The sequence below is a fragment of the Rhipicephalus sanguineus genome, chromosome 6 (genome assembly GCF_013339695.2).
Source record: "Rhipicephalus sanguineus isolate Rsan-2018 chromosome 6, BIME_Rsan_1.4, whole genome shotgun sequence".
Taxonomy (NCBI): Eukaryota; Metazoa; Arthropoda; class Arachnida; order Ixodida; family Ixodidae; genus Rhipicephalus; species Rhipicephalus sanguineus.
This window is the reverse complement of record NC_051181.1, coordinates 61,529,832-61,673,766: the sequence shown is the minus strand read 5'-3', so window position 1 is coordinate 61,673,766 and position 143,935 is coordinate 61,529,832. Positions and strand designations below refer to the sequence as shown.

The window sequence follows — 143,935 nt, the reverse complement described above, 5'->3', positions numbered from 1 at the left end:
GGTTCAGAGTGATGCCCGCAGACCTCAGCCTTTCTAGAACGTCTCTTAAGTGGCGCAAGTGCTCATCGAACGTTTTCGAGTAAACCACTATGTCGTCTAGATATGCGAGGGCGTGCTGCCACTTTGCATCTCCCAGAACTTGGTCCATTAGCCTCTGATAAGTAGCGGGAGCCCCCACTAAGCCAAAAGACATTCTCCTAAATTGAAAAAGTCCCCTGTGGCATGTGAAAGCTGACTTCTCTCTGTCCCGCTCGTCCATTTCGACCTGAAAATATCCACGACTAGCATCGAGCGTCGTAAAGTACTTCGCCCCGCCTAGGTTGGATACTAACGATGAAATGGATGGAAGAGGGTATGCGTCCTTCTTCGTAACCTCATTCAGCCTGCGGTAGTCTACACAAAGGCGATATGTATCATCCTTCTTTGGAACTAGAACAACCGGGAAACCCCATGGGCTGTTTGACCTTTCGACCACGCCTGTGTCGATGAGTTCGTCCAAGGCGGCGTCAAGTGCTTTCCGCTTAGCCAAGCTAATCGGTCGGGGATTGCATTTCCAAGGTCGTGCGTCACCCGTGTCGATTGTGTGCTTGACCAGCGTAGTGCGGCCCGGGCGGTCAGTGAAAATCGCGTCGTACTCGTACAACAGCGACGACAGCTGCATCTTTTCCCTTTCTGGCATGCTGTGTGCATCTGCCAAAAGCGGGTGCACTGACCTTCCCTGTACCGCGGCACATTGTTCTGGCGGGGTTACTCGCTTACTCCGCGCGCTTTCCTGCTCTCTCACTCGCGCTGCTCCCTGCGATTGGCATGCCGTTGTCAATGCGGGTGCTTTCGAGAAAAGCTTTAGCGCGTCTCCGTCGCGCTCTCGGTAACCTCCTCTTGCAATGTCAATGACAATCCCTGACTTGGCGAGAAAGTCTCGACCCAGGATTAGAGGCATTGACAACCCGGGAAGATGGACAAAGCGTTGTCGCCTCACGCGTCTTTCCCAGCGGATCACAAGTCTAGCCGCACCGCTCGATTGCGCTGTGCCCGAAGCAAGGCGGAAGGTGGTGTTGCTTTGTCTCAAGCGGATATTGTTCTCGCAGAGATGGTGCAACACCTCGTCCCCAAATAAAGAAGCGCTTGCCCCAGTATCCAAAAGTGCTACAAACTTCTTTCGAGCTATTGTTAACTCGATTAACGGTGCGGGCGAGTCTACGGCATCACCTGCGCGACAGACTGTAGGTGCTAGTGATCCGAGCGCATCGGTAGGACTACTGATCGCCGCGCGGTGCCCGACGTGGTTCACCGGCGGCGTCGACCGTTTCCCGAACCGCGTGTTCGCTCCTGATCCGGCGTGCGGCCGCATTCGCGGGCGATGTGCCCCGGTGCGCCGCACCGGTAGCAAGGACCGCGGAAACCACGCCGGCCCGGGCGCTCGTCGCCACGATCCGGCGGGCCTCGCTCCGCGTTGCGCCGCTCGTCTGGGCTCGTCTCGACCACGTGCTCCTGCCGCGGAACGTCACGTGCAGGCGCAGCACGGGCCGTACGAAGCGCGTAAGCGTAGGGGTCCAAAGCGCGGTCTGACAGTTCCCAACCGCGCGGTACGTGCTCATCAGCGAACGAAGCTGACGCGTTACCCCTAAACGCCTCTGAACCGACCGCTCCACCGTTCCACGCGCAGCGAGGCTCGAGTGACTGCGCTGCGGGTGGAGGCGGGCGGTACGCTCGCGCCGCGAGGATGTCCCCTTGTATGCGCTTCGCTTCGGCGGCGAGCTCTTCTAGGTCTGCGAACTTGCATCCCCTAAAGTGCGCCGCAAAAGTCGGGTGCGCTTGCCGTGTAACGCGCTCGACTTTCTCCGCGTTGGTGGCGAGAGGGTTGGCGAGGCGATAAAGTTCGTCCATCGCCCGTACGTACTCCAGCAAGGATTCGTCCGGATGCTGGGTGCGTAGCTCCAACTCCCTCCTCAAACGCCACTCATAATTCGCTGGAAGGAATTCGTCGCGGAAGCTCTCGCGGAACTCTTCTATCGTGCGGGCGCGATGTCCGGTCAGTCGGAACCATCGGGCCGCTTGCTCTGTCAGCGACACCGGGACCACACGCGCGAGAAGTTCGGCGTCGGGAAGCCCCATTGCTTGCTGATAGTAGAGCAGTCGGTCGAGGTACTCATTCGCACTCCTGCAGTCGTGGTAGCCACTGTAGGTAGGCATGTCTACCTTGACACGTGGTCCCGCACTTTGCGAAGGAGGCTGCGCTGTGTTTTGCAACGCGCTGGCTAAGCTCTGCATAACTGACAGCGCATTCTGCAAGAGTACCTCGCTCGAGGGCACACTGTTGCCCGAAGACGCGACCACATCTGCAGCTTGTGCCGAAGCAACATGTGGTGGCATCTCGCTGTTCGCGTCGCGAGGTGACGGGGTGCCCGGCGTGGCGCTCTCCGTCGTAGGCCTAATCTCTCCTAACGCGGTCGCTGCAACACCTTGGTTGTCCCGCGTGAAACAACCAAAATTTACGCTGTCGGAAAGTCCAAACAATGCCCCCGCGTTAGCCATAGGATCGACATTCTGCGACGCGACATCAGACAACATGAACAAATCCTGGAATTCAGACATGCCCGTTGTCCTATGTTGACGGAGCGTCGGTAGTCGCTCGCGTCCACAAAACTAGCCGCGTTGCCAAATTCGTTAACGTTGGGCGCCAGATGCGGGGGTCCGCTCTACGTACGGCTGGTGCAGAAGCCTAGCTCCGGTCCCAGCCGCAAATAGTCGTACCGTGTCAACGTCCCCTTCCCGTAGCGCGCGTCATCGCAGCTACGACGGGTTCGGGCGAATAAAGCAACAGGCTAGCACAACAAACAACACTTTATTGCTACGTTAGCAATAACGCGTAAATGTCGCGTAGAGGGATAGTCCGCTCTCGTAGAAAAACAAAGGGTATGGCTTACACCTTCGGTCGATGATCGGCTGGCGGGTCTCGGGGCGGTGAGGTGTTACTTCTCAGGTCAGCAGGGCACGAGAGGCTGTCTCTCCGCCTGGTCGGCAGTTTTGTTCACCTCCCGTGTCCTTCCCCACCGCGAGGGTTGATTCCCTCGCAGGGCGAGTTCCCTTTCCCGCGAGCCGGGAAGCGAGGATTGGCGCGCGGAGTGGCGGGAAAGAAGGGGTTGTCCGGAAAGGGCGACGGTGCTCCTCTCCTAGTGGTTCCCCGGCTCCCGCCGTCAGTTCGCGATCGCGCCAGCCTTAAGGAAAGGAAATGGGCGCGCGTGCTCCCCCACAAGTATTGGTGGCAGAAGAGTAGAGATAAAGTACAAAAATAAATAATGGGGGGGGGGGGGGGAAATAAGGTCATTCTGCCTTAAGAGGCAGAGAGATAGACCGTGAATTTATAAATTTTCTGGTATAATAAGATAGATTTAATCAATGTAGACAAGGTATTAGGCCAGCATGAAACAAGGAAGTTTTTTTTTCTTTTTTTCTTCGAGCATGGTGGCAGACATGTCACCGCCCCGTTATAAAGGGGACGCTCATAGCATCCATTCATCCATTTGAAAGGAAAAGTATAGCTTTGACTTTCTCACTTCGTGTCTCCCCTTTAGAAGGGCTTCAGAATTCTACAGAGTATCCTATACTTAACCCTCAGGCAAATTGAATATGATGTTTGAAAGATAAATATCAAGGAAGGACACTTGCAAAGGGTGTCCCTGCCAGCCTGAACACAAGGGGGGTCAGGACCACCCCATGATTTACGCCTGTGTGGATCCCTAGGCTATTTCGAGGAAAATTCAGTTGCGGGAAATCGGAGGTAAACATTGAAAACATTTCATTGGGAAAGCTATCTGTAAATAGATAAACTTGGTACATAGCGTCGCATATGACAAACGCAGCAGTTTTAATATAGGAATCAAATTTCATCAAGAGGGTGACATAGAGAGAGGTAATGAAGGAAAGGCAGGAAGCTTCTTTACTAGACTTTGTCCAGCTTGCTAACCTGACCGTGGGGGAGAGGTGACAAAAGAGCGATATTAGTGCAAGTGCATCAGCGTGCATATGCGTTTAGATAGACTTCAAGGGGCACTAAAGAGAAAAAAACAAACATTTTTTTATCGTATTAGGAACTTACTCTTCATAATACCGAAATCAGGAGCTCTTGCCGCGAGGAGACGCCAACTTGAAGTTCCCGCATCAATCGCCGTGACGTCACAAAATTTTAACGCATGCGGTCCGACCTACGTATTTCCTAATCAGTAAAAAATGAAGTATTCATGCATTATACTCTAAGGGAACCCAGGGAATTAACCCACCACGTTTCAGGAAATTTCGTTGAGCCAATGTCGCCAAATTACGGAAAGAAACTTCGAAGTTCGCGACGCCACGTGCGGAGATCTCGGCGCGAAATTGAAGAACGAAACTTTGTCCTTGATGTCCTATTCTAACAATAAACCTATGTCCTATGATGAAGAAATTAACGACAGTAATGTTTTCAGGGTATTTATCAGTCAAGGCTGACTCATTGTTTCACTTGAGTGTCGCTTTAAAACGGTGTGAATCCTTGCTTGCTGCGCTCATATTTCCATTTATTTTACCCAGTGCGGGTAATTAGCCAAGGAGCCGACGTTTAAAGGTGGTGGGGAGAGCAAATTAATGGGAAAATATGGTTGGGTGAGGTATAATTTTTCAGCTAATTTCAAGACAGGCTAATTTCAGAAATGTTGGTTTCTAAATTATAATAATTATTTGTATAGAAATGTAAAATTGTCATCATTAGAGTAATTTGAAACACATTATCGCCAATGTAAGAATGGCAGACTTGGGTGTGTTGGTTGAGCATATTTGAGGTGTCAGGCGCGACCACGGTGTTAGAACTATTCGAAATGTTACTAATTGTTAGATATAACTATAGTTCTAGTGATAGAACTATTTACACCGTGGGCGCGACGATGATAACGGACAAAAGGGAGAGTACACACACACCTACTTCAAATACACATTATCATCAATTTGGTGTACGAATACTAATGAAGAATAACTACCATAATGTCCGCCTTGCGGCACACATAAATTCGAAAAGGGTCATGCAGACGCTCGTATGGCTGAAATCCAATTGCAGCAATGCCTAATTTTCGGAATAAAAATTCAAAATGCCTCTTTTTTATTAATCGACGTACGGAAGGTTAGCAGAGTAAGCGTCCAAGGTTTTCTGGTTCCTGACAGGAGGCGATATCAGGCGTGACCTGTACACATAAAAATTTGTCCTTGACATTTGATCCTGTATCCTAGACTGGAGCATCTGGTAATGTGCTTCAAACCACTACGGGTAAGAGGCCGTGAAGGGCGTGGAAGAACGGGAAAAAAGAATATCGCGCACCGTGGTGCTACCGCGCTAGAACGCAGCTAGTAGTCAAATCGATAAAGATGGAGCTATTTAATCGGCTAACCTGTGCCCAGCAAAAGGAGACACTCGCAGTACGAGCAGAAACGTCACGTTTATCACGTCATACCACCGTCAAAATTCGAATGAACGGGAAAGGTTGTGCCTGACTGTCGCGCGAGTCTGGCTATATTGCAGTGTCAGTGGTTGCTCCCTGTCGCCTACACACGACATGAAGTTTCGCGATTTTTACCTTTTTGCCGTCGTCACTTGCAATGACGAGACACATGTATCCACGTTCTTTTTCAGCTCATTGCTGCCGTACTTCAGCGCAGAGTGCCATAAGCAGGACAATGTCGATTAATTGCAGCATGCAGCGGCGAATGTAAGTGGGACGTCACCCGAAAGCTTCAATCAAAACGAAAGATACACGGCACACGAAATATTATCGCCGTTAAAAAGACTAAAAAAAAACTTCGGTTGCGCCTAGTTGGTACATAACTTCCAGTGCTTGTCTCATCTCTTCTTTGCCGTCCGTCCTGCTTTGCACTCGAAGTTTTCAGCTTGAAGGAAAAGAGGGCTGTCACATGAAGTCGAGTGGTACGTGGCAACAGAAAAAAACACACAACGGGACACTATGACAACTACGAGATGCACGAAGTAAACGAAGTTTCGGACGCGGAAATCGGCGCAATCGGCCGCAAGCGCACTCCAGAGCGTTGGTTGCGTTGGTGTTGATATGGTATAAAACTAGCCTGCAAACGCTCCTTTCCGCGCACAGTAAATTGCATAAATAGCCGTCGTATTTTTTCGTAAAAGTATTCAAAATAAACACAAAACAATATCCGCGCGTTTTTATTTGTGCAAGTGCTTCTTTAGGATTAATAAGTGATGGCAAGAATGACAACGTTCCAAGATGTCAGCGTTCTTGTGGTTAGCGGTCGCGCGGCCCGGGGGGGGGGGGGGGGGGGGGGGGGGGGGGGAGTGATTCTTGAAGTAATAAAAAAACAGGAAGTGAAGAAAATTGAGAGCCCCGCAATTGTCTATCTCAGGGGATGACACCTCAGCAGTAGCTCTCAGGGGGATGGGATAAGGAGGGATTAAAAGAGTGAAGGAAAGAGTAGGAGTGGGGGGATCCTGTCAGTGAAGTTCATGGACGGGGCACGATGAGCAGGAGCACGAGGACATCACGGAAAGGCGAGCCTTAATCGGTGAGAGGTGCTCGGCTTGGCTGACGTGGGAACCGTCACGGCACGACGATCGGCCAGAGGCACGGACATCACAGAGAGTCGAAACTCAATCCGAGAGAGGTGCTGGGCGTAGCGGACGACGCAACCGTTCGCAGCGGCACGACGATCGGCGAGAGGCCGAGAAAACTCGGCATCGCGGACGACGCGACCACCGCGCATGAAATCCACCAAGAGAATCCGGTCGCGCGGCCCAGCTTTTCCTCTATAGTCAGTACCGTAAAGTCCCTAGATTTTTCCCTGTTCTTTCTTAAGTACCGACAACCATTGAAGCACCGTCAACGAATCTCATTGGCTAACGCTCGTTTTCGGTAGCGATGTTCTTCCTAACGGTTTTCCAGCGCCCGGTGAAACGCGATACCCCATTCACTAATGACAGGGGGTTGACGGGAGGAGAAAGGCGCGTCGCGTTAGCATATTGCCGGCTGAAAGATGCATGGCTAATGTACTTAGACGCGCATGGTTTTGTAAATCTTCCAAATTACGAAGAAAATGGCATCGGACGCCAGCTCCGCGTGAGAGAGGGCCGGGAAAGGAGGCAGTGCAGTTGTCGGTACTTAAGTAAAAAGGAAAAATCTGGAAAGGAAAAATCTAGGGACTTTAGGTGACCGGAAGTACCATTACTGCGCTTTTTAAGGAACGGAAACGCGAGGCACCGTAAATTCGAGCGTTTATAACAAACGAGAGAGCTGAGCTAGTTAGTTGGTAGGTATTCATATTCATGTTATTCATGTCACTACAAATGCCGGCGTTTGTGGTGTTTTGACTTTCTCTTGCGTCCGTGCTTGCCCGCCCAGTCTTTCAACATGGATTAGAGCGTTATCGCATGGCGACAGGGTCACATAAGTTTCAGAATGAACTTAAAGGTGCAGGGGCGTAGCCAGAAATTTTTTTCGGGGGGGGGGGGGGGGGTTCAACCATACTTTATATATGTTCGTGCGTGCGTTTGTATGTGTGCGTGTATATATGAGCAAGCAAAATTGAAAAATTTCGGGGGGGAGGGGGGTTTGAACCCCACCTCTTGGCTACGCCCCTGTAAAGGTGTCCTGAACTACCCCTCGTCCTTGGCGAAAAAAACATATAGAGCAGAAAGCAGGGACGATCCCATGTAACACAAAACCTCTAAAAGACGTCTCGAAACGGCTACGGACGGCTATAAACGTCTTGGTTTACGAGAAGATCAAGAATAGACATTTTTGCAAAATAAAGCACTTGCCTCTCAAATATGCCTGCGTACTGTTTATTACCGTTTTCAACAGCTGCGACATAGCCAGAGAGTATTCTGCCAAAGAAGTCCACAACGTCTACTTTGAGACATTTTTAGACATTCTGCCCATGAAACACAAAACCTCTATAAAACGTCTTTAAAACGTTTAAAACCTATATAAACCTCTATAAAACGTTTTATAGAGATTTCGTGTTTCGTGGGTGGGGGAAGTGCGCGTGCAACGACTATCTAAATGATTCTTCAAATGTTTTGTCCACGAGCGCAAAGACGCCAAAACGCGCATGTCTAAAGAGCGGTGACTGTCGCTTTAGTGAAAGAAGAGACGCAGAAAACAAAGCCCTCAAAATAATTGGTTTCGCTCCTCAACGCGGGTTTCTATCAACAGTTTGGTAAGTATATTCTTTTCAACCCAAGGCGGCTAAGGCCGCGCAACGCTCGCGCAACAGCGAACGACAACAGAAGCAAACGCAGGCAAGCCAGGCAAGCATGCTACTGATGCTACGCAGTCGGAGGCTCGAAGCGGGTGTTGTTGAAGGGCGCATGTTTACCCCTGCATTCAAGAACATCTTTTCACTCGGCGCTCCACCTTGAATCAATGATGATGATGATGATAATGATGATTTGTGGCTTTGCCCTTTGTATCGGGTGGACACATATGGTGTGTTCTAGCCATGGCAGCTAGATACACCTATTGGCAGGAATGCTCACTAAATATTGAGCAATAAGCTGGATCATTTTGTGAGAACCGTTATGTCTCTTCTGTTGAATGGTGACGCTGTGCTCAGCTCGGTCAAGTGAATGGTGAGGCTTGTTTCAGAATACTTGTTCCTTCCTTCCCCTTTCCCCTCTTCCTCCACTAGTTCGCGCTAGAGGAAAGGTAGCATATACAGTAACTCTAGTTCGCGCCAGAGACGTATATGGGGAGAGTCTGGCGAATGGGTGGGGCAGTGACGTCACGGCGCGGCGATGACGCCGATCGCGTCACCGCCACGCCTCCGCTCCAGCTCCGTCCGCCATATATAGTCTTTCCGCGCGACGGGCGCACGGCTGAGGCTGTGTACGCGCTGTTCATTCGTGAAATTTAGCTCTGCTAAACAAATTGCGAAAGAGAAATTGTGCAAGCACATTGTTATACAAGTTTAATGAAGAATATGGAGAGAATTATAGGTGTCCAAATAATCTAGAAACTGACTTCTAAAGTTGTGTACGCTGATTCGAGTTCACGACGTTCTACGATGCGCGCTGTGCTTTGAGAGCGCAGCTCTTAGGCGCCCGTTCCTGCATGCGTTGTCCGGCATAGCCGTTGGCGTCATCGGCGTAACCGATAGAGCGAACGAGGACGAAAGACAGCGAACGCAGAGTCTGTCGATATCACGAGTCGCTGGGCTCAACATGGCTTTCTTCCTCCGTCACGCGCGCTCGCCCTTCGGTCGGAGCTCGTGAGCATCAAGGGCTGGCTGGTGCGCTGCGACTGTCTCGCTTGTCGTGACGGGGATGTCGATGTCAGCGTTTGCCTTGGTTCGCGACGCCTGCAATGCACAGAGTGGTGTGCGTAGCACTCGAGCACTGGCAGTTTCTGTGGCAATGAGTAACGAATGTTCCAATGCGGATAGCCAGAACTTCAAAGGCGTTGCCTGAACACAAAGCTGCGCTCAGAATTCGCATGAGGGAGTTATCATCGGTAAGTTTTCGTGCTATGAAGACCTGTGGGTTTGCGTCTATTTGGTTTGTTTTCTTGATTATTTTCTTTGAAGCTTAAGGCCCGAACACACGTACGCGTTGCAGCGCCTCAACGCGTGACTTTTTGACGCGGCGTCGCGCCCTCTCCATATGGGAAGAGAGGGCGCGCGGCTACGCGTAGCTGCGCGCCCTCCCTCTCCCTAGGTAGAGGGCGCGACGCCGCGTCAAAAAGTCACGCGTTGACGCGCTGCAACGCGTACGTGTGTTCGGGCCTTTAGGTTCACTAATAACGACGCTTGGCAATGTTTCTGACGCTGAAAATGCTTAGTACGGTTCGGCTGGCGCTTCTATGCACAGTGATCTTGTGAGAAGTTTTTCGACCCTGCGATGATGGTCGCTCCGAAGTTGGAGTTGAACCGTTGAGTGTACTACATATAACATTGATTTCTTTATTTGCTTCGGGAGCGGAGTACCGGCAAGTGCGCAAGATCACTACAGTCAGAAATCGGATCTCCCATACTCGCGCTTTCAACAGTATGGGGGTGTTCATGCAAGCAGACTTTGCACTGTTGAATGTCATGGTCATAAAAACATTGCTTTTAGGGCGAAAGCCTTAGATGCCTCACGAAACGCGCGAATTGACTGGAGTCCCGAGGCTTCAGCGCCAGCACGGGTGAGGCAAATATCATGTGATGACGTCACCAGGACGTCGTAGATGGCTCAAATTTGTGACGTGTCAACGACGTCATGCTGACGTCGGAATGCGTTACGTCATCTGATATTGTCATCATATGACATCGGCGCTTTGCACATTCTCCGTGATCTGTCCACAGACCGCGAAGGCAATATAAGACCAGGTAAGGTGCCGAAAGCTTGCAATGCCTCCGATCCTGGAGGCATTAAACATCATGTGGTGACGTCACCAGGACATCGCAGATAGCTAAAATTTGTGACGTGACAGTGACGTCATGTTGACATCAGATTGCGTTACATCATCTGATAACTTCATCACATGACATCGGCCCACCAATCACGGAGGCAATGCAAGACCCAGGTACGCGCAGAAAGCTTGCAACGCCTCCGATCTTGGAGGCGTTGCAATCGTGTGATGACGTCATCGCGTTAAGTCACGTTCTTTGACGTTAACATGACGTCACAAGCTTTGGTCGTATGGTGACAACGTGATTTTTCACATCCGTCGTATTGACGTCGCCGGCGCGGGACGCAGACGCCGCTGACACCGGCGGTCAATTTTCGCGTTTGCTGAGGCATCTAAGGTTTTCGCCAGAGCAGGTGCAGGGCGTCTGTGATAGCGGACATCCTGTTGATTTACTTTAGGAAATCATTTTTCTGCTCAACTTCTCCACGACCCATACTTCCTAATCACGAAATTTCTTCGAGCACATCCATGAGGGCCTTGCTATAGACCGTTTTCACGGAGAGGAGGAACGTAGCCTCGAACCGGTGTATTTTCACCGCTTTCTCTCTCTCCACCTCGGCCGACCGGTGCCGCTGGTGTGTGCGGATTTCCGAGTTTTGCACTGCGTGGTGCGTGAGAGGTCAGCGTTAAAGTGAGCTAAAATAGGGTAGTGGGCTCACTCGCCGGCCGGCGCTATGCATTGCGGTGACGCCGCCAATGTCACAAAAACTTGCTTCGGCGCGCCTCCGCGGCGCGGCGCCACCGTCGCACCAAATGTAGAGAGCGTTGGCGCTGGGGCAGTTGCTGGCTGTTTGGAGTGGCGGTCGGTGTGTGCGAGTTTTTTTTTTTTTTTTTGAGAACTCTTCGCGCTTTGCATCCTCAATCTGCTAGGTCCTTCTGCGAACAGCGATGTGGCCTGACAAGCAGTGACCGTCTCACGAGGTTAAAATGCTTCCGCGGCGGCAAAACCACTGTTTTGCGCCAGGCTGTCGGACAGGTTACGTCCACGTTAAGGGCAGCACGAAGCCGTCTTTTTTAGGCGAAGGATGCAGCCCTGAGGAAGCAATGAGGAAGCCCTGGGAAAGGAATTTGCATCGAGCGGACAAAGCACTGGACGACACATCTGCCGTGTGTCAACTTCATTTTGAGCCGAAGTATGTGCTACGGTACTACGTGCATATATAATTGAAGGGAACGAAGTACGCACACCGCGTGGAAAACCTTTCCTACGAGAGGACGCTGTGCCTACAGTCCTGCCTAACTTGGCGTCGTATTTGACAAAGAAGGCACCACGAGAAAGACCGACCCGAAAGAGAAAGCAATTGGGAAGCGTTCAAGGCGAGAAGAAGGTACGTTCTCGTGCCATTGGCGATACTGTTCAAGCAAGCAACTGTGCCCAATATATGATGAATAAATGTTCATGTACTTGTGCCCAGTACCTGAGGAGAGTGGCTTCCTGTTTTTCTTATCTGTGGATTTTTACAGTGTTTGCATAGGAATATTCAGTGCAGAAATGGCCAAATTACAGAGCCAAAGTACTGGAGATCTGCAGAAAGAATGAGCAGCTCCAAGTTTTTAAATGCTGTGAAATGCATAACATTAAGAGCTCGTGGAAAACTCCCGAGTGTGTGTCAAGGTCAGCATCGGCAGTAATTTCACACGCTCGTAAAAGGCGTGCGTGACGAAAGTAGTGCCCAAGAAATGCAAAGGATCCAGTTTACAATTGATAGCCGCAAAACGCGTAAGCTTTGAAAAGTTCGCCATCGCTGCTTATCACTCGTAAGAGCAATTTATTGCATCTCAAATTTGCGCAGCATCCCTTTCATGCAGTTTAATCGCGCGAGTTACGGCGACAGAGTTTCAGAGAAGAATGTTTTCTGCAGCTTTACTCGCACGAGTACTAACGGTCTTCCGTGTGTTTCATTTAACATCAGATAACTAGCTAACAGCAGAGCAGCATACACCATGCTACAGTGTTCTAGATGGTTACCATGCCTTACGCGCGCATGTAGGCCAACGCACCTAGCTCGCGCTAGTTTTTTTCTTTATTTTTTATTGTCTCAGCAATATCAGCATCACCGTTTATACTGCCGAAATTCGCGTACATTTCCGTCCAGTGCATATGATAACAGCGCACAAAAAAGCATGGCATCAGTTGCGCACAAACGCCTCCGTCAGGCAGTGCCCTACATTTAAGTCGCTGGTGGCGCCACCACACATGTGACATACCCGGCGTCAAGCAGGGGACCCCAGCAAGCCCACTACCCTCTTCTAGCTCACTTTATCAGCGTGTTTCCATTTTTCGACACGCTGAAGCAATTGTGCTGCCGCAAATCGAAATCTCGGACGAGAACAGGTCGACCAGCTACCACTGCGCTGTGTTTGGCTGCGGCGGAAAAAAAAACGTAAAAGTCTGGCAGCCGAGGCATGCGAAGTGCACAATGCTCTTATTAAATGACTTCGCTTCTCTTAGGTCGCACGCCTTCTTCTACCGCAAATCATATATTATATGTGGTGTCTCTTATAGCCACTTTTTCAAGTCGTGATTGTGCTTGGGTGCTGGTACACTTTATCATCTGCACCAAAGACAATCGATGTCAAGGCTGACGATTAATACACAACGTGTTTGGCCAACAGCTGTTCTCTCATAACATCAACCTCTTTAATTTCTATGCTAAGCACATGATTTACAATGTCTGCGGCTAGAAAATGTTCCATCTTAGTGCGTGCAATTTCGAGATTATCGAATTAGAACTTTCCAATTTACATGACAGAAAGGGGCGCATGACATGTGTGCTTTGGCGCAGGTACGCGTCTCTAACGTTTCATCGAGAGTACGCTCTTTCTCGACTTGTCAATATTCTGACGATAACTGGGCTAGCGTTATGACAACCGCACTTTTTTTTTTTTTCGCGCGGTAACCTGGGTGCCGTGAACAATCGGCCCAATTCGTTAAAGCCAGGTCGTTACCTGGACATGTGTGCTCGTCGTAATTCTTCTCAAATACTCGCCAGAAAACAAACTGACAATAATGTTACCAAAAATGGGCACCCTTTCGGCGTATCGCTATAGTGGCGGCGGCTCGCGCCGAAGCGAACTTACGCCATGCCATGCTTCCAGATGTGCAACAGGCTTATTTTCATTTTATCATCGTGTTGTTTCTACGCCGACTTTTGAGCTCACCCGTCCTACATCTGTTTCTTATCCTGTGCAACGGTCAGAGGCCACAAGCTCTTAACTAGGACGGCGACACGAATGAACACAGACATCGGTGTTTGTGCTCCTGTCGTTCCATGAACATTGTATTGCAACGTGCCAAGCGGAACCAAATGGTCTGTTAAACAGTAGAGTTACGTTTAACTTGAATAATCACGGCACGGAAACCCGGGAGTCATCTTGAACACTAATGCGCGCATCTAGCGCGCAGCCGGACAATGGCCTACGTGTTCGCTCGTCTCCATTTTCGTTTCTCCGATTACTTCGAGGGTTGTCCTAAATGTTAACGCTCTCTTATAGTGCATATTTCAAGTACCGCACAACACCAGATATAACGAAATATACAAAGCAATTACCAATTTACAGATGCTGATTACGAACTGCATTGGCATTCTACTCATCGTCGGCGCTGCTTCGGGAACGTCTCGTGGGCCGCCGCCGCTTGCTGTTTCAGCCATTTTGAAGCTGACAGCTTACAGATTACTCACTAGCGCCTTTACACTCGCGAAGCGTTGCTCTGTTTTGCCCGTGTGCCGCGAAGAACAGCGGAACCCCACACACCGGAAGGGCGGCGAAACATCGCACACGCTAGACGGCGCTGCGGCAGTGGAGAGCTTTAAAGATGGCAGCCTCCTTGTGAAATTGGTGTATAGTAGAAGAGCTTTCTGCACGAGCACAGACATCGTGCACTATATGTGCATGACTATGAAGCGCAAGGCACATTCGCTTAACACAGAGGCAGGGGCGTAGCCAGGGGGGGGGGTTCAACCCCCCCCCCCCGAAATTATTCAGTTTTGCTTGCGTGTCTATACACGCGCACATACAAACGCACGCACGAACATACATTAAGTATATGGTTGAACCCCCCCCCCCCCCGAAAAAAATTTCTGGCTACGCCCCTTCACAGAGGCACGCATTAATTTACATGCAGGAATAAAGCGTGAACCTGGTAGCATGTACAAAAGCGGCAACACAGCCTCCTTTACCGTCTGTTAGTTCTCATTAATATTGTGTATAACAAAGAAAACGAGCCCTTGAAATTAACACTGCTTTCCTCCATAGGCTGAGAGTCACAGAAACGCAGACCACATAACGTGCCGGAAACACATACCGATAACCGCCGCAGCTGACGCGCGACGGCACTAACCTGGGGTATCAAAATAAATCTTCGCCTCACAACATCACGGTAACATCCCAAGCTCGTGCTCTAAAACGCGATAAATTGAATAAACACAACCCATCACGCTTGACAATTATAGCGTGACCTCTGCAAAATTTCAGTGTGCCCAAGAGTTGGAAGCGCGAGCCATAAACTCCTTTTTTCAGCGAGACAAAACGATTTTTTGAAGTTTGTGCGCCTGAAAGGGCCCCATTGCACAACGAATAAAAAGTTTGTGTTATAATGGTACGCTGTTCACAATACCAGCAATATTCAAGCGAAATACTTAAGTACGTCACTCGCATAACACGGAGTAGTCGGCCGGGGTCCATTTGCTGCGTATCATGTTTCTAATCCAAAGGCGTCGTCGCTTCTTTTCCTTTCGAAGCCTAAAAAAGTGGAAAGCCTGCGCGCTGCTGTTTGAGTAGCCAACCCATCGCCAACAACAGCCCATCGCACACAACAAATTGACGCATGAATACGCGCGCGAGACCATACGCGGCTTCGCACAAAAACTTCGCACTCGCTTATAGCATAGCCAGGGCTGGGCAAAGATACTTTGAAATTGTATCGCGATACGATACAAGATACTCAGGCAAGAAGTATTTGAGATACAGATACAAGATACTGCCAGAAGAATTGTATCCGATACGATACTTGGCAATTGTATCTTAAGATACTTCGATACATTCGCAAATTTGTTTTTATAAGTCCATATAACGTAGCAGCAAATGCCTATGCACACAAATGTCTCCTTGAAAATTTCTTAACTGTGACCCATTTCGTTTCATTTATTTATTTACATCGTACTGTAGGCCATGTGGCCCAAGCAGGAGGGGCAAGGTACAACATAAGAAGCACACGTACAAGGCACAATTGAAAATCTCCAAACGAAAGAAGGCAAACAAACAAACGGCTCTAAAATTAAAATGTTGTTTACGAAATAGTGAGAATGTAATTATGAATTTATTCAAGTGAGTCCAGATGATGAAACGGTATCAGGTTCCGGTCCTCAGTAGTTTCAAAATAAATAAATAAAAATAAAATGAGTGAAATGTGTGTTAGTATCACAAAAATTTGCCCTTCTTCCACAAATTACATTAGTTTCCTTCCGAGATAAATTATTGGCGTTTGTTTTAGCTTCTTAACAGGACAGCTGTTTATACACTTCGCTGACAGTGCTTTTTGCTTGTAATTTTTGCAATTGATGGGAGTCGCTGCTTTGCTTGCCGACCAGCTAACGGGTTGCCATCTAATCACAAGAACTTCAATAAGAAGCCTTCGCACGATGGCGCAAATACCGGTGTGGACTTTTGCCTTGTCCGTAAAAGACCGTTGGCGCAATACCGGATCACTGGACAGGTGTAGAGCAGCAAGAACGCTGGTAGCGATTTTTTTTTCTTGACTCATTGTGTATATCACGGGTCTCAAGCACGTGGCCCGGCCCGCACATATGACCGTCTTCGTCCCATTTGTTTTTATTTTGTTAATAAGTATTTACATGAGCTACACTGACATGACTGGTCCCAATCATTCTTTTCGTGAGGACATGTGGTCACCATGTGTTGAAACATAACCGTGGAACAAAAACTCCGTTCGATCTCGGCCGCGGCGGTCGCATTTCGATGGAGGCGAAATGCTAGAGGCCTGTGTACTGTGCGATGTCAGTGCACGTTAAAGAACAGCAGACGGTCCAAATTTCCGGAGCACTCCACTATTACTTCCCTCGTAATCATATAGTGGTTCTGGGACGTTAAACCCCAGATATTATTATTATTAACAAAAACTATATTTCAGAATCCGCGTCCCGATTTCAATCATTCTGTAGAACGGTATCAATGTTTCTGGAATCCTGACTACAAAGTCCTTTCAGAAATGACCTCTATATGAGATATGGGAAAGGCTTCCTTTCAAATGGCAACGTTAGCTGTCATCTTGTTCAAGCCACTTCTCCCCCCCACCCCTTCAACCTTCACTTTACTGCCCTGGCTCTTGCGGGACTGCATTTAGTGACTGGGGCCCGCTGGCTATACGGCGAGTTTGAGACCCCTGGTATATACGTAGAAGATGTAAAACTGCAATGAATTTTCATATTGTACTTATCTGCTGGCGTAAAGTATTCCTTGTTGACATACTCACTAAAGTACAATCTTTTAACAATTTTTCTTCAACGAGAAAACATGTGCAATCCAAAAAAGTCTCAGACGTATTGTTTAGTTGCACAAAGCGTCGCGGGATACCGCCGCTCTTCGCGCTATTGCCACTTATAGTTTTGATTACGTGGCGATTAGCAATACTAAAAAATCCAGGAAAGCCTAAAACAGCAAAACAAGTATAGGTAAAATAGAGAGGCGGTTCCGTATCAAACATTCACACTGAATCAGTACAGAAAGACGATACACACGGTGCCCTTAATAGCTATGACAATTAAGCATGAAGTGTCGTCAACTCATCTGTTAAGGTGAGACAATAGAAAATTCAGTGCCTATGGAAAATTGCCTGAAACGGGTCGTAGGACGCTCATCAGAAAAACAGAGCATTCGGTATAACAGCGTTTCTTGAACCCCCTTCCTAACATCTTTAAGATGGCTCCTAATAATTTCCTCTTTTATAACGCAAACTCAATTTCGCTATTTTACTAAGTGGTAAGCAGAATGTTTTGTACTGTATACTCAAGGCGCGCCCACATGATTATATATGTTTTCAAAATCGCCTTGGCAACGTGTGAATGTGTAAGCAGTAGTAGAAATAATGCAGACAGTCAAAAGAATAAAGCAGAGATCTTATTTTGATAGGCCGTTACAAAAGATATACTGCAGTGACCAGACCGTAAAAAACATTACAGAGACCTAGCGAATGCATGGGATGTAAAAGGACAGCTAATAAAGCACTTCTGCTAACATTCAAATTACGATTTCATAAATCCTTTGAATAAAGACAGCAGGAAGAAAAAATACGGTAGGCCAAGATATTTTCTGTTAGGTAAACGCTCGCTCTATTATATTTAGCATCAGTATCAGTGGTGCTAAAGTTGTTAGAATCTTATTTGCATGTAAGTTAATTCATTGCATGTAAGTCAAACATACATCCCCGAGATCCTCCAAATCGCTGATATGTAAAAGCCACGAGACGCAAAGCAACCCCATCCTTGCAGGCGTCAGATTTCGTTACAAAGCAAGACGCAAGAGAATCTTCAATAAGGACACTATAGCAACACCAGAATTTGCGCGATAGACGCCGCACGCATTGGAGTAAGCGGCGTAGGACAGTGGTTAAGAGCAAGTGTCATGACATTGGCGCAACTAAAATGAAAAAAAAAAGATAAGGTACGTGAGATGGGCGTAGACGTCCGCGCGCTTGCTTCTGTCGAGACCGCGCGAGCGCTGCCACGTGACTCTGCACCACCAATAAGGGACACGCAGACCTCATATTCTGTCATCACTGGAGGGCACTGGCAGAAATAAAATTTCATCACTGCCTTTAGTTTTATTCAGATGGCATAGTGGCGCCAGTACCAGCTTGAGGAGCTGGGTTTGGCCAGCGATTATTGTTTCGCACAGTTGTGTTGCGATAGCAGTATCTTGTATATTAAGATACACGATACATTATCGAATGTGTCGGAAATACAGATACAGATACTTGTTTTGCGAGACGTATCGCGATACGGCTGCGACAAGACCCCGAAGCGATGGAAGCCCTTCTTGAACGACGACGTTCCCTTCGATCTATGGCAGGTGCGAACGCTACCCAAAGAGTATCTAAGATAGTATCTAAGATACATGTATCTTCGATACTGCCCAGCACTGAGCATAGCTTAGCAACCTATACGCGCGCTCCTCAGCAATCGTGCGAATGCGGCGCGCTGGCGCCTGGCCGTCGCGGGCGGCTCTGCCATACTCTTCTTCTTCTGTGATTATTGAGGAAAGGAAAAATGCACCTAATTTCTGTCTGCCTTCAGGCGACGCGGCGCAGTGCCTTGTAGGGGTGGGGGTAAGGAGGGAATGAAAGAATAGTAGGAAAAAATAGACAGAGAAGTGATAGAGCCATCCAACCAACGAAGAGAAAAGAGGACAGGAAAGATGTGGGAGACGATCACGGGAGTTCAGGGACGGGACCACGAAACACAGCCAGAGGCACGGTGCACAACATCGGCTAAGCGGGGAAGGCCCCGACAATGAGCGGCGCACGGCATAGCGGGCGAGGCGACCGTCACGGCCAGGACATCGCGTCCGGCACGTCCGTCTTGCTTGAAATCCAGCGAGCGACTCAACGAGTCTCCATACTCCGCGCCGCGCTGCCGCCCGCCGCCGCCGGCGAGGTGAGAGGATTTACGTCACGAGAAGAGGGCGGCGCTGGGGCGGGGCGCGGAGAGCGGCGAGATGAAAGCATCGCCAAACTCTCCCGAAGGGTATATATATGGCTCTGCGCCACCATACCAGCTCACGATGTCTATACTGTTAGAGACCTCTAATATAAAGTCTTTCTTCAGAAGAAGACCAAGTTCAGTCGATTATTGAGCTGGTCGTGTATAGTTATAAGATTTTTTGCCCTCCTACTTTTCCCAGCGCGGGTGGGGGGGGGGGGAAGGAAAAGCGGTGAAGTAGCCCTTTACTACTCCCCTCCGGTTCCTCCAATAGCCTACGTAAACTGTGTAAGCTCAAATCTTCCAGTTAAAAATTGTGGGCGATTATAACGTTAAACTACCCCGCATTGTTTCCTTCCGTATAGGTCGTTAGCTGTTAATGATTGGTAGAAATTTTCTGGGTTATGCTCACAGCACCTACTCGTAAAACGATGCAACAAATGACGCGTAAGTGATCCACCGCGCAATTACCACGTACGCATGACTATGTAAAAAATAATAATAATGAACTATTTTCAATACGGCGTATTGTTTCTCATTGGTTCTTCGCTATTCGTCAAAAATTTTCATTGTGCCATAAAATCGCTCCAATTGTTACACGACGTCACAAGTCTGCAAAAACTCGCGGCGTTAAAATGAAGTGTGCACAATAAGCAGCATATTACTTTGCTCAACAATAACTCTTTTTTTTTTTTTCGGAATAGCCAGGCACTGTCTCTCTCTGAACGTAATTTAAGAAGGCTGCCCGCCAATCACATTGGCAGCGGCTGCTTATACCAGCGGGCGAGATGGATTCATATGTGCATGATAGATACTTTCATTTTTAGTATAACGATGCTGAGCTCTTTTTGCACGTGTACAACTCTCTGTGAATTCATCGTTGCCGACAAAGAGGTAGAGAGAGAAATATTAGGAACAGACACAATCCCTTGCAGGTAGGCAGCCTTCCTAGTCCAGAAAACCGTGGACGCTGATCATCTCAATGGTGAGGTAGATCAAGTAACGGGGCAAACTAGAAAGCTGGGCTTCTCAATGTGCTCGAGTCCATTGCCTTGTTACAAGCCGCTACGATCGCTGCAGGCTACCATGCGATAAGCCAAGTGAAGCAGGCTAATCGGAGACTAAAGTGGAAATCTATTTTAGCTGTCGTGTCTAGGCACAACTAAAAATACTGGACACTTCTGCACACTCAACTCACAGCAGCTTGAATATGGAGCAGTGGCGATGCTATTCGTTTTCAAAGAACTGAATTTTCTGAAAAAGGAGACCCACGAAACACAAGAAAAGCTAGAAAACTTCTACTAAACATCTAGAAAGGAAACTCCAAAAGTATATTAGAAGTTTATTTGAGACGTTATTTAGACGTAAGCAGCTTGAAAACTTCCTGTAGCTGTGCTAACGCCACGTTATTAGAAGTCTAGAAAACTGCTTGCAAGAATTCTAAAAAACTTCTTGCTAGATCTTTTTAAGAGCTTTTTTAGACATTTATTTTTCATGCAAACCAGCTTGTTGAGGAGCTTGCCCTAGTCAATTCGTTGCATCATGCAGCCTTTTGCAATCACGTTTTAGCTGTTCACTGTCAAGCGTTATAGGTAAAGGGATGCCTGCGTAATATGGCGTCACATTAATTTCTGGAGCTACTCTAGCGAGCAGGATTGATAATTCAAAAAAAGCAGATGTTCAGGGGAAGATGGAAGCTTGACGAGATGACAAATTCTTGGACACGGGGTGTCGCTGGAGCGATTTCGACAAGCGGACTTGTCAATTCACAGCTTTGAAGAAGACAAGTTTGCTTGTCGAAGCGCTGACTCCAGCGACACCCCGTGTCCAAGAATTTCTCATCTCTTCAAGCTTCCATCTTCCCCTGAACTTCTGCCTCTTTTGACTTATCAATTTTGCTCGCTAGAGTAGCTCGAGAAATTAATGTGACGCCATATTACGCAGGCATCCCTTTACCTATTACGCTTGACAGTGAACAGCTAAAACGTGATAGCAAAACACTGGCATGATACAACGAATTGACTAGCGTGTTGCTGGAGCCAACATTTTGACAAACTAACTTGTCTTCAAGTTCCAGCCTTGAAGAAAAGTCCGCTTGTCGAAACGGCTCCGGCGACACCCTGTGTTCAAGAATTTTTTATCTCAGCAAAATACCGGTGTTCTTCTGGCCAAAGAATTAGTTAGCCCTATTTATTCAGACATGACATTGCCTTAATTCATTGTTCTCAACACATCTAAGCATTTTGATGTCGGGCCATTTTCACTACTTGTGTTTTATGGAATGCGTTATACCACGCTTCCAAAAGTAAATGCGAAATTCCAACAAATGTTGTTATCATGCATAACCTTTATTGTAGCAATTCCAAACAATATGTTGGCCACTTGACATAGGCTGGAGCAATGGAATTGATGACTTTGTTCAAGAACCTGCACGCAAAAGGCACAGTAAAGTACAACGTGTCTCAATCAATCAGGTATGTATCAGCACAACAAAAATTGGAAGGCTGTCTTGGCAAACACACGAGCACAGCAGCAATACTTTGCTAAATCATCGAACATTTGTAAACGTCAATAGGAGCAGTTCAATGGCTTATTTTGTCTTAATGAAGTAAATTTAGATATGTTAAAGAATCTTGGGTAGGCAAAATTTAGAGTTCCTCTACAATGGTGTGTGTCAATAATATCGTGGTTTTGGGAATACCTGGAATTCTAATTTCAGCCTGCACACAAAAGGCACGTTGAGCCAAGAAAATGTTTCAGTCAAGCATGCACCTACACCAGCATAACAAAGAAACAAATAAAACGAAACAAGAGGCTAGTTTGGTTAAACGACAACAAACACCGTAGCACAGGGCGACACTGGTTTAGGGAAAAATTCGCCCTAGTTGGTAGCACCCCCCCCCCCCAATGCAAAGAATTTTTTCGCGTAACCAACACAAGAACAAAAATGGAGACACAACAAGTGCACTAACTTTCAGTAGAATGGTTTATTGCACACGAGGCAAACAGTTGCACAATGCCGGTGCACTCACACTGCACCAAGAAGCAATGCACCGAGATTTGTCTTTTGCCATTTCATTTTTAGATATACATAACACTCATAAACTCACAGACTACTGCACATTCCAGAAAGTCTATTCTTTATCTGACAAGGACAGGGACAGAGTACTAAGACAAGTGGTACGGATATTTGCGATTTTGGCAGCTTGTAGTAATATCAATCTCGTTAGTTAAGCTCTTTTAGTTGATAAAACCTTTGAGTTCTGCTAGAAAGGTTCACACCCACACGTTCTACAGGACAATGCAAGCCACCCATCAATGGCTTTCTTTACAAGATTACAATGCTCTCTTAACCTATCATTCATGCAGCTGCTTGTTTACACGACATACTGCTTACTGCAAGAAAGAGGTATCTGATAAGCGACAGTTTCTCCACATTCCACAAACCGCATTCTATGTCGTTTCTGGCAAGCAGTTGTCTTCTTCGATGCTTGGCTCCTAATTCTGCAAATCGATTTCAGCTTTCATGGAGCGGAAAAACTATTTGTACATTAGCAAGTGACATCAACCTTATTATGTAGTGCAAAATTTCGTGCAAGTGTGGCACAACAGCTATTCCTTCTTGAGCAACATCACTGTTGGAATGGCAGATCAGAGCAATGGAGCGGTACTTCCTAATCGGGACCTCTTCGACTAACACCTTTGTTTGAGTGACGTGTTGTGTGTGAATCTTTCCAATGTGATATGTGTTCCGTTGAGTTGTTGCGCTATTCAAGTACAGAATAAAAAGGTTGGCATCACGTGCTAATGTGCAAGTAGTTTTTTTCAGCTCGGTGCAAGCTGAAATCGATTTGCAGAATCAGCACTCAAGCACCAAAGACGACGACTGCCTGCAAGAAACAACATAGAACACAGTTTCTGGAATGCAGAGAAGCTGTCATTTATCAGATACCTCTTTCATGCGGTAAGCAGTATGCCGGAAAATGGGCCACTGCAGGAATGATAGGTTAAGAGAGCATTTTTAAAAGAGGCGAGCGAATGTTGGGTGAGTTAGTGCCTCGACATAGTAAATACCATCGTAAGTAGCGCAACTAGACAGGACAACAGTGTTCGTCTGTTCCTTTCTGTTGTCCTGCCTAATTGCGGTACATACAATGGCATTTATAAGACAGCATTGTAATCTTGTAAACACGATGGATGTCTGGCGTTAGAGTGTAGAGCATGTGAGTGGGAACCTTTCTTTCAGAACACGAAGGTTTTATTAGCTAATAGAGTTGAACTAACGAAGTTGATAATAGAAGCTGCAAAAATTGCAATAGGGGGTATCAATTTTGTTAGCACTCCTCGACTGTCCTTCTCGAATGAAGCACTGACTTTCTTGAACATGGAGTAGTTCGCGAGGTGATCAGTATGCCGTATATTTTGCTAAAATAAAGAGGAAGAAGACACATCTCTCTCCATGGCACCTTGGTTAAGCTTGAGGGCACCACCCCATTGTCTACAAGTGCCTCGTGTGCAATAAACCATCTTTTTTAATGTTAGTGCACAGATTGTCCCTCTTTTTTCGGCTTTGTGTTGCTTATGTGCTAAAAATTTTTACCAAGTGTGTTGAGGTCACTTATGATTACAGAAAACAAGATATACTTTAGAAATTTCAACCACAAATACACACAAGCACAACAGCAAAACCTAGTTAACAGTAGAAAACTTGTAACAGCCAAAGGAAAGTGCAGCTGAACAGTTGATATTGCCCACACAATGCGCTTAAATTTAGGTATGTTTCAGAATCCCGGGTAAGCAAAATCAACGAGTTCCTCCACAACGGTGGCCATCACAATCGTGTCGTGGTTTCGGCAATACTCAGAACTTTATTTTCATCCTGCACGCAAATGGCACAATGAAGTCAGCCAAGCATGTGCGTGCAACAGCTTACCCTGTCTTTCAAAAATTATGACAAATCGGAACATTTTCGAAGCATATGTTTTGACGCCTTCTGCACATCCTTCTAAGGCCTCACAGCAAAGTTACTTGAACACGGGCATGAGCTGGCGCTCTCATGTATAATTCGTTCAAGTGACCTGTCGGCGGGTTCAGGTGACGCACTTTCACATTCATCACCCTCAACACAGATTGTAGCCAGGCAGGCATTGTCTACGCTTTCAGTAGTTGAGTTTTGTGCTGAAAGGTTACTTTCATTATTTTGCATCGAGGCGGTCTGGCGAAAAAGCGGCTCAACTGCAGCATGAAGTCGGCGATGTTTTTGCCGACGCGATAGGGAGCCGATAGCTTTCTTTTTTCTTTCCATGGCAGACCCTTTCGCGCGGAAAACTAAAAATAACACTTACGTCTGTTGGATGTCTGGAAGACAATGAGGTCCTGGAGTTTTGACACGAAAAAATAGCAGGACGAACAAGAAAGAAGCACATTCCGAAAAGACGGAGAAAGGATATTCAACTTGAAACGCTTGAAAATAACTGCGCAGTTATCGTCGGCGGCTTCGGTGAAGAGGGAGCGAGAGCGCCAGAGCGGCGTCACGGGCGGCCAATGAGAGCGCACGACACGATGACGTAGAATGACGAAGTGTGTGGCGACCAATGGCGACCATAGGAGCTGTCTAGGAGGTGTTGCCATAGGTGGCGACATGTCTCGACCATGGCCTCCGAGATGGCGGACGCGCCCGCCGTCTCGGAGGCCATGTCTTGCCTCCCGACGGCGGGAGGATGAGGCGAGGTTGTGGAGAGGAAAAGGCGCTTTTCTTCCGCCCTCGCTAGGAGCGCGTCTCAGCAAGCATGGTCTGCGCGCGAACGAACTAACTGGAGATGACGCTCGAAGGGTCCGGGGGCACTCTCGGTCCCCATACTGCCCATACATTGTATCACATTTTATTTCATCAATTAAGCGATGGTGATCGATGTTCGGCGAATGATTTTGTATCCTTCACGTGCATGGTGGGCTAAAAGATTGGAAAATTTGGTTTACCGATCTTCACATGTTAAAATGGGGAGAAATATAAACGCGCTACCCTTTCTTTTTATTGCGCATGCGGTTCAGGCCATAGGCGTGCGCAGGGGGGGGGGGCAAGGGGGCGAGAAGGGGGGGGCGCAAAGTCAGCCCTATACATTGTAGGGGGGGCGAGAAGAGGGGCGCAAAGGCAGCCGCATACATTGACATAATATGGGAGGGGGGGCGCTGCGACGAAACCTTCGCCCCCCCTGAAGGGGAACCCTGCGCACGCTTATGGTTCAGGCGACCAATATTTGCGATTACGAACGTATACAAGAGACCGAAGTTCATATGTGCGTATTTTAATGGCAAAAGCTCTAGAAAAAAAGGTTCGCTAAACGTTTTAAAAAGACTTCTTGTAAAAAACGTTTTTTCAACGTCTTCTAAAAAACTTCTTGTGAAAAACGTTTATTCAACGTTGCATAATATACTAGATGTCTGCATACCTTTTTAGTCGTTTCAAGAAGTTTTTTAGAGGTTTTGTGTTTCGTGGGGAGCGTTTGATCGGGCTATAAAACGTTTACTGATTTCCGATATTTGCGACGCGGATTACTTGAATTTCAGGCCAGGCAGGACAAAATAAAATCATGACAGATTGCTGTAATGTTATAGAGCTCTTGCTGAGCGATAGCCTCCTCTGCAATGCTCGAGCGCAAGACGCACAAGCGTGGAATATGCAGCCCGCACCGCAGGTAGCCTACAGTGCATGGTCATTACACACGGAGGACAGTCGTCACAGCAGAATCGTAGGACAAATTTCATTACAAAATTACGTTATTGCTGCGTTCAAGTAAAACTTTGCCTGACTTGTTAGTTTCCCAGTCTGCCGCCGACAATAACCACTGTCGAAAGTGGGGGGGCTCCGACCCCCTAACATTTCTCAGTGGGGGGGGGGGGTCTAGCGCCCCCCCCCCCCCCACGAAGGGCTTCGCGCTTTGTTACATTTTCAGGGACTATTTTCCATGGCTTTTCAGTCAAATCACTTTAAAGCGAGAGTGCAGTGTGATAGCACGAATCGATATGTAGATTCAAATTGAAACCCTTCTTTTGCTAATACTTGTTAAACATGGACAATTGTCCCAGACGATAGAACTGTGTTGTTGTACGGGAGCTGCAAGTTGGGGTTCAGCCAGCATAGAAATAAGGGGGGTACGTTGATTCGCACATTATAGTTTTCAGAATAATTTGGTTCAGAAAAAGTTTGCAGCGATTGTACATGTACCTGCAGATTTTTATTGCGAGAACAACAATTACAAATATATTGCCACACACGCTCCTTCTTTCTATGTTTTATGTTACCGGCCCATGGCAGCTGCTGCCTTGCGCAAACCGGCGCCAGAATGCCTGAGAACATTCGAGATTATATTTTAGGATCATCTGTTAGGCTTGAGCGTGCAAACGGGAACAGCTGAGTTCATTCTCGAACTAACGCGGCCACCAGCGATAAGGCTCGAACGTTCGACGCCGCATGTATAAATGACGACGCGCCTTGCCGCGGCTCAGTTTAAATGCGAAGCATTTCTTAGCGAACCTTTGACACTAAGCGTTTCTATCTACGTATCTATCTATCTAGCTGTCTAGGTCTATGTGCTCGCCTCCTTAACTTGGTGTAGACCAAAATTAGCACGGGAGGGTAAGAGGCAGGGGCGTAGCCAAGGGGGGGGGGGGGGGGGTTCAAACCGCTCCCTCCCAAAATTTTTCAATTTTGCTTGCGTATATATACGCGAACACATACAAACGCACGCACGAACATACATGAAGTATGGTTTAACCCCCCCCCCCCCCCGAAAAAAATTTTCTGGCTACGCCCCTCGTAAGAGGATTTCACGAATATGAGTCTCGGGTCATGACATGAATACTGTAGCGTACAGGGGCGTAGCCAGAAATTTTTTTCGGGGGGGGGGGGGGGGGTTCAACCATACTTTATGTATGTTCGTGCATGCGTTTGTATGTGTGCGTGTATATATACGCAAGCAAAACTGAAAACTTTCGGGGGGTGTTTGAACCCCCTCAACCCCCCCCCCCCCTGGCTACGCCCCTGGTAGCGTACGTCGTCGAACCCTTTCCTCCAGACACGTTGATACATGACTGTTACTACGCGGGCCGGGTGTGCGGGTCGCCACAGGTCAGGGGCGTAGCCAGAAGTTTTAAATGCGAAGCATTTCTTAGCGAACCTCTGGCACTTTGAGCGTTTCTATCTACGTATCTATCTATCTATCTATCTATCTATCTAGCCGCCTACGTCTGGGTGCTCTCATGATCGCCTCCTTAAGTTGGTGTAGGCCAAATTTGCATGAGAGCGTAAGAGGATTTGACGAATATGACTGCCGGGTCATGACATGAATAACTTTAAAATCCTGTCGCGTACGTCGTCAAACCCTTTCCACTAGACACGTGTGGCACATGCCCGATTACCACGGGCCGCGGTGTACGGGTATGCGCCACAGGTGATTGACAGTTTATATCTACCCAGGAACGGTGAGAACAGACGTTGGTAACTTAAATGCTAGAGCGTTAAGGAAAACCAACATCGCAGCGTTGACTCAGCGAATGGAAATATTAAAAAGTTTGGATCCCAGCAGGAATCGAACCCAGCATTCTGCGTGGCAATCAGGTATTCTACCACTGAGCCACGCCAGGTCTATAAACTGGCTTGGAAAAACAGCCTACGCAGGCGTACCAGCGGTGCAACGTCAATTGTGGTTGTGGTGCCGGCTATCTAATTTTACAAGACAGCAATAAACACATGATACTCCTACGATGTGTACTCCTACGATACAGGCGTCATATCAGATGAACGTCTGTAGTTCCGGTGTTGGCTCCTCTTTTATAGCAGTCTAATAAACATTACTTTGTATTCCTATGATTCAGGAAGCTATATTGGAGCATTGCTCGACCCCGGAGGAATACATTAACGAATGTTACATATGATATCCACATGACAGCACCGTAAAGTGCACTTCGTCCACCAGAACGACGCAGTGTCCTCTTCAATTTCTTACGAGGCTGGGCGATGGCCTCATGCTGACCGAGGATGATGCCAGATTAATTGACAGCCGCTTTGTAGACTAGACTACGTAGGCCGCATACGCCCAGGTAGTCTACGAATACGACAAACACCATCCACTGAAGTTGAAGTTGGTCTACGTAGCACTATCCAGGCCTACCAGCCTCGACGGCCTATACCTCACCAACACGAAGGGTGGCTTCAGGTTCGGACATGTCGCTGGCTCTGTCGACAGATAAATTGTCGACGAAATGACCGAGGCATCCACGAATTTCAACAGCTCTACTATACCACATACTTCATTACACATGGACCTCTCGTCACCACCATCACGACCGGATCATGACCAGCTGTTGGTGCTCACTGATCATGATGATGATGCCCTTGCTCAAGAACTGTCAAGAACTTCTTGCAACACATGCACACAGGTTTGTGAAACGTGCGTGCGTTTTCGGGACACGTATAAGCACTACCTATCAGCTTACCGCTTCTGGTTTTGGTAATACCCACGTTGCCATTGGCTGCGTTACCCAACCGTAAACAACTGGTTATAACACATATGCGGCTCTTCAACATATATATGTGTGCGTGTAAAATATAACAAATCTTTAGCGTCATTTTGTAAGGTGTCGCTCAGTAAAAAAAGTTACGCCACAGTCACCTACCCGCCACATGCTTCGCATAACATCGACTCCCACGGTACGTGGGATCTGCCGAATTTTTTTCGGAGGGGAGGTTCAACCATACTTTATGTGTGTTCGTGCGTGCGTTTGTATGCGTGCGTGTATGTACACACGGGCAAAATTGAAAAATTTCCGGAGGGTTTGAACCCCCCCCCCCTCTTGGTTACACCCCTGCCACAGGTGATTGACAGCTTATATCTACCCAGGAACGGCGAGAATTAAGAGACATTGGTAATTTAAATGCGAGAGCGTTAAGAAAAACCGACATCTGCAGCGTTGACCCGAAGAATGCAAAGAATAATAATTAGGATCCCAGCAGGATCGCACCCAAGCATTCTGCGTGGCAATCAGGTGTTCTACCACAGAGCCACGCGAGGTCTATAATCTGGATTGGAAAAACAGCCTATGCAGGCGCAATGTCGGTGGTGCTGGCTATCTAATTTTACAAGAAAGCAATAAACACTATATACGTATGTACTCCTACGATAGAGGCGTCATATCAGATTCACGTATGTGGTTCCAGTGTTGGCTTCGCTTTTATAGCAGTCTAGTATGTGCTCTAACATGATCGAGTCCTGACGTTACATCGGACAATAAATTACCCTTCAAACACCAGTGTTATCGACGTGCCTAGCTAGATGTTACTCACTTACAAAAATACGTCGATCGGTAGCGCTTGGCTCAAAGCCATAAAATACAGCCTATAGAAGTGCTTGCTGACTGCGTCGCATGAAACCGATTCCCACAACGCGTGGGATCTGCCGAATTTTTCGACGGCCGACGCTCTGTTCGCTGCTATCAGGGTACAGTGTGTATTGCTGTACTTTGACTTTACATTTCCCGGCCACAAGTACGGCCAAATAAAGAGTTTCATCATGGACACGCCGACTGCGTCGGCGTTATGTTCCGTGTCAAGTCATCGCTACGGGAGTCTATGCCGTACGAGCTACAGCAGACATTAAAAGAACCGGCCGTCTACGTCGCTTTGAAGGCGCATGGAGAAGATAAGGGCCGGAGAGGAAGTGGTGGGGAGTTGCGTGTGTCCTGCAGCAATTTCTGCAGTGTGTCACGTGTTCCGTCACGCCAGCAGGCAGAAAAGGAGTAATACCACACTCGCCGTCGCGGCTACTAGCGGCGCCGACTAGTACTCCTAGGCTTAAATGCACACATATATATGCCCCATAAAGTGGACGGGAGGATGACCACCGGCGTAGTTCAGTGGTAGAACATCGGACGCGTTATTCGAAGGTCGCAGATTAATCGGTCCCTGCCGGCGGCAAGTTGTATACTCAGGCGCGCCCACATGAATTATATATGTTTTCAAATCGCCTTGGCAACGTGTTGAAGTGTAAGCAGTAGTAGAAATAATGCAGACAGTCAAAAGAATAAAGCAGAGATCTTATTTTGATAGGCCGTTACAAAGATATACTGCAGTGACCAGACCGTAAAAACATTACAGAGACCTAGCGAATGCATGGGATGTAAAAGGACAGCTAATAAAGCACTTCTGCTAACATTCAAATTACGATTTCATAAATCCTTTGAATAAAGACAGCAGGAAGAAAAAATACGGTAGGCCAAGATATTTTCTGTTAGGTAAACGCTCGCTCTATTATATTTAGCATCAGTATCAGTGGTGCTAAAGTTGTTAGAATCTTTTTGCATGTAAGTTAATTCATTGCATGTAAGTCAAACATACATCCCCGAGATCCTCCAAATCGCTGATATGTAAAAGCCACGAGACGCAAAGCAACCCCATCCTTGCAGGCGTCGATTTCGTTACAAAGCAAGACGCAAGAGAATCTTCAATAAGGACACTATAGCAACACCAGAATTTGCGCGATAGACGCCGCACGCATTGGAGTAAGCGGCGTAGGACAGTGGTTAAGAGCAAGTGTCATGACATTGGCGCAACTAAAATGAAAAAAAAAATAAGGTACGTGAGATGGGCGTAGACGTCCGCGCGCTTGCTTCTGTCGAGACCGCGCGAGCGCTGCCACGTGACTCTGCACCACCAATAAGGGACACGCAGACCTCATTCTGTCATCACTGAGGGCACTGGCAGAAATAAAATTTCATCACTGCCTTTAGTTTTATTCAGATGGCATAGTGGCGCCAGTACCAGCTTGAGGAGCTGGGTTTGGCCAGCGATTATTGTTTCGCACAGTTGTGTTGCGATAGCAGTATCTTGTATATTAAGATACACGATACATTATCGAATGTGTCGGAAATACAGATACAGATACTTGTTTTGCGAGACGTATCGCGATACGGCTGCGACAAGACCCCGAAGCGATGGAAGCCCTTCTTGAACGACGACGTTCCCTTCGATCTATGGCAGGTGCGAACGCTACCCAAAGAGTATTAAGATAGTATCTAAGATACATGTATCTCGATACTGCCCAGCACTGAGCATAGCTAGCAACCTATACGCGCGCTCCTCAGCAATCGTGCGAATGCGGCGCGCTGGCGCCTGGCCGTCGCGGGCGGCTCTGCCATACTCTTCTTCTTCTGTGATTATTGAGGAAGGAAAAAAATGCACCTAATTTCTGTCTGCCTTCAGGCGACGCGGCGCAGACTGCCTTGTAGGGGTGGGGGTAAGGAGGGAATGAAAGAATAGTAGGAAAAAATAGACAGAGAAGTGATAGAGCCATCCAACCAACGAAGAGAAAAGAGGACAGGAAAGATGTGGGAGACGATCACGGGAGTTCAGGGACGGGACCACGAAACACAGCCAGAGGCACGGTGCACACAATCGGCTAAGCGGGGAAGGCCCCGACAATGAGCGGCGCACGGCATAGCGGGCGAGGCGACCGTCACGGCCAGGACATCGCGTCCGGCACGTCCGTCTGCTTGAAATCCAGCGAGCGACTCAACGAGTCTCCATACTCCGCGCCGCGCTGCCGCCCGCCGCCGCCGGCGAGGTGAGAGGATTTACGTCACGAGAAGAGGGCGGCGCTGGGGCGGGGCGCGGAGAGCGGCGAGATGAAAGCATCGCCAAACTCTCCCGAAGGGTATATATATGGCTCTGCGCCACCATACCAGCTCACGATGTCGCTATACTGTTAGAGACCTCTAATATAAAGTCTTTCTTCAGAAGAAGACCAAGTTCAGTCGATTATTGAGCTGGTCGTGTATAGTTATAAGATTTTTTGCCCTCCTACTTTTCCCAGCGCGGGTGGGGGGGGGGGGAAGGAAAAGCGGTGAAGTAGCCCTTTACTACTCCCCTCCGGTTCCTCCAATAGCCTACGTAAACTGTGTAAGCTCAAATCTTCCAGTTAAAAATTGTGGGCGATTATAACGTTAAACTACCCCGCATTGTTTCCTTCCGTATAGGTCGTTAGCTGTTAATGATTGGTAGAAATTTTCTGGGTTATGCTCACAGCACCTACTCGTAAAACGATGCAACAAATGACGCGTAAGTGATCCACCGCGCAATTACCACGTACGCATGACTATGTAAAAATAATAATAATGAACTATTTCAATACGGCGTATTGTTTCTCATTGGTTCTTCGCTATTCGTCAAAAATTTTCATTGTGCCATAAAATCGCTCCAATTGTTACACGACGTCACAAGTCTGCAAAAACTCGCGGCGTTTAAAATGAAGTGTGCACAATAAGCAGCATATTACTTTGCTCAACAATAACTCTTTTTTTTTTTTCGGAATAGCCAGGCACTGTCTCTCTCTGAACGTAATTTAAGAAGGCTGCCCGCCAATCACATTGGCAGCGGCTGCTTATACCAGCGGGCGAGATGGATTCATATGTGCATGATAGATACTTCATTTTTAGTATAACGATGCTGAGCTCTTTTTGCACGTGTACAACTCTCTGTGATTCATCGTTGCCGACAAAGAGGTAGAGAGAGAAATATTAGGAACAGACACAATCCCTTGCAGGTAGGCAGCCTTCCTAGTCCAGAAAACCGTGGACGCTGGATCATCTCAATGGTGAGGTAGATCAAGTAACGGGGCAAACTAGAAAGCTGGGCTTCTCAATGTGCTCGAGTCCATTGCCTTGTTACAAGCCGCTACGATCGCTGCAGGCTACCATGCGATAAGCCAAGTGAAGCAGGCTAATCGGAGACTAAAGTGGAAATCTATTTTAGCTGTCGTGTCTAGGCACAACTAAAAATACTGGACACTTCTGCACACTCAACTCACAGCAGCTTGAATATGGAGCAGTGGCGATGCTATTCGTTTTCAAAGAACTGAATTTTCTGAAAAAGGAGACCCACGAAACACAAGAAAAGCTAGAAAACTTCTACTAAACATCTAGAAAGGAAACTCCAAAAGTATATTAGAAGTTTATTTGAGACGTTATTTAGACGTAAGCAGCTTGAAAACTTCCTGTAGCTGTGCTAACGCCACGTTATTAGAAGTCTAGAAAACTGCTTGCAAGAATTCTAAAAAACTTCTTGCTAGATCTTTTTAAGAGCTTTTTTAGACATTTATTTTTCATGCAAACCAGCTTGTTGAGGAGCTTGCCCTAGTCAATTCGTTGCATCATGCAGCCTTTTGCAATCACGTTTTAGCTGTTCACTGTCAAGCGTTATAGGTAAAGGGATGCCTGCGTAATATGGCGTCACATTAATTTCTGGAGCTACTCTAGCGAGCAGGATTGATAATTCAAAAAAAGCAGATGTTCAGGGGAAGATGGAAGCTTGACGAGATGACAAATTCTTGGACACGGGGTGTCGCTGGAGCGATTTCGACAAGCGGACTTGTCAATTCACAGCTTTGAAGAAGACAAGTTTGCTTGTCGAAGCGCTGACTCCAGCGACACCCCGTGTCCAAGAATTTCTCATCTCTTCAAGCTTCCATCTTCCCCTGAACTTCTGCCTCTTTTGACTTATCAATTTTGCTCGCTAGAGTAGCTCGAGAAATTAATGTGACGCCATATTACGCAGGCATCCCTTTACCTATTACGCTTGACAGTGAACAGCTAAAACGTGATAGCAAAACACTGGCATGATACAACGAATTGACTAGCGTGTTGCTGGAGCCAACATTTTGACAAACTAACTTGTCTTCAAGTTCCAGCCTTGAAGAAAAGTCCGCTTGTCGAAACGGCTCCGGCGACACCCTGTGTTCAAGAATTTTTTATCTCAGCAAAATACCGGTGTTCTTCTGGCCAAAGAATTAGTTAGCCCTATTTATTCAGACATGACATTGCCTTAATTCATTGTTCTCAACACATCTAAGCATTTTGATGTCGGGCCATTTTCACTACTTGTGTTTTATGGAATGCGTTATACCACGCTTCCAAAGTAAATGCGAAATTCCAACAAATGTTGTTATCATGCATAACCTTTATTGTAGCAATTCCAAACAATATGTTGGCCACTTGACATAGGCTGGAGCAATGGAATTGATGACTTTGTTCAAGAACCTGCACGCAAAAGGCACAGTAAAGTACAACGTGTCTCAATCAATCAGGTATGTATCAGCACAACAAAATTGGAAGGCTGTCTTGGCAAACACACGAGCACAGCAGCAATACTTTGCTAAATCATCGAACATTTGTAAACGTCAATAGGAGCAGTTCAATGGCTTATTTTGTCTTAATGAAGTAAATTTAGATATGTTAAAGAATCTTGGGTAGGCAAAATTTAGAGTTCCTCTACAATGGTGTGTGTCAATAATATCGTGGTTTTGGGAATACCTGGAATTCTAATTTCAGCCTGCACACAAAAGGCACGTTGAGCCAAGAAAATGTTTCAGTCAAGCATGCACCTACACCAGCATAACAAAGAAACAAATAAAACGAAACAAGAGGCTAGTTTGGTTAAACGACAACAAACACCGTAGCACAGGGCGACACTGGTTTAGGGAAAAATTCGCCCTAGTTGGTAGCACCCCCCCCCCCAATGCAAAGAATTTTTTCGCGTAACCAACACAAGAACAAAAATGGAGACACAACAAGTGCACTAACTTTCAGTAGAATGGTTTATTGCACACGAGGCAAACAGTTGCACAATGCCGGTGCACTCACACTGCACCAAGAAGCAATGCACCGAGATTTGTCCTTTTGCCATTTCATTTTTAGATATACATAACACTCATAAACTCACAGACTACTGCACATTCCAGAAAGTCTATTCTTTATCTGACAAGGACAGGGACAGAGTACTAAGACAAGTGGTACGGATATTTGCGATTTTGGCAGCTTGTAGTAATATCAATCTCGTTAGTTAAGCTCTTTTAGTTGATAAAACCTTTGAGTTCTGCTAGAAAGGTTCACACCCACACGTTCTACAGGACAATGCAAGCCACCCATCAATGGCTTTCTTTACAAGATTACAATGCTCTCTTAACCTATCATTCATGCAGCTGCTTGTTTACACGACATACTGCTTACTGCAAGAAAGAGGTATCTGATAAGCGACAGTTTCTCCACATTCCACAAACCGCATTCTATGTCGTTTCTGGCAAGCAGTTGTCTTCTTCGATGCTTGGCTCCTAATTCTGCAAATCGATTTCAGCTTTCATGGAGCGGAAAAACTATTTGTACATTAGCAAGTGAATCAACCTTATTATGTAGTGCAAATTTCGTGCAAGTGTGGCACAACAGCTATTCCTTCTTGAGCAACATCACTGTTGGAATGGCAGATCAGAGCAATGGAGCGGTACTTCCTAATCGGGACCTCTTCGACTAACACCTTTGTTTGAGTGACGTGTTGTGTGTGAATCTTTCCAATGTGATATGTGTTCCGTTGAGTTGTTGCGCTATTCAAGTACAGAATAAAAAGGTTGGCATCACGTGCTAATGTGCAAGTAGTTTTTTTCAGCTCGGTGCAAGCTGAAATCGATTTGCAGAATCAGCACTCAAGCACCAAAGACGACGACTGCCTGCAAGAAACAACATAGAACACAGTTTCTGGAATGCAGAGAAGCTGTCATTTATCAGATACCTCTTTCATGCGGTAAGCAGTATGCCGGAAAATGGGCCACTGCAGGAATGATAGGTTAAGAGAGCATTTTTAAAAGAGGCGAGCGAATGTTGGGTGAGTTAGTGCCTCGACATAGTAAATACCATCGTAAGTAGCGCAACTAGACAGGACAACAGTGTTCGTCTGTTCCTTTCTGTTGTCCTGCCTAATTGCGGTACATACAATGGCATTTATAAGACAGCATTGTAATCTTGTAAACACGATGGATGTCTGGCGTTAGAGTGTAGAGCATGTGAGTGGGAACCTTTCTTTCAGAACACGAAGGTTTTATTAGCTAATAGAGTTGAACTAACGAAGTTGATAATAGAAGCTGCAAAAATTGCAATAGGGGGTATCAATTTTGTTAGCACTCCTCGACTGTCCTTCTCGAATGAAGCACTGACTTTCTTGAACATGGAGTAGTTCGCGAGGTGATCAGTATGCCGTATATTTTGCTAAAATAAAGAGGAAGAAGACACATCTCTCTCCATGGCACCTTGGTTAAGCTTGAGGGCACCACCCCATTGTCTACAAGTGCCTCGTGTGCAATAAACCATCTTTTTTAATGTTAGTGCACAGATTGTCCCTCTTTTTTCGGCTTTGTGTTGCTTATGTGCTAAAAATTTTTACCAAGTGTGTTGAGGTCACTTATGATTACAGAAACAAGATATACTTTAGAAATTTCAACCACAAATACACACAAGCACAACAGCAAAACCTAGTTAACAGTAGAAAAACTTGTAACAGCCAAAGGAAAGTGCAGCTGAACAGTTGATATTGCCCACACAATGCGCTTAAATTTAGGTATGTTTCAGAATCCCGGGTAAGCAAAATCAACGAGTTCCTCCACAACGGTGGCCATCACAATCGTGTCGTGGTTTCGGCAATACTCAGAACTTTATTTTCATCCTGCACGCAAATGGCACAATGAAGTCAGCCAAGCATGTGCGTGCAACAGCTTACCCTGTCTTTCAAAAATTATGACAAATCGGAACATTTTCGAAGCATATGTTTTGACGCCTTCTGCACATCCTTCTAAGGCCTCACAGCAAAGTTACTTGAACACGGGCATGAGCTGGCGCTCTCATGTATAATTCGTTCAAGTGACCTGTCGGCGGGTTCAGGTGACGCACTTTCACATTCATCACCCTCAACACAGATTGTAGCCAGGCAGGCATTGTCTACGCTTTCAGTAGTTGAGTTTTGTGCTGAAAGGTTACTTTCATTATTTTGCATCGAGGCGGTCTGGCGAAAAAAGCGGCTCAACTGCAGCATGAAGTCGGCGATGTTTTTGCCGACGCGATAGGGAGCCGATAGCTTTCTTTTTTCTTTCCATGGCAGACCCTTTCGCGCGGAAAACTAAAAATAACACTTACGTCTGTTGGATGTCTGGAAGACAATGAGGTCCTGGAGTTTTGACACGAAAAAATAGCAGGACGAACAAGAAAGAAGCACATCCGAAAGACGGAGAAAGGATATTCAACTTGAAACGCTTGAAAATAACTGCGCAGTTATCGTCGGCGGCTTCGGTGAAGAGGGAGCGAGAGCGCCAGAGCGGCGTCACGGGCGGCCAATGAGAGCGCACGACACGATGACGTAGAATGACGAAGTGTGTGGCGACCAATGGCGACCATAGGAGCTGTCTAGGAGGTGTTGCCATAGGTGGCGACATGTCTCGACCATGGCCTCCGAGATGGCGGACGCGCCCGCCGTCTCGGAGGCCATGTCTTGCCTCCCGACGGCGGGAGGATGAGGCGAGGTTGTGGAGGGAAAAGGCGCTTTTCTTCCGCCCTCGCTAGGAGCGCGTCTCAGCAAGCATGGTCTGCGCGCGAACGAACTAACTGGAGATGACGCTCGAAGGGTCCGGGGGCACTCTCGGTCCCCATACTGCCCATACATTGTATCACATTTTATTTCATCAATTAAGCGATGGTGATCGATGTTCGGCGAATGATTTTGTATCCTTCACGTGCATGGTGGGCTAAAGATTGGAAAATTTGGTTTACCGATCTTCACATGTTAAAATGGGAGAAATATAAACGCGCTACCCTTTCTTTTTATTGCGCATGCGGTTCAGGCCATAGGCGTGCGCAGGGGGGGGGGGCAAGGGGGCGAGAAGGGGGGGGCGCAAAGTCAGCCCTATACATTGTAGGGGGGGCGAGAAGAGGGCGCAAAGGCAGCCGCATACATTGACATAATATGGAGGGGGGGCGCTGCGACGAACCTTCGCCCCCCCTGAAGGGGAACCCTGCGCACGCTTATGGTTCAGGCGACCAATATTTGCGATTACGAACGTATACAAGAGACCGAAGTTCATATGTGCGTATTTTAATGGCAAAAGCTCTAGAAAAAAAGGTTCGCTAAACGTTTTAAAAAGACTTCTTGTAAAAAACGTTTTTTCAACGTCTTCTAAAAAACTTCTTGTGAAAAACGTTTATTCAACGTTGCATAATATACCTAGATGTCTGCATACCTTTTTAGTCGTTTCAAGAAGTTTTTTAGAGGTTTTGTGTTTCGTGGGGAGCGTTTGATCGGGCTATAAAACGTTTACTGATTTCCGATATTTGCGACGCGGATTACTTGAATTTCAGGCCAGGCAGGACAAAATAAAATCATGACAGATTGCTGTAATGTTATAGAGCTCTTGCTGAGCGATAGCCTCCTCTGCAATGCTCGAGCGCAAGACGCACAAGCGTGGAATATGCAGCCCGCACCGCAGGTAGCCTACAGTGCATGGTCATTACACACGGAGGACAGTCGTCACAGCAGAATCGTAGGACAAATTTCATTACAAAATTACGTTATTGCTGCGTTCAAGTTAAAACTTTGCCTGACTTGTTAGTTTCCCAGTCTGCCGCCGACATAACCACTGTCGAAAGTGGGGGGGCTCCGACCCCCTAACATTTCTCAGTGGGGGGGGGGGGGTCTAGCGCCCCCCCCCCCCCCACGAAGGGCTTCGCGCTTTGTTACATTTTCAGGGACTATTTTCCATGGCTTTTCAGTCAAATCACTTTAAAGCGAGAGTGCAGTGTGATAGCACGAATCGATATGTAGATTCAAATTGAAACCCTTCTTTTGCTAATACTTGTTAAACATGGACAATTGTCCCAGACGATAGAACTGTGTTGTTGTACGGGAGCTGCAAGTTGGGGTTCAGCCAGCATAGAAATAAGGGGGGTACGTTGATTCGCACATTATAGTTTTCAGAATAATTTGGTTCAGAAAAAGTTTGCAGCGATTGTACATGTACCTGCAGATTTTTATTGCGAGAACAACAATTACAAATATATTGCCACACACGCTCCTTTCTTTCTATGTTTTATGTTACCGGCCCATGGCAGCTGCTGCCTTGCGCAAACCGGCGCCAGAATGCCTGAGAACATTCGAGATTATATTTTAGGATCATCTGTTAGGCTTGAGCGTGCAAACGGGAACAGCTGAGTTCATTCTCGAACTAACGCGGCCACCAGCGATAAGGCTCGAACGTTCGACGCCGCATGTATAAATGACGACGCGCCTTGCCGCGGCTCAGTTTTAAATGCGAAGCATTTCTTAGCGAACCTTTGACACTAAGCGTTTCTATCTACGTATCTATCTATCTAGCTGTCTAGGTCTAGGTGCTCGCCTCCTTAACTTGGTGTAGACCAAAATTAGCACGGGAGGGTAAGAGGCAGGGGCGTAGCCAAGGGGGGGGGGGGGGGGTTCAAACCGCTCCCTCCCAAAATTTTTCAATTTTGCTTGCGTATATATACGCGAACACATACAAACGCACGCACGAACATACATGAAGTATGGTTTAACCCCCCCCCCCCCCGAAAAAAATTTCTGGCTACGCCCCTCGTAAGAGGATTTCACGAATATGAGTCTCGGGTCATGACATGAATACTGTAGCGTACAGGGGCGTAGCCAGAAATTTTTTCGGGGGGGGGGGGGGGTTCAACCATACTTTATGTATGTTCGTGCATGCGTTTGTATGTGTGCGTGTATATATACGCAAGCAAAACTGAAAACTTTCGGGGGGTGTTTGAACCCCCTCAACCCCCCCCCCCCCCTGGCTACGCCCCTGGTAGCGTACGTCGTCGAACCCTTTCCTCCAGACACGTTGATACATGACTGTTACTACGCGGGCCGGGTGTGCGGGTCGCCACAGGTCAGGGGCGTAGCCAGAAGTTTTAAATGCGAAGCATTTCTTAGCGAACCTCTGGCACTTTGAGCGTTTCTATCTACGTATCTATCTATCTATCTATCTATCTATCTAGCCGCCTACGTCTGGGTGCTCTCATGATCGCCTCCTTAAGTTGGTGTAGGCCAAAATTTGCATGAGAGCGTAAGAGGATTTGACGAATATGACTGCCGGGTCATGACATGAATAACTTTAAAATCCTGTCGCGTACGTCGTCAAACCCTTTCCACTAGACACGTGTGGCACATGCCCGATTACCACGGGCCGCGGTGTACGGGTATGCGCCACAGGTGATTGACAGTTTATATCTACCCAGGAACGGTGAGAACAGACGTTGGTAACTTAAATGCTAGAGCGTTAAGGAAAACCAACATCGGCAGCGTTGACTCAGCGAATGGAAATATTAAAAGTTTGGATCCCAGCAGGAATCGAACCCAAGCATTCTGCGTGGCAATCAGGTATTCTACCACTGAGCCACGCCAGGTCTATAAACTGGCTTGGAAAAACAGCCTACGCAGGCGTACCAGCGGTGCAACGTCAATTGTGGTTGTGGTGCCGGCTATCTAATTTTACAAGACAGCAATAAACACATGATACTCCTACGATGTGTACTCCTACGATACAGGCGTCATATCAGATGAACGTCTGTAGTTCCGGTGTTGGCTCCTCTTTTATAGCAGTCTAATAAACATTACATTTGTATTCCTATGATTCAGGAAGCTATATTGGAGCATTGCTCGACCCCGGAGGAATACATTAACGAATGTTACATATGATATCCACATGACAGCACCGTAAAGTGCACTTCGTCCACCAGAACGACGCAGTGTCCTCTTCATTTCTTACGAGGCTGGGCGATGGCCTCATGCTGACCGAGGATGATGCCAGATTAATTGACAGCCGCTTTGTAGACTAGACTACGTAGGCCGCATACGCCCAGGTAGTCTACGAATACGACAAACACCATCCACTGAAGTTGAAGTTGGTCTACGTAGCACTATCCAGGCCTACCAGCCTCGACGGCCTATACCTCACCAACACGAAGGGTGGCTTCAGGTTCGGACATGTCGCTGGCTCTGTCGACAGATAAATTGTCGACGAAATGACCGAGGCATCCACGAATTTCAACAGCTCTACTATACCACATACTTCATTACACATGGACCTCTCGTCACCACCATCACGACCGGATCATGACCAGCTGTTGGTGCTCACTGATCATGATGATGATGCCCTTGCTCAAGAACTGTCAAGAACTTCTTGCACACATGCACACAGGTTTGTGAAACGTGCGTGCGTTTTCGGGACACGTATAAGCACTACCTATCAGCTTACCGCTTCTGGTTTTGGTAATACCCACGTTGCCATTGGCTGCGTTACCCAACCGTAAACAACTGGTTATATAACACATATGCGGCTCTTCAACATATATATGTGTGCGTGTAAAATATATACAAATCTTTAGCGTCATTTTGTAAGGTGTCGCTCAGTAAAAAAAGTTACGCCACAGTCACCTACCCGCCACATGCTTCGCATAACATCGACTCCCACGGTACGTGGGATCTGCCGAATTTTTTTTCGGAGGGGAGGTTCAACCATACTTTATGTGTGTTCGTGCGTGCGTTTGTATGCGTGCGTGTATGTACACACGGGCAAAATTGAAAAATTTCCGGAGGGTTTGAACCCCCCCCCCCTCTTGGTTACACCCCTGCCACAGGTGATTGACAGCTTATATCTACCCAGGAACGGCGAGAATTAAGAGACATTGGTAATTTAAATGCGAGAGCGTTAAGAAAAACCGACATCTGCAGCGTTGACCCGAAGAATGCAAAGAATAATAATTAGGATCCCAGCAGGAATCGCACCCAAGCATTCTGCGTGGCAATCAGGTGTTCTACCACAGAGCCACGCGAGGTCTATAATCTGGATTGGAAAAACAGCCTATGCAGGCGCAATGTCGGTGGTGCTGGCTATCTAATTTTACAAGAAAGCAATAAACACTATATACGTATGTACTCCTACGATAGAGGCGTCATATCAGATTCACGTATGTGGTTCCAGTGTTGGCTTCGCTTTTATAGCAGTCTAGTATGTGCTCTAACATGATCGAGTCCTGACGTTACATCGGACAATAAATTACCCTTCAAACACCAGTGTTATCGACGTGCCTAGCTAGATGTTACTCACTTACAAAAATACGTCGATCGGTAGCGCTTGGCTCAAAGCCATAAAATACAGCCTATAGAAGTGCTTGCTGACTGCGTCGCATGAAACCGATTCCCACAACGCGTGGGATCTGCCGAATTTTTCGACGGCCGACGCTCTGTTCGCTGCTATCAGGGTACAGTGTGTATTGCTGTACTTTGACTTTACATTTCCCGGCCACAAGTACGGCCAAATAAAGAGTTTCATCATGGACACGCCGACTGCGTCGGCGTTATGTTCCGTGTCAAGTCATCGCTACGGGAGTCTATGCCGTACGAGCTACAGCAGACATTAAAAGAACCGGCCGTCTACGTCGCTTTGAAGGCGCATGGAGAAAGATAAGGGCCGGAGAGGAAGTGGTGGGGAGTTGCGTGTGTCCTGCAGCAATTTCTGCAGTGTGTCACGTGTTCCGTCACGCCAGCAGGCAGAAAAGGAGTAATACCACACTCGCCGTCGCGGCTACTAGCGGCGCCGACTAGTACTCCTAGGCTTAAATGCACACATATATATGCCCCATAAAGTGGACGGGAGGATGACCACCGGCGTAGTTCAGTGGTAGAACATCGGACGCGTTATTCGAAGGTCGCAGATTAATTCGGTCCCTGCCGGCGGCAAGTTCCCAGGTGAAAATAGCCCAAGTGGTCCCAGTTGGTTCCAATTGGTCCCCGTTGAACTGGTTTATGGTGAAATTCCCAGTTGGTCCCAGTTGGGACTGGGACCAACTGGGACCAGTTGGCACCAGTCCCTGCTGGGACCAGTTGGCACCAGTCCCAACTGGGACCAGTTGGCACCAGTCCCAACTGGGACCAGTTGGTACCAGCTGCAGCTTTAACTAGTAGAAATGCTGGCACCAGTGCCATATACAAGGTGCCCACGAGCAACCATGCATGCACGCTGATGCTAAACAAGGACAATTCAGCTGGTTAAGAAGTTTATTCATTTATCTTGCTCATTGCAGCAAGCCGCTTCGTCGACTTGCGCGCATCTTGGATTTTCTCGGAGAGGACTTTTGTGATGTTCGCAACTGTTGCAGAGACATCTTCCCCCTTGATGATCCCCCAGTGGCGGACTGTGGCTGTAAAATACAAGTGATGAACATGGTCAATTCCGCGGGTAAAGAAAGCCAGAATTAGGCACATTATATGTAATTTTAGACACATCTTCTCAACTACCTGCGACAACGTCCACCTTTGTTGGTGTGAGGGGCTGCTTCGGCAACTGCCCAGTGGCTCTTGCCTTTGGTGCAGCAACCCCACACACGCTTCGTTCTGAAAGGAGCTCTGTGCCCCAGATGGCCTGGGCTGTGTCCTTGCAGACTAATGTAGCCTTCTTGTTATTGAGTACCTTTGCCGCCTGGCTTGCAGTAATAATGACACCTTTTGCCAGGTGAAACTGAAAAAAGAACCACAGAAAAGAACATCCACACTCACAAAAATAAATAATGCCAAGCATAAAAGGTGCCTATTCAGAAAATGCAGCTCGATACAGTGGTTTTATTGCCTGAATATACAGCAAGACTTTAAAAAAAAGCACTTGAATAAATGTATAAAGCATGCATAAGGACATTCTAATTGAGTTACAGGAGAATCAGTGTAATCATAACTAAAATGAAAACTACTGACATACAACTCCTGCACTCTCATGCTTATGTGCTGTTTTATCAGGATGTATGTTTGCATTTGCTTCAGTATCACAGTTAACCATAAATTTATGGGCTGTTTAAGAGACTAGCATGCTAATATTTCTTCAACAACCCTACACCAATAGTGGTGTGGACATAGTGTGTATGGTACTCACCGATCCATCAGGGAGGTGAACAAAGTCTCTCTCAGGCACTAGATAACAATAAAAGCACATTTAATCATTGTGACAATAGTGCCTCTAAATCTGTACAAAGGTAATGTAAGACAGGCTTGGCATCAAGAGTATTTCAGTGTAAACATGACATAAATTGATAGTTAAAAAAAAAGCAGGGAGAAACATACCTGTTATGCAGGGAGGTTTGTCCACCTCCAAGCCATTGTCCATCAGTGGATCGTCTGTAATATCAAAGGGCATGCTAATTGAATAAAAGTAGCAACTCTGTCTGAGTTGATAAGGTTGAACCTGAAAGAAGGTTGAACTGCCTGAAACTTCAGTGAGTCAAGCAGGGGGACACCATAGTACATGGTTCCTCTTTCATTGATTACAATTACCCGGGGAAGCCTTGAAAAACCAACCACCCTGAATGTATCATGAGATGTTGGCACAAATTAAAATGAATAAGTTATTTTGATAGTCATCATGCTGTTTGCAACTTCAAAAATTATAATTTGATATTGGCACAGAATGAGGCAAGAAATGGTAATTCTGCACTCACTTGTGGAAAGCATTGGTACTTTGTGATGGAGGCATTAACAATGGTATTGTAGTCTGCTGCTCATTACTGCTTCAGTATCACCACGTTTCATTCTTAAAATTAGTCTTTACTGTCTCTACAGCAACAAGTGGAAAGGCAGACTCTTGACAAGCCGTGGCAGGGCGCTTTAAGGCATTTTTGTACATATGCCAGTTTTCAAGTAAGCATGCAGATTTCTGCAGTCTCCCTACGACATTCAAAAGGCCAGTAAATAAATGGACGATGGCACTGCATAAACATTAAGTGTATGCCACTTGCTGCAAATAAAAAGATATTCAAATAGTTTTGCCAAGTGGCGAAATTACAGCTCCTATGAGGTTATAAGGTGCGAAACTTTCTAATGTTATGAACCCAACTGCAATTCAAGGTGCCCCTTGTGACAGACACAGATTGCTACAAATAGCTAGCTGAAAACTACTTTGCCGTGTTTTTAGCTTCACATGAAAGAGGCTGAGAGCACTCACCTTCTGTGCCAGTTTTCACTGCAGTGCGTGCCACTGATGAGACAGGTGCGGCTACTGGTGAGACGGCTGCTGCAGTAAAGTGGTTTCATATTACTAGTTAAACTTTACCGAATATTGTCAAAATCATTCTGTCCCACAAAGAAAAGAAAGTAACTTTCTGCTAAATCCCAGTTTTCTATGTACATACCTTTCCTGGCAAAAGTGGACTTTTCTGCAATGAAGTAGTTTTCAATTATTAAAGAGTAGTCCCGCATCTGCTTTGAAACCAAAAAACTTAAGAGCACTTGAAACAACTCACCTATCCTGCCATGGTTTTCTTCTTGGACATCTGCTGCCCATGTTCCTTCCACTATAGAATGCAAGTTTAGAAGTATTATAAAAGCTATTGATGCACAACTCATCATAAAAACAAGTCATTTGTATGGCATATATTTGATAATTAAGAAATGGTGGTTTTAGCCTTTGAACTTGAGAAGGGGAAAGCTTACCTTCCATGCTATGGCCACGACTCTGAATGGCTTCTGCTGCAAGAATATATGTCAATTATATTGCTATAGTTAAGGCACAGCCAATAATTACCGCACTATAAATATGTTATTGACAAAGCATACATTACAATTTCTTGTAGCATGTCTTTTACACACTCTTGGCAGGATTATACATAATGTTAAAGCTGAGATGATTTTCCTTACCTTGAAATATTTTGCTTTCCAGGCAGCGCTGCAACGACTGCACCTGTTCGAGCAAAGTGTCATTTTGTGCTTCCAGCTTCTCGGCTCTCCTTCGCCACATTTTTTTATCAGCTATTTCTCTCCGAAGCTCGGATCGGGCGACTAAAGATTCATCATCGTCTGATGACGATGATTCATCCTTATTCCAGCGTTGTTTTTTTGGGCTCTGAAAAATTTGAATAATTCAAACATTATCAAGAGGAAATTATTACAATGTACAGCTGACACACTTACAGGGCTTCGGCGGCTTGGCTGGTTATGAGAATCAACCTTCGCTTTCTTCTGTGTGTCTGCTATGTGCTTGGCGAGCATTTTCGAATATGCATCAGATTTCGCACGGGCTTGCGCATTTTTGCGCTTTTGTGATGCCTGGTAAAAAGCAGGAAAAGTGTGTTGGTAAAACCAGTTCACAAGGCAATGCCTATAAACCTACATGTCAAGTTCATGTTAGGGTGGTTGCATACCTCCTTATGGTCTTGCTTTTTGCTGGGAGGCTTATCATCGTCAGAGTTCGTGTCCATTTGGATTTTTGGTATGGGCACTCTTTTGCTGGTCTTCTTCTTTTCTAACTCCTCCCGCGATTCTGCAGAGCATGGTACACAAAGGGGATGGCATAAATTACAGTAAAATTAAAACAGTGTGCACAATTTATACAGAGCTAATCTGACAACTGATTCTCGAGCTCCATAGTTTAGCTAAAAAAATGACGCCGAGCTGGCAAGTGCGATCGAACGTATGCAGCCCTGTAGCATCCAAACACGTATCAGGACGACTGAGGCGGCGTTTACATGTTTGTGCAACACTTCGCAAACACGTCAGTTTTCTCAAACGTGCTTTGGCCACAACCAAGGAAAAAAAAAGTACAGGCGCTTAACTAAATTTACCCTTTTCTCAGTCTTAACCTGTCAGCTGCTTCGCGAACCCACCTTGACATTTCGTCAAGATATCTTGAAAATAAGGGCACTTGTAGGGCAGCGTTACGCGAAGCTATCCGCACAAAACTTGGATTACAGTCAATCCCGTACTTCACTGGGCACGATAAAAACAAACAAAACAAAAAAACCCGCATAAATATGAGCAAAAGGCGAGCACTAGTGCACCCCCGGGAAAGCTGCACTACGCGAACACGCGCTCACCCCTTCTTCAAATTACGCGATTTTTTTTATCATACATCATCGAAGTAACGAAACATAATTCTGTTTTTGGTAGTTTATACGTGCAATATAAGGAAACTCACCAGCCAGCAGCAGTACTTGGGCCTCGTACGCCCGCGTGTTCTCGCTGTTCTCCTCGTCAACCCAGAATACTGAATATACCCTGCGGTTGTCGAAGTCTTCTGTGCTTCGTGGATGCAAGTCCAGAATCGAGTCCGAATCGACAACGTAAAGGCGATTACTGTCGAACTCTTTTAAAAACTTTACGAGCGCAAACATATCAAAACAACTCGAACAGCAACGAACACAAACTCACAATGAGCTAGGCACATGGAGGCACATTCGTACTGGATCGGATCGGATCGGATTCTAGGAGACCACAATACTTTTTTTGTGATATGCCGTCTTTTTTCATGGACATTAAACAGTTGTAATGCGTTATTTTAGACGTAATTGTTTTTAAGCATGCGTAAGTAAGGTTTATTTTGATGGTATGGCTATTAAAAAGCGCCAAAGCTCATGCCGTCTTGACGCATGTGTCAAGATCAATTACGTCATGGCCACCATGTTTTTGCGTGTACCAGCCAAGTCGAATCGCAGCCTGGCGTGTTGTGTGTGGTGTGCATGGTGTGTGTGTGTGTGTTCAGCGAAGCGACGTTGCGTGTATGATCATCTATACGATATGAAGCCGCGCAAACGTTACCTAGATCCCGGAGGCGATGTTACTGAGCTTCCGTACACCACCAAACAAAGGCTTGCCGAAAATCGGGCTGTGCTGCAGCAGGCAGCCGTTCAAGATTCTCCATGTGCCGTCGTCTCGTCGGCGACTTCTAGTCCTCGGAGCGCGTATTCGGGCAATTCGGGGTCCGACGAAGACGCTGTGCCTTCACCATCGCCTCAACAAGAGTGTGATGCCGGTGATGCTACGCTGCAGTCAGAGCCAGCGCAGGGGGAAGAACCGCAGCTCAGTCCTGACGACCTGTTAGCGCTGGCTGTGAACTTTGCCATCGAATACGCGCTTCCGTGGAAGGGGGTAGAGGCACTGCAGAGGCTTCTCGCATATGTTTTGCGAAGGAACGATCTACCAGTTACAAAATTTCTATTCAGAAAAAATGCTGGTATCAGCATTGATACTGCGAAGTTTCATTTTTATTGCATTAATTGCAAGGCCCTCGTCTCTGAGACGTCGGGCCTCCTGGCCGAAAGGAACAATACTCGGGGCAACTGCAGTGTGTGCAGTAAACTTTACAGTGGGAGGGATATGCTGCGCGATGGACACTTTTATGTGAGCCTCCCGCTGCGCCAACAGTTGGCGTCGATACTGTGCACGCAAGAAGTTGCGGTTGCGCTCCGAGAACGGCTGAATGAGATCGACGACGGCTGCAGACAGAGCGAAGGAGATGAAATGGGGGACATCACGGACGGAAAGGACTACCGGGTTATGCGCCAAAAATTAAAGAAACATGATCTGAGCCTGACCTTCAACTCAGATGGAAGTCCTCTCTTCAAGTCATCCAAGTATGCCATCTGGCCAGTGCAAGTGATAATCAATGAGCTGGCACCACATCACCGCAACAAACGTGTGGTTACAACCACACTATGGTACGGACAATCCCATCCGCAAATGGAGTTACTGATGGCAAGTTTTGTCCAAGAATTGGAGCACCTCGCGCAAGATGGCATCACCTGGACGGACGGAACAAGCTCTTTCACTTCGCAGGTATGTAGAGGCTCATTCAAAGCAAATGTAATGGTTATTTAATTATGCTGATCTAACATAATCTCAAGTGATACATTTAAAACCTATTTCGTACGTACAAGTTGAACTTTCGTTAACGGAACCGAAGGAATGCATGAATAACAGAACCGAAGGGAAAGTTAATGTGTCCTCTTGTAAAGTTTGACACAATGTTATTGATTTGTTGCTCACGTCTGAATGCAAGCAAATAATTACAAATGCACTAGTGCATCCCAATGCATGCACTGTCCCTCACTGTTTCTTACTGTCAATTCAAATCAGCAGTGCATGACAACTTGATTCTGTTTTATTCTAGGTGTGTGTATTATGCAATGTCACTTTGTTATATTTAATAATGTAACATTGTCTGGCCTGCAATTTGAAGTGACTTGTAACAAGCGATCACATTTTGGTCATGTTTGCAAAAAGGGATACAATTCTGCTGCTTTAATACAGTCGAACAAAAAAGGGGCACAATTCTACTGCTTAAATTCTGTCAAAGCCAGGTTTGTCGAATCTAAAGGGCATTACAAAAGAGTTCCACATATAGGTAATTCGGTGTATAGAATATTTTACATATCGAGCATATACTCAAGGGGATTTTAGAACTGCTTGATATGCACATTAATTTGTTGTGTGGGGAATGAAATCCAACAAAAAGACAGCATGTCACAATAGCTAATTAAGTGTACCTTAAGCTTTTACAAGCGCATTTTTTATTTAACCTGGGAGGCAGTGCCATTTCGTGTTCAATGTGCATCGAACAACATTCAGAATACACATGGCATATTCTTGTTATTGCACTTAGTCAAACCATTCCTTCATGTCTTTTGCAGGTCTACCTCTTCAGCTGTTGTGCTGATGCCCCAGCAAGGGCAATAATGCAAAACATGCGCCAATTCAATGGGTATTTTGGCTGTGGCTGGTGCTTGCATCCTGGGACCATTGTAGATGGTAAGCAATTTTCTAAACGTGCACACCATGCACTCTTGTATGGTATTTATGTAGCTGCAAGGTAATTAGAGTATAGTGCGTGCGTACTTCTCAGGCACGACATAGTCCTATTGACAAACAAGTTTTTAAGATCGGTGCCTATTTTCAGCTAGTATGCAATGATCCTGAAAAAAAAAGTACTTGCTTCATAAGATTTTTTCAGGCATATAAGTGACCTGCTCATTATCTGTTATTTTCCTTTGGAACAGGAACCATAAAATACACAATGGATGAGCCAGTGCCAGATAGAACAGCAGAAGAAACCCTTGATGGCATGAAGACAGCAGCAAGCACAGGGACAGTTGTTCAAGGCATAAAAGGTCCCACTCCATTAATTAGCATGCCACATTTTGATATAATCTGGGGATTCACCCCAGATTATATGCACTGTGTATTGCTGGGTGTTATGCGCCAGTTGACAGAACTCTGGCTGTCCAGTGTGGGCAAGCCTTACTACATAGGTAGGCCAGCTCAGTTCACTGTTATAGACACACGGCTGTGCAGTATAAAGCCACCTTTGTGCTTCAGATTGCAGCGCTCACTTTCCTTGCGGAAGTATTGGAAGGCTGTTGAGTGGCAGCAGTGGCTGTTGTGGTTTTCGATGCCTTGTTTAAATGGCATTTTACCTACCGACTACTTCAAGCATTTCACCTTGCTTGTTAAGGGAGTGTCGCTACTGCTGATGGACAGTGTCAGCAGCAATGATGTCAGAGAGAGTGCCAGCCTACTAGCTAAGTTTGTAGTTGGTGTGCAGTTTCTTTATGGAGAGAAAGAGATGACATTTAATGTACATCAGCTTCTACACTTGCCCAAGAGTGCGACATTGCAGGGACCACTTTGGTCTCATTCGTGCTTTGCATTCGAATCAAACATTGGGCATGTGAAGGATCTAGTTACTTCTGCAAAAGGAGTGCCCATGCAAATTGTGGAGCGGCTCTTGATGGCTAGTGCTTTCGCTAGTCTAAAAGCGTCGACTTGCCCTCAGACAAAAGAATTCTTATCCAAAGGCAATGAGGCAAGGTGCCAGGCAGTTGTTTTTATGATTGGCAAGCCACAAAAAGTGATGCAGCCACTTTTGAACTTGCTTCAGAACCATATTGGCAACATAATAATGAGCCCTATTGTGGAACATAACAAAGTTTCAGTGTCACGATATGTGTTCCACAGTAAATGCTACAAAAGAGCAAACAAAACAGACTGCACCACTGCTATCCTTCCTTCTGGGGCATGTGTAATCATTGCTCACATTGTAGGGTTTAAGGACATCTTTGGCAGAGACAGAGCTTTTGCAGTCGGCGAAAAATTTGAGAAACGTGACACTCAAGTTCCTCATATTTACAAAGCCCGAAGTGTTCAGTCCAGCTATGTTTTTGAGATAGAGGCTGGCATCGTACCGTGTGTGTACATGGTGTTTGAACACGATGTTTTCTTCGCACCTCTTGCTTTTAAAGCCTTATTTAAAAATCGGTGATTTATATAGGGTTTAAAATACAAATAACGCGATGTTTTCTTAAAGCACTGTGTTGCTTCCAAACATACACATAGGCCAAATGGCACCCTCATTTTCTGCTATTTCATTTTAGAATTCTTTGTTATGAAATAATGAAGCAACACTACAGAGAAAAATGATTTTCCTCTTATGTGTATGTTACTTTTTTATTTGTATGTTACTTTGTCTCGTGAGAAGTCGCTTGGTAAACAAAAAACACAAAAAAAGAAAAGCAGATGGCGTCAGTCTGAAGTCCCTGCAAGAACTTGCCATGTTGACGGATTTTGATAGCTTATTCATGGGTCTACACAATTATTTATCGGTAAAAATTAAATACAATATGGGCTCCAGAGAAGCCAGAGACACTACGCAACATGGTTTGTGAAATTTTATAAATCAGCCTGGCAAAAATACGAAAAGAGAGTTTGAAAATTGTGATGTCCAGCTGCCATACAGGTGCAGATGTTCCAGCGCAAGTTTTAACAGTGATACTTTGACCTTTCTTACTTTTTGTTACTGAAACCATGACGGTGAAATTAGTAATAGCGCTTTGAAGTCTTCTTGTTTCACTTTAATGTCACTTTAAATCATGCCCTAAGGCTAGAACTCTCGCTGGCACTTTTCAAGTGGCTGCCTGAACAGGCCTTACGAAGAATATGAATTACCTGATATATACATTGTGTGTGTGTGTGTGTGTGTGTGTATGTGAACACACTACTACAGTGGCCATGTTTTTCTTGGTTTATGTTCCTGTAATATTGCTCATCTATAAATTCATTTGGTTGCTATATTGAATAGACCTCTCCCTGTTTGCAAACAGTGTGACGTCACTGGCAGTGTCCCGCCCCCAAGTCCCGCCTTCGGAGCAGGTGCTGGTTGGCAAGAAAGTTCCGCCGGCGGGATCTCTCTGCATAGCAGCGCTGCGTGTGTCTGCTTTACTTCGATAGAAGTTTCTGCAAATTGCTGTTTTCTGAACTCACAGCTGTTAGAAGGAAGAGTTACTGCCTGTAATGAACGATTCTGTTAGTTCAACATATGATTTGCTCGTCGGGGATGACAGCCATAAAAAATCTTATGCTCCTCGGAAGCGAACGTTGTACATTTTCACGGCGACTGGTGTTTGGAGAAATATTAGCATGGCATGGATTAGCATGGCATGAATTTCCGTCGCGAAATCTGCACTGCAATTTTAAACGATGTACAGCATTGGCGGCTACTGTGCGCGAGGTCACGGATTCGATTCTCACTCACGGCGCAAAGTTCTGATCAGAGATGAATCAAAGAAAAAAAAAAACGAAGGAAACACGCATTAGCCTGCGTTCGGTTAACAAATCCCCGTGAAAATTAAAGCGAAGTTATCCCCTACCGCGTTCCTCATAATCCACTGAGCAGTTTAGAGATGTTGAACACCAATAATTTAATTATAATATTCTCTTGCGCGGTTACGTCGCTGTATCTGATGCCTACAACGTGTTTCCATACTTGCTCCTCTCCTTTAGACTTGGTACACAAACTCGGAATGTCACTTCATAAATATCGAGCCGTAAAGATAAGCTAACTAGAATATGACAAACAAGAATCTCCACTGCTTCCATTATGACGTATATCTTCAATAAAAGGCGATACGCGTATGGTTCTGGATATTCGCCGTGGTAAACCATACGTGCATGTTCCGCAATGCTAAAACACGCTGGTAGCTCATGCGTAGTCTCACCTTTAAGCACGGACACCATGCCCTTTCTTTTTTTCTTTTTTGTGCACGCAGCACAAACACTGAGATGTACGCACTCGCAGATCATCGCGTCAAATAAAAATGTCCAATCCTGATGTTCCGTCGACAACCGGTCACTGCAAATTGCCCTGTTAGAAACAACGCGTGCCGATGTTTTCGCAAACAAGATGCATCGTTATTCACACAACACACACCACACAATATTGTCAGTTTCAACGTCCGCAAATGTGAACCGATATCGTCGCTGCCTTTCAACGCACGCTACACGCCACAGTAAACGCGGCACATTTTCGAAGACGATGCTGCTGTTCCTTGCACAAACCACCACGTGGGTTCACTTCTCCAAGTTAAACAGCCAGCAGCGTGGCAAATTTTTCGTCACACAGTCCACGACACATTTATATGTTCTTTGACACATACCACAAATAATCTTGGAACCGAAAGATTCAGAAAAAGGTTCCAAAGAAAAAAAAAAACGTGCGCCCAACACCGTGCGACTGTACCACGCTGAGCCGGCAGCGGGAATGTTTTGCCAACCACCCGCGGTTGCACGTGCGCCGAGAGGTCACGTGACCTGACGCACGGGGAGTGAGTGACGTAGGCTGGTAGAGGTCTATTGCACACAGTTGTCTAATAACTAAATTCCTGTTTGATTTGTTATGTTTGTATTTACATTTGAATTTAAAATAGACCTCTTGTTCAGTTTTATGTGATGTTCGACTATCAAATGTTTGCTGAATTACTTGTCATATATGAATTTGTATTCTGTTGTTTTTGCCTTAGTTTCTTACCTTAGTTTCTGCTGTAATGTAGGCTGTCTTTTTATGTACGCGCAACTGCCATTTTACAGCAATTATTTTTACCACACTGTGCACCAGCCAATTTCATACAATGCCGTTTGTGGCAGTTCATTGTGCACAATTTTACAATTAATAAGTGTTGCCCCGAACGTATTTTATTTGATGTGATGTAAGTGAGCCTGATGTAATGCAGAATCACCGTGTGTATTATGTAAAGATAAGTGTGCATGTCTCATTCATAAAGAATCTGTTCTCGTAGCTGGGTTTGAACTTTTTCCGTAATAGATTACTGCATTGCCGGGTTTTTTTTTCATTTTTTAGTTTATTTCATTGCACTTTTTCTACTAATTACTTCACTATGCCCCGTTTAATAGTACAGTGTGACACGTGAAGTATCGCTCAGTGGCGTTTGTAACCTATAGTTCCTCAAGGTATGGCAGTGAAATCTCAGTTCTTTTTGTGTTTAACCTTATTGCTGTAGCTTTAAAGTATGCGATATTAATATTTGTCTTTGTTTAATAAAATTTGTTGTAAAAAATCTGTGTACCCAGTGTGTGTTGTATGTATCTTTATGGCCATTATATCCATCACTTATTAATGATACATTATTTGTCCTGTGTTATACCACCAGAGTTTAAAAACATCAGTATTGGCTGTAGTGCTGAGCAGTTTAAGCCAACAAACTTGCCATGGTGGCTCATCAGCTATGATATTCTGTGGTTGGATGCGGATGGTCCTGCAAGAAAATCCTGCAAGAATATATTGGTGAGCAAATTGGCTCATGTTCATGGAACCAGCACTAGAGGGAATGACAAGAAGCACTCGAGAGCTTCGCTGTGTGCCTATTTACCAGCCCCGTTTCTTGCTGCTGGTTTCTGTGTTCTATTCTTGCATGGAACTTTATCTGCACGTACATGTTTACATGTGCATGAAATTCCATAGATTACCCTTTCAGTCTGCCTCTGCAAAAAATTATTTTAACATAGGGGTGCGTACATGTAGCACTGCATCAGTATGAATTCATTCAATTTTATCTGTATATACAGTAATGCTGTTGGCTGCACAAAGCCTAATATAGTTTCAGTCACACCATAAATTTATCACCATAAATTACCATAAATTTATTTTCCCTATTCTTACCATAATGCTTTTAGCTAGCTCTGTAAAGCCTTCTGTAGTTTTCATTTTAGTATTGCGAAATGTTAATTGAAACACATTATATGCAGGCGCCTGTTTATACGTTTCAATTATACGTGCTAGAAGAAGCATGCAAGAAGATTTTGGTAGACCTAATTGACCCTGATTGCTCCCATTAGATTTCCATAAAGTGACACCCCATTTGGCTGCCAGCTGATACATGCACAGTTCCTATACACTCCCACTAAGATCACATATGTGGTCTCAGCCTCCAGCTTGGGGGCCAATCGGCACCCAACTGGGACCAGGTGCGAGGCTTCTGGTCCCAGTTGGGGCCCAACTGGGACCAGTTGGTTCCAGGCTGGGACCAATTGGGACCAGTTGATCCCAGTTCATTACCAGTTACACATTTTCACCTGGGTTATCTTTTCGTCCACTTTACTTTCTTCACATTTATATCATAATTACTACAAATAACATCCCCTATACTTTCCTTGGCTATCTCGTGCCGTTTCAGTGGCTGTCAACACGCCGATAATGCCGCTCAGGCAGCTCTTGAAAGCACGCAGGTTTGGTGCTGCCAGCAGTCTTCGAGGGCTTGTACAGTAGTTCACGCTCGCTCTGTGGTCCCCACCAAGCAGCCAAACTAACCGGACCAATCGTCAACGCCACAATTGTCCTCTTTGATGCATCTCTGTATGCCAACTGGACTCCGCCGAAGAGAAGCCGCAATGCTTTATCGCTTATGGCTAGGGGTAGGCAACGCTCTTTGCGATGCCTATCGTTGCGAGGAGACGATAACCACATCCTGTGTGACTGTCCGGTATATAATGTTCAGAGACAGTCACTGGCGTACATGGCTTGCACGTGACGTCACAGACAGTTTCTCTGCGATTGTTCACCAACATGGCGGCCACCATGACTTTTTTTATCTTATTAGAGTGTCATTTCAGAGGAGGACACCCAGTCGTTCCCTCCCCGCGCGTTCTTTTGTGCTCTCCCGGCTTTCTTCTGTTCGCCAGCTGCGCCAAGGGGGAACACAAAGGATTGGAGGGGGCACCGGAACTAACCTGATGTCACCGTTTCTTGCTTCGCGCGTTCGAGCAAGAGTTCACCCTGCATCTCAACCAGTTTGTTCACCAAGATGGCGGCCACGGTGACGTCAGTGCAAATGTCTATTGAAACTATTCTTGCATGCCGTCGACAGAATACACTCAAAGCTTGAGACAATCACACTCATAAATGCTGAAAGAAACGTCAGTTTTGCCGCAAGGGCGAAACAATGAAGGCGATAGCAGCAAATTGGAATATCGCACGACGTAAGGGTAGCAGCTCACACCTCTAGCATGAGTACTGGCGTAAACAAAACAAAAAGATGGCTTAAGGATACGCTGCCGAAACGAAGCAACCTTTGCGTTCTATGGCTCCACAGAAAACTGCGGTGAGAACACAAAACCTACAATGGTATGAGCCGTCTGCTAGTCCGCTCTAAAGATAAGGCGCGCGCGACCACGGTCAAAGCACGCAGTTGCTGCAGAATGAACGAAAGGGGAATTTTAAGGGCTCATTTTCCTTTGCTAGAAGCAACATTAATTAGAACTAACGGACAAGAAGAGAGAGAAGAAATAGTAGAGAAGGCAGGGAGGTTAACTATAATTTAGGAAAACCCATTAGGAAATGGGAACACGGTGGGGGAGATTTAAAGATGGAGATGAAAGAGAGAGCGAAAGACAGTACATGACACAGCACACACATAGTCAGTCACAGTCCAGGCGCTGCGCTGTGCTCCCGACCGGGCTGCAGAAATTAGGCGCCTTTTCCTCTTCAAACCACTACCATTACCAGTCACAGTCCATCCGTCTTGCGTGGTACGCATTACGGTCCCATGCTGCAGACGCCGCGGAACCAGGCGCGCCCCTCCGTTCATGCCACTATAGCGACACTAAACGATGTTTGGGGAGCCTATAGATGGTTCTTCGCTTAGCAAGTCGTACATCGAACAACTGTCGCGAGTTGACGCTTTTTCGCTACTACCACTATCGTCACACAAACCACAGGCTTGGAGCGATCACAGTCGCGAAACAGTCCTTGCTCGCGCTCTCTTGCTTGACAGAACTATAACTTGATTCAGCATTTCGTTTCTTCGCGATTGATCCTTCTTAAAAAAAAAATTAAGCATCTCGAAGTGTGGTATCCTCTTTGCCGTGTGTGAATCTACAAACTCGCTTGTGAAAGAAAAAATAGGACGCAGGAAACAAGACGCACTAAACTGCTACCATCATGTGTTTAGTCATGTGAATGAACTGCGTGTGTGACCCTCTTCACTATGAAACAAAACATATATATCTGTTGCATTCGAATTTACCGGACTCACGTGGCTTCTGGAAGCGGAGCAGTTTTCTGAAGCAGTTTCGGTTTCGATTTCAACCTCGAATACTGAAAAAAAAAAAATTATGTAAATGCGCATTGTTGGCGCTGCTGTGCCGCTCGCTGTTTCTGGGTGAGTGTGTGACGGCGGTCGACTGCTGTGGTACCTGCGCGACTGCGATTTCGGCGAATTTTGGGCCCCGAAAAACTCTAGGTGAATAGTATTTTTCTTCTCTCTTCACTGCATTCTCGTTGTATTAATGACGATCCTTGAGCCGCATTTGACAGCTAGCCGTCCGAGCGACGCGTACTTTATCGGACGCTTCTCTTTTTTTTTATCGCCGATCGCAGCATCGTCAGCTGCTACTTCGTTCCTCGTTCTTCCTCGTTCCAATGTTCCGTATTCAGCGGCCGAGTGCGGAGGCATTTGAAAGTTGAAAAATCGGCGTTATGTCTTTGCCTTTTTCTTCGCAGGCTTGAGTCGATCGCTTTAAAACCGTAGGTTGTGATCGGCATTTTGAGGATGATTATTTCCAAGTCGAGCGTGATCGATGAACTTGAACTTTTTTGTTTGTTCGTTCGTTTTTCTCCAACATCTTTTCTCGTCAGGCGCACATCGTCGTCACGTTCCCGTAATTGCGAATTTCTCTCGCGTGAAGGACGAAAGGTAGGATGAAACGCGCACCGTTGATCGAATGATGGAGTAACGGCCACGGACTGATATGTAGTGCTGATGTGCTTCGCGTGTGATGTGCCGTGCGTTCGCATGATCGCGATTACGCATTCTCCGTTCGGGTTCCCGTCCAGCTGCTTCATGACGCATTTGTCGCGTCGGCGGAGTGTGTCGAAGTGTTACTATTTAGCGTGCTTAAATTTGTGCGCTCACAGTACAGCTCGCATAATCGCGTTGCACGCAGTAGTCTAACAAATCGGTGATTTTTTTCTCTTTTTTTCGCGGTGTCGCACAGTATTCTGAGAACGTTCTATCAACGAGAATGGGTTGTGATCGTCGCATTTCTTCAGCCAGACTATAATTCACTTGTCTTTACGATTTCTTTTTTATTTATTTTGATAGAATGTGCGTCATTCAGACGCGTTTCGTTGTTTTCGTTGCTACTCGCTAGCACTCTTTATCGGTCAGTACTGCGAAAGCAAAACTCAGTAATGCCAGCTGCTTTCTTTTTTTCTTGCGACATTGTTTTAACACGGACTGCGCGGAATCGAATACTGAATAGCGTGCCGCGTCATACGCACGTGATTACGATATCATTCCAGGAAAAAAAAAAGAAAAAAAAAAGGTGACAACGCCTTTTAGATCAGCTAATTGCGTATAACTGTGCAATTCCTCTAGTGTGTGTTATCGTGCTTCAGTTTCGGCAAAATGCCACCGCGGTCGTAATTAAGTGATCTCTTCAAATTTCTAGCTAAAATGTTGGCCTGTTTCAGCCATGACGTTGCTGTGCTCGCTTTAATAATTTAAAAATTGGACATTAATTGCATATTTGTCAAAACATGTTAAATTGGGATTTACTCAAGTTGCATGATGTGGTACAGTGTAAGACAAGTATGAACATTGTCATGAAATGTTTAGAAGACCTGTGTGTTCATTTGGAACTTCTCAGCATGAATGGATAGAATGTCAGGGATGTTCGATCAACTCAACATCAAGTGATGTTGAAGAAGTGACACTAAACTGTATAGAACACAGGCCATGTTCGACAATGAATGGTGATAAGTGTATCAACTGATTAAATTAACTTTTCCAGAGGTACCGGTATATTTAACTCTAATATGTCCTTCTCTACTGGAAGCAAGTCAAAGCAACTTTCATCAGTGGTATCCCATATTTCTGCCTTTGAGGTGATTGGTACAATCAAATAGGTTATGGCTAGAACCTGTTGATCTATGTGCAAAATTTATCAGCGAGGTGTAATAGCGGTGCCACACGGTGTGCTTTTGATTGCGATCAATTGCAATCAAAAGGGTGGGGTTTCTTGACCTTGACTGGCTTATTTGCGCGAGATGCAGAAAGGAAGGAAAGGAAGTTTGATCCTGATTGGGGCACAGTTGCAATTGAAAGTGATCGTGTGACACCCATATGTCAGTATTTAAGATGTGCAGTTAGATGTATATTAATGGCTCTTACATGGTCAATTACCTTAAAATAACACATCTGAGTCCTTAGCAAAGAGTTCTGGTCGCTGCAAATATTGGAACACTTGGAGCAGATGTGTATCTAGGGTTTTGCGCTGAATTCCTGACAGCAGTAGCTGCATTTTGATGGAGGTGGAATGCAAAAGAAAGAAAATAAAGTGCTATTGTTGTCGTGCCTGATTAATTTTTTTGGGACCTGCAGCACAGCTAAACCTCGAGACCAGCAGTTGCTTTCAAGTAAAAAATGCTGAGCAGCATGTATTACCAGTCTTTCACGTGGGGTTCTTTACGGAAAATATTTTAAATAGTGGGAAGAACTCTCAAGAGCAAATTGGGTGCATAGATAATAATTTGGAAGATAAACTACAGGGACTAACTTCTGTGCTTACGCCAATGCTGATAAGAGCCCAACTACATTTCATTCACAGAGTCTTATCTTTGTCACGTTTGTGGCACGTAGTTCCTGATGTAATGGCATTGCAGCAAATAAAGAAGTGAGGGGAGAATCAGAAAGAGGAGTGAGCAGCATACGCACTGACCCCCGTATTCTCAAACAAGCCTCGACTCAAAGTTCGTCCTTCACTTGACTGAGTTGAGCATAGGGTGCGGGATCGAATCCTGGCCGTTGCGGCTGCATTTTTGATTGGGGCGAAAGTGCTTGAGGCCTGTGTACTTAGATTTAGGTGCACGTTAAAGAACCCCATGTGGTCAAAATTTCCGGAGCCCCCACACTACGGCGTCCCTCATAATCATATCATTGTTATGGGGTGACATAGACAAAACCTGGTAGTGGACTATGAAAAAAAAAAAAAATAAGGTAAAAAAAATTATTAAACAAATCTGCATCATGTAAACGCAAGTAGATTGAAAACTGGTATCAAGCTTGAGGCTGCACAAGAAGACTGAAATTTGCGACGTCGCAGTGACATTCACGTGCTTAAGATTCGGTGCACAATTCAAAATTGGGAAACTTTGACCTTCACTTCTTCTTCTCATAATGAGCCTAGGACGACCAAATTAATGACACTGGAGTTCTGGAGGACTAACTTAGCTGTCTAGACTTAGTTAATGCGTCACATCGCTATCCCTTTAGCATTTCAAATGAGCATTCACAGATTCTGTCCCACCTTCCCTGGCTTCCCTAGAACTTTGCCATTGTGAAATAAGCCTTGCCAACTCAGCTCAAAGAATATTTTTCTAGTGCTCTGTGATGATGCACTAAGGAACGTTTATTTGCCCATTATTTTTACTCCCCGGTGAGAAATAACAAGCGCTAACAAATCGTTAAAACAAAAATGACGTTTCAACCCCGCTACAGGGGCCTTGTTCACAAAGTTTCTTTGTGAACAAGGCCCCTGTAGCAGGGCCGAAGCGTTGTTTTTGTTCTAATGATTCGTCGGTGCTTGTTATTTCCCGCCCTGAATTTCCCCGACCAGATGGGTTTCTGTTGAACCCTGAATTTCACTTTTACTCCCCGCGTAACACACAGCGTGTTTTCTTGCCACCTGCAGGAGGAGAGGCAGCGCCAGCGGCCATGAGCGGCAAGGTGCCGGTTTCGCCCAAGAAGGAGGGCAGTCCCCACAAGAGGCAGAGCCTCACGGGGACCACCGGTGAGAACCTCTTCTCACTTTCCCTGTTCCTGACTTGCTCACTCATTGGTTCATGATAGTACAGAGCTGTTCACTACAGCAGCTAATATTATACCGAAATCACACGGGTAGATTTGGAATGTCTTCCGGTGGACAACCTTTGAAATGCCATAACTCTGTTACATGGTAGACTTGAAAGGCCATTGATTGGTTCAGGCGTTTCTCGCAAAACTTGTATGGTGCTGCGGATCTTTATTTCCATTTTCATGTCACTGAAAGTTTAATAATCTTGAATCCATTTAAAAGAACAACAATTTTTTATTTCTGTTTACGTATCCTAATGAACAGTCTATATGTCGAGCTTTTAAATTGTTGAGCAGTGAAACTGTGCCACTCGATGTGGCTGCCAAGTACTCTCAGTAACACAGGCACGCGCGCTGCTGTTGTCGAGAGCACGTGCGATTGACAGATTTCAAGTGGCAAAAATACTTCATTAAATTGTTATTAACACAAATATACTATTTTTAGAGCATCTTGGTTGCATTTTTTTTCTTTCTAACCATTAATACAAGCACACTGTGAAAAAGGGGGCATGTTTGCGCTGTTTCCATTTCTGTTGCTCAGTGGCCATCGGGTTTCGATAAGAGTTGTAGGGTGCGCTGTTGAAATGATAGACTATTGACTCGGCGGCCTTTGAAATGGCCCGTATAGCAGCACGAACTTGACTTTGAGTCAATGGACTATCGGCTGGAAGGCCTTCCAAACGCGAGTAGAAATGGAGCAAAAGATTGTACGCGCAATGTTTGGAGACAAGAAGAGGCCAGTGTGGATTGTCAGGGTTGATGGGTGTAGTAGATGGGATTCTATTTGACATTAAGAAGAGGAACAAAGGGCAAAGCAATGGTATAAAGAACATAAATAAACCGGTGACGTGAGTTCCTTCCTAGGTCCGCATTACTAGTAGTACATACCTGTGCCATTTTGATACTGCAGGTCAAGTTCTCTATCAAACATGCAAGTTGTTTGTAATCCTTGCAAAAAGTGTCAACAAAACACTGGGCACTTGTACATGTGGTAGATGATGCAAGCATAATTGTTGCAGTTTACATCAGAAAAGAACGTTTTCTTCAATCATGCCCTTGGTCATATGGAACTGCATAGCATCTGTCATTCAGAACTATAGCCGGATACAACTTTAGAAGGCAGCAGCATTTCCTTCTCAAAGGCGGATGAACAGAAGCCTGCACCAATGGGCGCGCACTCGGGACTGACGTCATGAGCGGGACGGCCGGTGGCTCCGCCTTCAGAGAACATCGGCGCGTGCACGAGCGGGACTATTTCTTTAGTCACGGAGGCGATCAGCTGCTGCGCTTTGGTCTGGGCGGGGCCTCTCCTGCCTTCTTAAGTTGTATCCGACTATATATAGCTATGATGTGAATGGAACCATTGACATTTGAGACGTTCTTTTGGCACAGCAGGAAGGTGGCATTTCATTTTTTTTTTCTGGCTCACCAACTAAAGGGACTATAGTGGTGAGCTTTTTTATCTTGAACGAATACCAGCACGACAAAAAGGAGGACGAGAATAGAAAAGACAGACAACAGCACTACTCGCAACTCAGTTGCGAGTCAGCGCTGTAGTCTGTCTTTTCTATTCTCGTCCTCGTTTTTGTCGCGCTAGTATTTTTTCAAGATGGAAGTACACCAACTCTCCCAATTGACAGTTCTTATGAGCTTTTTTTAGCCTCTCCCGTGTGTGTTGTCAACTGTTGATGAGCGTAGCAACAGGTCGTAGCTACGCGGTGTAACGACCGAACTCCTTCAGTTGTTCATGCTTGGGTGCTGCCCATTGATGTGCAGAGGACGACGGAGAGGCAGAGTTCCACTGGGATGACTACTTGGAGAGCACACAGAGTGAGCCCGTACCGGCCACAGCCTTTGCCCATGTGAGTACACCTGCTGCATTATTTGCTGCTCTGAATGCTTGATTCCAATCATTGGAGCACTGTGGCGATGAGTTTGGGCACAGTGTAAGCGTACTAAGGATGCAAGGAAATGTGCAGTGATTGCTTGTTCAGATGGCAGGTTACAGTAATGAAGCCTGGAATCTTGAATAAACGTGCGGTAAGGTCTGTAGTACCATGTTTTCTCTTGTGTAGTCCACCGCTGCATCTAACCTGCACACTTAACTGCACAACCCGTGGGCAAAATGTAAAAAGATCCCTGCTTATTACCTGCACATTTCACCCGTGCAAATTAATTTGGCACCTTGAAGTAAATGACCATGCTAATTATGCTCGAAGATTGCAAACACTTAAAACACTTCATTTTCACTCGGTTTTATTTATCCACGTCACTCCCCTGTTCTCTCGGGCTGTCGGTTTTGGCTGTTGCTGTTGCTGCCACCTTCCTTGGATTGCCATAAAGCATCGCTGTGGAGCCACCTTGCGCACAGAAGCTGACGTGTTGCCTGCACCTTGACTTTAGCTACAAGCTTTTTTTATTTTTTGACAGGGCTATATACAGGAAGACATGGCACTCTTCACTGGCAATGCAAAGTGACCTTTTGCATGGCACAAAACGTCAATTGAACGGTTTAGTAGTTGTTGCTCTTCTTGAAACAGTTGCAGCATATTTTTATGTTGAGGTGCTCTTCTGTTATCCATCGTTTTGTCTCAACAGTCATCCACCAACTTGTTGCTTGGCTTATTATCAATGTTTAGTCTTTTTCTTTGACATCTTCGCTAGCTAACCAAATTTTCTGTTGTTATCAGTGTCAGCATTTCTTTATAATCTCTAACAGCTGTACGTCTAGTTCATTCTCATTACATTACCTGAACTGCATCAATCTCCCTTTTAAATTTTAACCTTTGCTACGATGTGTGACTGTGCTTGTACCTCAGATGTACTCGTTGACAATTGTCCTCCCCACTCCTCTCATCTGTTCGCTGTATGGGACAGTGGTTATGGTGCTCATCTGCTGACCCGAAGGTCACGGGTTTGATCCTGGATGCGGAGACCGCATTTCGGTGGAGGCGACAGTGTTAGAGGCCCGTGTGCTTAGATTTAAGCGCACATTAAAGAACCCCAGGTGGTTGAAATTTTCAGAGCCTTCCATTACAGTGTGCCTTATACGGGTGTGGTGGCTTTGGCATGTACAACACACACAAAAAAATCTTTACTCCGCACATCCATCTCTTGCACACGGTTTGAAAGGCAAGCTTATGAAAGGGAGTTAGACAAAAAGGGAACCTTAAATGCTATCAGCCTGTTTGCTTGTCTCACGAGTCCTTTTAAAGCACAAATGCTTACCCAGTCGTTCATCTGTGTACCTGTGCTCCGCATTTGCACACTACAGCTATTTCGATTGCCTCGATGTTGAAGCCTTGGCATGTGGCATTACATTCTCGCCGTGTGCCCTGGTGTCAGGTGGAGCACAGTCTGGAGAGTGGGCTGCGGCCAGGCATGAAGCTGGAAGTGCCGCTGAGTACCGCCGATGGTGGCAATGGCAATGGTGGTAATGGTGGCGGTGTCTACTGGCTGGCCTCGGTGGTGACCACGTGTGGCCCGCTGCTGTCCCTGCGCTACTTGGGCTATGGGGCAGACCGGTCGGCCGACTTCTGGTGCGACGTGGGCACCAACGAGGTGCATCCGCTCGGCTGGTGTGCCCGAAACCACAAGCCACTCAAGCCACCTCCTGGTAAGGAATGCTTTTTTTTTGGTTTTTTTTTTTAAGGTGAAAGCCTTAGACGCCTCATAAAACACGAATATTGACCGGCGTTCCATGTCAATGTCCCTTGTCGGCGGCGTCAACATGAGTGAGGCAAAAAAGTCATCATCACGTGATGTCGTCACCATACGACGTCGTCACGATGTCACATGGTGACGTCGTCACATGACATTATTTCCTTGGTCATAGATGGACCAATCTCGGAGGCAATGCAAAACAAGACAAGGTGCAGAAAGCTTACAATGCCTCCGATCCTGGAGGCATTGCAAAACCTCATTAGTTGCAGAAAGATTTCGGAGGGGGGCGTGGGAGGTTCAATACATCGACTTAGAAAGAAAAAGTAGATGGCTTTCGCCTTCAAGTGGACTGAGGCAGATGCATAAGGAATAGAGTTTCCTAAAATTAACTAGAGGGGACTCTGGCGCTGTGATCGTTTAGCTACCATGGGAATGGTGGGTAGTACACAAATTTGCCTAGTCTTCGTGCTTGCGGCTTCAAACGTGGCTTTGTTTATTGCTGTGTTTTGGCGTTCGTTTCGGATAAAAGAATCGACCGTTGTGAACTTCGTGACCAGGTTTGATTTCGTGAGCCTAAAAAAGGTAAAGTTGTGAAGTGGAACTGCTTACTTTTGCTGAACTTTGTTTTGCGACAAAGCAAATGCAGGTGACGCGGAGCCAAACGGAGCCGAAAGAACGAAGTTTTAGACAAATTCGTGTACTACCCATCATTCCCATGGTGGCTGAAGCGCCATGCGTTGCAGCTCCCATAGACACTAGCGCCAGAGTTCCCTCTAGTAAGTATTGTAGGAAACTCTATGGCATAAGGGACCCTGTCAGTTTTTCTTTTTCAGCCGATAGGTAACCCCTCCTACTGGAATTCTTTAGACTTGGAAAGTCGCACTATACAGATGCATCATGAAAATCATCTTGCAAACACACTGAACAAAAAAAGTGATCACAACACGCAACTCAGGATTTGTGGGTACAGCAAAGTGTCATCTGCTTCCTTTCTGTGTGCTGTGTGTCAGTGCTCTGGTTTTTACAGTGTAGTCATACCACCTCGACTGCCTAAATTTGCTCTTGCACAACACACGGGGCCCTAGGCAGGATAGGGCACGACTTGCAAATGCTTCTCTCACCAAGAAAAAAGAATCTTGGCTGTGTCACTGGCGACAGATTACCTAGGGCAGTAAAGAAAAACATCTGCTGGCTTAACTTCTGATGATGTGTTCAAAGTGAACTTGCATTACAATCCTCTCCTAAAGGGAACATCTAACGTGTGTTCATAGTAGCGTAACTTTGACTTATCAACTTCATAAGGCAAGCTTGCTAGATGCGGCTTGTCCGATCGACCTATATTGGTAAAGATAAGAAAGGGAAATTGACAACCACCCGTTTGTAGCATGGGTGGTTGTCAATTTTCCTTTCTTATTCCTTCCGCCACCTTGTGGGATTCTGCAGAGCTGAATTGCAATTAGTAAATATGTATTGCGAAGGCTTTTGTCTCATAGTAGGGCCCCAGTATGTCCCGAAGTAGTGTTGTGTTCCTTTTAACGATGAATTGTGCTGCACCTTATTTATTTTGTTGTCTGTAGTGCTCGTTTCCTAGTAGGAACAAGGTCCAGCTCTCTCCCTCGTTGCAAGAAATTATGTATTCATTTATGATACAGTGCTTGTGGAGCTATGCTTTGATATGTGGTCATGCTTCGTGACCAAGTTTTGGGAGCCAACGGACACAATCATTTGATACGACGATAAATGTAAACAAATTTCTGTTTTTTGGTCTCACCGCTTGACTGCATTTCTAGTTCACCTTTTAACCACAAGCAATGCTGTTCAGGCTTCTTCACCTTGAATAAACCAGCATTTTAGTTTTTGGACAAAAGAATCCTTGTGGTGGATGTTCAACAAAGCACACAGGTGAAGGACATGTAAATATACTGTGCAACGCAATCTTCATAAGGTGCAGAAAAAATAAGGACTTGACAATACTTTTCTGCACCTTGTGGTGATTGAGTCGCACAGCACATTTGCAATTTCAGAAAGAGCCAACCATTAAAAAAACTAAAGTGCTTGTTGAGGCGAAGGAAAAAATGGGAAAATAAGGCAAACGAGTGCTATCCTTCAATTCCAGTAGACTCTTGTTGAATGGAACCTGAAGGGAACAGAAACATGTGTTTTGTTTAACAGGAGTTCCGTTTACCAAGAGAGGAACAGGGGTGCAGAATTTAAGTATCAAACCAATCTTTTGAGAGGCATTTGTTCCACTTAAACAGCAATTCCGTTTAAGAGATGTCTGTCTACCGAGAATCTACCGTAGTTTAATTTTGTAAGTGTGTGAAATGTATGCCATAGATGGGGCTTCTCCTATTCTTTCCCTGGATTCATTGCCCATTGTATTACGAGATTGTGACCAATAAAAATCAAATTCCTTGGTTCCCTCTTGCTCGGACATAAATCATATCTAAGAAAATGAGAAATAAATATAATACAATAATCACACACCCGAGGCATTTTCTTGACATGATAACTTTTTTTTGTCAGCGCTGAGATTGTCATGCGCATGCACACGTCAATTCCATTTTCATGATTAAGCTACCTCAACAATAACAGTCAAGCCCTGATGTAACGAATGTGGATATAGCAATTTATTGCATGTAACAATGTAAACATGAATATAACTTTTTTGGATTGAAGTGAAGTCAAAGGAAATGGTAATTAGTGTAGAATAATTTTGAAATGAATTCAAGTAGTAGTAGAATTGGAATAGTGGTAGGATGTGTGTCATAAGCGGTAATGGGCCATATGTCGTCCATATAAGACTATATAACCTAGTTTTAAAACTTGAAACGAAATTATTAAATGGAGCACAGGTAATATGCTCACTTAACCATGAAGAGCGAGTAGCTTTGCAGCTCTGCGTAATTTCTCTGAATACCGTATTTACCCGCATAATTTGCGCCCTCGCATAATTTGCGCACCCCTAATATTTAGCCAGCTTTGCTAAAAAAAATATTTACTCGCGTATTTTGCGCTCCCCGCCCCGCTCGAGCCAGCTCGCCGGCCCGCGCGCACGGGGAAACTTTGAACGGCCGCGCCTACTGGTTCTAGTTCACTATAGCCGCGCCCCGCGGCCCTCACCGAGCAGGCGAGCGCAGTCATACACAAGACAGGCTGCGAGTGCGAAGTTCCTTCTTCCGATTACTTCGTTCTATTCTCCGGAAACCGCCGAGACCGTACCAACCATACCCGAACACCCAAACCTGTTCACGGGTTGTTGGAACTGTTCGAGCGTTCTCCCGCCGTGAGAATGCATGCACGTGACACGGCATGGAGTACTTTCTACATTGGAGGCGTGCGAGGGCCAGTCGCGCCAACATTTCTCCTCGTTGACCCTCCTCCTCTGCGTCCCCGCTGCGACGCAGCCTTCGTTGATTTCGGAAGTTTAGGTTTCGCGATCAGCCACTTGCGTTTTCACTGTTCTCTTGCGCTGGGCTACAATAACTATTCGGCAAAATTCAAGCTCACTGTTATAGAATTTGCCTAAGGAAACGGGAACCGTGCCGCAGAAGAGTTCACTTTTTAATACAAGACCGGGAAGGAGACCGTTCCGAGGACCGAAGCATGGAAGGTTTCCTGCCGTTGAAGAATCCCTTTTCAAATATGTGCGAGAGCTTAGGCCCACCGGTATCGCCGTGCCGTGGCACCTCGTTACTGCCAGCATTGTCGCGAAGAACTTCAAGAGGACGCCTCAATGCACTCGACGGAACCAAGGACGACGCGCTTTGGGAGGGCGGTGACAGTGGCCGCGGCGATGATTCTCAGTCGGACTTCTCAACCAGTGATTCTGACTAGACCGTGCATGACCGAATCTGGCTGGTTAAAGTACGTGCTAATTCTGTTAAAAACCCTTCGTTTGCACTATAATTTATTTTCTTCTTTAATGTATTATATCGCGCGTGTTAGGACTATATATTGTGCGTTATTTCAGATGTGCTCGCGAAATCTCTGCGTAATTTTCGCACCCCCTTTTTGGAGCTCCAAATTCGCGAGAAAAAGTGCGCAAATTATGCGAGTAAATACGGTAAGTGATTTCACGGCATCACAACCCCACGCTGCAGTGAAACCACACTCCTCATACATGTAATAAAATACATCTTGAAGGGGGAACTTGCCAGCGAGTTGATTGAAGATATTGTAGGGGAAGAAACGAGGACAGAGGAGGCACACAAACAACCAAATATAGCGCTACGTAGAACTACCATACCGTAACAAACATACGTAGAACTGCATGTGGTTGTTCATGCACCTTTTCTGTGCTTTTAATGTGAGAGCGTTAAAGAGCTTGTTTCGCAGAAATACCAGTGTCGGCATCGGTGTTGGTGTCAGCATCGGTGTCGGCATCGTTGGTTGTGAGCGAAAAATCATCTTGTCTGTGACCGAAAAATCGAGAAAGATGCAAATAAAATAAATAATAAAAACATTTGCGTTCGAGTGAGAATCGAACCCAGATCGTCTGCGTCGCAAGCAGGTGTTTTACTACAGAGCCACGCTCTTTCTTGAATCTGCTTCGGAAAAAAACACCATATGAATGTCATGTAGTGGAAGGAGTCTCCATAACGCGTGTATTGCGTGGCAGAAGCGTAGAATCGCGCCAGGCGTCAAAATATGTGAATTGTGCAATGAATGGGCGTTTTAAAGGCCCGCCCATTATGAAGTGCTCAGATGTAGTTAATCATCATCAGCAGCAAAAGCATCAATCAAGTGAACAGCTGCGTAGGATCACGTGTTGGCTTACGGACGTGTAGTGCGCCCCTCGCTGATTTGCAAGAGGAAGAATTATGGCGCACTTAACAACTTTACTTGCAGTAGGCATTATAGGATATTTTGAAACGGCCAATGTTACGTGCATAGTCGTTCGTTTCCTTACGGCACGGTTGAGGCACGCACCGAGAACCGAAACCAGACTAGGAATTCAGAAGGCGATGCGCACGCGGCCTGATTAAGCTTTCGCGTTTTACTCTTGAAGGTGAAGCTCAAGTGTCCTCGATTTTTTTTGTGCTGTTCCCCCACAAAATACGTCTGTTATATTCGAACACTTCGAAATTTCAGAAATATTCTTGTCAGGCACAATTGAAATACTGTTATATTCTCTTGAATATTCAAAGCGACTGAATGTTTGCACAGGCGCAGTTTCTTGCTACAGTCAAACATGGATATATCGAACTCGAAGGGGATCGCAAATTAGTTCAATATATGAAAAATTCGATATAAAAAAATACAGGCCCCGAGACCTTACTGGTTGCGGACGATCACCTACAATCAGCGCATTCAAGAATGACAACTAATTCTGCACACACTATGTAACAGAATGTTTTATTTGCATGAAAAAAAATTGCTTATCTTGGCCTGCTTCTTCGTCTTCGAAATGAAGTTGAAGACACTGGGCTCGATCTTATTGAGGCTGTCCAGATGCGGCAGCCCGGTTCCCTCCATGTCGCCGCAACAACGGCAAATCAAACCGAACGCTGCCGCCATTTCAGCGGCGAAGTACGCGCGTGTAGCTGCTGTGTCGTCCGGACAATCTTCATCGCCACTTGAGCTGTTGGCCTGGGCATTCGGGGTCCCTGCGACCGCAACTACAATGTCCTCGTCAGCGAGGCTTGCAACAGCCATTGCAGTCCGCTTCCACGAAATCGTCCGCAGATACTTCGGGTGGAACGGCAGCCGGGAAGAAGGATGACAACTTGTGAAATGCCTATGCGCTCTTCGTCGCCGTCTTCACCTGTTTCCACAAGTTTCGCCGTCACGATGCCTGCCTTCCGGAAGTAGTTGGCCACTGTGTTCTTGCGGTTCTTGACGCTGGCCATTGCTACACGAGAAGTCGAAAATTCAAGCAGTCCGCAGCGCCTTTGCACAGCACGCTCGCAAAAGAGGAATGCGGTGGTATGTGACAGCTCACGGAAGTGAACTCCGCCAACAAAGCGCGCACGATCAGTTGCGATGGCTACCCGGGCTACCTGCGAGGGCAGCAGCAATGAACGAAAGGCGCGAGCTGTGGTTGGCTGAGCAAATACGAAAGGCGTGGGCTGTGGTTGGCTGATCAAAACTCAAACATAACAGCAAAAAAAAAAAAGCCGAAAAGAGGAGGCCACTGGGTCCTTCGTTCCTGCCCTAAAAAAAGAAAAGGCGAAAGGAGGAGGCCGCCGGCTCCGTTCCTGCTCTCCGAGCCGACGGTAACGTGGAGAAAGCATGAAAGAGAGAGAGAGAGAGAAAAAGAAAAAAAGCTGCTCCGCAAGTTGGAGAACGCGCCCAACAGGAGTACAGTCCAAGCCCTCTCGACCTCACGTTTTTCGAGCGTTTCGGGTGTCGGTGGAGGCGTGGTGCTGCGGAGGTGGCGAAGGTCGCGGTGCGCAGCGAGTGCCGAAGCGCACCTTCCAGCTCGTGCGGCGTTCGATATATATCCGATGGCGGGTAAAAATACCGTTCGATATAAACGTGCGAATTTCTATACTTTTACAAAGGATTTTCAAGGGGATAATTTGCGAGTTCGATACAGCCGAAAATTCGATATATGTGGGTTCGATATATCCGTGTTCGACTGTATTAACAATACTTACTATGCCAGATGTGCACATTGAACCACTTTATTAGTTTGAAGGATCTGATAAGTTATCTAGCGTACCACGGTTTGTTTGGACTAACTCTTTCTGCGATTGTGTGTTTCTTTTTTGCAGCCATAGTGGAGAAGCATTTGGACTGGGAGAAGCTGCTGGCTGATGAACTGAAGAGTGCTGTCACTGTGCCATCCTACGTCCTTGAGATGGTAAGTCATCTTGGACTTAACGGCGTCATGTGATTGAACATTTGGTTGTACAGTCGGGTACTGCTGTAGAAGGCAGCGTTTTCTCCTCAAAGGGTGATGAATATGAGCCTGCCCACTACAGACTGACATCATGAGCCGTCGAAGGACGACGTGTAAAACATGAGCAGGACTACTTCTGTAGTCGTGGAAGCAGTCAGCTCCCGTGCTTCAGTCTTCTGGGTGGGGCTTCTACTGCCTTCTCAAGTTGCATTCGACATTAGGCACTAGCATGTGAAAGCATAAAAATATGTGTCTAGGTTGAGCTGTTGGAAAGGGAAAAAAAATGAGATGTTTGACTGAAAATGCATTTGACAGTAAAATAATGCAGGGCTTTTAGACTGACACCTGATTTGCCATGTTTTATATTGCATCACACACTGTGCGAAGTGGTCGATTTCAGCAGTAATCACAATGCAGCCGCATTCAGCCTATAACACTCATTGAAAAAAAATGCTGTAGTGAAGAGCTTGCATTGAGTATGGCTACATTGGATACTTTAATCTGTCTCCTGATGCTTCATTATGCTCCCTTTAGTTGAGAATGAAAGGTAAGCGAACAGGTTAGAATTACTCTAGTCTTTTTCGTTGTAAATGAAAAACAAAAAAAAAAAAGAACAAAACAGCATGGATTGTTTGAGACATTATTGCTTTGTTGCCAATACTGTAAAAAGAACACGAGTGTTAACTGTGTTCTAACCTCATTAGGCTATAGCTGTCGGGGTCAAGAAACAAACATGGGACCCATTGATCAGCATCGGCATGACAGAGGCAGTGAGTTGATAATGGTAGCCAAAACCACTCAGAATGATGGGCCTTTGATTCGATGTCATCTCGGGCGGGGACAGCCTAACGATTAGACCTTTTGTTCTGTTATCAGCAATCTGGGGTGCTGTCACGGAGTGCGGCCTTTTTTTGATGCTGATGCCTTTGATGCTTCTTGCGCATGCTCACTGGCCGGTCTGATGGACAGGCTGTCAGTCTGACCAATGAGCAATCGGGAAAAGCATCTCCCCGTTATACGCTTGTGAATGAGCAAGCACAAAAAGTGTGACATCGGAAAAGGCATCGTTCCGTGATAGCATTCCTGCGTTATCACCACGATTAACCAATTGCAAGTGGTGAACGATTGAGAAGGCATAAAATTTACACAACTACCTGATTGTTGATAAATGTTTTCCTTTGTATTTGTCACTATTATTGCTTTTCACATGGCACATGATTTCTTTCAATGCGGCGACTTCATAACCACCGAAGGGAGACTGGGCCTTTGTCAGCTGTACTAAAACACCGTTAGCCCAATCTTCCTCGGTTTGCAGTGTTCCTTGTGAACTGAAACATAGCTCTTTTTGTAATTTTTTCTGCGCATTGCACTTGCAGAAAGGCTCGGCACCCATTGACCAGATCCAACCAAACATGAAACTGCTTGTGCTTGAGGAGGAGAACCCGATGAATGGCTGGGCCGCCTCCGTGAGTGTTTGACATTCTGTCGGCTGTAGGAAGCCTTTACGTCTTCACACTGCTGTATAAGGGGGAGGTCGGGAGTAGTTTCAACTGCTTTGTTATCGGCACTTTGGATGCTGTGTTTTTTTCTCTCCCAGGCATGGAACTTTTTTTTTACTAAGATTACCCGAAGAAGCTGCAGCGCTGAAATTGTTCAGATCACTGGTGCAGCCAGAGGCTGGTTTGGGGGGGGAATCAACACCCCCCTCCCCTGAAAATTTTACATTTGAACACGGACCAAAATTAAAAAAGGAAAACATGCTCTCTAGGAAAGTTTTACCTGTGGTATATTAGTGGTAATTGTGCGTACAAACCTGTATTTTTTCATTACTAAGCACTAGTGAATTAAATTACATTAATGAGCCATCATTTTATTCTTGCTCAAATTGGTAAAATATAGAGCTGTGCAAATACCAAAATTTTCAGTGCAAAGTGAATACAAATATTAAAATGTGAGTGCGAATCGAATAGAATGTTTCTCGAATAGTTTTCGAATATTTTGTTATTACTTCGAAGCGAAATTACAGAAAGTCACAGAGGATCCCTAAGCATACTCTTATGAGACAGCAACATGAAAGCGTTTCTTTTGGCTAGGTTGATGAAGTGCTGCAGGGGTAATGTTCCCTAGTTGTCTTATCAGGAATGAGGCAATGCAGAGGCCGAATTGTATTTATATACGTGATTTGGTGCCACCAATGTGGTGTCGACAACACTTTACATGCGAAAGGAAAAGACGCTATATCCTCAACCTCTCCTCCTCCTTCGACTTCCGTGGAAGCCCAACTGATGTGGCGGACAAGGTTGCGCCTCCTTCGAGCCTGGAGTCTCCTTATCTGCTCCATAGATGTCAATGTATAAGAACATCTGAAATTTCAGATGCTGAAACTCTTCGGTGGTCGATTTTTTGGACTTTCTGCCCGAATTTCAGGTCGGAAACAGCATTAATCAAAGCCCCCACCTCTGCTGCATCTGTCACCTCGTAGGTGATAGATGCAGCTTGTATCACCTTGTAGTCAATCTGTTTGCAGCCGTAGCAGAGTCCGAAAGGCAGCTTTGCCACAATGCCATAGCGTGACGGGGTGAAGCATATCGAAAATCTGAAGGGACCACTCTCATGGCGCAGTGTGGCGATGTCTTATGGATAAGCACCGGAAATGCACGGAGGCGTGATAGCGGCAGGCGACAAATGCACCCAACACTTCTGATAAGCATTTCAGCTAACTGCTCAGTAGTGCATGTGGCCTAGTGCAGTGGTATGCGTATAACCCAAACATGCCGCACCGCCATTCATGCTGCCTCTTTGTGCTCTGAGACCGCTAAGTGCTCCGCACAGACGTGTTGCCTTGACGAACATAAGCAGCTCGCCATCGCGGTGCCCGTGTGCGGTCAGGAATGGAGTGGTCATCTTGAGAACTTTCCATGACCGAGGCGTGCGTACGGTACAGCAAGCATCCCGGCAGTGACAGCGTCAGCTTAGTTGGCGATATGCTGCACACAACTAGGAACGATCGGCTTCATGCAGCAGCAAATGTTGTATATCAGCGGAGATTCGGCGATGCGTGTGCGCATCGTTTATGTGCGCGCACACACCGGGGAAAGCCGGACGAGTCGTCCGCTTTTCCGCCACAGTCCTTGTGTTCCGTGTAATCGTTTCCAAGCGCTCCACGCGAGAGAGCCGTAATTTATTCCGCGCTTTGCTGTTATCTGCGGCACTCATCACGAGATGCATATTTTCAATTGGCGGTTGGCACGTAGTTAAGTGGGGTTCGCAGCAGGTACTGAATGTATTCATGAGAGCCTGGGCGTGCACCAAAATGCCTGTACTGGGAGGCATTAAAACTATTTCGGATGTGGTTGTGGCGATTTGACCGCTTAAGCATAATAAAATAGCATGAATTTGTTTTTTCGGACTGCCCGATTTTTCAGACAATTTCGTGGTCCCTAGGGAGTCGAAAAAATCGGACGTTGACTGTATTTATCTTCCGGACGTTTGAATACTTCGAATAGTCAAATTCCGGTGCGAATCGAATCGGATAGCAAACGCTATTAAAAAAATATTCGAAAGTTCGAACATTCACTCACCCTTAGTAAAATATCAACTTTTAAGTTGTAGGTCACTTCAAATAACCCCAGAATAAAGCATTTATTTTGTGGTGATGTTATGCCTGGTTGTTTTTTCAGAGAAAAAACGAAAGCGCGTGAAACTCGCGAAACATAAAATAGACATGCGCTTGCGCCCTGCTACTCCAGCGCTTTCAAGCATTGTTTGATTGATACACGGCTGCGTTCGTTCATCACGGCATTGTACAGGGCTTCAGACTCTGTGATGGATGTGTCAGCAGCGTGTTTTGATGCGCGTCCATCAAATAGCTTGAAGCCCTGTACAATGAACAAACGTAGCCGTCTACAGGGTTGCCAATGGTGGCTACTTTTCGCCAAATTGGCGAATTTGAGAGGCCCGTGGCGACCTAAAATTATGAATGGCGACATGGCGAATTTTTGGCGATTTTCGGTTTAGGTCTCCACCAGGGGCGTAGCCACGTTAGGGCACACCCGGGCCCGTGCCCCCCCCCCCCCCCGAAATTTTTTTTTGCCATAGCATACAGAGCAGAAAATGACACTCGACCACATCTGCCTGCTCGTCCCCACTACAGATCAAGGAGGTGCCCCCCCCCCCCCGAAAAAAATTTCTGCCTACGCCCCTGGTCTCCACTGAATTATGCATCCTAAGCTCAGTGTCTTCCTAACGAATGAGCGGCAACATTCTCTGTATTTTTCTTGGTATTAGACCCACGAGTAGAATGTGCTCATTATAATAATTAATAATAATATCTGGGGTTTAACGTCCCAACTTCTGCTCATTACGCGTCGTTCGGTATGTCCGTCCTGTAACTGGTGTGTATCTCCTCAATTCATCTAGATGCAGGAGGCTGGCACGTACCCCAGCGACATTCTAGCAAAATGTAAGCCAGCGGACTGCCTTGCAAACCGCGAAGGGGCAGTGTTTGACTATACGTTTGTGACTTTAGGTGATTTAAGCTTCTCTAAAGTTTCGCTTCTGAAGGGGCTAGACGCCGGGTTGGCCGCGTGTTCCGACCATTTGTTCCGCCAAAGCTCCAACTGTTCTGAATAGCTTGGCGACTTATTCACTGTTGCAGTACCCCCAATTCAGCTTGTAAAGACTGTTTTGGAATAGCGAAGAGAGGCGGATACGCGGGTATTTGTGCTCAAATGGAGTGTCCCGTGTCCACTGCCTTCATTACAGTGCAATAAAAAAGGTTTATTGAGGCATTTTCCACTGTTCTCCGCGAGCGTGTGCAATGGAAACAATTGCTATATAACATTTTACGTTGTCTACCTGTTCATTAATAACGCATCGGATTGACGCGTGTAGATATAAGTTACTATAAGAAAAGGTCGGTGGCGTCCGGTATCATATTAGTTCACACTGAAAAGGTCTAAGACTCACTAATGATCGGTTCCTGTAAGAATTCTGTCGTGTTACCTTGAGTAAACCTTTTAATCCTTTTAATTGATATAAGGGTACGTAAAGCTGTCTACAAACAACCTTTGCACGGTGTTCGCCAAAGGTTTACCACACTTTTACCTTTGAAACGAGCGGAGAGGGATGGAAGGATATCATGAGCGTTTCATTCATTCACTCTTGCGCCACCACGCACATCTTGCGGCTAGTCGGAGAAGCAGCACCATGCACTCCCATGGTGAAGCGGGCGATACGACTGGCATTGAGAAACGTCAATATAACTTAAGGGTCTTGGATGCTACTGTATTCTACGGGGCTATACGTGACGAAATATTTATTACTAGGTATGCCGCACATATCTAGAACGGCGACTTATTTGGCGAAATTTGTAAAAAAATGGCGACTTTTGGCGACTTTTTGCTCGTCGTTTGGCGACATTTACTCGAAAGTCAGTGGCAACCCTGGCCGTCTATCAATGAAAGAACGCTTGAAAGCGCTTGAGCAGCGACACACAAGCACGCGTCTATTTCATATTTGGCATGTTTTACGTGCTTTTTTTTTTTTTTCAAAAAGAAATGACCAGGCAGATTTCAGCACAAAAATAAATGCTTGATTCTGGGGTTATTTGAGGCGGCCTACAACTTGAAGTTTATATTTTACCAATTTAGGCAAGAATAAAAAAGTTGACAAATTAAAGTTGAATAATTAATTAGTGCTTATTTGTGAAAAAAATACAGGTTGTATGTACACACAATTACCACTAATATACAGCAGATAGAACTTTCCTAGAGCGCATATAAAAAAAATCTTGGCTCGAGTTAGCTGGAACATCCAGTATATATGCATGCGCACAAACACATGAATACACATAAAGTGGGGAGGGGTGGTCTGTTCTCCACCCCCCAAAACACTTTATGGCTGCACTCCTGGTTCATATAGCACAGGTATGATGGGTAGTTCATGAATAGTTCTCATCTTTGTGTACCACAATATATTTGTCTTTGTTTTGCTCAAACTTTAAAGCAGTAGTGCTTTTCTGAATGCAGAAAAAGAAAAGGAATCCATGAATGTGCATAAACACTGCGAATTTTTGCAATTGTAGTGCAATGTTTTGTTGACACCAATAAGTGGACCAAGCCACAAAGCCGATAGAAGCCATAAGAACCAAGTTTAAACAAACATGTCTTACTGATACAGTAGAACCCCGCTGATACGTTTTTGAAGGGACCGTAGGAAATAAACGTAAGAGACGGGAAACGTAAGAGCCGAAAAACAGGAAAAACGGCAGAATATTCAGTGGTACAGAATTTTATTTCAATTCTTACGAGCAGCACAAAAATTGGCGCGCTCAGCCGCGATCTAGCTCGATGGATAGAAACGCGGAGCTTAGGACGGCCTCATCCACAGAAATGTAATCAACGTATGTGATTTTTTTAACACCAACAGCTGTAGGCATGAAAGAACTAAGCACACGCAATCACGACCGGCGCGGCGAGTCCGACCGCGAACCGCACGCACGACCATGCGAGCTCCAACCAGCTCGAACTCCTCCCGTTCTCCGACAAATAACGATGATGATGAGTCTATGCCAACGCGATGGCAGAAGTGAATGCCAATCTCGAAGGCCTTGCTTTCGCAAGCAATTACGTCATAGACGCCATGTTTGTGCAATACAAATCTCAGAGGCTATGCTTTTGTTAATAGTAAATGCCAATCTCGAAGGCCTTGCTTTCGCGAGCAGTTACGTCATAGACGCCATCTTTGCAATTTGAATCTCGAAGGCCATGCTTTTGTTTGCATCCACTGAAAGATTCTGTTGCTTGCGCCTCTCATGCGGCTAATATTACGGTCAAACGAGGCCAAGCTGCGTGAAAAAGCACCATGGCCGCTCTCTTTGGTAGTCACTCGGTCGGCTCCGAGCGCACTTCGCGACGTATCATACGGGAACGGTCCGACAGTTACGACGTAACAGCGGGGTTCCCAATACATTGTATCCTATGGGAGCTATGCCGGGACCGACGGAAAACGACGTAACAGCCGGGAAAATGCAGCAGTGAGGAATGTAACAGCGGGGTTCTACTGTACTAGGTTAACTGCTATGCTGGCTTGACTTGTGGGCCATATTGCCCGAGTCATTACGGTATGGCCTCGGCTCTAACTTCCGGTTTCCACTTCCAGTTTTAAGCAGATCTTGTTGGAAAGCTCCTGTTAAAGTGTACTCGCTTTCCGGTCTGTACATAACCTATCTCCAGTCTGCTTTTCACTTTCGGTTAGAAGCTTGTTGAGAAAGGCGTCTGCTTTAGAGTCAAAAGTTGAATCCAATTGGAAGTTATCATCGACATTATCGTCAACATCACCGTACCAAGCTACAAAAAAGTAGGTAAGGAAGGCCCAGGAATTAAATTTCATTCGAAACTCTGAGGATTGCTTTGGGTTTCCAAACGATTATTGTGTTGCTGTAGGGCCTAACAGAACTTTTGATGGTGGTGGTGGTAACGATCCACTTTTTATTTTTGTCTTGTCTGGCCGTGGCGCAACAGGTCCTGAAAAACGTGGGTGGTCGCCTGCTTCTGCGCTACGACGGGTGCAACGACCCTCACTGGGACCTGTGGCTCTTTTACCTCTCGCACCGGGTCAAGGCACTCGACACGCCCTCGCACGGTGACCAGAATTATCGACCACCACAGTGTGAGTATGCTGCAGTTATTATGGTATGGGAAGTTTATTTCATGAGTAATACAGGTTGTGAGGAGTGAGAGAAAAAAAGCTGCTTTTCGACCGGCATCTTGGAACTGTGTCAGCATTTGGCCGCAAACCTGCTATCAGTATAGTACATCAATGCAGTAGATACAAATCATATATACAAAATGATAGATATAACAAAGGTACACACTATGATCATCCCAAAAAGTAGTACAAGAAATAAAAGGAAAATATAAAAAAGAATGTACAGTAAACATATGGTACACAATCTTGCATGAATCCTGTCATGGTAAACAAATGATGAAACTTCAGTTTGTTCAGAGTAAAAAATAAAAGGTTACAGAAAGGGGATGAAAAAATAGCATACAATATTGAATTCACATTACCATATTTACTTGCGTAATGAGCGCATTCGCATAATAAACGCACCCCCAACTTTAGTCATCAAAATTTGGATATTTTTTTGTCTCCTGCATAATAAACGCACGCCCTACTTTCGTCCGCTGCAGTCCCGCGAACCGATGCACGGCACCTTCTCGCCCGTTGATCTTATCTTTCTTTGTTTTTATTATGCCGACTCCCCTCGGGTTGCTCCCCCCCCTCCCCTCCGCCCGCTGCCGCGCACCGTTCTTTGTTCTTTTTTTCTTTCTATCTGTGCGCGACACTTCCCTCTCTTTTTGTACTTGTTTTTGAAGTATCCGTGTGCCGAAGCAGGATTCATGAACGGTGCGAGTGTAGAGACATTGCGGCTCACAAGCACACAGTGAGCGAAGGTCACGAAACTGCCCACGCCAGCCAACGGTTGCTTTCTGCAAATACGAAACTTTAAGGAGCCGGTGGCAACCGGTGGCAGGAGAGCGCGGAGACAGCTTGCAGAAGATAGCGGCATCTACCACCGAAGTGGCGGAGTTTCCGAGGCTGGGTGGGACAGCCAATCAAAACAACGCTAGACAGTGACACGTGTTCCAGCGTTCTAGCCATTCTAGCCCTACTTTTTTTTTTGCTCCCGCCAGCCATTCCCACTCCGTTGTGAGGCCTTGAAACCATATATTGGAATACCAGTCGAGAAATGTTAACTCTAAGGTCAAAATAAGAAATGCCTACCTTTCGCCTTTTCTTTTTTTGATAGAGCGGTGACACACCCTGAGAATTCTGAACGTGAAGTGATCTGCCAATAACAGAAATTCTAGAATTTGAGTATCTTGTTTTATTTTTCCTGTACGCAGGCATTGAGAACCTGCACTCTCTGGATCAGTGGAAGCGCATACTGCGTGATTCCATGGAGGAGGCCCAGAAGTACAACGGAAAGATCCTGGCCAACATACTACAGGTGAGGATGCAGACACCAATTCGCAGGATGCAGGGTACCATGCAAGTATTTTTCATGGTACCCGAGTTGATGTGAGTTGATGCGAGTTGATGCGAGTTCAGGACTGTTCAGGACTGTTGGGACGTGGATACATGAAAGAGAGAGAGAGACAACTTGTCGGCGCGGATGCCTGCTACACAAACTGGTGTTATTTTCTTTCTTTTTTCCTTTGAGGGCCCTTAACTAATCTTCCTCACTCTCATTGGAGAGGGCAGGGAGAAACAGGTTATGCAGTATGCTTTGCCGTTTCACTGTCGCCCAAACAGTGTGACCCGATGTTGGTTAGTACGGATGCTTCCTCTGTTTGGGTTTCGTGCATTGCATTCGTGACTAGGGAGTGCCCGTGTCCAAATCCTTCATTTTTTCTGTGTTCTTTTCCTTTCTTTATTTTTTAATAATGCTACGTTATTGAAATCTTGCCTCTGTTTGCACCTTTTTTGCCTTAGCCTTAACTCCTGTCAGTTTCCTGTCAGTTGTGTCACAGTTGTGTGTTTCATGACAGAGTTTTCCCCACAGATAAACTTCGAAGCCTTTACTTTGTTTCTCCTCTTCATTTGTGGTTACAGCCACCGGTGCCACTGTCCGAGCACAGCTTTGAAGTCGGCCACAAGGTGGAGCTGCTGAACCCCATGAGCCGTACGGAGGCCTGCCCTGCCACGGTCATGGCCACCTTGGGTTCAGGCCAGTGGTTCCTCGTTCAGGTCAGTTGGGTCGAGCTGCACGCCGTTCCAGTGGGAATGTGGCCATTGCTTTGTTATGTCTTGTTCTTGCAGGAGTGGTCAGGGTGGTGCTGGCAAGCACAGGAGAGCCCTCCCGTAGTGTGCTCCTAAAGAGTGTTGTTCGAATGTGTGGCGTCACAGAAATACATTTTGGTTAGAAAAATTTTCACTATGGCAGAAAATTTCTTGCATATCTGAAGTGTATCGGACATGCAGGTAATCTAACTTGCGCCTTTCACGAAAAACAAAAAAAGAACACTCAGATGGGGTTGTGTGGCACAGCACTGAAGTGCCACATACCATTGGCACTTTGGTACTGCAGTATATAAAATCATTGCCCGTTTTCACTGTAGCGCCAACCTGTGCTCAAAGCTTGACAGTTATTGAACGCGTAGAACGGAGTTTTAATGGTATATTGAGGGATCCTGTTGACATGAACTTCGATGGAGCAAATATCCAAAGCCATACTTGCACTTGTGCCTGTGGTCATGCTTCTCATGTATGCTCTTGTAATCCTTCTAGAGGCACACCCGCTTGCTGTGTGAAGTGCCCATAATTTGAAGGAAAGAAGTGTTAATTTCAAGGGCTCGTTTTCTTTGTTATACACAATATTAATGAGAACTAACAGACAATTGTAATACAAGTTGTGGTGTCGTGCCAAGCACCACCGCGGGTTCGAGCACTGGGAGCTTCATGCAGGCTGCCGCGTCCTCGTTCGTCCCGCGCCCGTGTACCGTTCGAACTGCTGCGCGCGAGAACTCAGCCCGTCACCGCGAAGGGACGGCGAGCCGTCACGCGCAGCGAGGGAGACCCTAGGCGACACTCTCCAAATTAGTGGTTTATTACTGGGATTACAAAGAGATCAATAATTCGACACAGCCAATCGTACGTAACATAATTACACAGTACACCAATTAGCTAATACAAGTTATCAAATGTGGCCGTGAATGGCACACCCATAAAACGAACAAAGAAAGAAAGAACCAGGTTTGGAGAGCCGACCTACCCTTCGGCCAGTGCTCCCGAGATCTCGCACCCCAGAGCAGAAGAAACAGAACAGACAAAGCAACACTTGAAAGAAACTTATACAGTGCTCGATCGCGAGGCGCTGCCTCGGGACTTCGAGACCGCGGAGGGTAGCGCGCGCCCGCTGAGGCCGGAGCCCCGACAAAACGACGTAACCGCCGGCCGGCGGCGAAGAACAAAGAACAAAGGATCGACGCCGGCCGGAGCAGCCAAAACGCGTACGCACCCTTCGAGGTCCCCAAGTGGTCTCTCCCGAACCTGGTCGCGCGCGCGCCCGCCGCTTCTAGGCGAGCGCGAGCAAAGTCCAAATCCTGCCAAAATTGGGCCAACGGGACACCGTGTTTAACCTTCGAGGGCGGGGTGGCAGCAAAGTGACGGCGATTTATGACTAGCTGCCACCCGTCCGGTCGAGAGGAGAGGGACACGAGAATTCTCCAAGGGAAGATGACGTCGAGCCACTGGCGCGGACGCCTGAATTCCCACATCGTGAAACGCTACTATGACAAGTATGGTCAACGAAGCAGAGCCACCGGCCATATTCTCAAACAGTAGATACATCAGTTGCGGAGGAAACAACCAAGTATTTGATTGTGGCAGGTCTACTGGATAGCAGATGAGACAGATCAGGACATGAAACCGACTTGTTTGTAACGCAGAAACAGGTGCATTATTGGTACCTCTTTTTCTTCTTTCTTTGAGGAGGCTTCATTTATAATGACTTGCAAATCTGTGCAGTAAGTCGTCACACTAATGTTTTTTAAAAATCAATTCCCTTATGTAGCTAACACTTCAAACAAACTAAACCAAGGAGTTTTTGCTCGTACTGCATGTCTGAGCTGTAGTTTAGAAGTTTCTCGGTGACATGCTTATAATATTGAGATGTGTTTGTAGCCCCGCCACAGTGGTCTAGTGGTTATAGCGCTTGACTACTGACCCGAAGGTTGCGGCATCGAATCCCGGTCGCGGCAGCTGTATTTTCGATGGAGGTGAAAGTGCTTGAGGTCCGTGTGCTTAGATTTAGGTGCACGTTAAAGAACCTCAGGTGGTCGAAATTTCCAGAGCCCTCCACTACGGCGTCTCTAATAATCATATTGTGGTTTTGGGACGTTAAACCCCAGATATTATTATGATATGTGTTTGTTCTCTTTAAATCCTAAACCATTTCTTTTGTTCCAGTAATTTTGTATGGTTTCTGCTGTAATAGCCGGTTAATGTCAGTGTAGGTACCACAAATAAAGAAGTAATTTTTTGGTAACCTTGCGAAAGAATTTAAATTATACTTGCAGTTTTCACGTTTCCAGCTTCTTGAAGTAGCATACATATTTTAAAATAAGAGTACAGTGGACTTTCAGTAAACGGAAATCGCTTAAATGGAATTGCTGCTTAAATGGAAGAACCGCCTTTAGTATGATTGTTTTCGTACCTGAATGTTTCAAGCCAGCTCATCTCTCAGTAAATGAAACTCCTGTTAAATGGAACATTTTTCCTGGCCCCTTCAGGTCCCGTTTAATGAAAGTCTACTGTAACTGAATCTTTTATTGCGATCGCAATTATATGGACGCTCTCGGCTGGTTTTGGCCGTCGCCGTCATGTCCCGTATATGTATATGTATGCATGTATATATATATATAAAAGGCACAAAGAAAAATAATTCAGAAATACTTTCCGACGCGCGGAATCGAACGGGCGACCTCTTGCTCCGCAGCGCGCGGCGTTAGATGGCTAGGCCACGATGAGTACAGTCTTTCAGCGTGCTAACGGTGAGCTATTTATATACACCATTTACTTCAGCTTGCTTTCTTGTTCACCAGCGAGATGGTGCGAAGTGCGCAAGGGGCGCGCTTTGTTAGGTCATCGCCCTGCTCATAGCGTTGTGCGCGCGCCGCCGTGCACTTCGCCCTTCAGGGCGTGGTTGCCTGCATGCGCGCTTATCTCGTGGAGGGAGGAGGGAGGGGTGTATGTCTTGTGCTTTCACCGCGATGTCCGCGCTGAAGTTACAGAGTGTACGAAGGTCACTTCGCTCGCTGCAGTGGCCGCGTTTGCGAAACGAGCATGCTCTTTAAATAAGTAACAACTGTGACACTTGATAGTTCACGCTCGTCCTATGTGTGTTCTTTTCGTGCATCCTTTGCGCTTGAGCGACGCGCTGGAAATTTCAAGCGAGCTGCTTTCCGTTCTTTGCATTACATTCCAATTTGTTGCTATCGCATTCATTGCTTCACTGTTGTGGCGAAACTTTGACTTTTTTTTTTTAGGTGGACGACCTGCGGCATCCCACAGAAGCACCTCCTCTGGTTCGGTGCTGCCACGCACGATCGCAGACTCTGCTGCCGGTCGGCTGGGCCCAGGAGAATGGGTTGACCCTCCTGGCACCCCCAGGTGAGTGGTGAAGCAAAACTAATCATCTTTTGCTCTTTAGTCTTCTAAGTACCACCAGCGGACAGAAAAGGTATCTTATAAAGGGGATTCATTACAAGTAGGCCTGTTCAAAAGTTAGACTGCTTTGAATATTTATTTATTTATTTATTTATTTATTTATTTATTTATTTATTTATTTATTTAATTTCAATACTGCTGCTCTCAGCTGAGAGCGTAGCAGGAGGGCAATACAGATAGTCAGTACAATATACGAAATGTTTACAGGATAATAAACTATGCAAACGAACGTAGAAAAAAAAAAGGTTACAATAATATATCATAACAACAAACAGTGGTTACATAAATACATATGATCAACTTGCATACATTTATCAAATCAATCAAGTGACACTGTGTTAAGGTTGAACACCATTTGTACAATGAAGCAGTAGTATCACATCCCATGAAAAGTATTTTCAGACAAAGAGAAGAGGGAATTAGCCTGTATGTTTTCCTAGCTGCGCCAAGGGGAGGCAACCGACAAGTACTAATGCGGAATAGGAGTAGGCAGTATGACATCTGATTGGGACAATACTAGTTGTGTGTACCTTCAATTTTATTGGCGAATTCCGAGAACGACTTGGTGTTTGTGATAGATGGGTGTAGTTGATTCCATTCCCTAATGGCAAGTGGAAAAAATGAATGTTTAAAACTTTCATTACTATATGAATATTCTGTTAGTTCATTTGCATGCCTTTGACGCGTAAGTCGAGATTCGGAAAACGAAATGTATTTGGACGCGCTTATCCTGAAGTTGTTGTTGAGAATCTGAAACAAAAACTTTAGCCGGGCTTCTTTCGCTCTCTCTGACAGCGTTTTTAGACTGGATGCGTTTAGAAGGTTAGTTGGCGAGTCTGTGCGCCTGTATTTGTTGTGGATAAATCTTATGGCTTTTCTTTGCACTGCTCCCAGTTTTCTTAAGTTAGTCTTCGTATGCGGGAACCAAACCACATTGGCGTACTCTAAAATCGGTCTTATAAATGTCTTATAGGCGAGAAGCTTAATCGGGGTAGGAGCTAGTTTTAGGCATCTTTTAAGAAAAAATAACTTGCGTAGTGCTGCTGCGGTAATGTTATCGACGTGCTGGGTCCAATTAAGGTCTGCAGTAAGCGTCACACCTAAGTATTTATGGTCGTATACTCTAGTCAGTACGGTGCCGTCGACTGCATAAGCGAAGTGGGAAGGATCTTTTCTTTTAGTTGTCGTAATCACGGCGGATTTTTTTACGTTAATTGACATCTGCCATAGCTTACACCACTCGGATATTGTGTTAAGGGAAGCACTCAGAGTAAGGTGGTCTGTATAACTATTAATTTCCTGGTATATAACACAGTTGTCGGCAAAAAGTTTAATGTTAGAATTGATGTTCATTGCAATGTCGTTAATATAGATTAAAAATAGCAACGGTCCAAGAACTGGCCCTTGTGGTACGCCTGATGACACAGAAACAGTTTTTGATGTAGCGTGTTCAAAGAATACAAACTGTTTTCGATTAAGCAAGAAGTCCTTAATCCAACAGGTAAATGGACTGTTACCCAAGACGGCTTCTAATTTTGCGATTAATTTGTTATGACATACACTGTCAAACGCTTTTGAAAAATCTAACAGGACCATATCTGTTTGACTGCGGTTGTTGAGGCTATATGCAAGGTCATGTACAACTTCGGTCAATTGTGTAATAGTTGATAAACCGTTTCGAAATCCATGCTGGTTGGGAGAAAGAAAGTGTACTCCTTCAAGGAAAAGTGTGATGTGTTTAAAAATAATGTGTTCTAGCAGTTTACACGATGTACTTGTGAGCGATATAGGCCTATAATTGGATACCATACCTTTATCTCCTGATTTATGTATTGGTATGATTTTAGCTAATAGCAATTTTTGCAATTAAATACTGTAGTATTCGTACGAATACTACAGTATTTTAATTGCAAAAGGATCGACGGGTGGGCTAGTTGGTAATTCATATTCGTTCAGCGAACTGGCAATGCGGGAACGGACAATGGATGTGGAAGAGCGCTTGTGTTGTGTGGTTCTTCATCATCCGTTGTCCGTTCCCGCACTCCCAGTTCGCTGAAAAAATATTTTAATTCCCTTCAACGCAAATTTAAGTTTCTGAAATTTCGAAGTATTCAAAACGAATGGACATACTTTACAGCCTGTAACCTGCCTGCAAAGGTGGTTTCACTGCAGCTTGACGCTGCTGTGCCGTGAAACCGCATAATGAGGGGATATCCACACTGCCTCAAAGCCACATATCGAGGTTAAAGGGGTGGTGCCATCAAATTTCGAGGCTATAACAAGCCTGTTGTGGGTTTCCTTTGTATGCAAGGACATTCCACACGAAGGGTCGGACACAGCAAACGTTTAGAATATATTTTAATTCACTTCCAAAGTGTACCTAAATGCTCATTCTCCCGATCGAAACCCATCGCTAGCGCGCCAACACTGACGTAGATCTGTAGGATGGGCAACGAAAGTTGTAGTGACGTCACACCAAATCTGCTGTAGTAACGTGAGTGACCTCCGGACCTCCGCCACTTCCGCAACGTACGTACCGGCTGTAGTGAACTAGAATACATTCTAGTTCACTATATATACCGGCAAAGCATCGGTTGCTACATCACTCGCCGAGTTTCGATCGCTTCCTGGTCATGTGCGTCACAGCCTTGTGTGGTCATGTGACCACGCCTCCTACACTTCTACGTCACTGCCGAACCTCGGCGCCCAGAAACGGAAACCGAAAGTTGTCCAAATAAAAAGGCGATATTATATTATTTAGCGAGAATACATGAATTTTGGTGCGTGCATCATGCTTCCTGGAGCTATAGGAAACGCTTACAGCAAAGAACGCGCAAGCCACAAATTTGGTGGCACCACCCCTTTAAGCGCACGTATTAGGTGCACCCCAATTGATATCTTTTTCAAGCTTAAAAAGCGTGTCATATAGGCTTATATGGGCTAAGTATGGGAAATTTTAAAACTTTGCGTGTTTAACCATTTATAACTTGCAGTTTACTACAATTAAAATTCTGCTACTGTTTGAATTTGTTTTGAAATTATTTGTTACCAATTACCATTCGCTTCAACATCGCTTCCAATCAAGAAGTGGTATTCACACAAGGTTACCAAGTTCACATAGTGGCCAAATTAGCTAAAATCTGCGTGTGATATGCAAGTTGCAGCGCATGCATTATTTCTAGGATGTAAAGGAGGGGAATCAATTGACAGGTGCACTTTTGTTGGACACAGCCATACGAAGCAAACAGATGAAGTCAAGGAAAGCTTATGGGAAGTTCCATTTGGGATTCTATAATTTAAAAATGTAATTACGAGAAAAGGGAAACGAAACTGGACGAAAGAACAACTTGCTTCTAGTGGGATGTAATACTGGCAGACAAGAATACTCGTATCATCCAATGGCTGTGCCCTCACCATGAGGGGGTTAGGCTCCTTCATGACGTACTTTGCCGAAAGAACAAGCGATATGCTGTTTGAAATGTAATTGTAAGCTGCTTGCCACGTGCAGTGCTATAATATATATGGATCGGCAGTGTTTTCTGACCATGTTCCAGAAGCTTTGCAGGACCCCTTTAAATATTGGAACAAATGCCTTGTTCAACGCATGAACTGACATGCACTCAGTGGTGGGAGAGGGCTGCCCACAACTGCGGTAGAAGTTCAGTAAATAAATATTACTTAAACGCAATTGCTGCTTGAATGGAGCTGCCTTTAATGTGGTTGGTTTTTCTAGTATTTGGATGCAGACTGTGCAGGCTTCTAAATGAATGAAACTCCTACTAAATGGAACATATTTTCTTGGTCCTCTAACGTTCTGTGTAACGAAACTCTTTTGTAATGCCTGTGCTGCTTTCTCACATTCTGCATTTTTAAAAAGTCTCGCACACTTTCTTTTTTCTGCTCTTCGTCACAGGCTACCCGTCCGAGACATTCAGCTGGGACGAGTACCTCAAGTCTTTCGGTGCTAAAGCGGCGCCGAGGTCGTGTTTCCATCTCGTGAGTGTCTTTTTCTTTTTTTTGGAATGCACATTTTCTCTTTCTGCACGTGTAGTCTTCCGGGCATTTGGAAAATGCAGTGACAGCCCACGTGGCTGCCCAGGTCTGAGTTGTCGCTCGACGTCGCACAACTCTGAGTTGTCGATTACCCCATCTTCAGTCATCGTGCGACCGCTGTTTGTAGCACAATATCAATCTTGGAGTGACTCACCTCAAATAAACGTGCAGGTGGCAAATTTGTTTCTTAGCGAAATGGAATTCCCTGTGGCATGTAGTGAGCGTACGCTATTGTAAAATCTTGAGCAGGTGCAACTGCCTCCCTGCACATTTTCAGCTGTTTAAAATTAATGCCAACTACCTAGCAGGTGTACCCTCCCTCCCTTTTGCCCAAATCTTCACTCGACCACCTAAAGACAGTCAAATCACTGCTCATCTTTGACAACTTTTGCCATCTTTGTTTGTGTGACATTTCACGTTGCAGTGGGTCAAAGCAAAACCACTACTTTCAATAAATGTGATAGATGAAACAGTGGCTGGTATTGAAGCAGTCGTGGAAGGCAACTGCACATTTGTTTAGGTACGTAATCAATGTTGTCATACACCACGATAAGCACGAACCATATAGGCCAATAAATCCTATCTACGATGACTGCTTAATCCTTATGACAGTGGTGAGCAACAGCTCAGGATATCAGTATTGCATGCCAGCAGTTAGGTACGCGCAGCCAAGCAGTAGGCAAATTTCTTTATTGGATCCTGCGATCAGTGGTGCATACACTTTGAGTTGCACATTCACTGTCATGGGTGAGTGTCAGTAGACGAAAGGTACTAGATGCGAGTGCACAGAGCATGTGTACATGAATGCACATTTTATTAGTGGCACAAGCACTGAGTAACACTGATCGCTAGCTTCCAGACCACCCTGTCAAGCACCAGTGTGAGTTGCCCAAAAACCCTGATAAAATTTTTTTTAAATAAGAAAGGGATAGAATGGGTTCAGCTAAGGATTGTATATGATATAGTGGATGTCTAGGTATGTCCTAAATTAAAATTGGAGCTATGTAATTAGTAGAGTTTAGTATAATCAGCAATTACGTCTGAGAAACTCATCGGATAGGGCTCGTTGCGGCACCTGACACATCAGATTTAACATTAAATAGGATGGAATACTGGGCGAGTTGGTATCGTCTTGGCTAACAGCTTGACTACCGTGGACGAAGAAGGGGTCATCGCTCTGTGAGCCATGATGGATCAGCCTCACCCTTTCCCCTCCCCGATATAAGAATGCGTGCCTGCTTACGTCACCAGCTGCTCTTCTGTGTGTGCCATGGTACAGTGAACTAGAAGAGGGGCTTAGAATAACAGAGAGCTGAGCTAGTTGGCAAGTATTCATTCTAAAAAGATAGGGCGTGCAAACACGGACACACGAAAGAAGTCAGGACACCACAAACGCCGACTAACAACTGAAGAGACGCACAACAGCGGAAAAGAAAGAAGGCACGAAAACTTATCTGTGCATGCCCATGCAACAGGCGAACCTATCAATCTGGCACGCGTGGGGGTCTACGTGGAAGATAACTGTTAAGGCATTTGATTTCATCTTTATGCAAGTTATGAGATTACCGTATTTACTCGAATCTAACGCGCACCTTTTTTCCGGAAAAACGAGTCCAAAAATCGCATGCGCGTTAGAATCGAGTACTGAAAAAAAAAAAGAAACTCGGTTATCGTATTGCCATCGACATTTCAAAATGGCCGCCTCCTATGCGCCTTGGCCATTTCTGCCATTTTCTTCAGTTCGTACGTGTGCTGAGGAGATTGTCATCCCATTCTGCGTTCGCATCGACGGCATGGAAGTGCCGACTCCAAATACTCGACGAGTGTACCATGATGCCGCATTTAAAAGAATAGTTATTACACGTGCAGAGAGACGGACGGAAATCGGGCCACATCGCGGTCGTTCGGATATAGTTCGGAGTTCCCGAAACGTGCGTGCGAGACTGGCGCAAACAGAAGCAGAAGATTTTTTACAGCAGAGCTTCACGAAAAGGTTTCAGTGGACCAAAGCAGGGCCGGTTTCCCGAAATCGAAGAGTGTTGACAGCGACAAGGAGTTGTCCGACAGCGACGAGGACTGATCCATTACGCGACTCGTATCGCCGCTGTAGTGGTGACTTTTAGCGGCAAGGCCCGCTTTTTGACTTTGTGTTTTACTTTTTTGAAACTTCAGTTCTTTAAAACCCAAATACTTGTTCTTCTGAATGTGCGAAGTTTGAATCCTGTGGACTTTTTTTGTTCTTTTCTCTCACGAAAAGTGGGTGCGCGTTACAATTGATGTATTACTTTTTTTCTTTTTTTTTTGGTCGCGGAAAACGGGTGCGCGTTACAGTCGAGGGCGCGGTAGAATTGAGTAAATACGGTGTGTTAGAAAAACTGGCCACCCTGTATACGAGGTGTCTCTCGACGGGGAGGATACCAGAATCTTGGAAGAATGCCGACATCATCTTGATCCATAAGAAAGGGGACGTCAAGGACCTGAAAAATTACAGTCCCATAACCTTACTGTCCGTTGTCTACAAGCTATTTACAAAAGTAATTGCTAACAGTTAATACGACATTAGAGTTCAATCAACCAAAGGACCAGGCAGGATTTCGTACAGGATTCTCAACAATAGACCATATTCATACTATCAATCAGGTGATAAAGAAATGCGCGGAATACAACCAACCCCTATGCATAGCCTTCATAGATAACGAGAAGGCATTTGATTCGGTGGAGACATCAGCAGTCATGCAGGCACTGCGGAATCAGGGCATCGACGAAGCCTATATAAACGTAATGGAAGAAATCTACAGCGGATCCACAGCCACTATAGTCCTCCATAAAGAAAGCGACAGAATCCCAATAAAGAAGGGCGTACGGCAGGGAGACACGATCTCTCCAATGTTATTCACCGCGTGTTTACAGGAGGTTTTCAGGGCCCTAGATTGGGAAGAGCTAGGAATAAGAGTTAATGGAGAGTATCTCAGTAACCTACGATTCGCTGATGACATTGCATTGATGAGTAACGCGGGAGACGAATTGCAGCACATGATTACTGAACTGGATACGGAAAGTAGAAGAGTAGGTCTGAAAATTAATATGCATAAAACTAAAGTAATGTGGAACAATCTTGGCAGAGAACAGCGCTTTGCGATAGGTGGCGAGACACTGGAAGCTGTAAAGGAGTATGTCTACTTAGGACAGGTAGTAACCGCGGAGCAGAACCATGAGAGTGAAATAACTAGAAGAATAAGGATGGGTTGGGGCTCATTCGGCAAGCATTATCAAATCATGAATGGTAATCTACCACTATCCCTCAAGAGGAAGGCATATAACAGCTGTATATTACCGGTACTTACCTACGGAGCAGAAACCTGGAGACTTACAAAGAGGGTTCAACTTAAATTGAGGACGACGCAGCGAGCGATGGAAAGGAAAATGATAGGTGTAACCTTAAGAGACAGGAAGAGAGCAGAGTGGGTCAGGGAACAAACGGGGGTTAAGGACATCATAGTTGAAATCAAGAAGAAGAAATGGATATGGGCCGGGCACGTAGCACGTCTGCAGGATAACCGGTGGTCATTAGGGGTAACTGACTGGATTCCAAGAGATGGCAAATGCGTGAGGGGGCGACAGAAAATTAGGTGGGTAGATGAGATTAAGTAGTTTGTAGGTATAACGTGGCAGCAGAAAGCACAGGACCGGGTTGATTGGCGGAACATAGGAGAGGCCTTTGCCCTGCAGTGGGCGTAGACAGGCTGATGATGATGACGATGACGATGCAAGTTAATCGACGGTTGGCTCACGCATGCGCTACCACTATTCTCGATATGCCATGCTTCAATCGTCAGGCGTGTTTCATCATTTCTATGCCTGTACAACACTGCGCATTCGTTGAATTTTGGCGTGCACTTACAATCTCGGCAATGTAAAGATAGATTAGAAGGTGAGCCTCTGGTTAGCGATCTCTTATGTTCCAATAATCTCTGGTTAATGCAGTGGCCCGTCTGTCCTACATAGAAGCGGCCGCAGCTGAAAGGGACCTTATACACCACACTCGTACGGCAATCAGTGAATTTGTTGGTGTGTTTACGAAACAAATATCGGTCCGCTTCTTGTCTTTTACTCGCTTGTGGCGACCACTGCGCACAGACCTACGCAGCCTCCGTCTTGTCACTGATTAGCCCGGCGTGACACAGCTACTTGCTGCAACACGCTTCCGATAACAGACAGCGCCACGCAGTTTCGTCGGAGGCTTACGTCACCACTGCTGGCTATATAACCCAAGCTACCAAGCTTGATTTCATGTTTGTTTCTCTAACCTTCCGAAGCGCAGCATCGGCATGCTTGCCCTGCTGCTGCTACTACGTTAATAAACATCGTTTCGTTATATGTTGGGATCCGTCCTTCACCGACTCTGCATCCCACATCTGGTGACCCGGAAAACGAACAAAGCGCACCGCCATGACCCGGACCTTGGAATGACCTTCCAGAAGATTCCACGGGACCTTCACGCCGATTCAACCGACCTCTGACACGCCTATCACGATGGCGCTGCGACCGGATGAAACCACGGCTCACTGCATCTTGCTGCCGCCGGAGTTTCCCGAATTCTGGCCGCAATGTCCAGCCATCTGGCTCATCAAGATGGAGGCTGGTTTCTCCCTGCGTAACATCGTCTCGCAGCAGGACAAGTACGCCATCACGGTAGCTATGCTTCTTCCTGCTCTGCGACGCGTTGTGCCTCCTCTTGGGCCGCAGGCATACGACCAACTTCGAGGGTTCGTGCTAGCCCCACCGCAACCGGCAGCAACCGTGCCCGCACCCGCCGCAGCAGCCGTGCCCTCGGCACCCGCTCCGGCAGACGAGCCCTCGGCACCCGCTCCGGCAGACGAGCCCTCTGCACCCGCTTCGGCAGACGAGCCCTCGGCACCCGCTTCGGCGGACGAGCCCCCGGCAGCGCCCGCTTCGGCGGACGAGCCCCCGGCACCGCCCGCTTCGGCGGACGAGCCCCCGGCACCGCCCGCTTCGGCGAACGAGCCCCCGGCAGCGCCCGCTTCGGCGGACGAGCCCCCGGCACCGCCCGCTTCGGCGGACGAGCCCCCGGCACCGCCCGCTTCGGCGGACGAGCCCCCGGCACCGCCCGCGACGGCAGACGAGCCCCCGGCACCGCCCGCGACGGCAGGCGAACCCGCAGCAGCAGACGAACCCGCACCATGGCCAGTCGGAACTGTTCCCCAGCCGATAACAACCGGCTACGCATGTGGCGGGGACCACCCTCCCGCGCCCGTCAGCTGTGATGCGTCGACCACTGCATTTCGACCACCCTCACCACCGGCAACACCAACGCGTCCCTCTGCTTGGCTCGCTGCCGCGAGCCACGCGCAATCATCGTGGTCCTCGCCCGCTGCATGGTTCGCAGTGCCGTCCACCGGAACTGGTGGAACTCCTTACGCCTCCCGGACTTCTACAAGCCCTGAGGGCTCTCCACTCCGCGGGGGGGTGATGTGGCGACCACTGCGCACAGACCTACGCAGCCTCCGTCTCGTCACTGATTAGCCCGGCGTGACACAGCTACTTGCTGCAACACGCTTCCGATAACAGACAGCGCCACGCAGTTTCGTCGGAGGCTTACGTCACCACTGCTGGCTATATAACCCAAGCTACCAAGCTTGATTTCATGTTTGTTTCTCTAACCTTCCGAAGCGCAGCATCGGCATGCTTGCCCTGCTGCTGCTACTACGTTAATAAACATCGTTTCGTTTTATGTTGGGATCCGTCCTTCATTGACACGGCATCCCACACGCTCATTCTTCCTCTGCACAGCGGCACAAATCTTACCTAGCTTATTGGCAGCCGTGAAAACAACATTAAAGCAGTATCTACTTCCTATTTCCTTTAGCCTGTGAGATACGCAATGAATGTATGGTATACCTACGACACGTTTCTTCCTGTTGCTTTCTGCGACCATGCTCGGACTTAACGTAATGGATTTCTTTAAACGTTCAGCGACAGTGGCCACTGCGTAATGAGGATACCCTACATCTAAAAGACGTGTAACCTGTGCGTTAAAGCTATCACTCATTTTGTGCTCACACGACTTGGTGAGGGCTGACTTAAGGCAAGACATGGTGATGCCGTTTTTTACAACCTTCGAGTCCTTCGACGAAAAATTTAACAGCGGTTTCGAAGATCTGTCCGTGTCCGTGTTTGCACGCCCTGTCTTTTTAGAAAGAAGCAGGGCGGTGGGCTGAATGGCTTCGAATGCATGACGCCGCCGATGTCTCACTGGGCTTTAGCAATGCACCAGGGCACACAAACGCCGAGGGGCGTGCGACACTACGAGACACCCAAGTCAAGGTTTAGGGTTGCCTCCGTATTTATTTTTTTCGTTGCTGCACAGGATTTTCTTGCTCACACAGTGTACTGTACAAGCAATAAACTCAGCTTCGGTTGACTTCTGGCACCAGAATGTTGTAAAATGCAGTTCAAAATGCAGCAAAAAAAAAATTGCGCATAAACGTAATGAATATATGCCTAAACGAGAGTCTCAACGGCAGTTGATCAATGTAGGCCTCGTGCTGGAGCCAAAATGTTGTCTAGGGGACTTGCCTTTGTAATGGTGCTAATTGATTTAAAAAGGATATGCAACCTGGTCGTGGGCTTCAAGTTTGCTTCTGGAACCACTGGTTTCAATGTCAGCAAATCTTCTCCACGTTTACGCCGGTTACTGCACCAAACACCTGTCTCTAACGTGTATTGTGATGCATTTCCGGGGGCTTCTGGAGTTGTGCTCTAAAAACATGGGAGCTGAAGTATTATGCCTTACTAAGTAGCAATTCTCCTCAACACCAGCATTGTTAGGTGATGGCAGGTTGTTATGCAGAAGAAAGTTTCTTTGTTGGATCCTCTTAGGCTTGTATTGGTTCTACATATTGCTTGGCCTGAGTCCCCTGTCATTTGCCCCGTCTACTGTGCAGGAAGAAGACAGCCTAGGCTTCGAGCCAAACCAGAAGCTAGAGGTGGTGAACGGCAAGAATCCCAATGAGGTATGCAAACGCTTGCATTTTTTTATTAATGTAATCGTTGACAAGCTAAGAATCTAATGATGACTACTTCAGTGTAAAGAAACAACCACGTAAGAGATACCGCAAACACAAGTGCTGAATAGCAACTGGGTTTAATGAAGAAAAGACATCCCTTATAAATGCCGAAGTGAAGCATGGCAAAGGCAGGACAATGACGTGATTAAAAAAAGGGGTTGATACCAAGCGAACAACGCAAAACGCAATAACAGCCATCCAAAGGTGTAGCACGAACAAATCTTACTCTTTAGTCTATCTTTGCGTTCGGAAACCCGATAGCCGCATCCAGAAGATAACTCTCTGCATCAAACAAAGAAAGAAGTGGTGCTGAAGCACTTGCTGCCAAATTTCTTAATATGGTAGGCTTTTATGCTAATACGTGTGGTCTTGTCCTTGCTTTTGCCAAGAATCGTTGTCCCTTCAAACGGGGACATACAAACTGTGCATTTACTGACGTGCGCAACTAAATGTTTGTACTGTGCTTTGTTGGCTTGGTATCAGCCCTTTTTTTTATGTCATTGTCTCTTTTTTTACATCATTTTTATGTCATCTACATCAGTAAGAGGTGTCTTCTTGGCATTAAACCTAGTTGTTATTCAGTGCTTGTGTGTGTGGTATCTCTTCCATGGTTGTTTGTTTGCACTGTTCCTGTACTTTTAATCAGTTCTGTATATTTTTAGTTTGGTCAGGGCTGTGTTTTAAATGCGAAGCATTTCTTAGCGAACTTCTGCGACTTTGAGCGCATCTATCTATTTATCTATCTATCTATCTATCTATCTATCTATCTATCTATCTATCTATCTATCTATCTATCTATCTATCTATCTATCTATCTATCTATCTAGCCGCCTACGACTTTGTGCTCTCCTGGTCGCTTGGTTCATCGAATGTGCACCAAAATTGGTATGGTGTAACATGACTGTATGACGAACATAAATGACAAGTCATAACATGAAAATCATGACACCATGTCATGTACAGCATGACTTACGTGCCACGCTCATGGTGCGCTGGCGGCCATTTCGCTAGCTTTATATACACCAAAATTGGTATCTTGCGACGTGACCGTGTAACGAACATAAATAACACGAGATAACATGAAAATCATGACACGCATGTCATGTACAGCTTGACTTACGTGCCACGCTCATGGAGCGCTGGCGGCAGTTTCGCTAGCTTGATATACACCAAAATTGGTATTGCGCGACGTGACTGTATGACGAACATATAAAAACTCGAGTTAACATGAAAATCATGACACGCATGTCACGTACAGTATGACTTACGTGGCACGCTCATGGGGCGCTGGCGGCAGTTTCGCTAGCTTGATCTACCCCGAAATTGGTATTGCGCGACGTGACTGTGTGGCGAACATTAAAACACGAGTTAACATGAAAATCATGACACGCATGTCACGTACAGCATGACTTACGTGCCACGCTCATGGGGCGCTGGCGGCCGTTTCGCTAGCTTGATCTACCCCGAAATTGGTATTGCGCGACGTGACTGTGTGGCGAACATAAAAACACGAGTTAACATGAAAATCATGACACGCATGTCACGTACAGTATGACTTACGTGGCGCGCTCATGGAGCGCTGGCGGCAGTTTCGCTAGCTTGATCTACCCCGAAATTGGTATTGCGCGACGTGACTGTGTGGCGAACATAAAAACACGAGTTAACATGAAAATCATGACACGCATGTCACGTACAGCATGACTTACGTGCCACGCTCGTGGGGCGCTGGTGGCCGTTTCGCTAGCTTGATCTACCCCGAAATTGGTATTGCGCGACGTGACTATGTGACGAACATAATAACACGAGGTAACATGAAAATGATAACACGCATGTCACGTACAGCATGACTTATGTGCCACGCTAATGGGGCGCTGGCGGCCGTTTCGCTAGCTTGATATACACCAAAATTGGTATCTTGCGACATGACCGTGTGAGGAACATAAATAACACGAGGTAACATGAAAATGATAACACGCATGTCACGTACAGCATGACTTATGTGCCACGCTCATGGGGCGCTGGCGGCCGTTTCGCTAGCTTGATATACACCAAAATTGGTATCTTGCGACATGACCGTGTGAGGAACATAAATAACACGAGTCAACATGAAAGTCATGACACGTATGTCATGTACAGCATGACTTGCGTTTCATGCTCATGGGGCGCTGGCGGCCGTTTCTCTAGCTTGATCGACCTTGAAGTGGGTATTGCGCGACGTTACTGTGTGACGAACATAAATAATAGGAGTTAACATGAAAACCATGATACGCATTTTCCTCAATGACATACAAGACGATGTATGCAGCTCTTTGCTGGCTGCTTCGCATTACATCGATTCCCACAATGCGTGGGATCTGCCGGCTTTTTTATTTGTCAATGTTATTCCCCAACCAAATGGGATTCGGTCCAACTCTTGATTTCACTTGGAAATCGACAATCTAACACTGACAAAATGGCACAAAGTTCAAGAAAAGAAAATTTGGCCAACTTTTTCATCTTTGTCACTGCGTAAAGAGAAATGCTTGAAATTAAAGTTTTGAACGAATACCAGTGTAACCTTGTTTAGTGTTTTTTTCTCTAACGTTTCTTCAAATTCACTGTAGTGTTTCTTCTTGATGTGTGTTTTTAATGAGAGTTTTTTCTTCTTGTCCTCCGCCATGTCTAGCTGTGTGTTGGAACAGTGGAGCGGGTGTGCCCTCCCCTAGTGTGGGTCCGCCTGGAGGACAGCACCGAGGGCGGCACCAGCGTGGTGCTTCCGCTGCGCTCGCAGCAGCTGTTCCCCGTGGGATGGTGCGGATCAAACGGATGGCCCCTCCGCAAGCCCCGTGACTGGGCCCCTCCCCGACGTACCCCCGCACCGTCGCCGTTGAGGCGTGCAAGCGGCAGTGCAGCGGCACCCTCATCATCCACAGCGGCTGCTGACACAACCAGGTGCTGTGAAACAACAGTTGTCCATGTTACGCTAAGCACACTCACTCACTCACTCACTCACTCACTCACTCACTCACTCACTCACTCACTCACTCACTCACTCACTCAATCAATCAATCAATCAATCAATCAATCAATCAATCAATCAATCAATCAATCAATCATTCATTCATTCATTCATTCACATTAGAACCCTACTGATACACTTCTGATGGGACCATATAAAATAAATCTAAGATACGGTAAATGCAAGAACTGAAAAACAGGAAAAAAAAAATTAAGATGAACTGCTCAGAATTCACTTTCAGTGCTTGCACTTGAAAAACCATGCAACATTTCCTGGCATGTTTATTCACACATAGCACAAATAGTTTTTCAAGCACTTGCAGTGCCATATCTTTTTAATAAATGTAGTACTGCTGCAGTTGACACCTAGCAAACGATCACTATATCTGTGCGAATAGCAAAATTTTGGGTGCGAAGCGAATTCGAATAATAAAGATTGAGTGCGAATCGAATCGAATAATTTTCGAATAATTTTCAAATATTTCTAGAATATCTTTTGAATACTTCGAAGTGAAATTGCAGAAAAAAAGTTAGAGGGGATTCCTAAGCATATTCTTATGAGATAGCAACATGAAAGTGTTTCTTTTAGCTAGGTTGATGAAGCACTGGTGGGGGGTGGTGTTTCATAGTTGTGTTATGAAGAATGAGGCAATGTAGAGGCCGAATTCTATTTATGTACATGATTTGGTGCAACCAAAGTGTTGCCGACAACACTTTACACGTGATAGGCAAAGATGCCATTTCCTCAGCCTCTCCTCCTGTTTCAACTTCTGTGGAAGCCCAACTGATGTGGCGGACAAGGGTGTGCTCCCTTGAAGTCTCGAGTTCCAAATCTGCCTCGTAGACGTCGATATATAAGAACATCTGAAATTTTGGATGCTAAAAAGCTTCGGCGTCCGATTTTTCGGACTTCCTGCCCAAATTTCAGGTCCAAAACAGAATTAATTGAACCCCCACCTCTGCCACATCTTTCATCTCCATGTTGGAACCAGCGTTTTCTTGAGTTAATACATTTGCGGCCGTAGCGGAGCTTGAAAGGCAGCTTTGCCGCAATACTGGGGTGTGATGAGGTGGAGCATATCGAAAATCTAGGGACCACTTCCAATCTGACGTTGACAGTCTCTTGGCTAAGTTTGACCATAACGGAGCTTGAAAGGCAGCTTTGCCGCAATGCCGGGGTGTGATGAGGTGAAGCATATTGAAAATCTAGGGACCACTTCTAAACGGATTTGGACTGTCTCTTGGCTAAATTCGACCATAACGGAGCTTGAAGGGCATTCCACAATACGAGAGTGTAGTGAGGTGAAGCATATTGAAAATCTGAAGGGGTCACTTTTAATATGACGTTGACTGTATTTGTTTTTGGGAAGTTCGAATAGTTCGAATAGTAAAATTACAGTGCGAATCGAATTGAATATCAAACACTATTCGAAATATATTCGTAATTTTGAATATTCGCACACCCTTAACGATCACTTTTTTTGATACCTTCGCAAGATTGTCGCTGGGTGTGTCAGTGATGACGTAACACTGTTGGCGTAGTGTTGAACCATGGCTCATAGTAGACACCCAAACGCATTGCAAAAATTAAAGTTCTCCTGGAAGCGATTGTCCAAGAAAATGGTCTTTGGTACACGCATCGGCACACTCTGCCACAGTGTAGTTGACGGGTGGAACTGCGGAGGTGAGAATGGCGTCATCCACAGAGATGTTGTCAATGTATGTGATTCTGTTGGCACCAACCGTTGAAGGTGTGAAAGCACTAAGCTTACGCAGCACGTTTGCACGACCACCACAATGACCACAAGAAACACTAAAAGACAGCATGAGAAGACCGTTGACTACTCCTACAAATAACAACAATGATGAGTCGATGCCAATGCGATGGTGGAAACAAATGTTAATCTTGAATGCCTTGCTTTTGTGAGTGCCAAAAACCAGTTCAGAATTCATTACATCATAGATGCCACCTTTGCACAAATCTATACAGTCGAATCAATACGATCGACTGAAAAGGAAAAGAAGATGGCTTTTGCCTTTGAGTCGTTTTAGGCAAATGCCCTAAGGGACCGTGCGAATTTTATTTATGCCTGTGCTATGACAACTTTCATGAAATTTGTCTCACTTTTGTACAAATGTTCTGCTTATTTTTGCGAAGTCGACATTCTGAGATATTCGTAAATAATTTGAAAAATATTTATATTTACTGAATGTGGTGGCTGTTTGATATGAAATTCGAAATTTTGGAATATTTCCACACCCTTACTACTTCCTCGTAATTTGGCATACTTTCTTCAGCTTTTATGTTTACGCAAAAATTCTTTCGTGATCGTTTTTTTTAGATGAACATTTATTGACTTCTTTCATAAGTACCGTATTTACTCGAATGTAACGCGACCACAATTGTAACGTGAGGGGTGACCTTTCAGTGCCGAAAAAAAAAAAAAAAAAGAACACGAATGTAACGCGAGTAAAGCGGGGGGAAAAGAGTACCTTTATTTGCTGCACATGGTAGTGGCAAAGACATTCCAGTTTCTAAATATAAAGTGAGTTTTGTTCATTCGTCGCTTTCATTGCCATCATCGCCGGTGGTCGAGCCCTCTTTGTCACTTTCTTCCTCCCAGATGAGGTCATCCTCCGCGCCATCCGTATAGTTCGATATACAGCACTTTTTAAACGTGCGAACTATCATGTCGTGCAGCAGGCCGTACCAAGCGGCGGACACCCACTCGGCAATATTCGCGGCGCTAGGTCGCTTTATCCTACCTGTAGGTGTCAAAGCCCGATCTTCTCGCATCCATTCTCCGTACAGCTGCCGCATTCTATCCTTAAATGGTTTGTTCAGGCAGACGTCTATGGCTGCAGCACAGACGTCATACCTCCGGGAATAACAGCGAGCTGCGTCTGAGTTTCCCGCATCAGCTTCTTCACTTCGGGCGTCAGGTGACCGCGAAATGAGTCGAGAACTAGGATGGAGGCGGGGTGGAGGAGCGCACCTGGCCGTCGGCACCACACAGTCTTGACCCAGTCAAGCATAAGCGGAGTGTCCATCCAACCTTTTTCTTGGCAGTGGACAATCACATCCCTGGGGAACAGCTCCTTCGGGATGGTTTTGCGCCGGAAAATGATGTATGGCGGCAACTTGCGCCCATCCGCCAAGCAGGCTAGCATCACGGTTAGCCGCGTTTTCTCGTTGCCTGTTGTCCTTATGCGAACTTGGGGGGCACCTGTTTCGCTGACAGTGCTTGACATAGGCATGTCCAAGAAAACGGGAGTCTGGTCCGCGTTGCCAATGTGCCCCAACGGCATTTGCGACGAGCGGCGCAGGTCGAGCACATAGCGCTGAAACTCCACTAGCTTCGCTTCGCAATCTGCTGATAGCTTCTGCCTTATCGACGTTGTTCGCCGGAGGGAAAATCCATTTCTTTGCATGAACTTTTGTGCCCATCCACGTGAAGCCTTAAAGTTCTCCCGCGGGATCCCCATCTCTCGAGTTACGTCTCGGGCTTTCCACTGAATCAGCTCAACGTTGACCCCCAATAGGCGATTTCGCTGCTCAACCACAAACTCCGCCACTTTTTTTCGAGTTCTGTGTGACGGCCACAACGAGGTCCGCGGAAGCCTTTTCGGCCGGGCTCACTCTTGAAGAGCGCTTCACGCTGGAGCCTCCACCCACGAATAGTAGATTCCGCCACATCTAGCCGTCGAGCCGCGGCTGAGTTCCCGATTTCCTCAGCCATCAGTATTACACTTCTCTTAAAGCGGGCATCGTACTCGCGCTGCCATTTGCTCGAGCCGAAGTCGCGGAAGCACAATGGAAATGAACCGCCCGCAAAACACGTCGCGAACAATAGGATTGGATTGGACTGGATTCGATGTTGCCAGCGTGCATATGTTGCCAGCGCAAGGTTGAAAGATCGCTAGGTTTGTCGTAGCCATTTTAAGGAACCAGTGGGGCGGCACCGCCAAGGCACGATTTGAGGTGCTTCGATTATAACGCAGACCCCCAAATCACTTCGGAGTGATTTTGAAAAAAACTCGCATTACATTCGAGTAAATACGGTAATGTCGTGCTTCTAGCTTAGATTTTTTTTTTAGACAGAGATGCTGTTTGTGGTTGTGCATAGCCTGGGAAGCAATCTGTTTTTATTCTTATCCGCATCCGTACAGGCACATGAGAGATGCGGGCTGATCCCAGTCTGACAGTGTCACGTGATGACGTCATTACCGGCATCAGGTGATAATGTCAGATGTTAGATGACATCATCACAAGGTCAATTCAGCTTCCTTGCCATTGGGCGGTGAGGTTCATGCTTGACTGGATAGACGCTGGATTTTTTGTTTCGTCAAGCATATAATGCTTTTGCACTCATACACATAACATTGTCTAACACGTCTTTACTGATCATCTGCCTTCGCAGGCTGGAATGGGTCCTCAGTTTTTCTTTGTGTGTGTATGTGAATAGTTGTTTGGGTTGTGGTAACACGTCCTTGTCTTCTTGTTTTGTTTTTTTCACTGCAGCAAAAAGTCTGGATCTGTGGAGGCAAAGTCAGGTGAGAGTTTGTGCATTGATGCAGTTTCTCGGATTGCTCCATCATTGTGGGGACAGCTTAATTTCAAAAGATAAAGCACTAAATAGGGGCCAACTCGAAATATTAAACGGGACACTATTATAATCATATATTTTGGCTTCTTTAAAGCCCTTTCATACATGTGCCACTGGCGCTTTCGCCAAGTAACACCAACCTTTGACGTGCACCTTTTGTGCGCACCTGTTCCAGTGACGTAACTTCTGCTGATGGTGTTTCTCCCTTTCGCTGGCTCCTTCCTCTTCACGAATTTTTGCTTTCACACTGGTCACAGGCTTACAGTTCTACGCACCAAGAGGGTAGCTAGCTATATTACTCTACGAGGGTTGAGGCTCAACCTCGTGGTATGGTATTAAAACAGCTATGAAGGGCTTGAAGAGGTGGGGATGTAGGGTTAGGATCTCCCTTTTTGTTCCAACACTTTGTACCTGTCACAGTAGTTGTAGCAGCAGTAGACAGTGCAGATGTTGCTTCTATTTTCTACTAGAAACTGGTGTTGAGACAACTTAAGTTCCACTTGGTGCCAGAAGCTGAGGAGATGAGTGGGAGAGGAACGTGCGGAAGGCGGGTAGGTTGTACTCTGCCCAATTGGCAGAAATGTGTACGTGTAGAGGGGCTTCAGTTCTCATTTGTGCCATGTCTGGTGAGATGGACTGACACTGACTAGTCCAACAGCAAGTTTTATTGAGTATCATTGGCATGTAGAGTTTTCCTCTGACCTCTAATGCAAGAGGGCTTAGAATGGTGTGGCAGGTGTTCAAAGTCAGCCAACCATGGGGCAGGAGGGTAGGTACACCAGAGTGACATACAATAATACACCTTGGTGAGAGCTGCTGGGAATCAAACAGTGCTGAAAACAGGATACAGAGAAGAAGAATGGACATAGTTTGCACTAATAAAACACACCGTTGGCAACATGCACTGAAAGTGTTTTTGATGGGAACATGTGCTGCCAAGTGGCAGCTCATAGCTTTTAATAAGTTTGCGATGACCGGCATTGTCGTAGGTTGGTGCCCCGCACTGCACCTGAACCACCGGTGCTTCTCGGGCCCACTGCTGTCCAAGGGGCGCCTGGCAGAGCTCCCACGTCAGACGGGGCCAGGTCCCGTGGCGTTGGTGCTGCGCGAGGTGCTGGCACAGCTCATCGGCGTCGCCTACAAGCCCAGCCGGGTGCTCGCCATCCTCCAGCTGCGGGGAAGCCCAACACCAGGCATGCACCAGCAGATACTCAAGGCCAAGTGAGTAGACCGTCCAGCACAATCATTGGCACCGGAGGCAGAGCATATTCAATGAGTTGTTAAGCGCGATTGCCCCGGAAAGCGGTTACCCCTGCGTTCAATTCCCCATAGCAGGACAAGTTTTAAGCAAACACAAGGCTTTCTTCTGAGCAATGAATATGCACTTTTTCTAGTGCCTTCATGTTCAACGGGTAAATGACTCTTATTATTTTTCATCAACTTCCTTCTGCCATGCGAGCTTCCATAGAAATGATTTGCTGCATAAGATAAAACAAGTTTAGGGATGAAGCACATAGGGAGTACACTGTCCTGCATCTTTGTATCGGTTGCTTTTCCTGCGTGTCTTCTTGACCATGTGTAAACTTACAGTGTCGCAAAACTGAGTGATTAGGTCGAAGAGAGTAATGCGGCGTGCACCTTAACGCTTTCTTCAAAAGTATTGGTGACATACAGGGCTGCATCGTATGCATCCTCAACCCTTGTGGCAAAGCTGCTGCGAACAGTGCAACAGTCAAACACACTCATCGTTACCGCGCATGCCACATCCTATTGCCTGGCCAACTTTGTTCTACATTACAGTAAAACCTCGGTGATACGATCACGGCTCGTACGAATTTCGGGGTGATGTGAATTTTTCTGTGGTCCCGGCCAAGGCCCATTAGCCTGCAATGTATTGGTGTACGGTTGTTGCGAACATATTTTCACCCAGCTACGTTTGATACGAACGTATGCTAGCGCACAGGTACGAGCACGTGCTGCCCGCGCTGTCGCGGAAGACGAGGCAGTCACGCGCAGGCGCGGGTATGCGCGACCATCAACGGTGCGTCCTTGCCTCCAAGATAGTGCGCGCGAACCTTGGAGGCAGGGGCGTAGCCAGAAATTTTTTCGGGGGTGGGGGGGTTCAGTCATACTTTATGTATGTTCGTGCGTGCATTTGTATGTGTGCGTGTATATATACGCAGGCAAAATTGAAAAATTTCGGGAGGGCTTTGAACCCCCCCAACACCCCCCCCGGCTACGCCCTTGCTTGGAGGCTTTTATGCGCCTTTGCGTTTAGATTACAAATGATGTTGACGTCGCGCTTTTTTTTCCCAACACGTTGACACGTGCTCCTGTGCTCGAGGCAGCAGCGTCTTTGTACTGTGTTAACACGTGCCTGCCACGTCGATTCTATGAAACAAGACTGAAACTTGGGCTGCGGGTTCGTCATGAAGTCCCATGAAAGGTGGACGAAGACCCCAAGAGACGAAGCGGACAGCCTTGGCGAAGGAGCTTGACCTCTATCTATCGTGTGCAAAGCGCTTCTTAAGTCACTTTCGCCGCAGTACTCCGGTGTCATGCAGAAAAGCGTAGTAAGATTAGGAAGGGGCGACTAGCGGTCACGGGGCACCACACATATGGTTCATTAAAGGGACACTAAAGGCAAATATTAAGTCGACGTTGATTGTTGAAATAGCGGTCCAGAAACCTCGTAGTGCTACTTTTATGCCAAGGAAGTGCTTATTTTGAAATAAAATCACGTTTTATTGGTCCGCATCGCGTTAGCGCACTTCAAATCACCCGCCTGAAATCCGACTTTCATACGTAACTGCTGCCGTGCCCAACGTTGCCCGCCTTAACTGCGTGGCCACCGACACTAGTAGCAGCAGAGCGAAAGTAGCGGGACCCACAGCAGCAACAACGGCCATCGAAGCCATCGAAGCTTGCCGTAATCGCCGCAATGGATGTGAACGGAGAACTTGACAACGAGACATTGGCTCGCTACACTGGGCTCCAATTCAGCGACTTGAGCCCCGATGAATGCGGTATGCTGCTGAGGGCTCGTAGCGCCGGCGTTGTTGCATGCGGCATTTTGTCTAACTTTCTGTCAGAGCGACTTTTACGAGCGCGCAAAACACACGCGGCAGTACGCGATCCCGAAAGTACCACTGAGACGCGACCGTGTGAGCGAAGCAGGGCACCGGGCGAAGCGCAGTTCGGCGAAAACGGAACCTTTGAACCACGCGCGCCATTCCCCATGGCAACACCACAGAGGTTCTTTTTTCCATGAATCAAACAGAAACGAACAAACAGCATTTTATTACGTCTTTTGATGCACGGAAGGTTCTTTTTTTATTGCTGCTAGTTTGATTACTAGTGATTTATTGTAGGCAGACTCTCATACGTCATCGGGATCACTTCGAAAATGTCCCACACGTGGCGCTCATCATGTGATACATTTAGCTTAATTTCTCAGTAAGTAGGGCACTGCTGTTGGTAATATTGCCGTTTTAGAAGTTGTCATACATTGAGCTTTCACTCCCCTTTAATTACACACGCATGCATGCACCGTATATTTACGAGTACAAGTATAATCGTTGACGTCTAAAAAGTAAAAGCTTTACTGGGAATCATTCAAAGCTGTTCATAACGTCGCTGCGGCCCTGGGAAATACTAAATCAAAGCGTATGCCAACTTTCTTTTGTCGCATACTAATTTTTCATGTTTTCTGGTGATATGAACTTCGGATGATACGAATATTTTTGGTAACCCCACGGGATTCGTATCGCCGAGGTTTTACTGTATCATGTTACGGTGAATCATCTCACCAGAGTTTTCCATGCAGGTATAAGGGAAAGACATACCGTGCCACGGTGGAGACTGTGCGCAGCAGTGGTGAGGTGGGCGCGTTCTGCCGCGGCATCTGCGAGAAGCTCGAGTGCTGCCCGAACCTGTTTGGGCCCACGAGCTTCGGCGAGAACTCCTGCCCCAACAATTGCTCTGGGCTCACCAAGACTAAGTACAGTGAGTAATTAACGTTATTTGCGCGCTTTTATTGCAAGAGCCTCCTACAGACTCGGTATTTAGATTCTGTAAAGCCTGTGAAGCCCATTCGGCGTGAAACACATGTAGGCCTGTCCATACGAGGCTTTGATACTGTATGTATATGCAGTAAAACCTCGTTAATTCAGATCTCAAGAGAGTGAAAAAAATGTCCGAACTATCCGAATGTCGAAATAACGAATGCATAACAAAAACGCACATTTTTCAATTCCTTTATCGCATACCTTTATTTTGAGAAGTAGTCCGTGATGCTCGTTTGATTTTTTGTGGACAGCTGAGAGGCAAGGACTAGTTTGCGGGCATGTGACAAACCCTCTAGCGCAAGAGTATTGTCTGGGACATCGTAACAAAACTCCTCTAGAACGACGAGAGCGTCCGCGTCTTCTTTTGCGGTACGACGCACCGGGTGTAGTTCATCGCACGGGTCTTTGTTGGACGCCTCATCCGTCTCACCGAAGGCAGCCCTGATGATCTCGTCATTGTTCAAGTGACCGACGACGACGACGCCGTCATCAATTGTAACGTAATCTGCAAGCTCCACTTCGGAGGGGAAGCAGGCCAAGGAACACCATATCGTCGGAGGCCTTGTTTCTTTGTTATCGACACTGCCGATACGCCGATATGTCACAACGCACCGAAGAGGGGCAAAAAGAAGCACAACCGACGCCTACATGTCCGCACGCTATCCGCCTGAGGGCTTGTTTCTTTGTTATCCGTTCTCCGCCAAAGACAGGATGATGATGATAATTCCTGCTCCTAAACGCCACCTTGCGTCCCCTTTCATACGTTTTCGAAAACAAATGTGATTTTCCTTGGCCTCCGCGATGGGCATCGACAGCGCACCGTTGCTATGCCGTTGCTGCCAGAGCCCATCTCGGAGACCATAAGTTTGCGCATGTGTGGCAAAGAAAATGCAATGTGGTAAATATTATGGCCTCCGAGACACAGTTTCAGTTTCAGTTCCGCCGTCCTTGGCTTGCCTCCAGTCCGAATTAACCAGTGCGCGTGCAATTTTGTGTCTAATTAGCGAATGTTTGTTGCGACAGGGCTATGAACATTTTTGAAGGGAGGGTGTGGGAATGACGAATTATCCGAATTTCCGAATTAACGGGGGCTGAATTAACGAGATTCTACTGTATGTATGAATGTACAGTGGAACCCCGGTTTTACGGCGGATTAGTCCTGTCCTGGTGAAAGCCCCATAGATGCAATGCATTAAAAACCTCAATTATCCAACGTGATTTTACGCCGAACCCACGTTACACGACGATCCACGCGAAACGGGGGGGACCAAACGGCGAACAAGAGGGAAATGCCGCAGGCGTCTTTCGTCGCACCGGCTCTTTCAGGAGGTCACACAATCGCGGGGAGCACCCGATCGCAAGCCGAGGGCTCAGAAAACCGGTTCATCCCGCCTTTCTGCTGTTGTTCCTTTTTCCCCCTCGCCCTCCTAGCAGCCGCCGGGCTGCCGGCGCCGCTTGATTACAGAGTAGAGGCATAGAGTCAGTAGAGTGGCAAGGTTGTGGTATTCCCCCATTTTCTTCACCCTTTCCGAGCAATCATTTTCTCTGTCGTCGCGCACTAGACACCGCCGGAGAAGTGTTCCTTTCTTTGCGAGCAGCCGTTTCAAAACAACACGTGTTGACATGCGCGGCTACACAAGATGTCGCGAAAGCGCACAGTTTTGTCGCTCCGTGAAAAGCTGCGAATCATCGAAGAAGCCGAAAGGCGGCATGGAGCCACAGAGGCAAGCATTTCCCGGGAGCTAAAGATAGCGGAACCTTCGCTGAAAACTATCTTGGCGAACAAGGCTTCGATTTTTGAGAACGCAAGCAAGTTCGGCCTCAAGCGGAAGATGGCAAAAGAAGGTGAGCACGAGAAGTTGAAAAAGGTGCTGGTGAAGTGGTTGCTTCAAGCGCGGAGCTCCGCCGTCAATATTGACGGCGCCATCCTCAAGGAGAAGGCCGACCTCGTGGCGTGGCGTTGCGCCTTGGCATTGACGATCTTAAGGCATTGAACGGGTGGTTGGACCGTTTTAAAAAGTGGAATAATATCGTCTATAGCTGCTCCTGTGGAGAAAGTTCGACAGTGAACGTTTCCACAGTGCAGGAGTGGAAAGAAACACTGCCGTACTTGATCGCGGCATACAAGCCTTGTGACGTGTTCAACGCGGATGAGAGTGGTATCTTTTATCACATGCAACCAGAGCAGAACCTCACCTTCAAGGGTGACAGCTGTTACAGAGGGAAGCGCAGTAAGGAGCGCTTGACGGCTCTGTTTTTTGCCAACGAGGACGGGTCCGAGAAGCTACCTGTGCTCGTAATAGGCAAATTTGGCAAGCCACGGTGCTTTAAGAATTTGCGGACGCTGCCGTGTAGCTACGATTACAACAAAAAGGCGTGGATGACGTCCTCTATTTTCACCAACTTTCTGCAGTGGCTGGACAACAAAATGGGTGCGAAAGCGCGAAAAATCCTTCTTTTTATGGATAACGCACCATGCCACCCACCTGACACAACCAGCCTGTGGAATGTCAGATGATGTTTCTACCGCCAAACTGCACAAGCTGTCTACAGTCGCTGGATGCCGGCATTATCAAGTGTGTGAAGCAGGGCTACAGAAAGTGGCTTGTGCAGCATTGGCTGGCAGCAATGGAACGCTGCGAGGAGGAAAAGAAAAGCTCCGTGCTCGACGCTATGCACATGATCGCCAGTTCGTGGAGCGCATTGTCGCAGAGCACAACTGCGAACTTGTTTAGGCATTGTGGCTTCGTGCGAGGGACTGCCTCCACCGCTGGCGACTCCACATCCTCAATGGAGGAGAATGCAAGCTCTGTCGACGGCGACTTTGAGCACCTGAAGCCAGCTACAACCTTCGCCGAATTCGTGGAAGCCAATGATGACGTTGCCTTGTGCAGCGAACTCTCGCTGGATGATGCAATCGCGAAGGCATTGCCCGTTGCCGACACCACTGCGACATCAGACGAGGATGAGGACGACACTGCCGCCGCCGCAGATGTTGCTGTCCCTACGTCATTTGCCGATATGCTATGGCACATAGATGGCATAAGGAGCTACGTTTGTACATGTGAAGCTACGGAGGACGTTCTCTTGGACGTTGCCAAACTTGAGGGGAAGCTTTTGCGGCTGGGCTCCAAGAAAGTGCAAAAGAAGCTCACGGATTTTTTTTAAAGTGTGTGGGCAGAACCTTCGTACTTGCAGAGTGCCATGTTTCACAACGGCTGTTGTGAATCGCACCAGCGGATTTTGGAGCGCTCAAGGTTTGCTTCAATAAATCATAACTAGCACTTGCGTTGCAGTACTCTTTTCGCTTTTTTGTGTTATTTGGGTTTTAGAGCCCTGTAGCGTTTGTTGGTAGTTTGCACAGAATTTTCTCGCCAATACATCGTGCTAAACAGTGTTTTTGTACGTATAAATTTTTGTGTTCGGATTTTACGATGCCCGCATTTTACTACGCTTTTCCGCGGTCTCGAGAACGTCGTATAATCAGGGTTTCACTGTGTGAATGAATGAATGAATGAAAAGAAATGAGACCTAATCGTAGAAAAGCTATTGGTACATAAAGTATTTATGTTGCTCTTGGGCTTGCAAAGAGAAGACTGGTTTGTTCTGAGAGAAGCAAAGCGTAGTCAACAACAATGGAGGATTAGGTAAGGCAATGAAATTCGGAAATTTTCAGGCATAACATGTGGCCAGCTGACTCAAGACACAAGTAAACAAAGCTCCCTGACAGTGGCTTTCATCCTGCATTGAACATAAATAAGTTTATGATGATGATTATGATGAGGCCTGTTACTCTTTCTTCTAAGCTTCGTGAGTCTGGCATCCTGATTTAATTTAAAAAGATATGAATAGTCTTAAACATTGTATCAGTACTTCTTTAGCCATTGTCGCTAGGGTTGTGTGAATTAGGTTCGAAGCGAATTCGAAGTGAATAGTGCTTTAGGTTCGAAGCATGTGAAAGCTTTAGGTTTGAAGCATATTCGAAGTGAATAGTGATTTGGTCAAATAATTTCGGATCGAATAGTTCGAACAGCATATATCACGTATTATAAAGAAAAATTAGCATATTTTTCATGACCCAACTAACCGGCACAACATTTTTTTTAAATTGGAACAAGACATGCACGAATATCACTCTTTTCTGTTCGAAGTGAAGTGGAAGCAACTTTGCATAGCAGCAGGATTTCAGTGGGATGCAAGTTATAAACGGTAAAATACATTATGTTTTAAAATTTACTATACTTAGAGCATATCAACCTGTATAACAAGCTTTTAAACGTAAAGAATGATTAATCGATGTCAAGGTGGTATGTTCAATTAGCCTTGAAGTAGAGTTTTTCTGGATAGGGGTTTTCACGGCATAGCGCCCCTACACTGCAGTGAAACCAGCTTTATAGGGGGGGGGTTACATGTGGTTTAATATACGCCTATTCGTGTCAAAGCGAATTCAAATACTGTAATATTCGTTTGAATGTTCGCACATGCCTAATTGTCGCCACTAACCGTGATTCGGACGAATGAATGCTTCAGTTGAACAATGCACCCATTTGCTTTGTGTGCAGCCTACCACTTTGTGCGCAAGCGGCACAAACGGCAGATGGCAATGCGCAAGGCGAAGCAGGCACGTTCAGAGAGCCCCGCGTCCGGAGCCAATGGCTCGTCCAGCGGATCCACGGGTGAACCGTCCGAGCCAAAAAAGAGCCGGCTTGACGTCACGGTGAGTGAAGTGTAGCGAAACCTCCTCGGAATGAGGGCCTACAATGTTAACATTATTTCTGGGCTCATTGCACACTGCTTTAAGGCAGTATACAATGCTTTCTCGGTGCCTCATGTAACCTAAACTACCCTCGTCTGACCTGGCCTGCTGTAACCTAACCTATTGCTGCTGCCAGATGTTCTTGCGTGAGGGCCATGCCACAGAGTTTTTTGGCTGAATTATTGAGAAAAAACTTATTTGTTCATGTGGTGCACCCTTTGTCATCCAAGTATTGCACTCGCGAAAGGAAACGTTACTCGCGAAAGTAACGCCACACCTCTGCGCACCTTGTCGTTAAAGGTGGGATCAACTCTTTTGGTAGGAGCCAAAACTACCACAAATCGCTGAAATGAATGCACACATATTCATCATACCTAAATTGATGCGTTACACCTGATCAGCTGGATCAGCTATGGCAGTTGTACAGCTCTATCTCTGTGCAGTATCAACACAATGCATGGTGGTGTATTTGTTTCCGCTTTGGCTGCGTGTGGGCAGTTGATAAGGGTTTGACGAGACTCCCCCTAACTATGTCATTACCACTGTCACGGAAATCCATGATGTGTGCTGCTCCACTTTTGGCCCAAGCAGTTATTCAAAGACGAAGCTGCGTGCTGCATCCGCACGCCGTTCATCAAAGCTTTCCTTCTACACTTCATGCACGCGTCATCAATCCTACACAGATGTCTTTGTCTGACGATCTACTCTTGCCAGCAACTGCTGTTTTCACAATCAATCCATATGCCCAGTGAACACAACCGAGACGCACATTCACATTGCTTAAGGGGAGACGCGGGTCTTGGAACGGTCAAAAATGGTCAAAAAATCGATTTTTCGCAAAGCTTATTTTCGAGGCGTTTGTACTTCTGAGCACCTACTCTCAAATTGCTAACGCTAAATTCGGTCGGGAAACGCGATAAAATCGGCTTTCAAAGCACCCCGGCAGCACTAAAATGTCCCCAAAAGGACGAAATTTGTTCGAACTTCCCGCGCGCGCCATGAGCGTTGCAGCGGGCCGAGCGCCGCCATCTTGGGCTAGATTTGAAGCTGTTTTCTTTGTGCACATTTTGCGCCATCTCAAAATGGCGTCGCTCAAGCAGAACGGCCGCCGTCGTGGGTTTTCTGAAGGTCGTTTCCAGGCCACTGATTGGCTCTCACGCGGCGCGCTTTTCAAGCGCGCCTTTCCGAGTCTCCCATTGGCTGGCGCGACCGACACGTCATTTTTTTTTTCTTTGTGTTTGGTTCTCCGCCGTGGCTGTCCGTTTGTGTGCGCCTGCTTTTGCGATCGTGCGTGTTTCTCGACGGACCGTGTCTCTACTTTGTGCCGGTAGTTTTTCCACGCGATCGAGATGCCTGGAGACTCTCGTCTGAAACCATCGACGCAACGAGCTTTTGGAAGCCGTAAAAAACGGGCTTGGAACAAGAAGGCGCCGGCTACAAGTGCACCGTCGGCAGCGGAGTTGGAGTCGCGGCCGGACCCTTTGGACCTGCCGGGAACTTCAACTGACGACACCGTGGGACCAAGTTCGACTAGCGAAACACTTCGGGTTGATGCCGCGTACTACTCAACGGCGGAGCAGGCGCAGCGAGTTGAGAGATCGGCGCAAACGAAGACCGTTCTGTCTGGAAAGTCGGCTACCCAGCGCAAGTTCGACCTTCTTGGAGTAAGCGCGGAGTGCCAGACCGGTGACGCCGGGACCGATTTTTTGCTCGTCGATATGAAAGTTTTGAATAACTTTTTTGCACAAGCGAAGTGCGACAAATGCGACGCAAAAAGTCTCAGCGTGAGGAAGGCAACGGACAAGGAGTACGGCCTTGCGGTAAAGCTTATTTTTTCTTGCAGCAGTTGTGATTTCGAGAAGAAGCAATTTTCTTCTCCGAGAGTGAGCGGAACTGCCACCATCACTCCCTTCGAAGTCAACATGAGGGCCATGAAGGGGATACAGATGATAGGCAAAGGTGTTACTGCCCTTTCGGACTTTTGTGCGTGTATGAACCTTTCGCACCGAGGCTTGCACCACAAGACGTTTCAGGGACACCTAAAAAGTTTAGTGAAAGCCTGCGAAAACACAGCGACTGAAAGTGAAGCTGCTAGTGTGGCAGTAATAAAAGAGCTGTATACAGACTTCCTGAACCCCATAGGGAACATCGATGTTGTGTTCGACGGCTCATGGATGACGCGAGGTCGGAGCTCACACATAGGTGTGGGCTGCATCATTGAGCTCTACACTGGCCTTGTAATTGACCATGTTGTTTACTCAAACTTTTGTCTCGGCTGTGCCCTGGGACCACAGCCGCAAGACGAAGGGTACACCGACTGGCTGGCAACCCACGAGTGCCAACGAAACATCGAATGCAACTCTGGCCGCATGGAAGTAGAGGCTGCGCTGACCATGTTTCAGAGGTCCTGGGCCAAGCATGGTCTGCGCTACACGACTGTGCTCTCTGATGGAGACAGCCGCACTTTTCATGCCTTGTCCGAAGCCGAGGTGTACGGCTTTATCCAAATAGACAAAAAGGACTGCATCAACCATGTCCACAAGCGAATGGGTGCAGCTTTACGGAACCTTGTGGACAAAAAGAAGGCTCAGGGTGAGTCTCTTGGGGGTAGAGGAAAGCTCACACAAGAGAAGATCAAGAAGATCGCGAATTACTACGGATATGCCCTGAGGAGCAATATCAATGACGTGCCAGCTATGAAGAGGGCAGTCGAAGCTACACTGCTGCACATGACATCGACAGATGATGCACCAAAGCACTCAAAGTGCCCCGAGGGTGCTAGCTCTTGGTGCAAGTACAATAGAGCCTTGGCCAATGGGGAGAGTCCACCTTCACACAAGAATGCCCTGCCGGCTTGTGTTGGGGCTGCTCTGGAGCCAGTCTTTGCGAGGCTCAGTGATGAGAGCCTGCTGGCACGGTGCTGTGAAGGGAAGACCCAGAACGCGAGTGAGAGTCTTCATTCGGTCATCTGGACCCAAACTTCAAAGAATGGGAACGCTTCGCTGGAAAGTGTGAAGCGAGCTGCCGCTGAGGCTGTTGCCATCTACAACCAAGGAAGAAGGGCAACCAACGAGTCCATTGCTGCAAGTTTGGGCTATATTGCTGGGGATTGCCTTGTTCGACGAAGCCTAGAAAAAGACTCTCTGCGTTTACGCAAGGCAAATGCAACTCATCTGAAGAGCACCAACACAAAAAAGACTCTTGCAAGGAGACACAAAACGGGTGCAACTGAAGATTACAGTCCTGGACTACTTTGAAGGTATTCTCTCAAGCATAGCAACCTATTACCCAGGGTAACATGCTGCCTAACATCTAGAAGGTTCTTCCTAAAGACTGAAAAGACATGAGCAGCCAGTCGCTTGAGCCTCATACCCCATGGCTTTTCCAGAACCCCCCAGCCGCTTGTCATGGTGGGGTTTTGATCATGCTTTGCACATTGGAAAATTTTTTTAGATATGATTCCTTGGGTGGAACAAGACACTTTCTGTTTTGTTTTGAAGGGAAACAGATGGGGAACATGTGAATAAAATTTATGGTTAAAGGTTCCTTTTAAAAATTTATACAGTGCGTGTCAATCTTCAAACGCGATTTTCTCAGCTTCACATTTTTTGCCAACTTGACCAGCCTTACGGATCTTTTCATTATGTTTTTGTAAGGTAATTTTGATAAATTTTATACCGTTGAATTCGTAAGAAATAGGACTGTGGAGCTATGCTATTTTTTTGTGGCTAAGATGAACATATGAAATTTTGTGAACAATAATGTGAGCTAATTGCATTTCAAGATTACACAATGTCAATACAATTGAAAGTTCTTATATGATGATATATCTCAGTGACAATATAAATAGCATAGCTCCACATGGCAGGTCTTTGGCTACAGCTGCATCTTAAACAGAACCTAAAAATACTGAGGGAAAGTGTCTTAATGACCCGTAAGAAATTACCTAATTAGATTTCACTTATGCTCTCACAATTTGATAACTAATTGAAGTACATGAAAACTAATTATATTTTTGAAAACAGGAGGAAGAAATACATATACACACCCAATTTCATTACAATATCTCCAATAATAAAACTTTTCGTTTCGAGACCAGTGTCTCCCCTTAAAAAGCTACAATACTCTGTAATGCAAAATTTTAGTGCAGCTGTTTAGGTGTTTTATTTGCAATATATGAGGCAGAGAATTTGACGAGAGACACATGTCTTGGTTGCAACAATGACATTGTGGTTTGACAGCACAAACAGGAGGGCCTTTCAGTGTCTGTGTGTATTAGAACTTGAGCAGTATGAACCTCTGTATCCTGTAGCCAGTGTTGCGCAGGCCCCACACTACCAGTGGCAGGCAAAGCATTTCCACTGGTTGTGTCGTTTAACAGACTGAGGCTATTTTGCGTCCTGATTAAGAGATTGCTGTGAGTAGCATAACTGACTCAACCAGTGTGTTTCGCAGAACATTGTGTTGACGCGTGGGTGCATTTCTCAGCTGTCGCTGCACACAGACCTCCGCTCATTCACCGCTTTGTTTCTGATGGCGGTATCGGCGGATATGCTCACCACGCACAATACCGATGAGTTCATCGCATGAATGGATGACGGCGCGCTACTATGGCGCCACCTTTTAGCCGCTGCAGACAGACCTCTGCTTATGCAGTACCATGTTTCCTCACTTGCTACCCTCCTTCTCACTTGCTTTCCTCCTCACGCTCTCTTTCTATCTCATTCATTCTTCACTCCACTCGACATTTGGTCTCTTTCATCCTCCCCTGTTCCAATAGATAGTTTGCTTGGCTGTGCCAGCATTACTGCTGCACAACACACAAACGGTTACTTAAGAGCTGCTCTCTAAGGTATTTTTTTTCCATGGCATGTTGTACCCTTCGGAATCAACGTCTTGTTTGACAGCACTGGCAAAGCTATATAATTTTTAAGTCGTTGCTAATTAAGTTTTAAAATATCGAAAAGTGACAATATTCTCATTGAGATATGTACTTGCAGGAGTGAAGTATAGTGCAGGTTTTGATATACCAAAGGTGTATTTGGACAGGAGGTCAACGTGTGTACATTGCTGCGCTTTTGCATGGGACTTTCTAGGGTTTGCTACACGTGTTTGACATAGACGATGATGTGACATATCAGGGTTTAATACAGTAAACTCTCACTTGTACGAACGTCGGTTTAACGAATATTTCAGAATAACGAACTTTTAGAAAATCCCCGGCGATTTTCTTATGCATTCTATGCAAGAATCTTTCAGTTAAACGAATTTCAGAATAATGAATTTTTCAGTTGAATGAACTTGATCCGCGGACCCAGGCTCATTTTTTAAATCAATTCAACGAAGTTTTGTGCACTGCAGCACTGGCATAGCCGATGCGAGCCGCCACTAAATCGCCCATCCATCGGCGGCGGCGCGACACAGCTGGACGCTGACAGTGGTGCTTCATTTGAGGACTATGTGCAGTGTGACAGTGATCATGTCACTTGTGCAGAACTATCTGATTTGGAAATTGTTTCGAGTGTTCGTCCGGAACCAGAAGAAGAAGAGTGCGACGAGGAAGTCGTGACGGCTGAGGCAGGTTCAAATCCTGTAACTCTAGCCGAGGCGGTACAGTATGTTAGAAAGTTGCGAGACTTCGTGTCTCAGCAACAAGCTGTGCCAGAGGCAGCGCACAGAAACGTAGACTCTCTGGAAAGCTTTGTCTCTTCTTGCGCTTTAAGGGCACCAGTCCAAATGAAAATTACAGATTTCTTTTCAAAATAAATTGCATTTCACACTTTTGACTCTAATGTCTGCTGTGCCCAATGCTGTTCCATATTCTAGTGAATATTCAGTTTAGTGAACTTTCAGTTAAGTGAACTATTTCCTTGGGTCCCTTGAAGTTCACTCAATTGAGAGTTCACTGTATATTTCAGACAAGTTGTAACTGGCCAACCTGGTCAAACCTTGTTGCATTTCGTGTGTAAAGCGGCAGTTCAATTCACCTGCAGGCATCCGAACGAGCTACAAGTTCCCAGGAAGTCAGCACTACTTCTGCCACCAGCGCCACCTCTGCTCCTGCTGCTGCTGCTGCCGTAAAGAAGTCGGAGCGACTGTCAAATCGTCAAGCCCCACGCCCAGCCACTCGCATTGGACATCGGCCACCGGGCAGACCACCCGGCCGACCGCCCAAGTCTGCAAACAGGCAGTGCGTTGCTTTTTCCACATCTCACGCAGAACTGTGGTCTCTGTTATTGTTGTTGTCAGGCCTGAAAAGTTGAGAAGGCACGTAATTTCGTCAGCAGGGGTTGCGTGTTTCTTTTCCAAGCAGCCCAGACTGGTAACCTTCGGGGACACGCGCTTTTACATGGTGTGGCCGAGAGCATACGAAATGATACTAACTTGTAGCAGACTGAAGCTGCAGTGGTCTACTGTTGTACTGCCGTATAGTACTTTCTTGGGTATTTCTGTATAGTAGCAGCAGATGTGTAGGGCTGAGCTGCAAAGCCGGCCTTGCTGAGTAAGGTGTATCATCCTCTCAACTGAATACATTACATAGTATATGTAATTAAGAGCAGGGAGGTTTCTTGTGGTTACAGCTATAATAAAAAAATTTAGAACTTTGGCTCTCTCTTATCTTTTTTCTTTCTCACTCACTGGCTAGCAAGTGACTTTGACAGCCTCGTTGCCATGAGGTGTACCACCTTGAAGGCATATTTACTGGTTTCCTTCTTCCTTTAAAAAGCCAAACTGAAAATCAAAAAGAAAAAAAAAAGCATGTAGTAAAGAAAACAATCAATTATTGCTTAAATGGAAAAGTGGAGAGCTAGTTGCTAGAAATCGTTGTTTTGGAGATTGTTTTGGTCACTGTTGTTACGTTAGGTCCTTCGCAAAGCAAGGGGATTAATGGGCACCTCGTGTTCTCTTATCTCTCATGTATTCGAGTGCAAGTACAGTGTTGTGTGGCTTCAGTGGCAATGAGGACTAGTGCAGTCAGTGCGACATGGGCCGGCGGCTTAGAAAATGCACTACGAATTTCATGAGAGTGCAGTAATGCTGTTCTTGAGTACCTTACTGACAGCACTCTCTGCATGTAGGCCTCCTCCGGTTGAGCTGCCGACTGCACGTCCACCGGAAGACCGGCCCGGTGTACGTACGCGGGGTGCGCGGCTGCCGGACTTCAAGACCCTCAACTTGGACCTGCGGTGGCAGAAGCCGCTGCGAGCACGTCTGGTTTCCAACAAGAAACAGCAGCAGCAGCAGGCTTCCCGCTCCGACACTCCGGACTCATTGTCCTCCGAAGGCACTGCCGAGGTAAGTGGATGGTCTTTGCAGCAGGAGCCAGTATTCATGCAGCCGTGGCTCCTCTCGTGTCATAATTAGCCTTTTTTAAAGGGGTCACGAACCACTCCTCGGGCTTTCTGAGAAAACTAGGCTTGTGCGAATATTCGAGCCCTTCGAATATCCGAACGAATAATACAGTATTTGAATTCGCTTCGAGTCGAATTTGAATTAATGAAAATTTAGAAGTATTCGAAATGAACGAATAGGTGTACATTAGTCCGCTTATACCCCCCTGTAAAGGTGGTTTCACTGCAGTGGAGGGGTGCTATACCGTGAATACACCTTTCTAGGGAAAATCCGCCCTGTCCGCTTGTAATTTTCTGTAAAGGTAGTTTCACTGCAGTGGAGGGGTGCTGAACAGCGATTACACCTTTCCAGGAAAAATCCGCACTACGGCGAAGCCCCACTTTAAGGTTAAATGACATCGATTCATCATTTTTTAAGTTTAAAAAGTTGTTATACCGGCTTATATGCTCCAAGTATAGTAAATTTTAAAACGTAACATATTATCATTTGCATTCTACCGAAAGACAAATCCTGCTACTATTAAAAGTTGCTTCCACTTCCTTTGAACCAAAAAGAGTGACATTTGCGCATGCCTTGTTACAATTTTTAAAAAAATGTTGTGCAGGTTGGTTGGGTCATGACAAATGTGCTCACTTTTCTTTATAATATGATATATACTATTCGAATTCGATTCGAAGTTATTCGACCAAAATCACTATTCGCTTCGAACCTAAAATTTACTATTCGCACAAGCCTAGAGAAAACACATCCTGCGGATAGCAGACACCGCTACGAACAGCTCAGCCAAATCTCGCATTTGTGCATGGCAGGGAAAGCTTACAAGCTGAGTGCAAGGTTGTCGTTTTCTCGTGTGTCCTCTTTTCATACAGCGCCCCGTCCTCAGTTGCTTCGGAGCGGCCAGCGCCCGCTGTTTGACATCAAACTGTGTGTAGCACGCTATTGGCCAGTAGTCAACACGAATCGAGTGTGATGTTTGGATTAGATGCACTTCTTGCCGTGGGGTGCTGCAACATGCCGGCTCAGCACTCCAGTCTGCTAACATTACACAGTGAGCCACACTCGCACACAGGAATAATGACGGGAGAGAGCAACCGCTTTTCGTCACGTCCGCTCAAGGTCACGACGCGCACTGACGTAACTTCTTTCCCTCTTGCCATCCTTCCCTGTGTAGCTTCCAGTGCACTTATCGAGACAGAAGAGGCAGAAGAGAGAAAGCGCTTAAAGTGTGCAACAAATCCCGGTAACTCTGCTCGTTCTTGACGGAATCAAGAAATTTTTGTGTCAGTCGATTTGTGAAGCAGTAAACTCTGATGAACTCTGGTCTCTGGTCATTTCATGATTACTGCAAAAAGTAGTTCATGACCCCTTTAATTAGGCACTCAACCACTGCAGCAACTCGGTGGCAATGGAAATCTGCCGCTGAGCACGAGGTTGTGGGCCAGATTCACAGTTGTGGTGACAGCGTTCTCATGGGGCAGCATGTAAATAAGGTGTTCGCTTACCTACGTGGTAAAGGTTCGCATTAAAAGGCCGCCAAGTGGTCGGAGTTAATCCGGGGTCCTTCGCCATGGTGCCTCGGAGTCTCAGTGTTGCTTTGGGACATGAGATGTGAACTCTAGCGACGTTCAGTTCTGGCTAAAATTGGTGTAATTGTCCAGTGTGTACATAATCTTGAAGCTGTCATGGTAAAGCAGCACATGTGGTTATCGTGCAATTTTTCCGAATTGACTTTAAAGTTAACACTTCGGCAGGTGATGCATGCGCTGCAGATAAGGCACAAATCCCAGATCACAACCTCAGAGATTCTTAGGCTGCCATGAGTGTCAACGAAACTCGGAGGTGATGTCAAGAAGCTGCGTCGGCTGGTTCTCAATGTTCTGTGTTTGCCGTCATTTTCGGCGAGCATTAGTGACATTTTTTTTCTAATGCTATCAAGATGTCTTTTTAAAAAAAAGTTTCTCATGGTGCATCAACTGGTACTTTAAGCATAAGATTCTTAAACTTGAAACTTTGTTCATTCTGCTTTTGTTGTACAATTTTATTGCTGTCGGCGTTTAAAGGGAAGCTGAAGCACTTCTTTAAAAATATGATTTCGGAGTGTGTAATCATAGTTTGTTAACCGCTGAACTCGAATATCGATGTGAGAGTTCTCAAAAGTGAATGCAAATTGCATTTCTTGGCAAAAAACATTAGCCTGCTGCAGCCGGGCATCTTAAGACTCTGTGCAAATGCGGTGACATCATCTTCGGTATGCCGTCTGCAACCACAGCACTGTTGAAGCATGTCCTCAGTAATTAGCTCCGGCAACGGCACGAAGCCACAGCTAATCACTGAGGCCACGGTTGAGGATACCGAGTGGCGCTTGTTCACATTTCAGGCAGCTGTTTGTCTTTATGGCAGATATTTAATCCAGCTGCAGAAATTTCAGCGTCTTTATACTTACTTGAGCCTCTGGTACATCCCTTAAGCAGCGCTCTCGTTGTCAATTTGGATTAGTGAGTGCCGGGAACCTTCCGTCAGAGTACAGTGCGGCTACGCCAACAGAACCGAAGATGACAAAGTCGCGGTTGGTTCATTTCCACACTGCGGTTGGTTCGTTTCCGCACCCACACTTTCGGAGGGCTTGCGGGGGCGGAGCAAGGCAAACATTTCTGTAATGTATTCTGAAGATCCTGCTGCTTTAATAAATTCTAAAACCAATCCAGCTTTCCTTTAAAGAGTGTGAATCAATCCACCTCATGTTCCATTTGGAGTTGTCTGATTAATCACTGAACAAAAAAAAAAGAAGGGAGAAGAAAGAAAGCCCTTCCTTTTGTTTGTGAAGTCAGCACAAGAGGTGTCTTCTTGGTTGTTACAGTCGGTGTCCAGCACACAGCAGCAGCAACTGAGGCACCACATTCCCCAACTCTGCCTGGACTCCAACCCGGTCGAGTGGAGTGTCAGCGATGTGGCTCGTTTTGTATCCGGCACCAACTGCGCTTACCTCGTTCGTGCCCTGCAGGAACAGGTGAGTCCGGCGAACATGTAGGACCCCCCCCCCCCGTCGCCCCAGATATAGACATTAAGGAGGAAAACTGATAAGTTACCGCATTTTATCCGAATCTGTACGTGCACCAATTTTCATGGGTTCAAAACAACAATACAGCAAAACCTCGTCACAAGAGATGCTCAAGGAACCCCTTGTAACCAACTACAGTTAAATCTGCCTATAATGAACCTCCACACAACGAATTCCTCAATATTACAGTGAAACCTCGTTAATACGTACCTGGCAAGAACACGGCATAACTACGCACTAAATGTAGTACGTATTAATCATAAAGTACAAATTTGCATCTCCTGACGTGCGCCATCGCCACCAACAAAGGAATAAATATTGCCTAAAATGTCCACCACAAAGCAACTTCTTTCTTTTTGCCAAAGTGCAGAAAAGATTCTGGCACTCTTGCATGACCGTCCGATTGCATGCGGTGGCGACGCCAAGGAGCATTTCAAAACTACTGCGAAGTCCGGAATACGCAGTGGCTGACATAGCGACGGAGCTGGCATAATTGGCTGTTCGTGATACATGTGTACCCCGATCTGCTACTAAGCGAAAACTGACACAGTCTTTTTTTTTTAAACGCGGTACGGTCGCAGGGAGCCGTTCATCTACTGGCTGGTTGCGTGCAGCGCTTCGCCGAGCAGCCGAAGTGCTGCACGCAACTAGCCAGTAGACGAGCCGCTTGCTGTAGAATTCGCCCACTCCACTTCAGCCCGTGCACATATGCGGCGAGTAGCCTGTTGGGATAATGCGGCGATGACGAGCTTTCTGCAAGCCATGCACACTCCACGATGCTCTAGCGGTCCTGGCAGCGGATGGAGGCGCGTTCGGGCTCTCGCCTAATAAAAGCATGTAGTATGGTTACAACAGCGCTACGCTTGCTGTACCATACGCGTGCGTTTAGCACGATAGCGTCAATACAGCGAGGTTTCTTGGTGCCTGTGACCCGCAACGCTCAACTCCGCAACAGCGAGCTGCCTTTGTTTCTGCAAAGCGGTGCGCGCTTACACACGGTACCGCACCGCAGCGATCGGCGGCCCACCGCGTTCAGGTAGTTGTCTATTAAGAGTGTACAGTAGGCTTAAAGTGGCGCTATGCCACACGCGTGCCCGAGCAGATAGCTGAGGATACTTACTGTGATAAGGCTTTTTGATACTGCCGCGATTGTCGGTGGTCGCCACCTCGCCTTCGTTCTTTCCTGTTGATTACCCGCAAAGGCTTCGCCACAATCGCGCTGAAGTCAGAATAATTGATTGGCTGATTTCCGCACTTTTCGAAATGACACAGAACAGTTTGCGGCACGTTGTGGCGTAGGCAAGTTCAGCGACGCAGTAAACTTTAATGGCACAAAAGGCGATTGCGGTATGCAGCTGGCACGCACTAATTGGTAGGCATAAGATGATACAAATGCGAATGCATTTGTCTCTATAAGACTCGGTCGAGGATTCGTAGCAACTACGTTTTAATCATTAGTACGTTTAAAGCGGGTACGTGTTAACGAGGTATGACTAGACAAAGCTTTTCTATTCCCCGCCGTTACTCCATAGAAGCACATGTACAGTCGAACCCACTTATAACGATCCCACATATAGCGATCTATCGGTTATAACGACCATATTTGGGTGCACTTACGATTTTCTTATGCTAACCATTGAAGCTGCGTCCACATATAGCGAACATTTTTCAAAGCTTCCTACTTTTACAACGAACACTTCGGACACGGTCGCGGTAAAAATATGGCGCATACGAAGCGAAAAAAAGTTAAAACATTCCTTCTAAAGCGTGAAAGGTGCGCGCGCTCGCGCGTGCCCCGCTATGCGATTACTTGCGACTAAGATATCCCTGATCGGTGAGCACCGCACGCAGATTTCGGACGCTGCGAGCGAGGTCGCTCACTTTCCAGGCGTTTCTCCAGTGGCAGAATGGCAGTGAGGAAAAAAAATAGTAGGCAGCATGAGTAAGCCTTGCGGTCAGCTTTCGCACGGTAACCTTTCCTGACGCCGTTAATTCTCTGCAGCTACGACCGCCTGCGATGAACCATTTATGCTTTGGAACGCAAGAAGGCATAAATGCAAGAAGTGATAACCGCAGTAACTTTCCATCGCAAGAAAGTTCACTGCGTCTCTAAACTCGTCGACGCCACAATGTGCAGCAAAAGGTCGTCCGTATTTTCGGTTACGGCAGAGACCGGTCGTTCGGTACACGACCTAGAGGAGGTCGTGGTTCGGTATTAAGACTTCCGTGCGATTGCGGCGATGTCTTCGCGGATAAGCATCAGAAAAGAGCGAAGGCGAGGTGGCGGCCGTCGATGAATGTGCCATTATGACTTATAGCCGACAATCTTATCACAGTCATCTGTAGATATCTGCTCGACTGCGCGTGTGGCGTACGCCGTACACTGCGGATTGACGGCGGTACGAGCGCGCCATGCTGCCGTTCGCAAGTTCTCCGCCGCCGCGTCGTGTGAGACCGCTTGAAAGTACGCGTCGCTTTGTAGAAACGAAAGTAGCTTGCTGTTGTTGAGCTAGTCGCCACGCCCATGCACGGTCCGGAGTGAAGCAAGCACGAAGAACGTACAAACGCGCGCATACGGCATACAGCAAGCGGCCCGGCAGTGACTCCGCAAGCCAAGTAGGTGACGCGCTGCACGCAACCAGCCAGGGATGATCGGCTCCATGTCGCGGTCCCGCGCTTCGGTGAAATGGTGTCAGCTCATTGCAAAGGCGGTTAATTCACTCGTGAGCACGCAGCGGGCGTCGCTTCACGACGCGAAAAGGCTTAGCTTGTCACCGAAGGTGTTGTTAGCACTTTAATAAAAGTGCAAAGAAAAAAAACGGCTTGGCCGCTAAGCGCACGTTTTTAAGGCCGAGTCCATATACAACGAACTACTGATATAACGACCACTTTTCGCGACACTTTCGAGTTCATTATAAACGGGTTCAACTGTATTTGCGACCTCTATGTAACACAGTGGCAGCGGGAAACACCCTTGATATACAGTAGACTCTCGTTAAACGGAACCTGAAGGGACCAAGAAAATGTGTTCCATTTAACAGGAGTTCCGTTTATTGAGAGATAAACAGGAGTGTATGAAACCAATTATATTACAGTGAAATCTCGGTATAACGAACTTCAGGGGACCGCGGAAAAATGTTTGTTATTCTGAAAGGTCGTTATAGTGAAAGCCCAAAAATTTACCATAACAATAGAATTTCAGTAACGCAAACGTCCTACCTTTGCAACGGTACGTCCTTGAACTCGTTTCTCACAACAATGCACACGTGAACGTCAAACAAGGCACGTTTATTTGAAATACAGTCAACTGCCGATTTTTCGGACGCCCGATTTTCCGGACATGCTCGAAAATTCGGACGCTTTCGCGGCACCGTCACCAGCCCCATAGACTTCAATGTATTAGAACGTCCAAAATTTCGGACGCTGAAGCTATTCCGCGTCCGATTTTTCGGACTTTCTGCCCAAATTGCAGGTCCGAAAGGCATTATTTGAAGCCCCCATCTCTGCCGCGTCTATGATCTCGTAGGTTCGAACCAGCGCTTTCGTGAGTCGATCTGTTTGAGACTGTAGCAGAGTCCGAAAGTCAGCTTTGCCGCAATGCCGAAGCGTTATGGGGTGAAGCAGACCAGAAATTCAAAGGGGCCGCTATCGCGGCGCCGTGCGGCGATGTTACGGATAGCCAGCGGAAATGCACGGAGGCGTGATGGCGGCAGCTGGCAAACGCGCCAGTACGACTTAATCGCTGACAACCCTTACGATAAGCATCTTCAGTTAACTGCTCGGTAGTGCACGTGGCCTAGCGCAGTTGCATGCGTCCTGCACGCATTTAATAGGCGAGAACCCAAATGCGCCGCGCCGCCATTCCTGCTGCCTCTTCGTGCGAGACCGCTAAGTGCGCCGCATAGACGCGTTGCCTTCGCGGACGAAACCAGCTCGCCATTGCCGCGCCAGTGTGCGGTCAAGAACTAAGTGCGCATCACGAACTTTTTCATGATAAATGCGTGCGTACGATACAGCAACAGTAAAGTGACGGCGTCAGCTTAGTTGGCGATGTACTGCACACAACTAGAAACGATCGGCTTGACACGGCAGCAAATGCTGCGTATTGGCAGCGATTTGGCGATGTGTGTGCGCATATGCGCACACGCATCGGGGAAAGCCGGACGAGTCGTCCGCTTTTCCGCCACAGCCTTTGTGTTCCGTGTCATCGTATACAAACGCTTCATGCGAGATAGCTGTAATCTATTCCGCGCTTTGCTGTTATCAGCGGCGCTCATCACGAGATGCAAAAGTAGCGGTTGGCACGTACGTACTTAAGCGGGGTTCGCGGCAGGTACCGACTGTATTTGCGAGAGCCTGGGCACGCACCAAAATGCCTGATAATTGTACTGGGAGGCATTAAAGCTATTTCGGACGTGGCTGTGGCGATTTGACCACTTGAGCAGAATAAAAAAGCATGAACTTGTTTTTTCGGACTGCCCGATTTTTCGGACGATTTCGCGGTCCCTAGGGAGTCCGAAAAATCGGCAGTTGACTAAAGTCCGTGATCGTTTTTTGACGGGTGCAGCACAAACTCTGCGTCGCGAATGATTCTAGACAGTCCGCATTTTTATGCGCAGCTTCGGTCGCTGTTCCGCTTTTTTCAATGAATATGCGTAGTTTCCTCAAGTAGTCCAACGCATCTGTGGTCGACACGGACTCGTCGCGATCTTCGTGTGCTACCGTGACATCGTCGGCCATGTCATCACTGCAATCCTTTAAGGCCCAACTGCATGCACGCGAGTTTTGAGCGACGGCCGACAAGATTTGCTGTCGCTGAGGGCCATCCATCGCTGTCGCATGTCGCCCGTCGCAGGTTTCTGAAAATCCAGTAAACATCGCTTGTCGCCCGGAAGTGAGCATGACGATGTCGGCAAAATGGCGGCATCTCTGACCCTCACTTTGGTTGCAATTTGCTCGTGATGCTTCCAATCGGCGCGTACTTCAAGGAATGCAAGTTTGCAAGTTATTGACTACCTTCTTTACAGCCCCATCTCACGCGGAGAGCGAGGCAGCAGCCGTATTTTGTCGTTAATTTTCATCGACGGTTCGTTTTGATGTTTCGGTGGTAGCTTGCTGCATTGGTGGTAGCTTGCTGCAATGTCAACAAAGTCGTCGTGTGAGGTAGCCCTTCTCCCTGCAAAGCAACGATGTGAGGCGCTGCGGCTTTTCTTAAACTTTCTGTGACAGCAAGAGGAAATGCTGTCGAGGTGCGCCTCATGGACTAACCCCAACATAACGCAGTTTGCAAAGTGCGACGTAGCGTAGGCAGCGTACGCTTCCGGGCGCCCCATGGGATCACAGCAGATACTACTGTCGCGGTTAAACATAAGATTGCAAAAGAAGAAGGTCACGAAACGCTTTTATGGCATCCTTATCTAAAACAAGACAATAATAAATTTGGCATGTTGTCATTCATCTACTCTGTAATTCTTTTTCGTAATTTCCCTGCGTGCACGAAATAGTTTTCAATCGAGCAACCGTGACACTTTGTCGCGAACATGTGGGTGCTCCCGTCACAACAGCAGCAACAGCGCGACAGAGCCAGTTTGTCGCAGTCGCCTTCCCTCGAAAGTCGCGTGCAATACAATCGTGCGTGCAGTGCATGCGGTTGGGCCTTTACAAAACCTGATGCGTTGTCGCCTCCGCAACGGAGGGAGGAAAAAAAGTTATCCGCCCGTGTCTTTCTCCTCCAGCGCCATCTCAGGTTTTTGCGGAAGGGCGTCCGCTCTTCGCGCTGCGTCGTCTGCTACCTTACAGCGCCGACTGCCATGACCGATACACTGAAATCTAAGAATCCTCGCATTTCGGGATATAAGTTCGTAGTACTGAGGTGTTAAGATTACACGGGAATTAAATAACGATCGTTATTCTGAAATGTTCGTTATTCTGAAGTTCGTAGTAGTGAAATATTTTTACATTGAAACTATAAGCAGTCGGCACGGGATTTCTTAAAAGTTCGTTAATTTGAAATGTTCGTTAATGTGGTGTTCGTTGTAACGAGGTTTGACTGTAGATGCAGTTGTTCCGTTTAAGCAGCAGTTCCGTTTAACAGATTTCCGTTTACTGAGAGTCTACTGGTATGAATTTTTGCCACAGACAACCTAGGAATTTTGCCCTGAACTGTGTCATTTTGTCACGAGCATGCATCTTCTGCGGTTGCCCCGTCGCCACCGAAGTGCGAAGCAGCAGCATTGCGCACGGCGTGCTCGAAGCCCCTGCGACTGCGAGGCAAGAGTGAGCGCTCATTAGTGTGCGCGGGTGTGAGCAAGGCAGGCAGGTGAGCCTGTGCCCCTCGAGCCGGCGTTGCCGCCGTTCTTGTCACTACGGTCACATGCACGGATGTGCCCTCCCCCCTCCCTTCAAACCAAAAACAAAAAAGAAAACGACTTTTGCATTGGTAGCCCTACATTGTGGTTGCTGCAAAAGTTTCTGAACTGCACTTCCTTAAAGTGATACTAGGTGGCACCACTAAAAAAAATTCTTGCTCAGTGTCGTTACGCATCAAGTACGCGTCGCATATGGAGAGCGCTTTTCTGAATAGTATTCCGTGGCATCCGTGTCGTTCGCTCTTTGTTTGTGACGGCGTGCGCACGTGCGTGTTTTCACTGCATGGAGTGTAGATAGCCGGGCCAGTTGGTATGGATCCATGGAAGTAAGCAGCGCGAAAAGCAAGACGACGCACACAGGGAAGAATGACAAGAACAAGCGCTGACACAGCGCACTTTTTTAATCAGAAGTAAAACATATTGTACAACTGACCCGACTATAGCATCGAGGCGATGCTCTTTTAGAAGGAGGCAAATGCCGCACCCGCTCTAATGCAGACAACGAAGAAGATGATGTGCGCTCGGACAGTCTCGCGGAACGGGACTTTGACCGAAGAAGAAGACGTGTTTTGTGTCTATGTTCTTGTCTATGCTGCTGCATAAAACGGGCTGCTTGCTCTTCTGCAAAACGTCTTGGTTGTCCGTTTACGGTGCACCGCGACAATATATACATCACACCGCCTAACGGTGCATGCGCAAAGGAAATTTTCAGACCCTTATTTTCCTCTCTCTCGCTCTAAAACCAAAACCAATTATTCCAAGGTGTGAAATTTCCTTGTTATGTAGGGTCACCGACACCTGACTGACACATGCTTGCGACAGTGTCAGGGATGCAACAGCTGCGCCAATTGCGCCATTTTGATACAATTACGTTTTTCTGCGCCGAGCTGCGCCGAAACCGCAATATTTGTCGGAATTGCACCACACTGCGCCAAAACGCCCCAGGTAACCGCAAAATTTTTTCGGTAGCGCGAGTTTTAGCCTGGTTTTAGCGCGGAACGAAGCCCGCATTGGTGACATGGTGTTGGAAGAGGCACCTTCATCCAATCCAATCCGATCCGATCCGATCCAGTGGTGCTTGACTCAAACCCTCAAACCAATGCTAGGGTGGCTAGAATGGGGAGGTGTGCTGAGCGCAGCGCGTTTCCCTTGCCAGAGAGGGTCCCTCTGCGCGCCGATGCCGCCAGGGGCGCTGCTGCAAGGGGCGCTGCATGGTACGGCCGGGACGGCCGCCGCCGTTGCAGATTACCGGAGGAAAGCCTAGCACTCGGCAACGCGGCGTCGTATTTTTCATCGTTCAAGTGGTGCTTATTGCTCGAGGGTCATGGATTTTTGAGGTGTGAGGATATAAACTGAACAAGAAAACTGCACGTTGTTGATTCGTTCCTGGCTGCAACTCTGGGTACTGTTCGTCGACAGAAAAGGCATGTTTGTTCCGAGTACTGACGTGGAAAGAGTTATTTTAGAAGTAAGGTCGTGCGATACCGAGAGCTGAGAGGCAGCTGACAAGGAACGCAGCACAATGCGAGAAGCATTTTGACGCAAGGCACATAGAGGGGAACGACGTTGGGCTAGTTGGTATTGCGTAGTCTGAAGTGAACGACAGCGCGTACAACGGGATATGTTGTACACTTTTATTCCTTAACTCGGGTGCATTTATTTTTAAAGGGGGTTAACCATAAGGAGGAAGAAGAGAAAGCCAAGTGGGCTAAGACCTGTGTTCTGTAGATAGCTCTTTATTGCAGAGTTCAAATAAACTTGCTTCGTGTACGAATGTGTTTCCTTTGAACTAATAAATCTTTCAACCTGCCGACAAAACGAACACATGACGTTTTGACCAGCAGCTAGTGCATAGTAATGGGTACAAGCGCAAGAGCAGGCAATTTTTTAGGTATATGTTTCCACCTTTTTAGAAATGTTAGGTTTTGACCCAAAATTAATTGTTTTGTGTTTGCCTTTGGGCGAACAGTTTAAAAGGGCTCTGCAAGTGCGTTCAGTAAAAGAACGGAAGGTAATTATAATGTAATTACCAATATTACGCATAACACGGCCATCACGGATAGTCATAACTATACCTATCCAACCATACAAAAAAAATGGCTTCGCAGCATTATAGCTGTGTACCAGGGGCGTAGCCAAGGGGGCGGGGGTTGGGGGGTTCAACCACCCTCCCCCCCCCCAAATTTTTCAATTTTGCATGTGTATATATATACAGGCACACATACAAACGCACGCACGAACATGGTTGAACCCCCCCCCCCCCAAAAAAAAAATTCTTGCTACGCCCCTGCTGTGTATGTAGGCTGTGCGATGAGCTAGTATTCTTGCGCTATCATTATTATTAGGTATATTATAGCCTAAAACCACCGTAAGTCGTGTTGTTTCAGAAGGTTGCATTTCAATTGAAGTATTATAACATTAAAAGTCATTCATCGTTTCAATGATTCTAGTTCATTGCACAGGCGCAAGTAAATGTCTGAGCAAGAAGCATGGAAAGTTTCATGGGAAAATATTGATCTGTTCAATAGCTATGAGCTTTTTCGCAACAAAAACCTACTGAAAATCAAGTTTCGAGAAAAACAATAATTAAATTTTCTGAACATGTCATTTTCAATTTGAGTGTAGTCACAAAAAAAAGGACCATAACTTTCGAACAGAACCAAATAGAAGCGTAATTTTTTGTGAACCGCAATTTTGTATGTTCGTACATTTTCAGAACATCAAAAGTAAAAAAATACACTTTTTAAAAAAGAAAAAGACATACCTTAACCATGTGAATAAGCACTAAAAATGACTTGAATAAGTTGCAGCGATACATAATGGCAAGTGGTAAAACGGCAGGACACAAGCTCAAAAAGAACAAAAAAAAAAAACTTGCTGCTCAAAAGTGGCGTGCGCGAAATGCCGCTAGCAATATTACTCTGGCACGCGCAGTGCTACTCGGCGTGCAATACGAACCCTGCTTTTCAAATGGGGAGAGGAAGTCTACGCTTTACTAGCGCAATCGCTGAGGTAAAAAGAAAACGATTAACGCTGCAAAGTGTAGCACGCAAGAAATAGCGGAGCCATAATCGTCGGACGCTAGCAAGGCTGCGCTGTACGTCGTCTGCTCAACGCCACGCGCCCCTGCGTACAGCGCCCCTTGCGGCATCGGCGCACATTGGGGACCGGTTTCCGCGGCCGCTTTTCACACCTCCCCATTCTAGCCACCCTACCAATGCTCAAACAAACGCGTTGCTCAAACATGATGTTCATCTGTTCTGGCGGGTTTGCTGGTGGGCCGATGGGCCTAAATGAAGTTTTTACTGCTGGTTCAAACGCTGCTCTACAAGGTCATTCAACTTGAGCAAAGGTTTCATGTGGAAGCACCGCGTAAGGAAAGTTAACTGGCAAACGGGCCGTTTGGCGTGTGCTGCAAATCTTAGTGGGGATGTCGTTATTGTTAGGTGGAGTCCGGTGCAACGCTGCCTTTGTTCAACTAGCAGTGCTCACGTGCACGAAATCGCGGGTTGTATGTACAACAAAGTCTTTTTAAATGTACTGATGAGTAAAGTGTTGTTTAGAGAAGTACTACACGCGAAAAGTTTGACCGCCTTAGCCGAACGAGTTCGTCAAGGTACTTGCTCCATTGAATTCGCGGTGAGGTCGACACCACAATGTGCCTAAAAAGGCCTTCCGCTTTTGGGAAATGTGGACATTCGTCTACTAATCATTTTGACTTCGACGCGAGTGCGGTCACCGCTTTGCTGGCGCGAAGGTTTGATGGCACGTACTAACACGCGATCAGGATCTTTATATCTGCTCGGTAGCGCGTGTGGCATAGTGCTTTTGGTACTACTGTCAATATATTGCACGCATTTTATACGCGACGGACCCAAACATGCCGTTGGCTGCTGCCTCCCGAGCGGAGACACAGATTGCGTGTCGCTTGCAGAAACGAAAGCAGCTCACCATTGCTGCGTTTACCCAACAAAATCTTTGCCGTATCCCCACACGCGGTCACGAGCGGAGTGGGTAGGAATACTCCTCGGCAAAAGCTGTCATACGGTAGAGCACGCGACCGGCCCGGCAGTGACGGCGTCAGCTTTGTTGGGGACACGCTGCACGAAACTGACAAAGGTTCGGCTCTACTCGGCGACAGGCACTGCGTACAATGAAAGGATGCCGGTTATCTGCATAGCTCTCTCTCTCTCTCTCTCTCTATATATATATATATATATATATATATATATATATATATATATATATATATATATATATATATATACACATTATAGAGAGAGAGAGCTATGCAGAACTGAAATAGGCATCCTTTCATTGTACGCAGTGCCTGTCGCTGAGTAGAGCCGAGCCTTTGTCAGTTCAGTGCAGCGTGCCCCAACAAAGCTGACGCCGTCACGATATATATATATATATATATATATATATATATATATATATATATATATATATAGCGCATCGGTGCTGAATGAAGTGGACTGCAACAGTGACGTGATCAGCCGGTGGTGTAGGCCATGTGTAAAGGACCTTGGTGCAAATTCATCATGCACAAGGCCTTACTGGTTTCCGCAGAATTCATTGGTCTTATTCAGCATGTTATGCGCTGAAAACATGAATGTGGTGGCATCGAAAGATTCGCATATATACTTTTTTGTTACTGTTCCAAAAGCAAGCTTTGTTTGTGAAGCTGCTCTAAATTTGGAATTTCGTGCTCCAAAGTGGAGCTTTTTTTCCCCGTAACCTGCTCCAAATTTAGATTTTCCTGCTCCAAAAGCAGGATTTTCCTGCTCCGAAAATTGCTCCAAATCCTATTTTGGCTGTTGCACCCCTGCAGTGTGTAGATGTGTGCGGCCTCAACAAGTCCACGTGCTTTCTGGCTTCTGTGTTTGTACAAAATAGATGTAGAACCAAAAACAGGAGTACACCCACACTGGCGGAAATGCAGTGATAAATGTGAACTTGCCGGGCCTTTCAAGGAATTGTAATGCTCCCTTAATCGCACATTAAGGCACCGCCCCGTCTGCCCCACGTAAATGCGGTTACACAACAGAGGTATTGAATAAACAACACTGGAGCAGCAAGATATGTAGCCATGGGCATGCTTTACAGTGCAACCCATGCTTGTATCAACCTCTTTATTCTTTATGCGGCGGTCCACCTTCACGCATAGTCTGGAGTGGAGTGGTCCCTATGGAGTGGCCCCTATGACGTTCAGCTTTGCAACTTTTTTTTTTTTATGCGGACAACTGCGGGTCGTCACTACCGAGGAGATGTCAGATTAGGCACTGGTGGAAATTGTTCGAGACCACGGTGACGACGACGAATCTTTGGAGACCGACTCGTCACGTGCTTTGCTGTCTTGCGCCGTGCCGGGGGTTCGCTAGACTGTGGCCTTTGTGATTAGCTCTGGCAACACGACAGCGCGTGGCCGGAGCCAATCTCTGAGGCTGCGGCTAGACTATGACGGAGCAGTGTTGTATTGATTTCCTACAAACGTTCAGTATTGCCATCTCTCACGGACAAGCAGTAGAAGAAAAAAAAGTCAGTTTCACTGCAAGGGCAAAGCAATGAATGCGATAGCAAGAAACTGGAATGTCACACAAAGAACGACAAGCAGCTCGATCGATACTTGCAGTGCGCTGCTGAAGCACAAAGAAGGACGCCCGAAGAGAACATGCAGGTATACACAGGACGAGCGTGAACTAAGAACTGTCACAGTTGTTACGTCCTGTGCTTGAGTAACGTGCAATGTTTGTTTGTTTCCTCAAAATTATGGCACATACCCACTCTGGGTATTGGCCAAGACTGCGTGTCGACAATGGAGAATCAGACTCTTAGATATTTCTTTTTCTTTTAAACTGCGGCGTGTGGAGTGGCCCCTCTAAGTTTCTTGCCACACGGGGGGCCTCTAATGCAAGGTGTGCCCGGTGTTCCTTTTTTTTATTCCACATCACGAGTGGGTACAAAAAGGGGCCACTTTGTCGTGTGCATCTCAAGGGCAGTTTTCAAATTGAAAGAAAATGTAGGAGCATTGCATGATAGAAAACACGCTCAAGCTCCTCCGAGGTCTGCGTACCACCAGCAGTAAATGGTGAACATAAGTAGCTCGCCGTTGTTTCATTGGCGCATACATGGCATGTGGTTGAGTTGTCTAATACAGCGCACTGGGGAGCGAGGGGTCACTGGTTCGAATCCCTGGTCGGGTACTTCAGAATTTTTTTCTTCTGCTTTATTTTTTTTTGTGCTTTTTTTATATATACACATACATGTACATATCCAGGACATGATGGCAATGGCAAAAATCCGCCGAGAGTGTCCATATATAATTGCTATCACAATAAAAATCAGTTTCACCACAAGGGCAAAGCAATGAATGCGATCGCAACAAATTGTGATGTTATAAGAAATAAGGCTGGCAGCTAACTCTTTTGTATCCGATATCGCGTAACTCTACAAAACGCTGGTGTAAGAGAATACGGCCACTCCAGGGTGAAATGCTCTTTTTTGCCCAGTCTCTTTGCGTTGAGAGCGCAGCATGTGGAAGGGTATACGAGCCTTGCACTGATGCTTGCCGAGATAGCGCGGCGCCAGCGATCGCGACCGTGCCCTTAAAATCGAAGTTCATTGTTGCTGCTCACGTCTTTTCATCCTCGTTCAAGACGGGTGGGGCATTTCCTCTCTGCTTGAGCATTTGACGGTACCTCTAACACGCGGGGTGATCTTATTGCATGCGCCCTCCGGGCGATGGAGATGGGCCAACTCGTTTGATCTCTGCTTCAGCAGTGCTCGTCATCCCCGTGCGCTTTTAGCCGCGGGTAGAACTTGCGATGCATGGGGGGATGCTATCAATTTAGACGTTATACGGAACGTGAAGGCAATGGCAAAAACCCATTGAGAGGGTCCATATAACTGCTATTGCAATAATGCAGCTTTTACTAATAAATAAATGTTTTGGGTGAGCTCTGCCTTCAGTTCTCCCTTTTTTTTAATTTGTGTGTTTCTTTTTCGAATTTTCACTCTGAAACTGCATATAACGAAAACCTGTTCGTAACGAATTTTTTCGGGAATTTGTCAATTTTGTTATATCAACGTTTAACTGTAATCTAAAGACACTAAGGATGCTGCGGCAGAAATCCACCTCAGTGGTACTCTGTCACAAAGTCTGTCTGGGAGCATGACAGTGATTATAAAAACATAACAGAATGTTCGGTGAAATTTGTTGTGACAACCACATCAGGAATGGCATCCAGCTATGGAATGAAACAGAATCAAGCCGAGGGAAAAAAAAATTGCAGCACATACCAGTTGGTAGCACGTCAGCCATATTGCATGAGCGTGTGGTGATTGTGTCTCTCATAAATATAGTGAAGAATTCAGTCCAGTGACCCAAGGAAGTTGCCTTTAGTAACCGAGTGTCTCTTGTAACCACGTCTCTTGTATGCAATGTTCCTAACATGGTGAACATAAGAAAACCAACCAAACCATTTTCAAATGTCACTTACAACCAAGTGTTTCTTGTAACGAGATTTTACTGTACACCTGAACCTATTGTCACCAGGTTTTAATATAGAACTATGGCATACCCCTTTGCTGTTGTTTTAGGGGCGAAGCTCCTTAGGGTGTGGGTCTGTCCCTCCTCTGTAGTATGTAGTAGTAGTAGGTAGCCACCTCTAGTTCTTGGAGTGTTCACTAGATGGCGCGGAGGCGCTCGCTGCGTTGCAGATGCGTGCTCTAGTTCCCCCCCCCCCCTCTCTCGCCTCGCGAGGCCGACGCAGGCAGCGTCTGCTAGTGAGTTTCTTGATTGAAAAAACCGACTGCTGGCGCTGCACAACCATTCACTGACCACCCCGTATTTATAGGCACTGGATTTTGACCTCCAAGGTAATGCCTGTGTGAGATTTCTCCTGTGCGTGATTAAACAATAAAAATTCACAGCGTACATGTAAAATTAAAGTGAGCTGCAAGTCGCCATGACTCTCATTGACCCTTTAGTATAAACGCGTCCGAAGTCACATCGGTGATGATGTACTGGGCAGAATTCATGGAAGATTCACATATGGCGCGTGTCATTAGTGGAAGGCAATCGTTCGATTTAGTGCGGTGACGTACGCTAGGGGGCCGTTGTAATGAGGGACCACGTAAACCAACAGTACAATAAAAGTTTGATATTTAATATATACACGGTGTTTTTCACGTGTTTACTTGATCATATACTGGGCGAATTACTCGGAGTATTCACGGTTTACCGATGATTCCCTTCGGAGCTTCGCCCCACTCATCATCATTCACCCCGTGGATATGCTGTGGATTCTTTTTCCTCTCTTTTCTGGCTTTGTAAGCCAGGAATGAGGGAAACACAAGTCATGTGGCCGCCATGTTCATCGACTTACATGCTGGTTTGCATGCGTATGCAGCAGCATCAGTTGATCACGCCCCATTTCATTGTGGACTTTCCTCCGTCTGCACAGGAAATCGATGGTCAGGCTCTGCTCCTGCTGACTCTTCCCTTGGTTCAAGAGTTCCTCGAACTTCAGCCAGATCCTGCCATCCAGTTTTGCCAGTTGCTGGAACGCATCAAGCTGGCCTTCTACGTCCAGTATGCCAAGTGAAGTGACACCTCGAGCATCCAAGATGAAGGAGCAGTGTGATTACCGGTGACATCATCAGATTGTGGCATGTGTCTCGGTTGTTCTATCTGCTCTTCTGTGATAGAAGCAGACGAAAAGACTAGGGAGGCTGCCCTGTGTGTGCATGGTATGCTGATATCAACTAAATTTAAGTGTGATGTCTAAGAATATTTGATGGTCAAGTGCTTCCTGTCACACGTGACCATGTTGGTACTAGCTGGCCAGTGATGAGCTGTGACATTGGTGAAGGTACCTGCCTTCCTGGGTGAAAGAAATCGCTCTACGATTGTTTGTTTTGCAGTCATGGCAGTCTCCTGGATCACCGAGTGATGAGCAACTGGTGTGGCATCGTGTAGAATGTGGTGTTAGCCTGATAAAAGCTCTGCGAGTGAACAGTGAAGCATACAAATTGAGTGATGCTTCACCAGAATTTCACTATGTGGTGATAGGGCCGACAGTTTTGGCAGGTGCAATCTGTGATGCCACGCTTCTGGACTGACAGGGTGTGAAGCCAATGGCAAAGACTTCTTGCGTCACGTTCCCTGGGGAATACCACAACGTTTTGAATGTAATACTAATCATTGCTTTGGACTTGCACTCCAGGGGTGCGATCTTGTGTGCATTATATAATAGAGCATTTGTCCTCGCTGGACACAACTGGCCGAGGCGCACGTAAACATCAAGAATGGGGGAGAGGCACACACAACCCATATGTGTTGCCGACGAACGTTCCGTTATAGAGTGCATACGAAATCGCACCCCAGGTCTGCTTCTTATGGTATAATAAAAGACCACATACTTTTTTACGGCGTGTTTCTCGGCCTTACCTCATTAAATACCAGATTATTCTAAGTCATATTACCAAAGGATTCTCTTCCTACTTTTTAAACCCAAGAATTTCACTTGTATTACATTTTGGTGGGTATTACATTCTGAGCTCTTTGGTGTTCACTCTGGGACAATGGTGGCATTTTCTAGAAGTGAAAAGAAAAGACAAGAAACCTCAAAGCTGGGCATTTTGAATTGAGAAGTGTTGTTAGGAACGTTGTGACTGTGCACAAATTCAATTTGTGTTTACTGTGTCTGTAAATGTATCGTCCATGAATGTTCTTACGATGATATTTTCCCTTGGCGTTGTTACTAGGCGAGCTTGTCATATGGGATGCTTATTTGATGTGGCACCTGAGCAAAATGGCAGCAGAATCTTTGAAAGGCAATCCCACATGTGAAGAGCAAGCAGTGGTTTCCTACATTATCTGTTTTAGGCTCTGTGCTGACTTGCCTTGCATAATGGATATGTCATGTTGAAAGTGCAGCAGTTGAGGAAAAGTGGCAACTTCACCTGTTTTGGATTCAGTGGGCAATTGTGATTGTAGAGTGGGAGTCTGCAGACCACAAATGCTCACCTGTTGTATTCCGCTCAGCGTTATTTTAATGAGGTAAGCTGTACTTTGCCTTGTCATCCCTGTAGATGTGGTGAAAAAATGCCTTTGAGCTGTGCAGTATGCCCTTAAAATTTGTACAACCTTTAGGGGGCAGTATCATTATACAGCAATAACCATCGATTGTGAATTTCAGGTGCCATCATATTGGAAATGCAATTAGGGTGATTAAAGTGCTTCTGACAGGAAACTGCATACCTGCAGTGGTTATGCACATCAAATTGACATTAATTGTTGTCGATTTGAAAAATGATGCCCTGAAGGGTATGCAGCTTTTAGGGGTGTTAATACGTGGCGCCCATTTTGATAGCTCTCACAGGTCGCAGTGCCATTAACTTTAATCTAACTACACTATAAAAATATAAGGGCTTGTAGAATCGCTTTTCAACTCTCTGATTCTTTGCTGTAGTAAATTCAATCACGGCACGAGAAATCTGCAGAATAGTTAGAAGACTGGCCTTTACACCTGCAGAAGCCTTTGGTGCATCCCTTGTTTTTTGAGTGTGTGTGTGAACTATGTACTTTTGCACATTTACGCCCTTGGAGGTGTACAGTGCAGGGCTTTGCTCTCAATCTGGTAGTTGTTCTAGTTTGCAGTGCCATTAAGTACACTCCAAGAATGAAAGAGTGTGTGATGTTTTTCAGCTACAATTCCGATGGTTCTCAGACTTCGCAGTAAATGTGTTCCTTCATGTTTGACTTGAGAGCTCTGTGTGAGGGAGTTAAAGAAAATGAGTTATACTCCCATGTAAAGGAGTGAACAGTGCTGCCCTTTGTTTGCAGAGTGTGTATGCTAACGTGTTTTGTTACCCTGCTGTGAGTGTTGCCAAAGCGGTCCATAATTGGCCAGTGTGGACAAATGTGGCTGGAATACTTTTTTTTTCAGCTTTGCAACTGCCTACACAGTGTTGTGCTTAGTGATTTAATGTAGATTTTTTTTATAGCAGTGATTGCAAATCACAACTGTAATACCTGGGATCAATGTGACATTGAGGACAATGGTTGCGAGGGAAACTGCATTTGCACAGAGTACACTTCAGCATCAGTTTTAGCATAGGTTTTCTTTTCGCATTATTTATGGAATTTTCATCCTACCTCTTGCTAGGCAGTTATGCAGTACTATTAACGAAAGTATAAAGGTGTAAGCCTAAATTTGTATCAAAATTGTAGAACATTTGCTACAAAATAGTACTCACACTTTTTTCTCTTTGCCAGTGGATGACCTTGTACTCCCAACTGTACAGCATGTCTGGAATTCCCTGTGCTATTTCGTTTAGAAGTATTTGTTTAGAACGTGTTAACCAACCACTGGCACCACTAAACATGTAAACCTCTGTGCAGTGTGAAATGATGGAGCTTACACCACGACACACTGTGATGTAGTTGCATCAGGGTGCCCTGCTTAGCTCTCCTCACTTTCGTCAACTGCCTCTTCTCAGTCATGGAACTTTGTGCTGTAGCCAGCGTGCTTCAATTAAGCGATACCATCGTGCTGTTTGTGTGTTGTCTAGTATTCCAGACCAAATATTGCTTGAGTGCACAGCTCTCTCTATTTTTTCACATTATGCTGACGCTGTTGACCGGGCCATTTCGTTGTGGTCCCCCTTACTTAATGCAAAGCTTGGCCCTAAGGAGTGAGCTTACAGTTCCCTCACCTTGTGACTCGTTTCCAGTGCCTTTGATTGGTCGCCTAACTTCTGGATGGAAATAAGCAACTAAGCTTTTTACGAGAGAAAACTGGCTCCAGAAGAAACGTTAGAACGTGGTTGTCATTGTCGGGGCCTGTTTAGCCTTGTAGTAGTAGAGCTTTAGCGCTGTGTTACATAGCATCGTAAGCCCAGAAGAATGCTTATGGGAACGACCAATCAAAGATGCTGTCGCCACACATTCCAGAACAAGAGGGATGTGAAAGTTTATAACATATCGTGCTTGCACCTTCTCTAATTCCGGTTGTTGATATTTCACTGTGCAACATGGTGTATGAGGCGATTTGCTAGATGTGTGGACAAGTGAACAACACAACCTGACAAGCACATGATGCTGTCGCGATTAAACTGTCGTTCACTGCCTTGCTGATTAAGTGCGAATACCCGGCCAGGCTGGTAAAAGTGCCAAAAGAAAGAGCGAGTTATTTGCAATGATCGCAGACTGGGCAGCTAAAGTTCGAGATGCACAGAAATTTGACTATATGCACATTTTTCTTGCTGTCAGTTAATTAGGAAAAAAAATGTGTGGTACTGCACTTAACTCCTGCATACAGTGCAGCTGCTGCTTTACCCTCGTGTATTGTCATGCTTGTAGAGACTGTATAAAGTTCACTAAAGCATGCTCAGACCTCTGCACGCAAATGTCTAGATAACTGAAGAGGCAAGTGGCATGTTAATTTTGTGCAGTAAATTACACAAAATTCACAGACTACCATAGGGTGTGACGAAAGAACGCTTATTTATCGCCTATTTTCAGAACATGACAGTTTCCATCATAATGACAGCTTGAGACTTGAAATGGCCAAGTTACTCCTAGAAAATGAGATGCACCATTTTAATGATGCAGCGGCATTTGCTGCTTCTGGAAACGTATCCGAGAGACACATGTGCAAAGCACTAGCAGTGGCATTGTCGTAAATTAATGATCCAATAGTGTGAAAGCTAGACGATTCCACTTGCCATTGAACGAGTTGGACCACTATTTTTCTTGCAGTCATCGTGTTCTTTGGAAGATCTTGTGCTTGTCGTCGTCAGTGTGATTGAAAGCAGACCAGTGGACGTTTTTCACGGGTGTGTTGTATGCATGTGTTGTGTGTTTGTGTCGATCAACTCATTTAACGTGAGCACGTCAATCGCTGTCGATACCAAAGTGCAAGAATGTTGTTATCTATGATCAAAAGTCTAACGCATATGTTATTTTTCTCTGTGAATAAAGTGCACCGTCCGAAGAGTGTGTGTTATCTTTTGCCAAAACGAGCCTGATGGTACTTGTTGCTAGTGGCTGCAAAGGCGTGGTATGCATGGTATTGGTAAATGTGACGCGAGCCTGCAATTTTACTCGTTGGGGCTTTAGCTTAGTTCTTTTCTTACAGCCAAAAATGTGCTCATTTTCGGTGAATTAGTTTTTAATGTCATATTTCAAGACTTATTAGTCACAGCATGTACCGTATTACGTAGAATTATGTGGCCACATCATTGAACTTTTGAATCTAAGTAAATCAAATAATTCCTGAGACAGGTGTTGCAATTCCTATGTGAAAGTTTATAGAAGCCTTTAGAAAATCACTGATGAAAAAGTTATTTTCAATATTTATTGAAAGTAATGAGAGGAAAAAAATCTGAAATATATGAATCATGCACCTTGCTCCAGTTTCCCAACTTCTGTAAGTTCGACAATGTGAAAGACTAAAGATATGTTCGGTAGGATGAACTTTCCTCGCAGTGATGTCACTGCCATGTGAAAAATATGTAAAAATATGAAAAAAAAAGACAGATAGGTGCTTATTGTGTAGGGAGCCTTTGTTTTGGCTAAGAAAAAGGTTTCTTTTTTCCCATTTTTTTAGGCTCTGAAGCAAATTTTAGGCGGGGATCCACAAGCCTTCTCATATATATTGAGTGTCGTGCTCAATCCTATCCTTGCAAGCAAGCTAGTCTAGTGATGCACCTGGAAACTAACACTAGTGTACGAGTAATTTTAGAGTACTGTACAGTAAAGTGTGGCGTTGTACAGTAATGAATGAGGGCATTCGTCCAAGCGGTGTTTGAAAGTGATGGATCAGAGTGCTAGTCAAGCGCTTGCGGAAAGTCGGACAGAAATCAACTGTGTGCATTTCTGCTGTGAAATCTCTACATTATGAGAAGCATTTATCATAATAAGTTGTCGATAGCCTAGCTACCAAAACGCAGATATTGGCCAAATTCGTTTATCAAAATGTGTGCCTCTGAACAGGTACTCACACTTGAGGCATTGTAAAATCTACGTGTTGAAGTATCATATTAACTCTTTGCGGTTCAAAACCTTTATCCACCAAAACCTTTATTCTATCCATTCCGGTCCGGAAGTAAAGAATTCAAAGCTCAAGTAAAAGAAGTTAACTTACTCATTTAGAGATGGAGCATGATTCAATCAGAAAACACACGCATGAATCAACCATGAAAGAACTTGTTGAACAGTGCCCAACCACGGACTGCTGCAGCTGTGTTGCGTTGTTGGGAGGGTCCATAGGGGCCCTACAACTGAAAGCATGGTAGACTCCTTATGCTTGAGCGGTAGATTAGAGAACTTGATACAAGTTCCCATATTTTCACGGGAGCTTAAAATTTTGTAGCTGAGTCAACCGAAGCTCAAGTTTTATGTTTCTTGATGAGTGAATTAGTGGGAGAGTGGGACGTGAGTGTGGATGAGCGTGGCCAACATAGAAGCAACATCAAGCGTGATGTCATTCTGCTTGTGACAGATGTGGCTCTTTTGAGGCAAGGAATACGATGGCGTTTATTTGAAATTTGAGCAGTGTTTCGTGTGTACATTAGTGTAAGAGTGCAGATGTATTGCGATTCTGCTCTATCCAATGAGATCATCTGTTTGCGATGCCAAACCTAGTTGGCCCTTTCATTTGAGCTCTGGCGCTCGCACAAGTAGCCTGCATTTCAAATGAACTGGAAAAGACTGCAGAGCTTGATTGAGTTAACTTAATCTATGAGTGACGATGCCTAAGCTATTCAGCTTATCAGAAGTTTGACCCGAACAGGGTGTTTCAAAGATATCCTGTTTTTGTTAATCTAC

The 143,935-nt window shown here is 46.2% G+C and overlaps 3 protein-coding genes across 3 annotated transcripts; 2 read left to right on the top strand and 1 right to left on the bottom strand.

The window, feature by feature from the left end:
- Positions 1-43,106: 43,106 nt before the first annotated feature.
- Positions 43,107-47,264, bottom strand: LOC119397301 (BEN domain-containing protein 5). Its single transcript, XM_049416521.1, has 9 exons — positions 47,005-47,264; positions 46,232-46,350; positions 46,002-46,136; positions 45,224-45,290; positions 45,037-45,105; positions 44,160-44,213; positions 43,972-44,009; positions 43,347-43,566; positions 43,107-43,249 (listed from the first exon to the last, which is right to left on the bottom strand). The coding sequence occupies exons 1-9, from the start codon at positions 47,198-47,200 to the stop codon at positions 43,107-43,109; spliced, it is 1,041 nt and encodes a 346-aa protein (XP_049272478.1). The 5' UTR covers positions 47,201-47,264.
- Positions 47,265-47,603: 339 nt separating this feature from the next.
- LOC119397300 (uncharacterized) lies at positions 47,604-57,657 on the top strand. The gene is made up of 4 exons (XM_049416520.1): positions 47,604-48,641; positions 49,496-49,674; positions 55,079-55,190; positions 57,652-57,657. Exons 1-4 carry the CDS (start codon positions 47,604-47,606, stop codon positions 57,655-57,657), a joined length of 1,335 nt encoding a protein of 444 aa, XP_049272477.1.
- LOC119395822 (scm-like with four MBT domains protein 2) lies at positions 57,318-142,086 on the top strand. Its single transcript, XM_037662827.2, has 21 exons — positions 57,318-57,391; positions 60,843-60,941; positions 62,780-62,865; positions 64,349-64,619; positions 71,386-71,474; positions 72,890-72,979; positions 79,037-79,184; positions 80,426-80,529; positions 81,135-81,269; positions 84,569-84,692; positions 88,663-88,745; positions 95,768-95,836; positions 98,556-98,821; positions 103,410-103,441; positions 104,484-104,715; positions 107,321-107,499; positions 112,124-112,278; positions 118,311-118,507; positions 119,397-119,613; positions 122,528-122,677; positions 137,565-142,086. The coding sequence occupies exons 2-21, from the start codon at positions 60,866-60,868 to the stop codon at positions 137,703-137,705; spliced, it is 2,844 nt and encodes a 947-aa protein (XP_037518755.1). The 5' UTR covers positions 57,318-57,391; positions 60,843-60,865; the 3' UTR covers positions 137,706-142,086.
- Positions 142,087-143,935: the final 1,849 nt, after the last annotated feature.

What these genes read in the sequence shown, in the direction of transcription:
- LOC119397300 (XM_049416520.1), top strand. Translation starts at nt 47,604, where the DNA reads ATGAAGCCGCGCAAACGTTACCTAGATCCCGGAGGCGATGTTACTGAG. An exon ending in CAAGCTCTTTCACTTCGCAG is followed by an intron (nt 48,642 to 49,495) that starts GTATGTAGAGGC and finishes TGTCTTTTGCAG; the next exon opens with GTCTACCTCTTCAGCTGTTG. An exon ending in GGTATTTATGTAGCTGCAAG is followed by an intron (nt 49,675 to 55,078) that starts GTAATTAGAGTA and finishes ATGTGGTCTCAG; the next exon opens with CCTCCAGCTTGGGGGCCAAT.
- LOC119395822 (XM_037662827.2), top strand. Translation starts at nt 60,866, where the DNA reads ATGAGCGGCAAGGTGCCGGTTTCGCCCAAGAAGGAGGGCAGTCCCCAC. An exon ending in CGGCCACAGCCTTTGCCCAT is followed by an intron (nt 62,866 to 64,348) that starts GTGAGTACACCT and finishes CCCTGGTGTCAG; the next exon opens with GTGGAGCACAGTCTGGAGAG. An exon ending in CCCAAGTCTGCAAACAGGCA is followed by an intron (nt 118,508 to 119,396) that starts GTGCGTTGCTTT and finishes CTCTGCATGTAG; the next exon opens with GCCTCCTCCGGTTGAGCTGC.
- LOC119397301 (XM_049416521.1), bottom strand. Translation starts at nt 47,200, where the DNA reads ATGTTTGCGCTCGTAAAGTTTTTAAAAGAGTTCGACAGTAATCGCCTT. An exon ending in CCAAGTACTGCTGCTGGCTG is followed by an intron (nt 46,351 to 47,004) that starts GTGAGTTTCCTT and finishes CATGCTCTGCAG; the next exon opens with AATCGCGGGAGGAGTTAGAA. An exon ending in AGCCAAGCCGCCGAAGCCCT is followed by an intron (nt 45,291 to 46,001) that starts GTAAGTGTGTCA and finishes GTTTCAAAGCAG; the next exon opens with ATGCGGGACTACTCTTTAAT.